The 144,179-nt window shown below is 31.9% G+C and overlaps 13 protein-coding genes, 1 long non-coding RNA gene and 1 other non-coding gene across 32 annotated transcripts; 9 read left to right on the forward strand and 6 right to left on the reverse strand.

The window, feature by feature from the left end:
* Positions 1–5,063: 5,063 nt before the first annotated feature.
* On the reverse strand, positions 5,064–9,334 carry LOC121207773 (disease resistance protein RUN1). 6 transcript variants are annotated; one of them, XM_041078146.1, is made up of 5 exons: positions 8,604–9,334; positions 7,414–8,521; positions 6,764–7,081; positions 5,363–6,565; positions 5,064–5,270 (listed from the first exon to the last, which is right to left on the reverse strand). In XM_041078146.1, exons 1-2 carry the CDS (start codon positions 9,242–9,244, stop codon positions 7,876–7,878), a joined length of 1,287 nt encoding a protein of 428 aa, XP_040934080.1. In that variant the 5' UTR covers positions 9,245–9,334; the 3' UTR covers positions 5,064–5,270; positions 5,363–6,565; positions 6,764–7,081; positions 7,414–7,875. The 6 variants fall into 6 exon arrangements, with proteins under 6 accessions (XP_040934080.1, XP_040934081.1, XP_040934082.1 ...); XM_041078147.1 differs by having other exon boundaries at positions 5,359–6,565; XM_041078148.1 differs by having other exon boundaries at positions 5,064–6,565; positions 6,764–6,986.
* Positions 9,335–19,113: 9,779 nt separating this feature from the next.
* LOC121207775 (probable LRR receptor-like serine/threonine-protein kinase At3g47570) lies at positions 19,114–22,953 on the forward strand. 3 transcript variants are annotated; one of them, XM_041078152.1, is made up of 3 exons: positions 19,114–22,008; positions 22,140–22,571; positions 22,685–22,953. In XM_041078152.1, exons 1-3 carry the CDS (start codon positions 19,257–19,259, stop codon positions 22,696–22,698), a joined length of 3,198 nt encoding a protein of 1,065 aa, XP_040934086.1. In that variant the 5' UTR covers positions 19,114–19,256; the 3' UTR covers positions 22,699–22,953. The 3 variants fall into 3 exon arrangements, with proteins under 3 accessions (XP_040934086.1, XP_040934087.1, XP_040934085.1); XM_041078153.1 differs by having other exon boundaries at positions 19,118–22,008; positions 22,691–22,953; XM_041078151.1 differs by having other exon boundaries at positions 19,118–22,008; positions 22,140–22,953.
* Positions 22,954–27,131: 4,178 nt separating this feature from the next.
* On the forward strand, positions 27,132–28,199 carry LOC107944175 (LRR receptor-like serine/threonine-protein kinase EFR). The gene is made up of 3 exons (XM_016878005.2): positions 27,132–27,230; positions 27,568–28,047; positions 28,143–28,199. The coding sequence occupies exons 1-3, from the start codon at positions 27,132–27,134 to the stop codon at positions 28,197–28,199; spliced, it is 636 nt and encodes a 211-aa protein (XP_016733494.2).
* Positions 27,380–32,044, reverse strand: LOC107944174 (apyrase 2). The gene is made up of 7 exons (XM_041078619.1): positions 32,021–32,044; positions 30,271–30,399; positions 30,144–30,199; positions 29,962–30,049; positions 29,030–29,235; positions 28,768–28,859; positions 27,380–28,254 (listed from the first exon to the last, which is right to left on the reverse strand). Exons 1-7 carry the CDS (start codon positions 32,042–32,044, stop codon positions 28,250–28,252), a joined length of 600 nt encoding a protein of 199 aa, XP_040934553.1. The 3' UTR covers positions 27,380–28,249.
* Positions 32,045–44,885: 12,841 nt separating this feature from the next.
* Positions 44,886–49,329, forward strand: LOC107944176 (uncharacterized). 9 transcript variants are annotated; one of them, XR_005902895.1, is made up of 7 exons: positions 44,953–45,470; positions 45,631–45,680; positions 45,931–46,813; positions 47,375–47,455; positions 48,228–48,351; positions 48,873–49,076; positions 49,152–49,329. It is a non-coding gene; the product is annotated as an uncharacterized lncRNA (long non-coding RNA). The 9 variants fall into 9 exon arrangements; XR_005902892.1 differs by having other exon boundaries at positions 44,922–45,470; positions 45,631–46,813; XR_005902893.1 differs by having other exon boundaries at positions 44,953–45,680.
* A 4,731-nt stretch (positions 49,330–54,060) lies between these two features.
* Positions 54,061–59,579, forward strand: LOC107939506 (probable LRR receptor-like serine/threonine-protein kinase At3g47570). 3 transcript variants are annotated; one of them, XM_041078155.1, is made up of 4 exons: positions 54,061–55,963; positions 57,393–58,580; positions 58,714–59,145; positions 59,258–59,579. In XM_041078155.1, exons 1-4 carry the CDS (start codon positions 54,382–54,384, stop codon positions 59,269–59,271), a joined length of 3,216 nt encoding a protein of 1,071 aa, XP_040934089.1. In that variant the 5' UTR covers positions 54,061–54,381; the 3' UTR covers positions 59,272–59,579. The 3 variants fall into 3 exon arrangements, with proteins under 3 accessions (XP_040934089.1, XP_040934088.1, XP_040934090.1); XM_041078156.1 differs by having other exon boundaries at positions 54,062–55,963; positions 59,264–59,579; XM_041078154.1 differs by lacking the exon at positions 59,258–59,579 and having other exon boundaries at positions 58,714–59,250.
* Positions 59,580–73,505: 13,926 nt separating this feature from the next.
* Positions 73,506–75,554, forward strand: LOC121208121 (probable LRR receptor-like serine/threonine-protein kinase At3g47570). Its single transcript, XM_041078620.1, has 2 exons — positions 73,506–75,033; positions 75,178–75,554. The coding sequence occupies exons 1-2, from the start codon at positions 73,506–73,508 to the stop codon at positions 75,552–75,554; spliced, it is 1,905 nt and encodes a 634-aa protein (XP_040934554.1).
* Positions 75,555–89,734: 14,180 nt separating this feature from the next.
* LOC107934377 (uncharacterized) lies at positions 89,735–91,385 on the reverse strand. The gene is made up of 2 exons (XM_041078157.1): positions 91,244–91,385; positions 89,735–90,719 (listed from the first exon to the last, which is right to left on the reverse strand). Exon 2 carries the CDS (start codon positions 90,673–90,675, stop codon positions 89,971–89,973), a length of 705 nt encoding a protein of 234 aa, XP_040934091.1. The 5' UTR covers positions 90,676–90,719; positions 91,244–91,385; the 3' UTR covers positions 89,735–89,970.
* Positions 91,386–93,124: 1,739 nt separating this feature from the next.
* Positions 93,125–94,669, reverse strand: LOC107915119 (uncharacterized). The gene is made up of 2 exons (XM_016844259.2): positions 94,532–94,669; positions 93,125–94,111 (listed from the first exon to the last, which is right to left on the reverse strand). The coding sequence occupies exon 2, from the start codon at positions 94,066–94,068 to the stop codon at positions 93,367–93,369; it is 702 nt and encodes a 233-aa protein (XP_016699748.2). The 5' UTR covers positions 94,069–94,111; positions 94,532–94,669; the 3' UTR covers positions 93,125–93,366.
* An 18,876-nt stretch (positions 94,670–113,545) lies between these two features.
* Positions 113,546–115,510, forward strand: LOC121207778 (KIN17-like protein). Its single transcript, XM_041078158.1, has 2 exons — positions 113,546–113,763; positions 114,095–115,510. Exon 2 carries the CDS (start codon positions 114,126–114,128, stop codon positions 115,308–115,310), a length of 1,185 nt encoding a protein of 394 aa, XP_040934092.1. The 5' UTR covers positions 113,546–113,763; positions 114,095–114,125; the 3' UTR covers positions 115,311–115,510.
* A 2,306-nt stretch (positions 115,511–117,816) lies between these two features.
* LOC121207779 (very-long-chain enoyl-CoA reductase) lies at positions 117,817–120,698 on the forward strand. The gene is made up of 4 exons (XM_041078159.1): positions 117,817–118,221; positions 118,343–118,382; positions 119,214–119,968; positions 120,419–120,698. The coding sequence occupies exons 1-4, from the start codon at positions 118,153–118,155 to the stop codon at positions 120,485–120,487; spliced, it is 933 nt and encodes a 310-aa protein (XP_040934093.1). The 5' UTR covers positions 117,817–118,152; the 3' UTR covers positions 120,488–120,698.
* A 2,060-nt stretch (positions 120,699–122,758) lies between these two features.
* Positions 122,759–125,107, forward strand: LOC121207780 (actin-like). The gene is made up of 5 exons (XM_041078160.1): positions 122,759–122,981; positions 123,382–123,451; positions 123,548–123,941; positions 124,153–124,766; positions 124,857–125,107. Exons 2-5 carry the CDS (start codon positions 123,392–123,394, stop codon positions 124,920–124,922), a joined length of 1,134 nt encoding a protein of 377 aa, XP_040934094.1. The 5' UTR covers positions 122,759–122,981; positions 123,382–123,391; the 3' UTR covers positions 124,923–125,107.
* Positions 125,108–127,562: 2,455 nt separating this feature from the next.
* LOC107943257 (dolichyl-phosphate beta-glucosyltransferase) lies at positions 127,563–130,965 on the reverse strand. Its single transcript, XM_016877005.2, has 10 exons — positions 130,805–130,965; positions 130,663–130,711; positions 130,124–130,230; positions 129,598–129,643; positions 129,372–129,506; positions 129,144–129,233; positions 128,940–129,068; positions 128,755–128,838; positions 128,554–128,618; positions 127,563–128,028 (listed from the first exon to the last, which is right to left on the reverse strand). Exons 1-10 carry the CDS (start codon positions 130,906–130,908, stop codon positions 127,842–127,844), a joined length of 996 nt encoding a protein of 331 aa, XP_016732494.1. The 5' UTR covers positions 130,909–130,965; the 3' UTR covers positions 127,563–127,841.
* An 82-nt stretch (positions 130,966–131,047) lies between these two features.
* TRNAK-CUU (transfer RNA lysine (anticodon CUU)) lies at positions 131,048–131,120 on the forward strand. Its single transcript has one exon. It is a non-coding gene; the product is annotated as a tRNA-Lys (tRNA).
* A 4,777-nt stretch (positions 131,121–135,897) lies between these two features.
* LOC107943256 (uncharacterized) lies at positions 135,898–136,803 on the reverse strand. The gene has a single exon (XM_016877004.2). The coding sequence runs from the start codon at positions 136,696–136,698 to the stop codon at positions 136,036–136,038; it is 663 nt and encodes a 220-aa protein (XP_016732493.1). The 5' UTR covers positions 136,699–136,803; the 3' UTR covers positions 135,898–136,035.
* Between the last annotated feature and the right edge of the window lie 7,376 nt (positions 136,804–144,179).

Below are 144,179 nucleotides of genomic sequence, written 5' to 3' on the forward strand. Positions count from 1 at the left end.
CCGATTTGATTAAGTCATTTTTAGAAAAAGTGATTAATTTTGGAAAATACTTCCATTGCGGAAGCTTTGCCTGTTGTCGTGTTATTTTGAAATCAATTGTTGTTTTTTTGAAAACACGTCCTAAAGCTATCCAGTTCAACAGTTAAAATAAGTAATACCTATTTTAGTAATACATATTAAAACCATCAAAAATAAATAAGCGGCCTTATTACATTTAAAAGCCCAAAACCTCAAACGTAATTAAAAGGATGTCCAGTTCACCAGAAGAAAATCAAACTTTCAGAACGGGTGGCCACTCGGAATTCCCTCACAGCTCCAAGCCCACTATGGTTGGGGATTTCCTGGGTGGATGAAAATAAAAGGGGTGAGTTTGGGGAAACTCAGTGTGTAAGGAAAACCCATTCAAAGCCCAAGTCAGCTCAAGCCCATTGGGCCTAAGCCCATTCAGGTAACAGTGATACTGGGCCAGAGCCCTTTTCAGATTACAATAAACTGGGCCTTAGCCCCTTATTCAGATAACAGTATGGCCCATAGGCCCATTTCAAAATACATGCAACATCAGTAAACATATGCAAGCCCATTTGGGGAGACTACTCAACCCACCAACCACTACACTCCACCCGTACCAGCCATACACTCCATGTGGGGAATAGCTCAACCCACCCAGCCCAACACTCCACAGTTGCAGCCTTGCTGCTCAGTTAACAGTAAATTGAGGCAAAGCCTCCAGTACGTGGACAAGCCACTTTCAGTACTTCCTCCGTCAATATCCCAGTCCCATGCATCAGATAATAACAACATGGCATGCAGTAAATAACAACAGTCAAACATGCATTTAGGTCAATTTAACCCTAGGGGTATTTCGGTAATTTATCTACTAGGGGTAAAACTGTAAATTTTCCACTTTTAAAGGTATTTCAGTAATTTATCTATTTTAGGGTTTTTCATGCATATTCCTACCTTTCATGTACTAACAGAATCACGTACCGAGGGTTCTTACCGAATTGGGCCCGTTGGCCCATCATTCCAATTTTGGCCCATTAAGCCCAAAAATATCGAGGGCACAGAAATCATGCACTTTGCAGTCCAAATTTTGCAGCTTACCAAAAACATTAATCGATTTACCTCACGAGCATTCGCACACTCGCAAATCTACAAAATACCAGTTTTCGGCATTTCGGCTTTTCGGCTTTTGCCGATCTAGCTAAGAAAGAGGGTGTTAGTTACACACCTGTTTGTGATGATATGCTGACGAGATCCACACACGAACTGCCTACAATTGGATTACTAACACATTAATCTAACTGTTCAAATACAAACTATGTATTAACCCCTTACAATATTCGGCCAACCATACCTACAGATCATAGTAAGCTTATAAGAAAACAATAAGCAACTCATTAACAAATTTTTGTCAATGTTTACCACATAATCATAATTTCACTGCAAGCTGTCTTCCTGAGCAAGAGTCACTAAATTATTTATAACTGGAGCTACGAAACTCCAAATCAAGTGCCGTTAATTTTCCCTGAAAATAGACTCATATATCTTCTATCCATAAAATTTTCAGAATTTTTGGTTTAGCCAATCAATACCAGAGTTTTCTCAAAGTTTCCCATGTTTTACTGTTTGACTAATCTGACCACTCTTCATTACGAATCAAATTTCTCATTGTACAGAATTCAAAATATGTTCTTGTTTATTTCATTAGAAACTAGGCTCAATAAGCTTTAATTACATAATTTATTCAGCTTCTAATTCATCTTCCACAATTTATGGTGATTTTCCAAAATCACGTTACTGCTGCTGTCCCAAGCAGATTTATTACCAAATCACTCTTTCATACACCTATCTTGCATGCATGTTATTTAAACATGTATATCACCAGTCAATCATCATATATCTATGATTTTTACTTAAGCATAATCTCCATTTCATCATTTTAAAGCACAACATGTTAGCCGATTTTTCCCTTTAGCATCTAAGGCACATGCATGATCATTTGTTTGGCTCAACTTCACCTATCTTCCATTTTTCATCAAAAGAACATGAAACAACAACCAAAAACTAAAATATGCTTCATGAGTTAGGGTAGAATCAAGAAGAACTCATGAACATCAAGATAGAAGCAAAGTACCAAGAACTTACCTTCAATTTTTCCCCCTCCTAGTGACCGAATATTCAAGGGTTTCCTCCCCTATTTGCTCTCTCTCTCAAATTCAGCTATGAAGAACAAAGAATGAACAACAACCTTCCTTTACTTCCTTTTGTTATTCTTATCACTCAACATTTTAGGACACATAAATGATATACTAATATTTGTGCCATACTCATGCCATAATTCCAATAAAAATATGCCCATAATGCTTATCATGCCCATCATCCATTAACTATTAAAATGTTAATGCCCATCATTCATTAACTATTAAAATCCTAAAATGCATACATTATCAACTATCCATCACCTTGGCTGGCCATTACATTAAAAGTGGGGAATTTGACATGCAAATCCTCCTATTTTACACTACTATTTATTTGGCCACTACAAATTAGCCTATAGCATTTTCAAACATTTTCACATAGGTTCTTTTTCATAATTTCACCCCCTTTTTGTTATGAAACAAAAATTAACTAAAATTGTCGAGTTCTATCTTAAGTTTGGGCTTTCTAGAGGCCCACTAACATAATTAAACCTATGCCAACATTCACAGGATTCCCGAAAATTGGGGCGTTACAATTATAACTTAACATATTATTATTACTTTTATTATTATTATTATTATTATTATTATTATTATTACTACTTTTATCTTTATTTTCTTTACTATTATTTTTATTATCATTATTTATTTATTTATTACTATTGTTATTATTATTGTCATATTATTATATATGTTTTATTACAAATTGTGCTTTACATATTATTTATTTTAATTTGGTTCATTACTTCCAATATTTTCAAACCTTTTCCCTTATATTTATTTATTCATTACTTTATTATTATTGTCCTCACTATTATTTATTTATTTCATCTTTACTTATTCATATTCACATTTATTATTATTGTAATTTGTTTGTTAATATTACTATGACTATTATAGTACATTAGTATTATCATATCATTTATTTATCATATATTCTTGACTTGTATAATTGTTTTATATTATTGCATTATTATTCCCCATGAACTATGTTTAAATATAATCGGTTATCTTTGAATCACATTTCAAATAAGCCCATGTCGTTTTAGTTTACGTTTGATAATTATTTAAAAAGAAAATTTTAAAAATAAAGGCAATATTCTGTTTTTGGGGGATTCAAGAGATCGTGCCCTAACGTACTAGATTTCAATTTTTCTCGTTTGATCAAAATGACCCAATAACATTTTAAAATTAAAACACGTGATTTTTGAAAATCAAGAGACCAACTTATTCTCGAGGGTCTGAAATGTTGAGTCCTAACGTACTGGATGTGGCATTTTATTACTTCGGGACAAGGTCTTTAGAATCCATTTCGATTTACTCAAGCAAATTCTTCGTATAGATTAACATAAAAAAGGGATCATATTCTAAATTATTTTTGAGTTTTTAAATTTCGACATTAAAACGTTAATTAATTAATTAGGTACCAATTTTGGGCGTTATGAGGGTGCTAATCCTTCCTTGTACCTAACCGACTCCCGAACCCGTTTTCTCAAATTTCGTAGATCAAAATCGTTGTTATAGTAAATCAAATTGTTTTATTAAAATGACCAAATTTCTAAGTGCCCCGATCATACATAAACAAAAAAAGGATTAGTGGCGACTTCCAATTTTCGTTTTCTTTTCAAAAATCAAGTCGACCCCGTTTTTTAAAAAAATAGTTTCGGCAGATTCCTTAAATGATTTTTATCTAACTAATTCGATTCATCAATCTGGTCTTATAAAAACAATCATCGATTAAGGGCTAGTTTGGCAATGCTTTTCAAAAGTGCTTTTGAAAAGTGGTGTGGAAAAGTGCTTTTGAGAAGTGCTTTTGAAAAATTTGGTTTAAAATTTGAGTGTTTAGCATTGCTGTCAAAAAGTGCTTTTGAGAAATAAAATATCTATTTTAGACATGTTATTATCAAGTAACAAATATACATTTAAATAATATTTAAATTAGTTAGTATTATTATATTTTAGTAAGAATATAAAAAAATATATTATAATTTCTTGTTAATATTTTAATATATAAAATATAAATTTTAAATATTTTTAAGCAATAAATATTAATTATTTATAAAATTTAATTAGAATATATAAACTATATTTTAAATATTTAAATATAACTATTAAATATTTGTAATTAGTATTTTAAAAAATATTTTTTTATTTTTAATTAATGATTTTAACACATTTGTAATTAAGTACCAAGAAAAAAAAGGAGAAGTACTCTGTTATTGGAGGGGTGAAAAAGTAATTGAGCACTAAAAGTGCTTTTGGGAGCTAAAAATTTTAACTTCTCCTTTTCAGAAGTGTTTTTCAAAAGCACTTCTGAAAAGTTAAAAATTTCAGCCAAAAGCAGCTTGTTCTGCACAACTTTTCTTCCAAAAGTGCTTTTGGAGCCAGAAGTGCTTTTGAAAAGCAATGCAGAACTGACCCTAAGAGTGGAGTTGGGTAATCGAGATGTCATATCTACAAACCTGCCAAGGTATTGGGCGTGAAATAGAAAGGAAGATAGAAGCATAGAGTAAGTAATTATTTATGCTTAACCTCATCTATTTAAATATCGTGTATATATATATATATAAAGTAAGGTGAATGAAAGTTTGTGAGCAATCAAATGTAAAAAAGTCTTGGTAAAAAAATTTTAGAAAATCAATTAATTCTTTAATAAAAAATGGTGAATGATAGTTTGTGAGCAATCAAATATAAAAAAGTCTTAGTAAAATAATTTTAGAAAATCAATTAATTTTTAATAAAAATTGCATTCAATTAAAATTTTATTTAAATTCTTAAAATATAGCTAGTTAAAATTTCTAACTGGGTAATATGACAGCTGACATGGAAAATTAATTGGTAGGATACATTGCAAGCTTAATAGACACTTAAATTTGAATTTTAGATATAAAATGATTACGTGGAACAATCACAAATCTTATATATAAACTACAAAACCAACATTCAAAAAATAAACAATTTGGGTGAGCCACAACAAACAGCAGTCACTCTAAAGCACTTTCTAAATGACAAACAATTTATAAAGCAGAGCAAGCAAGATGTCATCCTGGTTATAAAGCACTTCATTTTCTGTCATAAGCAATTCATAAGTTAAAATTTTAGTGTTAACATTTGGAAGAAAAAATATGGTAATATCACAAAGTGAAATGAAACTCACTTACTTATGCAACATAAGACGCATGAACACCACATTTCTCCACCTTGATAGGTTCTTCTTCGCCGCTTAAGTCCAACTTTTTAATGTGGAATTCAAATGATGCCTCCAGGTAACCCTTGTCATTTTTAACCATAGCACCACTGAACAAAATGAACACATGATCACCAATGTACTGCACTAACTCAAATTCTGGACTGCAATACCACTCACTTTTGAACTTCTCATAATGACCACCAGTGGCCGTCAATTGGCATTCACAATTTCATATAATATCTTCATATTTATGACCATGTGCGAAATCGGCAACAAGGCAGATGACAAAAACCAAGTATCTTCTCCCACTACACCCATTTGGGGATAGTCCCAAAATTAATGAAGAACTCATGCTCTGATACTCGAACGTATTTGCCGAAATTTCGTTTCCCGGGAAACAACAAACAAGAATTGGTGGATCACAATCAGATTCCTTTTCCCATTTCTTTAGTACGGATCCAATTTTGATCATCGCATTTGCCTCAATGTTATTAATTGAATCTTGATTCAAGTTGAAGCAATTAGAGAATAACATGAAAAATTCATGACTATCTTCTGAAGATTCGAGTTCATATAGATTTTGGTTTGTGAACGATACTTTTTCTAATGATGTGCAGTCATGTGCAACCAAGTACCTTAGATATGGTGGAAGGTCTGAGAGAAATTTAAGGTTGTTGCAATGATCTATATGCATAAATTCAAGGCTTTTAAACTCAAGGATTGAGTTTCCTGGGAATTCGGTTTGAGTCTCAGATAAGTATAATTCTGATGGGTGTTTTGGGAATTCGGTGATAGGGCAATGACTAAGATACAGAGAACGAAGGAATCCCAACTTTGAAATATTGCTCGATACCTTTTTCACCCCTGACTTTCTCAAGCACAACTGTTCAAGACTAGTGAGATGCTCAACTGAATCAGGCACTTCTTCGATTCCAGTTTCATCTAATTCTAAAATAGAAAAGTGATTTGGGACCTCGGGAAACTTCTTGAGATTATGACATCCCTCAAGTTCAAGCGTTTTAAGATATGCCAAATGATCGAGACAAGGGTGTTCGACCAAACTTTCGCACCCATTGCAGCAAAGGCTTTTAAGGTTGACGGCACTTAATAAATTAGGGATCTTCCTTAAATTCTTGCATTGAGTAAGGTCAATCTCCCTCAAGTTAACAAGATTCTGCGCAATCAAAATATAAAATAGCTACATTACTTCATAGCATTGTCAACTTATTTTGGATTGTATCAGAAGTGAAAGAAAAATTAAAAAATATTTTTTTAAAAGCTTTTAATAAGACTCCATCCTATTATTCACTGACATATCAATTATAAATATAAATATTTTTAAATATTAGATGAAGAAAGTAGGAAAGTATACCTGATAACCGTCTTCATTCCAAAGAAATTCCATATCGCTATGTGGTAATTTCAACACAACAAGATTGATTGGATTAAAACTTGATAAAGATTTGAAGGGATAATAATCCCAAAAAAGATACCTTAACTCGTCAGGAAGAGATACACTATCATTTTGGTCGGCAAGAAGCTTCTTTTCCGAACACTTCTTCCAAAATCTCCCAGCAAAGTAGAAAAGAATAACTCTAAGATTGTACATGTTGTCAAAAGCAGTAGGACATAACTTTAGATTATCAATTTGAGACATGTCTAACTTTAATCCTTGAATTAAATCAGTCCCCTAATAACAAAAACCAATTTATCAAGTATTAGTAAAAGAGAAATTTAAGATCATCCCAATATATCACTCATTAAAAAAAGTAACTATATTAAGGAAAGCTTAGACTAATTAGGCACACATCCTTTTTATTAGAGGAAATTTAGATATAAAATAGTTTTATTTTATTTCATTATACCTTAATACATGAGTAAAACAATGTTTTATGAACTAATTACAAATAATTAAACTTGTTAACATGTGACTACACATAATTATTTTTATTTTTACCCTTTTGATTAAAATCACACAAAAATATGAAAAATATAAAGAATGTAAATGCAATTAATGCTTACTTTATTATATCTGAGCACTTGATACACATCTTTAGGATTCCATAATCTACTGTGCTTCCAAAGTTCTTTAGCCTCTTGACGAACAATATCCTTCCCCATCTCTTCAAGCATGTCGTGCATTGAAACACATTCACAGTAGTCTATGCTAAAAAATGGAATATCAGTTATGATATCAATTAAGCACTTATCAAGTAAGTTGCTTATTCCAGACACTGCACCTCTATAACAGCGACTTAGAATTTCTTCTGCATCTTCCTTTGATTCGTTTTTAAAGAAGCATGCTATGTCAAGAAATACATTCTTCTCTAGTTCATCTAACCCATCAAAGCTTCTCTTCAAAATCTGTGAATTTTTTGGTTGGGCGTATTCCTTTAATTTATCCACCTCACTTTCCCAATCTCTTTTAGACTTTGTATACAATCTAGAACCCAAAACTTTAAGAGCAAGTGGACTCCCTTGGGCTTACCGTACAAACTTGTACGATAGATTTAGAAAATCAACAGCAGGATTCAACTGTCTAAATGCAAATATAGAAAAAAGTTGAAGAGAGTCGTTCTCGTTTAACTTCAGTACCTCATGTATTTTATTTGCTTCTCCATTCTTAAGTACTTGTTTATCTCTAGATGTTATAATGATTTTACTTCCTTCACCAAAATACTGAACTCCCAAATCATTCATTAGGTCTGAGTCATTAACATCATCAAGGACAACAATTACTTTTTTGTTGTTCAACCTCTCTTGGATAAAGTCTTGTCCAATTGAAGGGGTGCGTATATGAATTTCTTGCTTTAATAGTTCTGTAAGAAAATCATCTCGTAAAGATTCCATCCCTTGTTTCTCTATTTTCTGACTAACGTTATGAAGAAAGCAACTATCGTCGAACTTTTGAGAGACTTCTTTGTATACAACATCAGCAAGGGTAGTTTTGCCTATACCACCCATTCCCCAAAGTCCTATTATGCGAGTATCTTCTTGCTCAATTAGCCCCAAAATCATTTTTTTCTGATCATCTATTCCAACCAATTCTTCAGAAGCATTTCTAAAATAATTATTCATTAACTTTTTTATAACATATTCAACAATATCCTTGATGTACTCTGTTTCAGGTCTAGCAAGTAATAAAAATTATATATGAGAGCTAAAACAAATATAAGTGAAATAAAATTAGAAGATGAGAAAAATATAGTTACCTGTCGAATTTGCCTCCTATTATGTGCCAACCTTTTAATTTACCGACTTCAACAAAAGCAGATTTCCATCGCTTCACTTCATCAATTGGCCTCTTTAATTCATGGTCTTCAAAGGATGTCTTAAAGCTCCCACCAATATTTCGCACATTGGAAGGATCAACATGGTAAAAGATGGGAAGAACAATATGTCCTTGAGTGTCCTTGCGGTCCATGATGTCAGAAACTTCTGCCAAACATGATTTTGATGAAGCAGAATCTACGGACAAAACGATGATTGAGAGATTTGAAGCTGCAATTGCTTGAGAAAGTGCTGATGAAAGTTGCTCCCCCTTTTCTAGTTTTTCTTCATCGAAGAAGACATTCATTCCCGTGTCTTTCAAAGCTTTGAGTAGATGAGCCGTGAAGTTAAGACGTGTGTCTTCACCTCTAAAGCTCAAGAAAACTTGATGCTTCAGTTGACGAGAAGAGTAAGAAGAAACAATTGTTTGAGGAAGTGCTTGAGAAAGTTGCTCCTCGTCTTCCAGATCTTGTTCATGGAAGAAGATATTCATTATTCTGTGTTTCAGAGTTTCGAGTAAATAAGTGATGAAGTTAAGGCATGTGTCTCTTTGAGGAGAAGAAGAGGAAGAAGAAGCAGCCATGAAAGAGTTTGGATTGTGTGATCGATGCAGAGACAGCAAATTACAACAAGGCAACTTCAAAACATGGTATTCTTTTATCGAAATATGGATTTTGTTAGAATAAATCAAAGGCGACGACTTCAGTTTTGTCATTATCTCTGAGTCAAGATTGGTGTCGCTCGGTATCTCTCTTGTGAGGATACAGGGGATTCTACCCCCTTTTTTTTTTCTTTAAATCTTTTCATCAATCATTAATCAAACGTGCTTTAGAATTCATCATTAGTCTGCCATCTGACTTAATCCGAAGTTCCGCTAGAAATGTGGGAGGGTTTGAATAAAAATATGGACTCGAAAAATAAGTTTAAATAAAAAATAAAATCTGTTTTAAAAATGAATCGGGTATCAGGTAAGATATTTTTAGCCTGGGCCCGGCCCTATCGAATTAACTAAAGGATAAAAAAAATATGTATTTTTTTATACTTTTGAAAGTTATTTTCTTATTATTTTCTCCATATTTTATTACCATTTTACTATTATGTTGCTATTATTTTGTTGTTATTATTTGGATATTGTATAAAACTTATTTTATTGTTAATTTTGTTATTATTTTAAAGACATTTGTTAGTTTTGTTATTATTTTAGAGGTATTTGCTTGTTAAGTTACATTTATCTTAGTGTTATTTAAGTCTACATTTTTTAAAAAATTTATTTTTAATTTGTTAGGAAATATTTATTTTGATATTTTTATTATTTTTGATGTATTATATATATTTAAAAATTATATAAAATTAATAAGGGTGGGTCAGATCAGATTCGGATTTTAGTATTTTTATCCGGGCCAAGCATGTGCAAAATTTTAGGCCTATTTTTTGGGCTGACCCAACCATGAGCAACTTTAATGTGCTTGTGGACCTTAAAAACTCACAAGTGGGAGAAAATAAATATTTAGATTACAAAGATATCTTTTTCGTTGAAATTTTAAACATCTTCTATTAAAACTTGGTTTGAAAAAGTTTGTATTAAAAATATTATTACTGATATGAGCTCGATCATATCATATTTAAATTCAACTAAAAAGATTTACGAGTGAGTCAAACATGGTTGATTTCAAATTAATTGGGCTCTATGGAAAGTCCAAAGTTCAAATGAAATCCATCATTCAAGTTCCTTCCTTGATATTTATATATTAGTGTTGTTATGTGTCAATATTTAGTCTTGTTCACAGCTTTGTGTTTTCATTTATAATTATATCGTGTGTCATAGTGTTCACCTATGTTTTATTACTTTGTGCTTATGTGTTTCTAATGTGTTTGCATTTGTTTCCTTAGCATGCGAATTATTGTTCCTTTTTGCTCAAGTATTTCGTGTGTTACGCTATTTTCTTTGAACTTAACTGTTGTGTGAATTGTTTTGAAATTGTGCTTTTGGGATCTTTTTATATTGTTTTGCAAGTACCTTGTTGACCCTACATTTTCCATGAAAACATTTCATCTCCCGATCAGAATTCAAGAAAAGACTTAAGGATTCAAGTATTCAATGAACGAATTTATTGGAGGGGATTTTAAAAGATTCACATTTATGCATCTAAACTGACCTTTCGGTCAACCTATGGCCATTCAATTGCCACCGTCCATGATGAGAGCCAGTGGCGAAATTAGGGGCTGGAAAGTCCCCCAAAATGATTTTTTTTCATATGATGTTTAGAATCTTTTAAAATTTTAAATTAGTAAAAGGTTAAATTTTTACTTTGACTTTTTTTAAAAATATAAAAATTTAATTTAATCCTTTAAAAATTATAAAGATATAATTTATTAAAATAATAAAATATATTTTTTATTATAAAAATTACAATTTAATTTTGACTCAATTTTTTTTTCAATTTTCGCCCTGATGAAAGCTGAATGTAACATTTGAAGCTTTTCCTTGCACCTTAAGTATACATGAACGGTTGGGGATTAAGTGACTTTTCGAATTGCATGCAATTAATAAAATTCATGCACAATTAGGAAATTCTAAAATCCATATTTATTGGTAGGTCTGGCTATTCATATACCTAGAGTAGTCTATAAATAGCTGCTCACTTCGAAATTTGAAGAAGTTGAACTTATATATACAATGTGAGAAATTTCTCTTAAGAACATTTACACGAATTTATCAATGCTAATTTTCTTGAGTTCTTAACAACATCCGCATTACTTGTAATTTTAAATTGATTACGAGTTTACATCAATTACTAATAAAATATCTAAAATTATATTTATATTTTTAATTAAAATTATTTAATTTATGAAATTTTGATTCGTAATACGAGGCTGAGAAATATTTTATAAGTTCAAGTTCATTCTTAGGCAGGCTTGTCCCGTCCAAAAAACATGTTTTACTATTAAGAAATTAATAAAATATTATAATTATATTTTTAGTTGTTATTTTATACATTTTATAAGTAATATTTAATTTTAAAAATACTTTTTTATTATTTAAATATAGTAATAAAACAAAATCTATTTGTTAATATTTTTTGGAATAGAGATCAGTCCAATTCTTTAATGCTTCCTTCCTTTGTATAATTATGTGAAATAGAAATCAATTAATTAAGAAATCATGTATAATTTCAGCAAGGTTATTGAATTATATTTGTTGTAGATCAATTTTGGCCCGTTTACATCTAAACCCAAAACTAACAGCCCAAACATCAAACCCATTTTATAACCCACACACAATTTAAACCCATTAACCCATCCTCAAAACCCAACCAATTAAACTCATTTACAGCTAAAAACTCAATTACAAAATCAAACCCAGCCCAAATAAATAACCTAAACCCAATTACCTAAACCCAAAATTAAAAAAACCCTAGCCCGCAACCTAAACTTTTCTCAACTAAACCCTAGTCCCCCTAGTCGCCGCTCTTAGCCTTTGTCACCACCAACTCCACTGGCCACGCCTGCAGCACGCCACCGCCCTTGTCACTGTCCAACTTATACCTGCAAACACAGAGAAGTCATCAATGAAAAAACAAGTTGTATAAGGCTATATAAAACGAACAAAAACGATGTAAACGAGGCTTTTTTTTCCCTGAAAAATAAAAAAAATAGACTTCCAAACAAAAAGAAACAGAGTAGAAATACAATCAAAAGAACTAAAACCACAACAAAAAACACTCAATCGCAGCAAACAACACCAAAAAAGAGTTCAAAGATTTTTTATAAAAGATTTATTTATTTCCGTTCTTTGTGTTTTTATTTTTATTTTATTTCATTTTGAATCTATTTAATCCTTTATTTTCTTACTAAATACATATATATATATTAAAAAATTACCTTTTGGAGTTCGCAGTGGCCGGCGACGGAGGTGTGACGGACGGCGACCGGGTCCAAGGTCGGAGCTTGGGCTCGGCCAGAGAGAATTCTCTCCCTCTCTCTCTTCTTTTTTTTCTTTCAAATGCTACAAATGATTTTTTTTAAAAAAAATTGGCCTTTTATAGCCCCTTAAAACGACGTCGTTTTGGGGCTGGCCTTAAACCCCCAAAACGACGTCGTTTCATTCCCATCCGACCCGACCCGCTAGAGGATTTGCGTGTTTTGTTTAATGGGTTATTTATGCGCGTGGTCCTTCCGCTTTTTATTACTTTGCAATTAAGTTTCAATTTATTTTCAATTTAGCCCCATAAATTTTTGCGCTTTTCAACTTAGTCCCCGCTGATACGCTACGTTTTGATGGAAGGAATAATTTCTGTTTTGGTCCTTCCAGGTTACGCTCGCATTGTATTTTAGTCCTTTTCCTTTTATTTCTTTTTAAATTGGCCTCAAAACTCGTTTTTTAGTTCAATTTTGGTCCTTTTTGTTTACTTTCATTTCTCTATTATTAAATTAATTATTTTTGATATATTATTATTATTATTATATTTACTACTATTAATATTATTATTAACATTATTATTATCATCGTATATTTTCATTATATATGTATATATATATACACTCTTTATATATAGTATTATTTTTAATATTATTATATATTTATTTTTTAACATATATATGTATATATTTATGTAATATTATTAACAATTGTTTTTTAACATTATTATTTCTTAGATGTATATATCATGTTTTTAATACTATATTTTTAATACCATATTATGTATATATTTTTACATGTATTATGTACATAGTTTCAATAACTATATCATATGTATATATTTTATGTACATACTTTTAATATTATTATGTATTTATTTTTAATATATGTATATATTTATGTAGTATTATTAATAGTCGTTCTTTTCTTCTAATATGTATATATATTATGTAAATATTTTAATACTATATTATGTATATATATATTTATATATGTTATGTACATATTTTTTAAATATTATATTTTTTATATATTATGATGTATATATTTTAATATCATTAGTTATATATTTTTTATACTATCTTATGTAAATATTTCTAATACTATATATTGTATATTTCTAATACCATTATTATTTATATATATATACATATTTATGTATTGTATTATAGTTGTTTTTTTTGTACCATTATTGTTGCTAATATATATATATATATCATGTATATATGATTTTTTTATATATTATGTATATATCTTTAATACTATATTATTTATATTTTTTCTTACATATTATCTTATGTATATTTTAATAACTATATTATGTATGTATTTTTAACTCTATATTATGTACATATTTTTAATACTATGTATATACTTTTTACTCCTATTATTACGTATATGTTTTAATAAATATATATATATATATTTATATATCGTTATTATTAGTTATTTTTTTATATTGTTACTGTTTTCAATATATTTTTAATCTAGTATTATATGTTTTATATATATATGTTCCCTACTATTTCATATTTGCATTATTACTATTATTATCATGTTTAATACCATCTGCATTATTATTGTTTTATACTATTATTATCGAATATACATTGTTAATGTTTTATATATTATTTGCTTCGTATACTTAACTTTTTATTATTATTTGTCTGTTCCGAATTTAGCATATTAGTTCATATCATATTTCAACATCAATATTAGTTTTCTTTTACTTTTATTTTTTTATCTAGAAATATTTTCATTCATGTTTTTAAATTAATTTCAACAAGTAAGGTAACGTACCGATTTAACATTAAGTCGTCGATTTCATCACTATGTTGGGTGAATATCAATAAGCTCATGTTAAAAACGGAACGTCTTTCTCAAAAGAAACAAAAAAAACTTGAAATTTCACGTGTTTTAATTGGATCACGATTAAATGTTATATTGAACTCGCAATTTTGAAATTCAAGACAACGCATGTTTAATGAGATACCAATTTTGGGCATCGCGGGGGTGCTAATACCTTTCCCATGCGTAACCGACTCCCGAACCCTATTTTTTCTCTGGATTTTGATGTAGACCTAAGCTCGGTCTTCTTTTTGTTTAAAAAATAATTTTTTTTAAAAAAAAGAGGATTTATTAGGTGTCCGGTCACACCTAGGAAAAAGGATCGGTGGCGACTCCCTTTTTTAATAAAATCAAAAGTCGGTTTTCAAATTTTCAATAAATCGCCTCAATTAGCGACCGAAAGCAAAATTTTTTACGTTGCTACAATTTTTTTTTCCTGAGTCGGTAGTTAGTTAGTGAAACTATTAAATCTATTTAAGAAAAGACTTAATTCATAAATTGGTATCTAAACTATGCAGTTTTTCTCATTTTGATACTTAAATTTTTTTTTGTAAAAAGTGGTACCTAAACTATTCTTTTGTTACCTATTTTACACAAAAATGTTATTTTTGTTAAAAATTCAGCCAAATAATTTGCCACATTAGTAAAGCTTTTAAAAAATATTTTTTAAATTCTTTTATTTTCTTTTACATTATTTCTTTCTCTTTATTTTTTTCCTTTTCTTCTTCTTTTATAATGTATGACGATGCCAACAATGCTCGAAATTCACCCTCCTGAGGTCAAGCTGCTATCGATTAATTCTACTTTCGAACTTCATTGTCTGGTTGCTCAACCTGATGAGTTTGGAAAAGTTATATTATCAATTAGAACCAGATATTATCAATTAGAACCGGATCAGAATGGCTAGTTGGGATACCGGTCCAAAGATAGGGGTTGAACCGATTGACCCACAAACCAATACATACTAGTTGAACCGAGTTAAAAAATAATAATTGAATCAATTTTCTATTCTTCTAATTTTTTAATAATTTATTTGATTGAACCAAAAAAACTAAACAAATCAAGAATTAGTGGCTTGACGAGTTCAACCATTGGTCTGATTCTAAAGAAAAAACAAATAAAAATAAAAATAAAAACAACATATATAAAAGAGAAAATAATTTTTTTTATCTTTTTTCCACATGTCAATTTTAATTGGTAATCTTTTTTTTTTTAAATAGACTTAGCTATTTAACTAACAATTGAACTAACAAAGGTACCAACTTGGAAAAAAAATAGTTTAGGTATCACTTGTAATAAGAAATAAATGTTTAGGTACCAAAATGAAAAAATGCATAGTTTAGGTATCAATTTATGTGTTCAAATTCTTTTTTAAATAGATTTAAAGGTTTGACTAACGAATGTACCAACTTGGGAGAAGTAGTTTAAGTACCACTTCTGATAAAAAAAATTTAGATACCAAGATGTGAAAAGAGTATAGTTTATGTACCAATTTGTGAGTTAAGTCTATTAAAAAAATTGATTGCAAAAAACTTGGTAAGCCAATAAGCCCTTTCAAGTATGAGTAGTGGTAACACCTGACTAATCCTTTTGAGATTTGTGATTGTCCTCTCTTAACAATGTTTTCTTAATGGTTCGAATATAAATTATTTCTTTTGACTGCAATGTACTTTATCACTGCATCCAATAAATAAATTTTATTAATAAAATGATGCCTATTATAACAATGGTATTACAAAATAAACAACTGATAAGTGCATAAATTTTAATTATTTGTGATATTTTTCCCTTTGAATTTTTTCTTCAAGTGTTTGATTATTTTATTTTCACTTATTTTTTGATTTCGCATGTATTAGGTGAAACAATTTGAAACAGAAAAACTAAAAAAGATTATTTATGATAGGTTTTGTGATTTTGACTCATTTAAAAGATCTCTATGTGGTCCTCCTTCAGTATTTTAATCATATTTTTACCTACAAATTTTTTATTTAAGCCTATAATATATCATTTCGATGGGAACTAAAAGATGATCCCCTATTTCAACTCTCAATGCCTAAAAATGTCAGGAAGATGCCCAAAATAGCCTACAAGTTCTTCACAGACTTTTGGTAAAAACTTTAAAAAATTGCTTTAATTCATTAAGGACAATTTTGTCCTTTCTTCCTTATATTAATTTTACCCTAAATGTAAATAGTTTTAGGATTAGAGTTATACTTACCCACATTCAATATTATTGTATTTTTATGTTTTCTTATCAACATGAGTTGCTAAATCTTTTGCTAAGATTTCAAAGTTTTTATTCTTTAAGTTAGTGAGATCTGATTTGTTTTTATTCTTTCTTTAGTTTTTGGTATTTACAATATATTTTGTTTTAATTATAAATATCTAAGTTAGGTATCATATTCGATAGCTTAAAATATTTGACTTGTCAATTAGAATTTTTAAATCCGTTATTGATTAATTATTCTAACACTTGTGACGAATAGCATGATTGAGTATAAGCTACATATGCAGTTCTTGTTATGTGGGTATATGATCTAGTCTGAATGAGCCTCGCTTGTGCGTTTATGTTGGCTAGAATTGGATCTTTCTAATTTTTAATACTATTAATAAATTAAATACTAGACGCTTCGTTATAGTATTATTTATTAATAAGTTAAATAATTTCAACGAGATTTCTTTTGGTTATTAAGAAACTAAGGAAAGATTAGTTGTTAACTGCAATGTCAACAACTATAAATAGTTTGTTAAAGAATGTTAAATTTTCATTGCATTGATAATCAAACACGTTAATCAAAAGTAAGATATTGTCTTTTACTTTGTTATATTGTTTCCTCTTAAAGTTCTATTTATTATAGATAGAAATTATTAAAATATATTTTATTAATCAAAATTTATATTATTTTAATATAAATCTAATTTTAATATATTTTATACAACTTACACCTAATTTAATTTTTATTCTATCATTTAATATTAATATTAATTTAAGTTTAAGTGTATTTTATTGTTTAATATACTTATGAATAAATAATTTTTTTTATACTTTGTTATATAAACATATTTTAATAAAATATACTTAATGATCGTTTTATACTTTCACTTCATTGTCACCTTCGTGATTGAATTTAAATACATCCCATCATTAATTTTAGTCTCGCTGCTATACTAATTAATTTCATTGTTACTGCTATTTTTAATCTCATCAGGATCAATCTCTAAACTTGTCGAGGAGCCTTAAATGAATATTTCAATGCTTTTCAATACATTTTGTCTTAGTAAAATGAAAAAAAAAAGTGATTTAGATGGGATTTATTTAGGGGAAAACCAGGTATTTGTTTAAGCTAAGTCGAAGACCAAATATCTAACAAAAAAAAAATGGAGCTCCACTCATAAAGAAGACGAAGAAGGAGACAAAAATGATGGAAGATTGTAAAAATTTTAAGCTGAAAATCTTTAAACCAATTGGAATTACCACCTCCTGGTAACATTACTAGGAAGGGTGTTCTTAAGATTGCATATGTGTAATTTAACAATGTTTTTTTTTTAAAGAAGGATGGAGTAATTTAAGAAAACAAGTTTATTAATAATTTTTTTTATTATTTTGACCTTTAGAATATGAAGAGGAATAATAGTTTAAAGTTTCATGTTTTTACTAAATGAAAATCTGATACAGTGTCACATGGCAGCTAGTGACTGGATTACGTGTCAAGTGATATTTAAATTTAATACTATTAAAAAAAATACGAAATTAAAAGTTCAGATACTACATTAAACATTTTAAAAATAAATTTATCACAATAAAATTTATTAAATTTCAGATATAAAATCTACCATTATCTATAAAAAAAAAAAGTTTATAGAGGTACATCTTACCTAACATCAATAAAAATTCATAAAAGACGTGATATTAACGTCAAAGAAAACGAAATTTTTGAACACCTAAACATGAGAATAATTTGCTGTCAGGCCTTGATTGAGCAATAGAGGCAGTGAGTTATGCCATGAATTTGAACACCTAAACATCAGAAGAATTTGCTATGGGATCCTTCTGAATTTAGTTTAATATAGTGCACGAATTTGAATGCAGTTTCATTTACATTTCATTTGTTTTTCTACCTCATCTTTGCTTTCAATTTGGTTGGCAATTAATATATGGTTGCATGTCATGATACTCGATAATAATAGCCATAGGACAATTGATGTTGAACGTTGACAATAACTCTTTATTTTCTCTATTGGTCTGCCACAAAATATCTTTAGAGGTAGCTGAGAGATATTCTAGATCCACATTAGAGATCAATAATATTTTAAATATTAAAAATTATAAACATTAGCCTAGAAAAGAAGTGCTCAAAGTTCTTTTTTTCTATTTTTGCTTTGTTTTGATGCTTAAAGAACTTCTACGTCCCTAACATCCTCTTTGTTCTAGTTGTAGTTTGGACCAAGTCAACTAGTCTTCGTAATTTCTAGATGAGACCAAGTTAATTTGGAGCTGCGAGCTTCGAAACTTGTGGGATCAATATCGCCATTTATCTGAAATTGGAATCAGTCAAGTCTGGCGACTGTATATCTTTAGAGAGGTAGCTAAGAGACTTTAATGAAAGAGGTGAAATGTTGAAAGTGGTGACAATGTTTCCCCCTTTGCTTGACTTTGAGTGCGTCAATTAAACACGACTTTAAAATTCGCAATAAGTCAAGCAGGGGACCATGCAAATGGTAGCCACATGACTTCCAACGTTAGAAAACTTGAACCAATTGACAGGAGATAGAATACGATAATATCAGAGAGAAAAAAACTGCATATATTGCACTCTAGTTCTTGTCGATGAACAAAACACTCTCAAATACAACACAATCTCATCAATTAAGAAAGCAAATGGAAGCATCCAACGTTTTCTTCCTTGTTTACGTTCAAGTTATAGTTCTTCTCTCATGCTTCAACTTGCATTGTTTTAATTTGCTTGGCTTAGTAACAGCAAGCCCTGTAGTTAGAGGAAATGGCACTGATCAACATGCTTTACTCCAATTCAAAACCAAGGTAACTGGTGATCCACTCAAGATTATGGAGTCTTGGAATATTTCTGTTCACTTTTGTCAATGGCATGGTGTTACATGTGGTCGCAAGCATCAGAGAGTCACTAAATTGGACCTGCAATTCCTGAAACTCTCGGGATCTTTATCACCATACATTGGCAATTTGAGCTTTCTCAGGGGGTTAAATCTTGCAGACAATAGCTTCTACAGCCAGATTCCTCAAGAAATTGGTCGTTTAAGAAGGCTGGAAACATTACAACTGACCAATAACTCCATCAGAGGTGAAATTCCTTCTAATTTATCTGCTTGTTCTAAGCTGACACTGGTTGATATGAGAAGTAACCAGCTAGCAGGAGAAATACCGGCTTCGCTAAGTCTCTTATCAAACCTAAAATCCTTGAATTTTGCCAACAACAGTTTGAAAGGGAGTATTCCACCTTTGTTTGGGAACTTGTCATCTTTGGAGGAGCTTTCTTTGGCGATTAATGCATTAAGTGGGACTATACCAGAAGCTCTTGGACAACTGACAAATCTTTCATTTTTCTCGATATACGGAAATGCAATTTCTGGTAATTTTCCTATGTCAATATTCAATCTCTCCAAAATTAGAAGATTTGATATTGGTGCAAACAAGATTCAAGGCACTTTTCATTCTGACTTAGGAATCACTATGCCATCTATTGAGTTCTTTTCTGTAGTGGGGAACCAAATCTCAGGACAAATCCCGATTTCAATGTCCAATGCCTCAAATCTGAACGTACTTTTATTTAATGATAACAGACTAAGTGGAAATGTGCCTTCGTTAGAGAAGTTGGATAAGCTAGTTAATCTTGGACTAGGCAAAAACCATTTTGGGCATGGGAAAGAAGGTGACTTGAAGTTTCTTTGCAGTTTAGTCAATGCTACCAAATTAAAATTTCTATATATAGGCACCAGTAATTTTGGAGGGGAATTACCTGAATGCATTAGCAATTTTTCTACCACCCTTTTACATTTAGTAATTGAACAGAACAAAATAATGGGAAGAATCCCGAATGGGATTGGAAATCTCATTAATTTGGAGGTGCTATCGGTATTAGAAAATCAACTATCAGGTCCCATTCCCTTTGAAATTGGGAGGCTTCAGAATCTGAATATATTTTTTGCTTATACTAATTTTCTCTCTGGGACTATTCCTAATTCTATTGGAAATTTAACAATGTTAATCAAACTTGCTTTAGATGAAAACAATCTTCAAGGAAGCATTCCTATTAGTGTAGGTAATTGCCAAAATTTGCTTTTATTGGACCTTTCTGATAACAATCTTAGTGGATCAATACCCCATGAAGTACTTCGACTCCAATCTTTGTCCATTTGGCTTGACTTATCTTCAAATTATTTGACCGGTGAGCTTCCTGGTGAAGTAGAAAAACTGAAAAATCTAGGCCGATTCTATTGTTCCCAAAATAGGTTATCTGGTTTGCTCCCTAGCAACCTTGGTAGTTGTGTAAGTCTAGAGACGTTGTCCTTGGATGGCAATTTATTTGAAGGGCCCATTCCTTCATCTTGGAGTTCATTGAGAGCTCTTGTGCAATTAGATCTGTCAGATAATAATCTTTCAGGTGGGATTCCAGAATTTTTTGTGACCTTTGGGGCATTAAAATATTTAAATCTCTCTTTCAATGATTTTGATGGAGTGATACCAAGTGAAAGAGTCTTTAAAAATGCCAGTGCTATTTTTGTTGAGGGAAACAATAAGCTTTGTGGAGGCATCCCTGAGTTACACTTATCAAGATGCAACTCAAAAACATCATCAACCACTTCTGTGAAATTAAAAATTTCAATCATTGTTGTGATGTTAGGAGTGGCTTTGGTTTTCACTTGTCTCCTTGTCTTGTGGTTTAGAAAGAAGAAACAGCAGCATCCAAGAAAAATATGTGAAGAAAATTGGCTTTTACAATTATCATACCAAAGCATCCTAAGGGCTACTAACGGATTCTCCACACAAAATTTGGTTGGTGCGGGAAGTTTCGGTTCCGTATACAAAGGAATTCTTGAGGAGAGTGGAGAAGTAATCGCAGTAAAGGTGTTTCATCTTCTGCATAGTGGAGCTTCTAGGAGTTTTTTGGCTGAATGCGAGGCTTTGAAGAACATTCGACATCGGAATCTTGTCAAGGTTTTATCAGCCATTTCAGGTATTGATCATAAAGGCAATGATTTTAAAGCCTTGGCTTATGAGTTCATGGAAAATGGAAGCTTGGAGGACTGGTTGTATCCCTCTACCAGCATGAATGAACCGAAGACGATAAGAAACCTGAACTTTTTCCAAAGAGTTAATGTGGCCATAGATGTTGCTCATGCACTCGAATATTTGCACCATTATTGCGGAACATCAATAATTCATTGTGACCTCAAGCCAAGCAATATTCTACTGGATGAAGAAATGGTTGGCCATATCAGTGACTTCGGCTTAGCAAAAATCCTTTCTGGAGATGAGCTTAACTATTCTGCTAATGAATCGGGCTCCCTTGGATTAAGAGGAACTATCGGCTATGCTCCACCTGGTATGTTCACTTTTTTCATTTCTTTCATTATTTAAAAGAAAAAAAAATCCATCTAAAAGCAGTCTTGTTGTATATTTAGTGGTTTCCACTACAATTATTAATATATGTATTTTGTGACGAATTAATTATAGAATATGGCATGGGAAGCGAGTTGTCAACAAATGGCGATGTGTATAGCTATGGCATCCTCTTGTTAGAGATGTTAACAGGGAAAAGGCCAACGAATGAAAGGTTCAAAGAAGGTTTAAGTCTTCACAACTTTGTCAAAGCAGCTTTGCCCAGTCGAGTGGTTGAGATTATAGATCCCATTCTTCTTCAAGAAAGTGTCAGAGGAGGAACAGTAGCTGACATCACTCTTAATGAAAACAACCTGGGAAATGACGAATATCTTCAATGCTTGAATTCAATATTCAAAATAGGACTCACTTGTTCTGCTGAATCACCGAGTGACCGGATGGACATGAGTGATGTTGTTACCAAGCTTTGTTCTATTAGAGACAAGCTTCTCCGTCCAACTCGATTGCGTCGTGGGATTAAAACTGCATATGATGCTAAACCAACAGGTAATAATGTCTTCTTATCATAGCAAAATACTCGATCATTTCATCACTTAAGGCACATTTCGACTACTTCTCCGATGACATGATGTGCTTTAAGTAAATCCTTGCTTCTTAAGTTGCAGGTATCTAAGGTATTGTATGGATGACTTGAGATGCATAGGTCTGGTAAAGTGCTCGCTATTCTCTTTTGTTCACATTTCCACTTAAAGAAATTAAAGAGAATAGATATGGAGTTTTTCCAGTACTAGATCATCGTTAAATCAGACTTAAGTAACAATGTTGTAATTCTATTCTGGATCTTATTGTATCAATAATGTTATTGAATATGTCAATCAATGGCTATTCATGGGAAGTTTATGCTGTTGAAATTGGCAAGCTTGTTTTATGATCATGGTTACATCCTTGCTCTGTTTTTGCATAACACAAGGCGATCGAAATGGCTCTCGAGGTGTATGATAAGCTGTGTTAATTGTTGAATTTGACTCGGTTGTTGCCGTCTACAGTAATATAGGTGTTTACTAAGTTAACGGTGAGTGATTAAAATGAAATATTATTAAAATTGGATGGCTAAAAGATAAAACTATTTAATGACATTGTTAAATTTGAATTTCTTTTATTTCGATGAACAAAATAAAAATTTACTAAATTTGGTTCACCATGTGATTTACCCTTAATATAATTTGTTGAAATTACCCATCTGAATTTCTTTTTCCTTCTCTATTTGGTTGTATGTGAAATAATTAGAGATTTTGGGTAAAAGTAGAATCAAATACAAGTTTCCTACTCTTATTTAACTTCTTTAAGATAAAATTAAACATTTTCTTAAATAAAATAAGGATAAAATATAAAAGCTAATGCTAGCTAAGTTCCTAATAAAATATCTTTATAAATAATATTTAAATAAAAATAAATAATAAAATAAAATAATCTTAAAATTTAGAAAGTCTGGTATGTCAAAATATTACTTTCATGCCCAAATTTTGTATGTAACTCTTTATTTTCCCTTGTTATCAATATTTTGAATTTAATTTGTACTAACATAAAAATTGAACAATAAACACTAAAATTAAAAGCTTCATCTTCAAAAATTAATTAAAATTAATCATCAAAAATATGTCAGTTAAGCGTAGGGGTGAGCAAAATCTGATTCGATTCAAAAAACTCGATCAAATTTTTAAATTTTGAATTAAATAGTTCGAGTTATTTGAGTTAATCAAGTTATTTGGATCAACTCTAATAAAAAATTAAGTTTTTCAGTTTAACTCGAATATGAATTACACAAATTGAGTTATCCGAAAATTCGAATAAGAAAAGGCAAAACTACGTCATTTTGATAAATGTTTACCTTTTCTAAAGTTAAAAGTTAAAACTATTAAATTAAAAGGTAAAATTACTTTGTTTTGCAAAATGTTTACTCATTAAGTTAAAAGGTAAAACTATTATATTTTTTTTGTAGTTAAATAATTTATACTTCATTTACTAGTTAAATAATCGGTTCATTTAAATGCAACATTGAGTATAAATAATAGGATTCGTTAACTCGACTCGACTTGACTCGAAATTTTTTAACTCGATTCGATACGATTCGAAAAAAAATCAAATTGAGTTCGGTGCTAAAATAGGATTCATCAACTCAACTAATTCAAAATTTTTTAACTCGATTCAACTCGACTCGATCGAATACTCACCCTTAGTAAGCACATTATTAAATTAATTACACGTGTATTTGTTTTTATGTGATTTAAATCTGATTGAGCTTTCATGAATATATCTAAACAATCATTGTCAATATATTGATTAAATTTTGAATTGTGCTCTTTCAATCTATATGCCTTTCTTTTGTTCTTACCAATATGTCTTCCTATTTTTGGAATACCATTTTTTTATTCAAAATTTAAACAACATTTATCAATAGGTGTGTCACATCCCGAAAACTGAGTTAGTAAAAAATAAGTTAGTGAAATCAAGAATAATCATATTTACTTTTTGAATTATGGTTATAAAAATTATGTAAAGTAAAGTGATCTATTTTAGTGGTTAAGTGTGTTGTTTATGTGTGTAAAGTTTTAGGTTTAAATGTTTTCTTTTAAATTTTTGTTATTTTTGTCCCTTGAAAGTCTAGTTTAAATAAAATTTTCATGCAACTAATGATAAAATAAGTCTATTAATTTAGTAGTAAGGTATCAGCTTATTCTTTTGTTTTGAGTGTGAATCATCATTTATGCAAACGGAAATATTTTTGCTTGTTACGCGCTACGCCCATGTGGTAGAGTTTTATGTAATTGAATTTTTCCTATTAACTTTGAATTTTACTAAATTTTGTTACTAATCTTGATTTTTAATTCATTTTACCAATTAATATTTGTTTTGATGATCTGGAAATAAAATTTAACAAAAAAATATTATTTCAAATATTTTATTTTAATAGTTAATAATAAGTTGATTTATAAAATATAAAAAAATTAATTTAGAATTTTATTTAATATTTATCACATAAAATTCTAAATTATTTTTTATATTTTAATATTTTATAAATTAACTTATTATTAACTATTAAAGTACACTATTTGAAATAATAAAATTTTTAAAATATAATATTAAAAGAAAAACTTGAAAAATAAAAAATTAAAATGTTAAATTTACTTTTTATGAATAATTGTTTTTTATTAATTATTGATAATATATCAATTTATTATTTTAAGTATTAAATTATAATAGTAAATTTATCACAACTTAAAAGTACAATGACAAATATCAATCAAATAAAATATATTAATGGTTGGAATCATCTTTGTATATATATATAAAGCATAGTGACAAATTTGTACATTAATTCAAAAGTTTTAACTTATTAAATGCAAATAAAAATAGGACAAATTACAACAATAGTCACTCAATTATTCAAATCTTTATTTTGGTCACCTAACTATTAGTTTCTTAATTTTGTGAAATCAAATATTTTAGTTAAATAGTAACAGAAGTCTAACGTGGGCTTTTTTATTATCTTAATAATAAATTTAGTCTTGCAATATTTATATATTCTATCAATCTGTTCCTAAGTCTTAAAAAAAATCAAGAAATTTATCATTTTAGTTCTAATTCTAAAAATTATAAATATATATTTAAAAATATTTTTATATTTAGTTTTTAAAATTTTAATTTATATTTGCTTTATTATAATTTATATTTACTTTTTCTCATCAGCCAAACATACGAAAAACTTAGAAATTAAAGTTATTTTTTACTCAATCTCTTTTAATTTAGTCCGCTTTTTCTTCTGCTACATTAGTTCACCTCAAATGTCTAATTAAACCCCAAAAAGAAGCTTGAAATTAACAAATTTATAAACTCGGAAAAATGGTTGGGTTGACGACACCAACTTTGATGGCTTTACTCTTTGCTACAGAAAAAAATACCAATTTCAAACTTTAGTGTTATCGTATTTTTATTGTAGGTCAAAGCCATGGCATTTGATATTTCAAACTTCGTCAATTGAATGAAGGAAAGAACAAAAAGGTAGATATTATTGAAAGTCTTTTGGGGCACAAAAATCTTTAAAATATTTTTATACTTTTTTAATTTTTTTTGTCAGAGTTGTGTGATCTGAATCACATCACTTGTTAAAGAAATAAAATACAGTGACAAAATAAGGGGGTTTGTGGGGGTGAAAGGCCAAAGCCCACCACAGATCCCCATTAAGCATAATACTTGACTGGGGTTGTAACCCGACCCCGCGATACAAACCATGCCGCACAAGTAGAATACGTATAGAACTACACTTATTCTACTTAACATTGATTCAAATAAGGTTTTTCAACCTTTAAATAAATGTAGTCGAAACTCCTCTTGAATCATTAGTTTTTCCACGTTAGTGAATTTCTTATCCTCTGTCCATGATTTTTACCCGAAAGGGTTTCCACATAAAATTTGTGTGTTCTTTTTTTTCTTATTTTTCAATCATTCTATTACCATTATCAATGTTTAAAATAACATTTTTAATTTTTTTTATAAATTTATAGGATTAGGACTAAAATGATAAATCTTGGAAACATTGTGGGATAAATTTGTCAAATTTTTTATATTTAAACTCTAATTAGTAAAATGTATAAACATGGGAGGGCTAAATTTTTTATTAAGCTAATAAAACAGAGCTCACGTTAGACTTTTATTAGGCAACTAAGGGAAGAGTAACTAAAATATTTAATTTTAAAAAGTTGAAAGACTGAAACGAAAAAAAATTAATAGTTAGATGATAAAACAGAACAAATTGAATAGTTCGATGACTACTCTTGTAATTTGTTTTCTTTGTTAGCGAGTTGCCCATTTCAGAGTTTCAATCAAAGTTTATTCGGACTCCTTGGTGTAGTTTTTGCCAAATGCTTCAACCATTGACCAATTGAATGCCTTGGCTTAAATTTCCTGTCAACTCTTTTAATAGTGCAAGACTTGGGGAGTTGTTCTTCATAATCATTACTAACAACCCACTCAATGTCTTGTGCTATTCACATGGCACTAACCTTAGATATCTTTCGATCTCATATCTTCTACATCTATTTGCAGAAGATGCATAAATTTCAAAGTCTTCAACAGCTACCCAATCAGTTATCAAAGTCTTTGTTACGGTATACGAGTCAGCCTCCATCATCATCTAATGCCAGGGAGGTCTTTGATTGATTAGTTGATGGAAGAAAAGGGTTTATAATTGATGAACTGCACTGAACTGGACTGATTTTCTTAATCATATAATCAGTTTGTCGGATGATTTGAAACAATCAATCTCCACATTTAGGGAATCCCAAATTCTTTGCCACTGAAATTCCATAGTTGGAAAACTACTTATATATTGCACCCTGGTTCTTGTTGATGAGCCACACAATCAAATACAAATCAACCTTTTCATTTAGCAATTTGTTTCAAGTTGATGGAGCCATCAAAAAAACATTTTCAACCGTCCAGCTCTTTTTTCCTTGTGATTCTTCTCTCATTCTTCAACTTGCAGGGTTTTAGCTTGGTTAGTTTAACAACAACAAGCCCTGCAGTTAGAGGGAATGACTCTGATCAACAAGCTGTACTCCAGTTCAAAGCCAAGATAACTGGTGATCAACTCAACATTATGGAGTCTTGGAATAGCTCTATTCACTTCTGTCAGTGGATCGGTGTTACATGCGGTCGCAAGCATCGAAGAGTCACCAAGCTGAAACTTCGAATCCTCAAACTCTCTAGATCATTGTCACCCTATATTGGAAATTTGAGCTTCCTCAGGGAGTTGGATCTTGTGGGCAACAGCTTCTACAACCAAATTCCTCAAGAGATCGGTGGTTTAAGAAGACTAGAAGCATTAAACCTGGCGAATAACTCCATCAGTGGTGAAATTCCTTCCAATTTATCTGCTTGTTCTAAACTTATATTAGTTGATATGTCGGACAACCAGCTAACGGGAGAAATACCTGCTTTGCTGGGTCTCTTGTCAAACCTAAAAGTATTGGGTTTTTTCAACAATACAAATAGAACAAAATGAGGATGAATGAAAGACATTAATGATATATAAAATCATTGTTTCTAATGCATATGTAGAAATCAAGCCATGGTGTGCACCAAGGATCCCGCTCTCGTAATAGCACCAGGCCTTGATCAAAATAATAATACTGCGTTTGAAAAGATGATCTTTTCCAATTAGCTGGTCAACCTGAAAAACAAACAGCTCAAAAGAAGTCATGTGTCAATTAAACTTGCCACCCTTGATATTGCTATAGGAATTAATGCATGGAGAGTGATGGAGATGGGATTGGGGATTCCTCAAGGCTGCAGCAGTAAATTTAAGCAACAGTGTGGGAAAAGGTGAAATGAGAGATTTTAGACTAAATCCAAAGCATTAATTTCTATTAAATGAAAACAAACAAACAAATATAATTGTTAAAGAAACATTAATTTCTCTTAAATCCGGTAATATTCGAACTATTCCATTATTCAGTGCATTCAAAGTTTCAGAATAGAGAGATGAATACAGTTAGCAGTAGGAAGCAAATACAGACAATTACCATATTTTCAATCGTCGTAGCTATAAACTTAGTTACTGAATTCATAAATCGTGCCTGCCATTTGCAGCCCAAATACACACACACACATATATATATATATATATATTTAAAAAAAGCAGCACTTTATAGTGTTGGTTGCAACCAAAGAAATTCAAACATACCATCAAAACCCTCCAAGATGCAAGGGTTGCCAGAATCTTCAGTGGCCTTCAAAATTTCTGCTCGAGCTGCCAGTAAGCCATAGTGCAAATAACTGTACACAAGAAAGCCATAAGTATACAACTAAAATATAAAGATTATACAAATGACTGAATAGAGACCTGTCTGATAAGACTGCTTAAGGAATCACAAGCCATTAAGATTTCTCTTTATATTCAATTTCAAATCATTAACAGAATCCTATTTTGTTAAAATGGAGAGTACCTGTGTACATAGAGGTAATATTTTGATCCCTTGAGATACATTTCATTTACATAATTGTCCTGTCCAGCTGGTAAACTTGGAGCTCTTGAAGCAGCATTCTTGGAGATGGCATACGCCATTTGAACAGATCCACCACCAAGATCAACTATGCCAACTGTGTCTTGATATGTCCTTCCCAAATTCCCTAGTAGGTAATTTATTGTCACCTATAAAAGAAGATGGAGGTTAAGAAAGTCCAAATTAGGTCCATTGGCTCCATCAGTAGGAAAAATTACAACGGAACCTAGCCCTAACAGCACGTAAATACTTTATTCTAGTTTCCCTAAGTTACCCCAGAGAAACCCCTCAGATTTCTCCAATTGGCTCCGGCACCACCATGAAAGCATCTCAAGCAAGACTGATCATGTTGACCAGTTATAAGATTAAAATATCAAGCAGTCCTTGTACTTAGTCAAAAGTACAATTTAATCCACTATATTACAGAATTGAGTCCTTCAATCTTTTCCATGTTTGACATTGGAGAAATAAGTAAAATTGATAGCAATGTTAACGGGAAACCATCTAAAAGCTAGCATAGACCCCCGAAATCTGACAAAAATATTGATCTCTAGATGGAACTGAAGTAGCAACATTTTTTCAATTAAGAACATACATATTGTCGGATTTCAACTCATGTACAACTCATGTACCATGTAAGATTTGAGAAGAAAAGTCCACATCAGCATTTAAATAATTTTACATCAATATTGTTATCAATTTTACTTGTTTGCGCCTATATCAAATGTTTAAAGATTAAATTACTCGGTTCTATAATACAAGGATTAAATTGCATTTTAGCTATAATATAGGGACGCCAAGATACTCTAACCCCAGTTACAGTATGCAAAGTAAAAGCAAAGTATAAAAGTACAAGAAAATTCAGCATATCATACCCACTCATAAGAACCTTCTTGAGAGCCGTCCAGAATTTTGACCCCATTTGCCTCGGATTTAAGGGTGCTTCTACTTTTCAAAAGTTCCCTAACCTAAATACATATTTAAATTGCACTAGCTTGAGGAAATGGTAAAGTAAATGCTGTGGCCATAACAAACATGTATCCGAAAATAAAATTACCGATTGCAAATTTTATCAAATGCCTCGCCTCCTAATGCCCTCAGACCAGCAGTTGCCTACACAGATAGCCCCATTGTTCAGCAAATTAAAAGGCTTAGAATGCATAACGCATGAACGTAATACCTACCCCAACTCTCACAGCAGTCTTTGATCGTAAATCTAGCGGAACAACACTTTCTGCCTTGTCAAGAAGAGAAGTTAATGAATTTGCAGCAGCCTGTGGATCTTTTGCATAGTAGCTCAAACCTGGTTTAAGCTGCAGCAAAACAACCCACATAAAACTAACTAATACTTGGACAAAAACCTCCATAAAATTGAAGAAAATGGTCCACAGCACACAAGTAAAATGGTACCTTGAAAAGAGATCAAAGAATTGATGTTTTGAACTCTTTTTTTTTTTGTTCAATTCAAGTAAAATCCTTTTCTAGAGGATACAAGTTAAAATCCTACCTTACAATATTTGAGTCAAACTATGTCACAATTCACAAATATCAAATAAAGGTCACAATATTCTCAACCCCTTTCAACTTATGTTTAGAGGAAAGAAAAACAAAAACAATAATCATACAAATAAAGATTACTAGTTGTCAGTTACTTTTGTTAGAAGTAGCTTTCTAGTGTCTATTCGTCTGGAATGTTTTTTTATTGAATATTTTATGAATTATGTTAAAAATTACTATTTAAATACACTTTTTTACGAATTATTTATTTTTTCAACAAGTTTGACAATTAAGGTTCCATTTCCTTGATACTTTTGCTTCTTAAAATCTCACTATAAAGTAAACCTAAAAAAAGTTACGATTGATTAAAAATGAACAAAAAAAATTCAAAATGTAACACTAAAAGTAACATCATGCAATTTGTTATCTATCAATGTATATTTAATAATACTTCAAAAACATTGTTTCTCTTGTTAATCTAGCGTACAGCAGACCAACTAGTTACCATTAGCAAGTTTTAAAATTACGATCAAAGCAGGCGAGTATCAGACTAACATTTCAAAGGAAAATAATTTAGAAAAAGAAAGAAGGAAATTGTAAAGAAAAGAATGAGTTTATATAAGGAAAAATATGGTTATTAGAATCCTATGATTGTTGGAATTGTGACCATTCGATGATTTGTTACCGTTTACTTGAAAACGCGTCTTATAGGGCGCGTTTTTACTCTGACATGAATAGATAAATTTCAAAATTTTCGGCATATATCAACAAATTAGCCTAATTAAATGGGTAAAGAAATTCTGCAGCTAACAGAAAAAAAAAAAAGGTCGACAAATGTACGTACCTCTTACAAAACAAACACAAAATTTCACCTCTGTTAACTTCCTCCTCACTTCTTATTGTGTTTGCGTGAATCGATATGACAATTGAAAGCTCTCACTCTTTCTAATTTACACAACAATTCCTGTAATATTATAAAATCATTAAAAAAAGTTGATAAAGAAAACTGATAACAACGGAATAAAAATCCCAGAAAGTGTGAGGACGAAGAAGAGAAAATTTTGAAAAAAGAAAGGATATTTGGGAAGGAAGAAAACCGAGAAGCAAAATCCCGAGAAACAAACAGAAAACAGTGAGATTCAAATATTAATTTATATATAAAATAAACATAAAAAATAAAGAAAATACACTAACTCACCTATCAGCTCTCCAATGAAACAAAGATGAACAAACCAAAGAACGCCATCGAAAGTTAACATTATATAACCCCCCCAAAAAAAAGAGTTTAAAATCAATACAAATACAGAAACCTTTATTTATAGTAGCATTACATTGAACAACTTCAAACTTCTTTTTCTGTGATAAAAAAAACGTATATATAAAACAATAAATGGAAACACAATAAAAAGGAAAGCATTACTAAGATTTCCGACTTACCTTAAACGGAAATTCATTAGCCATTGTTGATCTTTATCCACTGCTACATTCGCCATCACTCGAAGAAAAAAAACACAAAGCCCCTAACTTTAGGCTTTTCTTCGTTTCCCGCTCTTTGAAACAAAGAGATGAAAAGAAGACAGGAAAAAACACTGACTCAGGTACGAATAGTGGCAAATTTGAAAACTCTTTCCATGTTTGATGCTCTCCCGCAGAGATATTTTAGGGTTTGGGTTTTTCATTTTTTTTAAATTGAAAAAACAATTATATTTTGTTTGCTATCCCCGGGTCTAGCCCATATTTCAAGAATATAAATACTCTTCTACAGTCCAATAGTGTCCAACCTATTTGGGCCTATATTCGGTTGCAATTTAAGTTTGATCCAATTATACATTAACATTGATTTAATGTGTAATTGTATACATGAATTTTAATTTGGTGCAATTTAAGTTTAATTCGTTGCCTTCTATTCAACCAATTATGGTAAGTTGTTGATACGGCAACGTAAAAAATTGACATTTGGCATGCATTTTTCATATCCTAAAACATAAAATGAAAATTACACAATACAACTATTATTAATTTCTTGATATTTTTTTCGTATTATTACCGATTTAACTAATTAATTTTGGAAAAAATAATTTTTAATGTGAATTAAAAATACATATTAATTCCTAACTTGAATAAATTTTAGCAAGAGTTTATTTTTAACTTGAATTAAAATTAGTCGGATTGAATTAATTTTCACAAGAACTAATATGGAAACACAACAAATATGTTCTTAAATTTAATTATGTTATTCATTTTATAGAAGGGAAAATATCAAATTTGGCAAGAATTAATTATTGAATAACCTATGTTATTAAATATTGCCAAATTTTTAATGTTAATTAATTTTTTATTTACATTAAGAATTAATTTTGACATGTTTTATACTGATAATTTGATTTTATTTTATTTTTTGTAAATTATAAGAAGGACAAAATCCTAACAACTAACAATTTGATTTAACTGGTGTTTTTAACCTTGCTTCACCAGGGACCATGTTTTTAGTAACAATGTCAACATTAAAAAATGCTAATACAATTACATATAAAATTTTAATAAATATAAATTAAAAATTTAAATACAATTACATATATAGGATATTAAATATTAAATTAAAAATAATATGAATATATATATTAAATTGGGTTTAGGTTAAGCCTTTTATTAATATGGGCATACTTAGATAAAATTTTAGGCTCATATATTGAATGAAGTGAGACTTGAATAAAAATAAAATATATTAATATCATGCTTAAAGCACAATCATGTTTAAGTTAAACAATCATATTTTTTTATTAATATATATTCAATGACTTTAAAAATTAGGGATTTTAGTGTCGGGCATGAGAAAAAGAAAACATTTCAAAAAGAAAACGACCCCGTTTAAGTTAAATTTCCAATTAAATTTATAAATAGTTAACGTAAATTTACTTAAACCTAATGATATTGTTTTAATTTTTTTATAAATATATTCATGTTATTTTCATTTGATATTTTTTAATTTTTTAAATATAAACAAGTTAAATATTTTTAATTATTATTATTTTTCTAAACTCTAAACCCTTAACCCTTAACCCCAAACCCTTACACCTTAAACTCCAACCCTAACCCCTAAACCCTAAATTATAATCCCTAAACCCATAATTCATCATAAACCTTCAAATACTAGTTAACTCCTAAACCTTAAACCCTAAACCATATATCTTGAACCATAGTTAACTCAAAAATCTTAAACCCTAAACTATATATCTTAAACCATAAACCATAAACTATAATGATAATTAATTCGATATTTTAAATTCAATACTATCTCTTTTACGATTATATAAGAAAATATTTAATATATTGTATAACCATAAATTTTAATAATTATTGTTTTAGGGGTTATAGATTAGTGTTTATGATTTTTTTGGGTTTAGGGGTTATATGACTTTTAGCGGCGTTTTGCCAAAAGCGCCGCTAATTCTCTGTTTTTCGCGGCGTTTTTTACTAAAACGCCGCTATTGCTCTGTTTTTAGTGGCGTTTTTGGTAAAACGCCGCTATTGCTATGTGTTTTACAATTTGTGCAGAAACGCCGCTAAAGCCCTATTTTCCTGTAGTGACAATTTCAGATCCATGAATGTGATGGGTTCACACTAACTCAATGCCCAACAACAATGTCAAAGGCTAAGCAAATCAAAGCAGGACTTGATCAAAGACAAGATTCGAGGACGGATCTTTTTGAAGAAAGGGAGAATGATACATGCATGAAGGGGGTGAAATTTATTAGATTAAAACTACTTCTTGTTTAGATAAAAATTAGAGTTCTAGTATACTTAGGAGTTTTATTTAGATTTATTTAGCTAGCCTATATATAGGCATTTGTATTGTACATAAAATAGACAATTCATTATTATTCTGTTTCTCTTTTTGAGTTAATAAATTCTCTCTGGATTTTTCTTTTTAAGAATTTCTCTTGAGTTCCTTTTAGAAGAGTTTTAACAATCTTTTTAGATTGTGGGGATCATCTTCAAACTTTTTCTTGCCAAGGTTTATATCTTGGAGGGGAAATTAGAGCCGCTTGAAGGGGTTGTGGATTCTTCGTGTTTCTAAGGCTTCTTAGAACTTCTACACGCCACGTTCTATCTTTCCATTTATCTTCTTTATTTGCTTCTTTAATCTTTGATTTATCATTTTATTTTAGTTATTTATTTTAATTGTTTTATCTAACTTGGATTCAATTTTGTTTCAAGTTGTATCAAAATCCAAGTTTCTTTTCGAAACTCTAGAGCCCTAAGTTAAATCCGCGACTTTGACAAACTTTACGATCCGCTTCCGTATTTATCCATCTCATCCTTTATCAACCACGCCCAATCGCCCATCCAAACTCACGCCCTATAGAAAAAGTAACATGGACCATAAAAGTAACACCAAGTGCATGCTTCTAACTAAAGCAGCCCCATCAGAGTAGTGGCTGCATGACTTTCAGACTTGAACCAATTCACATAGGAGAATATCATACTTCCTAAGCTACTTATATATTGCACTCTAATTCTTGTTGACGAACCGAGCACTCAAACACGAATCATTTTCATCAATTGGGAAACTGTTTCATGTTGATGGAGCTACCCAAAAAGTATTTTGAAATGAAAGACCAAAAGTGTAAAGCATATTTCATTGTGAATGGGTGTTCCTAATTGAAACAATAATTGTGAATGGGTGTTCCTACTGAAACTATCCAGAGTTTACTTTGAAGTCACCCATTATCATTTTATTATATACGAAATCAATGTTTAATAAAGTAAACAACATATATGAGATACGTTACGGAGCGGAGGGCCATGCAAATGGTACCCACATCACTTTTATAAGTCTGAACCAGTTGACGCATACTTTTAGGTAAAAATCATACTTTTTTTTATTCTACGAGTAGAAAATATATTGACCATAAAGACCAACCCCAAGTAGAGGCCCATGACAGTGATAGAATACGATAATATCATTATTCTAAAACTATATATTGCACTCTGCTTCTTCATGATGAGCCACCCACTCTCATTTACAAATCAATCTTCTTCACTGTTTCTAAATAGTTAAAACATGCTTTAAGGGTGTAATGCAAAGTTCATGAGTAAGAAGCTTTAGCTTCACTCACATCGAGTTGAATTAGAATTAATTTCTAAAATTCAAGCTCAATTCAGCATAAAAATTGAACCATAATAAATTAGACTTATTTCAAGTTCTTAAGCTACTAAGCTTTAAGACACAAAAAATCGATTCACTCAATTTGTTTGAGTTTAAGTTTGATTTAATAATAATTACGTAGAATCTGTATTTTTTTAATTAAAATTTGAATAGTTTGTAAGCACAAATATCTCATTTACACCCTAAACATACTCCTATTAAACATAAATTAGTTTCTAACAATCACCCAAAACACACATTCATGCAATCAAATATCATATGTTACTAACTTTTCTACAAAATTAGAGTATCATATGTTTTAAAGATGATGATTGGAATTGGATTTCGACAAAGCAACGAAGATGAAAGATCATAGTAAATTCAATGATGTGAGACCGAGCTTGGTAATTCACCAGCAGGCTTTTAGGGGGAAATTGTAAAGCTTTATAAGAAAACCTGAGGATTAATTTTATTAATTAATTAGTTGAAATCTGATCTCCTTGGTTTACCCTTCTTCCAATTTTCGCATTATTTTATAGATGAGAAATTAGAAAAAATAATAATTCTAAAAATAAGGTTTAAAAGGAGATGTATATCTTTTAGGGTGTGTTTGGATGAGAAATTTATAAGAAGAATTTCATTTGCATTAAGGTTTTCAAAATTTTAGCATTGAATTTACTTGTTTTGGTAAATATATCAAAATATTTAGATAATTTGAAGAGTGAATTTTAATAGCTTAAATTTGTTTTTCAAATTATTATTAATTGTATTTGATTTAATACTTATTGCTCAAAAAATTATTTTGAATATGTATACTATGCATATATTAAACGTATTCTATTACATTTAGTAAATATAATTCTAGAATTATATTTTCCATATCTCCGTGATTTTCATATCTTTTGCGTTTGCCCTTTTGCAGCTCTTGATTTCACTATTTCTAAAAAATTAAAACATGTTTAAAGGTGTAATGCAAAGTTCAAGACATAAGAAGCTGAAGCCTGGCTCAAAATCCGGCTCGAGCTAAATTGGAATTAATTTCTAAAATTCAAGCTTGATTTAACGTAATGATTGAACCATAATAAACTCGTTTTATTAGAATAGTTTTAAATTTTTAAACTACTAAAATATTAAGTCACAAAAAATCGAGTCACTCGATAACTCAAGTTGCTCAAGTTTAAGATGGACTTAACAATATTTGTGTCAAATGTGTTTTTTTTAACTCAAACCCGGATAGTTTACAAGCACAAATATCTCATTTACATCTAAACATACTCATTCCGAACATAAATTTTTATCTAACAATCACCCTAAACAAACATACAAAATATAATATTACCAACTTTTCTACAAAATTAGAGCACCATAGGTTTGATGCCCAGTCCAGAGGAACAGAATTTTATAAGCTTAATGCTTTACTCATTGCTCCAGAAATGGCATTTGTAAACACTCAATTTTGCCCGGCTCATTTCAGTATTTAAATAATAAACCCCCAAAAAATAAAAATAAAACAAAGTCCAAGTCCAGTACAAAATTACAAACATATAATTTGGCCCAATCGGAATGGTCCATTACTTGAAAAGATTTAAGGTTCATCTATAAGCTTGAATCATATGGAAATATAATCTTTAAGGATATGCAATCTTAGATATGGTATGCAATCTTGAAGATATGATCTTGTAATCTTGGAGATTTAATTTGTAGATATCTTTTAATCTTAACCGTTGATGTAATTGATCTGTACCGTTGGATTTGGAGAGGCTTAACTATAAATAGAGGCCTCTCCCTTCATTGTAAATCACTTGAGTTTTGGGAAGCAATAAGAATTCTTAAGAGCATTCACTCAAATTTCTCTCCCTCTTGCGTTCTTATTTTCTACGGTTTGTTCTTATTTATTCTTTGTTCATTTTCGTTTTCAACCTTTTTTGTTTTGATTTAATCCCTATTTCCTTGATTTTTAATTCTCTTTTATATTTTATTTTTTTAATAATTTTAGTATTATATCAAACTATTTTTTTATTAAATTCTATATTATTCATTGTTTTAAAAAATATATTTCATTTAATTGAAAAAGTTTTTCTTAAATAAGGCAATGTTTGGTGTTTAGAAATTCGGGAAATAGTGCCCTAACATGCTGGGTTGCGATTTTTCGTTTGACTAAATAACCAAATATCATTTTAATAAATTTTCAAAATCATGAGATAATTTTAGTTACAAGGATTTAAAACATCGTGTCCTAACATGCTGGATGTAATGTTTGTATACTTTCGGAACAAAAGAATCTCAAGTTTCAACTTTAAATTGTTCAAGTTTTAAAATCTTTTCAAATTTTGACATTAGGACAATAAATAATCAATTCGGTACCAATTTTGAGCGTTACGAGGGTGCTAATCCTTCCTTGTGCCACTACGTCAAAAATGCCCTAATACGACAGTTATGGGGCAACACTTTCCTAAGTGTTGGGATAGACTGGCCAAAATACGCTTTAGCCAACTCTTTCATAAGTGTTGGGATATGCAAGCCTAAAGCAACGCTTTAATAAGAGTTGGCAAAAGTATAGTCCTAAGATGACACTTTTGGGGCAAGTGTAGGGATAGACTGGGATTTAGCCAACTCTTTGTATAAGGGTTGGGAGATGTATGCCTAAAGCAATGCTTAAATAAGAGTTGCCTTTTATGTAGTCCTAAGACGACACTTTTGTGGTGACATTTTCCTAAGGGTTGGTATATGTATGCCTAAGGCAACGCTTGAATAAGAGTTGGCTTTTGTGTTGTCCTAAGACGACACTTTTGTGGCGACACTTTCCTAAGTGTTGGTATAAACTATGCTTTGGTCAACTCTTTGTATAAGGGTTGGGATATGTATGCCTAAAGCAACGCTTGAATAAGAATTGGCTTTTGTCTAGTCCTAAGACGACACTTTTGTGGCGACACTTTTCTAAGTGTTGGGATAGACTACGCTTTGGCCAACTCTTTGTATAAGGGTTGGGATATGTATGCCTAAGACAACGCTTGAATAAGAGTTAGCTTTTATCTAGTCCTAAGACGACAGTTTTGGGGCGACACTTTCCTAAGTGTTGGGATACACTTGTCAGCATATGCTGTGGCCAATTCTTTATATAAAGATGTAATGTCCCAAATTTCCTTAATTCCGAATTTTTTTGAATGTGTAGCACCAAAAATTTGGGTTTAAAATATGAATATTCTTAAAATTTTACATCATCAGTTTGTGAATAATTATATATATTTATATTAAAAATAACTAAATAGCTTCGAGTGTGAATAAGGTTTTTAATAAAAATGCCGCAAAAAATCAATTTAGTTTAGGGTTTAAGGTTTAGTGCTTAAAGATTATGGTTTAGGGATTATAGGTTATATAGTTTAAGGTTTTAGGGTTTTGTATTTATGAGTTTGGGGTTTATGATTTTAGGGTTTTATAATTATGGATTTGGGGTTTTGTGATTATGGGTTTGTGATTAATCTTAGATTTTTTTAATATGAACTGTATTGAGATATAAGTTTAACTTTAAGGTTTCAGTGTTAGCTTCTATAGTTATGATTACGGTTTAAGGTTTTATGGTTTGTGGTTTAGGAGTTTAAGGTCTATTATTTTAAGGTTTAAGATTTTATGGTCTTGAGGTTTAGGGTTTGTGGTTTAAGGCTTATGGTTTTAGGGTTTTGATAAAAATGTCATAGAAAATCATTTTATTTTAAATTAAACGGCGCCGTTTTGCTCCTGGTATTCTCACCCATCATCCAAGTGTCCATCATGTATTCTTTTCGACACGTAGACAAAATTTGAAAGTAAAAACGTAAAAAAATATATGTTAAAAATGAAAAAAACTAAAAATACTATTATTTAAAATAATTTTAAAGTTTTTTTGGTATATGACTGATTGTTTTTTAATTTATATATTAAATAATTTCTTATATAATTGTAAAAGAGATAATATTAATTTTAATATATTAAAATTATCATTAAAGTTTAAATTATTTAAGAGATAATAGATAAACTTTATATATATTAAAATTAAAAAAATTACTAACTCATGTATCTCTAGAGAAACAAAATTAATTAAGAATGTATGCATACTTTACCCGGATAAAGTATGTATTAGCAGATTCACTAATTATGCATACTTTACCCGGATAAAATATGTATTAGCAGATTCACTAATAATGCATACTTTACTCGGATAAAGTATGTATTAGCAGATTCACTAATAATGCATACTTTACTCGAATAAAGTATGTCTTAGCAGATTCACTAATAATGCATATTTTACCCGGATAAAGTATGTATTAGCAGATTCACTAATAATGCATACTTTACCCGGGTAAAGTATGCATTATTTATTTGATTTCCATCATGTATCTCCATCAAAATAATTAAACCTTTCAAATATGGAAACAATTAAGAAGAAAATTGGATTGACAAAAATCATTTTATTTTAATAAAAATGGCGCTATTTTAAAATTTTTCCCCTAAAAATTTCCCCCCAAACCTGAAATCCCTTCTTTTTTCCAAAGTCAATTCCCCTCACCCCCCGAAATCCCACCGCGGTTTTCTTCCCTTTTCCCATTCTCTATTTTACTTAACCTTGCTTTTATCTTGTTTCTTAAAAGGTTGGCGTCCCACTTCCCACTAACGCGCAGGAAATCAGCTTTTTGCTTTGAATTTTAAACCCTAAGCTAATCCTCACTTCCACTTTTGCATTCCAATTGTTGCTCTTCTTTTCTACGAGTCAAGTTGTCTGCTGTTCATTTCACTTAAGGTAAGTTATTTTTCTATTTCTGGTATTTGTAGATCTGTTGTTGTTTTCTGGGTCTTAAATCAAAGTGTTTATGTGATCTGACATATCTTGAGTTGTAGACATAATTAATAATTTGGTCGAAGAACAAAACAGACAATTCTACATTCATGTTTTTGTTTGGGATTTATTAACAGTTTGAACTTTGAACACCCAACCCTATGCCTTCTGTTTTTGTTGATTAATGCTTTTATGGCTCAGTTAAGCCTGCAACCGCAACAAGGCAAACGATCTTCTTTTGCTGCTTCTCTTTTATTATTACTATCCAAATTTTAATTATATGTTGTAGATATTGCTGATTCTAATTGTTAGTTCGTCTGAAACATTTTTATTTTTAAGTATGCGTAAACTTTAAGTAAATATTGCTTTCATCTTTCCGTTCAATTGAGCAATGTTGCTTTGAGTATGCATTTTCAGTGAACCGTATCCCTGACTACTGCTATAATTACTGTCTATTGACTACAGCAACGAATATGTGGTCCCATCGCCGCTCTTACATTCAATTTTATGGTTGCTGTTGGTATTATTTTCATGAACAAATGGGTTTGTTGCCAAAATTTCTTGATATATAAAGAAACTATTTGTTATAATCTTATATATTGTAATGTGAGATGGTATACTCTTTGTGTTTTTAGGTTCTTAAAAATGTAGGATTCCATTTTCCTGTGTTTCTGACTTTTATTCACTATGCTGTAAGCTGAGCATTGATGGCCATTTTGAATTCTTTTGCTCTTTTTCCTGCATCTCCACCCTCAAAATCAACCCCTTTGGCTTTGTTTACTCTTGGTGTTGTTATATCTTTATCTACTAGTCTTGCTAATGTTAGCTTGAAATACAACAGGTTAGATTGTTAAATCTGTTTAAATGATATCTGACCAATGTCTCCTAGATGACCTTTTGATTTGACTTTTTTTAATTTATTTTCTAGTGTGGGATTTTATCAGATGGCGAAGATTTTTGTCACGCCATCTATTGTCCTTGCAGAGTTATATGGTACAAGAAGAAAGTCACTTTCTCCAAGGTAATAGATTTGTTTCTCCTTCTGTTAACATAGAAACCGTTTATTGTTATATAGGCTATTATTGTTGTCCATCAGGTTGATAGGAATATGTTAGTCCCAAAATTGGAAGGTAAGTACTCATCATCTAGTGGATGTTTTGATTATTTCAAACCTTGATGGTACTTGCATCTTTGCCTTCTTGGTATGCTTCAGATTTGATGTGAGAAAGAAAGCAAAAGACTACGTATCCTATACTAGAAATAGATGTTTAAATAGTTAGTCTTAGTTTAGTTGAATGTATAGAATATTCAGATGTCATTATACCGCTTTGTGCTTTGATATCCATGGTGCCTTTTGGTTGTTTCGAGCCATTTGTGGGTTACCATCAGTTCTAACTCTATCAATTCTTATCATTATTTAACGAATAATGTCAGCTTACTTGCTTTATTTGTGCAGTTTGTTACAAAATTGCCGTTTAGTTCTCTTTTGTGTTTATATTCTCCATGATAATGTTTTGTAGTCATTTAACAATTCGTTAATCTAGCTGAGAAAACCTGCATACAGTAACATTTAAAAAAAGATTCTAATTGTTACTTAAATTTTATTTTTACAACAAGGCAAAACAGACCATTCGTTAATCTGGCTGAGAAAACCTACATATAGTAACATTTAAAAAAAAAAAAATTCTGTGACAAGCTACAAAATATAGATCTTGTCATGTTTGTTCTAATTATTACTCCTTGTAGGATTAGAAAAGTAACCATTACCACCTTGAACCTTACTATGTTGCTCTATTTACTTTATAATGGTTAGCCAAGTTCTGAATGACTTGCTGTTGCATTCTTATTTGTAGGTCTTGGTTAACATTACTGAATGTTTTTTTATATCTGCAAATGGTCTACAAATGATTTTGTCAAGGTTCGTTCATTTATCTTCATATAATTATGTCCATTTATCTTCGTACCAGGCTTTCTTGCAGGCTTACAATGTCGAACTTATTATTACTTTAATGCAGGCTGCAGGACAGGATTATGAGAAGGAAAACTTAACGAAAGGAATTGAAGTTTCTTGGTGCTACCTTTATAGAAATAAGAGATCAACAGCGTTTCTTGGAATTAAAGTTGCAGTTTCAAACTGTATTAGCTTTTATGTATTACAACATCAATATCAATGTCCATCATCTTAGGTACTTCTTTATTTGTTTACTTTTGTACATTGATGTTGGTGGTATATATACATTTCAGCTAAATGTTAGTGTATTTTGATTGTTGGATCGATTTTTGTATTGAATATTCAATCTTTATTTTAATTTTAATTTTAATTTTGTATTTTAAATTTTAAATTTTTTTAGTTGTATTTAAAGCACAATTACTATCATTATTCACTGTAAATATTTATAAAAATATATTAATATTGAAATAATAAAAAATAGAAAAAAAATTATATTATACGTGTCTATCCCAATCTTTTTTATAGGTTGTTTTAAATAATATCTATTCCAACTTTTTTAAGGTTGCTTTAAACAGGTCTATCCCAACATTTTTTAAAAGTTACCTTAGACATGGTCTATCCCAACCTTTTTAAGGTTGCCTTAGACGAGTCTATTCCGACCTTTTTTAAAGGTTGCCTTAGACATGGTTTATCCTAACCTGTTTAAGGTTGCCTTAGACAGGTCTATCCCAACACCACAGGAAAATAGGGCTTTAGCGGCGTTTTTAGCGGCGTTTTATCAAAAAACGCCGCAAAAATTATAAAACACAGAGCAATAGCGGCGTTTTTTGTTAAAACGCCGCTAAAACCAGAGCATTAGCGGCGCTTTTGGTAAAACGCCGCTAAAGACCAGAGCATTAGCGGCGCTTTTGGTAAAACGCCACTAAAAGTCATGTAACTCCTAAAAACCTAAACCCCAAAAAAAACATAAAACACTAATCTATAACCCCTAAAATAGTAAACCTCTAAGCCCTAACAAGCCCTAAACACTAAACTATAACCCCTAAAATCCTAAACGTCGCAATAGGTGCATTTTTAGTGGCGCTAGGTTATAAACGCTGCTAATGTTAAATTATTTTGTTAAAAAATTCGTCGTTTAGCTGTCTTATTTTTTACCCACACCTGATACACTTAACATTTTTCCCGTTTTTCCCCAGTTCTATTTCCCCCTTCTTCCTCATCCTAAATCCCTAAAGTATTATCACCCATTCCCAAATTCGACATCCTAAATCCCTAACGAATTTATGGTAAAGTAACAGATTAAATAAGGTCTTATTTTTATTTTGAATTTGATTTTATTTTGATCATATCTAAAACCGACTTTATAAACAATATAAATTAACTAGACCATTCACTTAGCTATGGGAAAGTTAATTTCATTTTAGTTACTTAATCATGAAAAGTTACACTTTGATAACTAAACTATTTAATTAGAAGTTTTCATTTAATTAAGTTACGAAGCTGTTAAAATCAACGTTATGGCTTTCTTTAAACCCTAACCCCTTAAATCAATAATCTTTTAACCCCCAAACCTTAAATCTCTAACCATAAATCCCTAAAACTATAAACACTGATCAATAACTCTTTAAACACCAGACCTTAAATCTCAAATCATAAACCCTTAAAACTCCAACCCCTAAACCCTAACCCTTAAACCCCAAGCCTTAAAACTAACCTCTAAACCCATAAACTATAGATCGTAAATTATAAACCCTAAACTATAAACCATAAATCATAAACTCTTAAACTGTAAACCCTAAAATCTAAAAAATGAATTTCATATGGATATTAAGTATATATATGTTCATGGCTAGGATTTAGGGTTTATGGTTTAAGATTTGGGGTTTAATTTTTAGTGTTTAGGGGTAAATATGGTGAACTACTTAACTTGTGTATATTAGATTTTTTTATAATATAAATCTAAATAAGATAAATATAAATTATTATTTTTAAAAAATATATATCAAAATGGGTTAAATCCGAAAAGCATACGTGAACAATGGTTTAGTGTGCAATTGTATACATGCATGAACTTTAATTTGATCCAGTTCTTGTAAATTATTAACACAATTATATTGCATATATAAATATTTATATTTATTCAATATAAAAATATATTGATGTATTTATACTTAAAAGAATAATACTTGTATTGCTTTGTCATTTTATATTTTTTTTAATTCACCGATTCCATTTTATTTCTATTAAAGTTTCCTTTTGTGTTTTATATGTTAATTTAAAAATTATAAAAATATTCAAAAAAATTAAAAATTAAAAATAAAAAAATAAAAAATTTAAAAATAAAAAACTTAAAAATTTAATATTTAATATTTAATCCATATTTCAGTTAAAAAATTTAATATTCAAAATTTAATTTTTTTATGAAAATGCCGCAAAAGACCATTAATTTTTTATTACCCGCCCATTATTCCGTCTTCTTCCCATTTCTGTCGCGTGCCCTAAATCCCCCAAGTAAAAGTTTGTACTTAATTCTTTTTCCTTTTACTCTGAAAATTTGCCCCGAAATTTCCCATTTCCAACAACACCAAATGTATGAGGACGACGAGAGGCAGCAATCTCCGCCGTCGAATCTTCTTCCCTAATAGAAAAACTATAAACTCTTTTTTGCGTGTGTATGAACTAAATTTTTTTGTCAATAAATGAAATTCTTTGAAGATAATACAATCTTTTATAAAAATTTATTTCCGAATTAGGGCTCTTGATTTCTTTCTCTGTCAGCAAATTGGTCGAATTTTATTTTTGTTTTTATTTGAAGTTGAAGGAAAAGCATAGCATTTGGCGTACAAGTGATAACTCACAATTTTCTTATGTATTTAGTTCCCTACTTTTTTAAGCCAACCATTTTGCTTCAGAATCTCTTTGCGTTGGGAACCTTTTCAAAGTTCTTACACTTTTTTGGCCTCTGATATTTGCCCAGGTACTTTCAGTTTATTTAATCTTTATTTTTTTCCTAGGTTGTTTGACTAAATTGATTTAATTTCGTTTGAGTTTCCTTCTTGAACTAATTGTTAGGAGCAATTTTTATTTTATTTTTTTTACTTACAGTTTTTGTATAATCTTTTGCCTTGGAAATATAGAGATTCATCGAAAGGAAAAAGAAGAAGAAATGGTTTGGAAATTTAGTCAGGTAGGAAAAAGATAGTTGAAAATTTTCGGTAGCTCTATTAGAAAGAAAATTAGAGTTAAAGACAACTTTTATTTAGGGGTTTTATTAATTTTTTAAAGTTTGATGATGTTTTTCGTCTGCGTTTAGTTTAAGCATTGTTTTTCTTACTTGAAATTTTATTGAAGTTTTTCTTCGTTTTTTTTTTCTTTTTTGAGATTTGATCTAAGAGAATGGTTTTAAATTTTGGTTTCTGAACTATGAAAATTCCCAGATCCATTTTGCAGCACTTGATTCTGTTTCAGATTGAGCCAAACTACTTTCTGCATTAGTAGTCATCAAAAGAACTCTGTTTTGAGCAAATTGGAAGTAATATTGACATGTCCTTTCTCGGTTCAGTGCTTTAGTTATTGAATTTCTTAAGCTTGAATAAAAGGTTAGAGGGAACTGAGATGGACATTGGAGCTCTTTTAACTTCTGCCGGAATCAATATAGCTATATGTGTTGTGCTGTTGTCTTTGTATTCCATACTGAGGAAACAACCGAGCAATGTTAGTGTGTACTTCATGCGGAAGCTTATTTCAGAACCAATAAAGCATAGTGATCCTTTTCACTTAGAGAGACTTGTTCCCTCTGCTAGTTGGATCGTGAGGGCCTGGCAAACGACCAATGAAGAAATATTGGCTTCTCTGCATCATCCTTTGTTACTGCTATTACAGATGCTCTGAATCGTACTTATAGAAATTCTCATAATTGTTTGAGAAACCTTGTGAGTGAATAAATTTAGTTACAGTTGATAACTTACTCTGCATAGGTTATGATGACTGCGTTATTGATTCTTATTAGTGCAATCTACAAATATATAAGTTCTGTTGAAATTAGCTTTGAGCTTTTTCAGTTATCTATCTCGAATTTGAAAACATTTTCCTTAATTAAAGACTGAAGTATAGACACAGAGAAGACTCAAGAATGAGTAATTCTCTTGTGCCAAAAAAAAAAAAAGAAAAAGAAAGAAAGGAAAACAGAAAGAAAATCTCATTTATTGTAGTTCATGTCTGTGTGCAGCCAAGTTAGTATATCAATACCCTTCTGGTGCCCAAAGATGGTGAAATTCCATAGACATCCAAAGTTTATCTTCACAAGGAATCTTTGACGTGGTATGTTTGCATATAACCATATCTCCATTCTTATTAAACTAAATTTCTCACAGCTGCTAAGGTTAACTGACTCATATGATCACTCAGAGTTGGTTCTATTAAGCCAGTTTATTTGGAGGAGAACCAATCCTAGAACTAGAAAGTTCCCTACAATTTCCTTGCGTTCCCTGTGGAAGCCAGTCCACTATCTACTACTTCCATCCAAACCCCAATCTCCTCATTTTAACCAGGAAGCTATTTGGCACCTTATTAATAGCCATGTTTTTGTCTCCAAAATGGGCTCTGTTGAAATACATGTATTGGGTTAGATCTTTCCTTTCCTATCTCATGCAAACAATCTTGATTAGTTTTACAATCCATAGACTTGAGTGTTCTTGTTAACGAGGAAAAAGTAGTCTACCAATGTGGTAGTCTCCTATGTATTTATATTCGAACATTAAGTAATACAAATGACTAAGGTACTCGATAACTAGACACTTTTCAGTTATATTTTGAAACTCCCTTTTAACCACTAATTCTATATGATTAGATAACAAGCTGCATAACTTTGGTTCTCTGCAGGTCATTGTTAACTCCATACATGACCCAAAAGTGGGCACAATTTTTGATCCAGTCTCATTGATAAATGCTCTTGGCAATGTGGTGAGTAGGTATATGAGGACAAAGGATTAATTAAAACTCGAACGTATAATTGGTTTCACGAAGAGTAGCATACTTTTGTGAGTCTAGAAATCATTCTATTGGATTCATCTGAAGTATGTAGAATTTGAAAATTATACTTCCAACAACCTATGTCAAATAACTTTCACATGCCTTTTAAAATCTATACAATGATCACAGCATTCTAAAATTCGAGAGAGATAGTAGGATGGGTGTTTTTCCTTTGCCAGCAGCATTCATGTAGAAGTGAAACTCATGCTTTTTATTTATTTATTTTTATTTTTGCTTCTCCCATTTTATGTTTTAGTTAATTAGCACTCGAATGAAACCAAAGCCGAAACCGATGTTGTGTATGATGATATTTATGGCTTGAAATTGCTTTAAGTCCTCTGATTTCTGAAGAGAAAAAGAAAAAAAAGACTGAATGTGATGTAATAGGGATTTACGCTGCTGATGTGCATTTTCTGATGTTCTTGTATCATTTTTTCCCCTTTTTTCTTATTTTTACCTTTTAGGGTTAGTTTTAGTTTTTACCACTCTTGTTTTTTGTTGAAGAGATATGTAGAATATTAACCATTTGATTTGAGAGATGCCACTGTTAAAGCCCTGAGAATTGTACAAAGGCAATAGGACTTTGTATTTATGTAGGGAAATACCATTTTTATTTAAAGCATTTTTGCCAATCTTTTGTACGTAATTAAAGAGTGAGGTGTTTGAGGTTTATCATTCACTTTCATGTCTTGATAAAATATAGTTTGGGGTGGAATTGAGCAAAGGCTTCAGAACTGTGATTTCGAGTTGAGTTATGCATTGGCTTTCTCAAACGTTCTCGCCAGCAAAAGGAAATTACAAGGGAACAAGCAGTTCAAGATCTAAAGGTAAGCTATGAGAGTTGTTCAAAGCTGGCCTTTTGGTCTAAATCTTGCCTTGATGATGTCTTATTTATGTATTCTTTTGTTTGATCAATTGGAGGTCCAGTCATACTTTGAATGCTTTTTTTTTTTTATATTAAAACCTCTCCTACCATATTATAATCAAGTGTTCTTAAGTTGACAAATGAACTGTAAGAGCCCATTCTTGTTTATAATTTCTGTTGAGTTACATATAAATGATTTTTTAAAAATTGTGTTTATAACTTTTTTAAAGTATTATATATATGTCAAATTCTGCTGTTTGTCATTGCACTATGTTTATGTTACTGATTTAGTATTTATACTCTAATTTGGCTATTTTTAATCGATTTTTTCCTTTTAAAAAAATGAAATTTAGTTCTGACATTAAATTCCTTAAACTAAATTATATAATTTCAAAAATCTTATATGATAAATAAATTATAGATAATGTTATGTCAATTTACTAGCTGATACGGTTTGTTGAGAAGGATTATTGTATTATACAGTTTGTTGAGAAGGATTATAAGTTAGCTGATACGGTTATTAGAGGGTTGTTGAAGTATTGGCCTTTGACTAATTGTCAGAAGGAAGTTCTCTTCCTCGGGGAACTTGAGGAAGTACTTGAAGCAACACAGTCTGTGGAGTTCCAACGATGTATGGTTCCGCTTTTCAGACAGATTGCACGTTGCCTCAATAGCTTACATTTCCAGGTATGCAATCTTTGATCACAGTATAAGCTTTAGCGCGTGCATTTTGGTTGAAATTCTGCATGTTTTTTTTGGCAGCGTATAACTATTCCTGAAATTCTACAAGATGAATGGTTCAAGGGTACAAGCCACCAAAATTTGAGCAAGATGAGGATGTAAATCTTGATGATAATATTTTATATTTTACATGGTTATGATTTAAGTCCTTATTTCATTGATATATTTATATTTAATCTAGTTTTTATTATTTATTTTAGTTTTGATTCTAAATTTTTATTTTTATTTTAATATTTTTAGTTAAAATTTTAATAGAAAATTTTTATATTTATATCATGGATATTATTCTTCTCAATATTTTGATAATGAATTTTAAATTTTTTTATATTTTTCATGACTTTTATAGTATTTTTTTTTTTAAATTTCATTACCTTTAGTGGCGCTTGTGAGAAAATGCCGCTAAAGGTCATGACCTTTAGCGGCGTTTTTTTAAATAAACGCCACAAACTTTAGTGGCGCAGTCTATAGAGGCGTTTTTTGCGGTGCTTGTAAAAACACCGCAAATAGTTTTAGCGGTATTTAAAAGCACCGCTAAAGACCCTAAAAAATGCCGCTAAAAGTCAATTTTGCTGCAGTGCAACCTTTTTTTATAGGTTGTTTTAGACAATGTCGATCCTAACCTTTTTAAGGTTGCTTTAGACGGCTCTATCCCAATTGTTTTTAAAAGTTGCCTTAAGCAAGAACTATATCGACCTTTTTAAGGTTGTCTTAGATAGGTTTATCACAACCTTTTTCAAAGGTTGGTCTTAACTAGGTCTATCCCAACCCTTTTTAAAGGTCGGCATTGATTAAGCCTTTCGCAACTCTTCAATAAGCGTCGGCTTATGTTGACTTATATCGACGCTTTTTCAAAAGTGTCGCGAAGCCTATACCAACTGCACTATATACAACCTTTTTGGAAGCGTCGGGAGAAGCGTCGCGAAGCTTATGCCAACCTTTTTTGCGTCGTCTTAGGTCAAAAAAAGTGCCGTATTAGGGCATTTTTTACGTAATGTGCGTAATCGACTCCCGAACCTATTTTCTTGGATTTCGTAGACCAAAATATTTTATAAAGGTGATCCAATCACACCTAAAAAGATTGGTGACGACTCCCATTTTTATTTTTCAAAAAGTCGGATCCCGTTTTTTAAACCCCTTTAAAAAAATAGTTTCTGACAGCATTTCTTCAAGGTATTGACCCAATAACTAGAAAGAAGCAACAAATCTGATTATCCATCAGCTATCAATAATGACTTTGGAAATAGAAAAATATCCATCAGCTATCAATAATGACTTTGGAAATAGAAAATTATATTTTCTATTTTTGTTCCAGAAAGAAATGAAAGGGAACTTATTTTTGTTTAGACGTTAGAAATTTAAAAAACAGTAGTGAGTGGTGGCTCCACAATTGGGAAGTATCCTTCATTTTTTTTCTACATGAAATTAATGTGAAGTGTAGAAAGTGGTGGCAAACTGCATCAAATAGTTGCTTAATAAACGTTCAGCATTGAATTACCATAATTTCCTAGAGGGAAAGTGGAAAAAGATAAATCCACTTCTAATGTTTCATGTATATCATCTAGCTTATTCATTGGGGTAATATAACTTTCTTCACGAGGGATTCATCTAAAAATCACATCGAAGAATTCTTCTAGTTTATTCATTGCGGCAATATAACTTTTTTCATGGGTGATTCATCCAAAAATCACACCAAAAAATCCTTTCTTACTGACGTCGATGTAAAAATTTTATTTCTTATATTTTTATATAATTTTAAATATCCAATTGTTAAGGGTAAATTCAAAAAAAATCAAAATAAAAAAATTAAATTATAAAATTTTAAGAAACCAAAGTACAATTTCATTATATGTTAATTTGTAATCTAAAAGTTGCATAGCAAGTAGCAACCGTTGAATTATCAGTCGTACTTAGTCTCTGGGGGCAATGCGACTCTGTTTACAACGCTTCCATTACGTTCTCAATCCTGATGTTGATTGATGTCAGTTGTCGAGCATTGAGAAAAAAAAATCATGTATGGTGGAATGACTTAGTTGTGAAAAAAAAAATATTGACCATAAAAACCAACCCCAAATAGACTCCTTTAACTAAAGCAGGCCTATGGAAATCCTGATGTTGATTGATGTCAGTTGTCGAGCATTGAGAAAAAAAATCCTAGTATGGTAGAGTGACTCAGTTGAGAAAAAAAAATATTGACCATAAAAACCAACCCCAAATAGACGCCTTTAACTAAAGCAGGCCTATGGAAATCCTGATGTTGATTGATGTCAGTTGTCGAGCATTGAGAAAAAAAAAATCATAGTATGGTTGAATAACTCAGTTGTGAAAAAAAAAATTATTGACCATAAAAACCAACCCCAAATAGACGCCTTTAACTAAAGCAGGCCTCTGGAAATCATAGCCACATGACTTTTAAAGTCAAAAAGTATCAAATACATATTGACAGTAGATAGAATACGATAATATCATGATTCTAAAACTACATGTTGCACTCTGGTTCTTGATGATGAGCCACGCACTCTCATTTACATATCAATCTTATCAATTAACATTTTTTCCGTTAAGAAATAAAATCAGAATTAGAAAATTTATTAACTTTTGTTAGATAACAAGAATCTAAAAAATTTTAAAACAAAAGTTTATATGATTTAATAAAAATACAATAAAAAAAATGTAATAGGTAAGTAACCCTAAAAGAGAGGTGGTGCACTCGACACGTTTAAATACTAAGTGTTTCTAAGAACCAATCCTAGACATGCATTCTCATATTGTCTTTTTAATTCATCGTTGATAAATTTCTTTTAATTTATTTTAAAGCCACAATTAAGCCCGCCATAAACAAAAAAAAATCTCTTTGATTTGTTAAACAACAAAATTATTCTCTTATTTTCTTTCCTCTTATTTTTCTTCCTTATCAATTACACTTTAAATATTTTTTTTTCACATTTTCACTCCATCCTCTCATCCCTCTACTTTTTCATTTAACCAATCGCACCGTTAAACAAATTTCTACTGTTCTAATGATATGATGTGCTTAAATAAATCCAGTTGCAGGTATCTAAGGTGTTGTGTGGATGAACTTCAAAGAGGCTTAAGTCCGACAAAGTGCTTGATGTTCTCCAAGAAAATAGAATATGGAGGTTTTTTTTCCTGTTTTCTGCCAATAATTTTCAGTGTAATTTGTATAATACTTGGTTTTTGTCTTTGCATCTTAACTCATAATCTAGTAGATTGTGATGAAGTCAGACTATAAATAACAAATTTTATTACTATCATGTATTTTTTATTTATTTTTTTAAAAGATGTACAACTATAATATAATCACAAATTACAAAATATATAATAAAAAATGACACATAGTCCAACAATAATAACAATAATAAAAAAATGCTCCACGTGGTATGTTCACTTTTTTTCATTTCTTTCATTATTTAAAAGAAAAAAAATTCAATCTAAAAGCAGTCTTGTTGTATTTTTAGAGGTTCTCCACTACGATTATTTATATATGTATTTTGTGATGGATTAATTATAGAATACGGCATTGGAAGCGAGTTATCAACAAATGGCGACGTATATAGCTATCATATCCTATTGTTAGAGATGTTAACAGGGAAAAGGCCAACGAATGAAAGGTTCAAAGAAGGTTTAAGTCTTCACAATTTTGTCAAAATAGTAATTTTGTTTGATATTGATTTTAATAAGGTGTTTCAATATATTTTACTACATTACTTCTATTTGATATATTGATTAGAATAATGTTTTTAAACCTATAAATAGACGCAATCTATACTTCTCTCGTGTCATTCGAATTCGATATAGTGAATTTTCTTCTTCTTAACCTATAATATTGACATTATCAACCTTCTATTTTAACAGTTTACAACTATTTATATATTTTAGTTAAAACTTTTTAAATTTTTACAAGACTCTATCATGTATTTTTATTTTTATTTTTTTAAAAGTGCACAACTATAATATAATCACAATTTTAAAAAATATAATAAAAAATAATACATAGTGGAATAATAATAACAAAAACCAAATGCTAAAAACAATTTTACAGAATTTTCTAGAAACAAGAAAACCAACTTTGGTTAACTTCATATAAATCAACTACCTCAGTCACATGTTGCTACATTGCCAAGAATTAGCAACAAACCATTATGAGAAATTACTTGACAAGTTGAACCATGAAAATTAATGTAATTTAATTATCACTTTCTAATTATGATATGAAAATATACAAATTTAATGCAGATATAGTATATCATATTTAATATTCTTGAAGTTGAGGTAAAAATATCATGTAGGTCTTTGTACTAAGAGTTACATTATATTTTACTCATTTTACTTAAAATATAGAGAAATTAATTTTTTATATATTAAATTAGAGAACAAATTAATTCTTCTATTCTTATAATTTTTTTTCTTTAATTTTTTTTCCTTTCTTACCGAGTCACCCATTTCCAAATGCTTCAACCATAGACCAATAGAATGGCTTGGCTTAAATTCCCACTCAACTCCCATAATGGAACAAATATACTAGTGGGGGCAAAAGTATTTAGTGAAAACAACTCTTATTATTAAATTAAATTTATTATTAAGCTAATAAAACAAAGTTTAGCTAATAAAACAGGGTTTAGGTTAAATTTTTATTAGGTAATTATAGGAAGAGTGATTAAAATATTTAATTTTAAAAAGTTAAAAAATTAAAATAAAAAATTTAATAGTCGAATGATAACATAGAATAAATGGAATAGTTAGGGTGAATATTCTTGTACTTTGTTTTCTTTGTTAGCGAGTTGTCCATTTCCCAGTTTCAATAGCTTTTGCCAAATGCTTCAACCATTGACCAATTGAATGCCTTGGCTTAAATTTCCAGTCAACTCTTTTTATAGTGCAAGACTCGGGGGGGTTCTTCTTCATAATCATAACTAACAACCCACTCAATGTGATGTGCCATTAACATAGCACTAATCTAAGATATCCTTCGATCCTACTATCTTCTACATCTATTGGTAGGAGATGCGTAAATTACAAAGTCTTCAACAGCTAGCCAATCAGTGGAGGTCTTTGATTGATTAGTTGATGGAAGAAGAGGGTTGATGATTGATGAACTGGACTGGACCGGTTTGCTTAATCATATAATCAGATGATTTGAAACAGTCAATCTGCACATTTAAGGAATCCCAAATTCTTTGCCACTGAAATTCCATAGTTGGAAAACTACTTATATATTGCACTCTGGTTCTTGATGATGAGCCACACACTCTCAATTACAAATCAATCTTATCAATTAACAAATTGTTTAAAGTTGATGGAGCCCTCAAAAAAACATTTTCAAGCGTCCAGCTCTTTCTTCCTTATGATTCTTCTCTCATTCTTCAACTTGCAGGGTCTTAACTTGCTTCGTTTAGCAACAGCAAGCCCTGTAGTTAGAGGAAATGACACTGATCGACAAGCTCTACTCCAGTTCAAAGCCAAGATAACTGGTGATCCACTCAAGATTATGGAGTCCTGGAATAGCTCCATTCACTTCTGTCAATGGATCGGTGTTACATGTGGTCGCAAGCATCGAAGAGTCACCAAGCTGAAACTTCGAATCCTCAAACTCTCTGGATCATTGTCACCCTATATTGGAAATTTGAGCTTCCTCAGGGAGTTGGATCTTGTGGGCAACAGCTTCTACAACCAAATTCCTCAAGAGATCGGTGGTTTAAGAAGACTAGAAGCATTACACCTGGTCAATAACTCCATCAGCGGTGAAATTCCTTCCAATTTATCTGCTTGTTCTAAGCTAACATCAGTCGATATGATGGGCAATCGACTAATAGGAGAAATACCTGCTTCGTTAGGTCTCTTGTCAAACCTGAAAGTATTGGGTTTTGTCCACAATAGTTTGAGAGGGAGTATCCCACCATCGTTGGGGAACTTGTCATCCTTGGAGGTACTTCTTTTAACGTATAATGCATTAAGTGGGATTATACCTGAATCTTTTGGACGACTGAGAAATCTTTCAGTTTTCGCCATATTCGGAAATGCAATTTCTGGTATTGTTCCTGTAGCATTGTTCAATCTCTCCAATATTAGAGCCTTTGATATTGGTACAAACAAGATTCAAGGTACTCTCCATTCTGATTTAGAAATCAATATGCCTCATGTTGAGTTCTTTTCTGTAGGGGAAAACCAAATCTCTGGACAAATTCCAATTTCAATATCCAATGCCTCGAATTTGAATATTCTTGTTTTTTATAATAACATGCTCGATGGAAATGTACCTTCATTAGAAAAGTTGGATAATTTGTTTAACCTTGAACTAGGAATAAACCATTTCGGGCATGGGAGAAAAGGTGACTTGAACTTTCTTTGCACATTAGTCAATAAAACCAAACTAGAATACCTATCTATAGTCAAAAATAATTTTGGAGGGGAATTTCCTGAATGCATTAGCAATTTTTCTAGCAACCTTCGGGGTTTAGACATGAGTGGGAACAATATTTTGGGAAAAATTCCGGATGAGATTGGAAATCTCATTAATTTGGAGGTGCTAGACGTAGGGCATAATCAACTATTAGGACCCATTCCCTTTGATACTGGAAGGCTTTGGAAGCTAAATATATTTTACGCTTCAAGTAATTTTCTCTTTGGGACTATTCCCCATTCTATTGGAAATCTAACAGAGTTAACCAAACTTGTTTTAGATTTTAACAATATTCAAGGCAACATTCCTTCGAATCTAGGTAAGTGCCAAAATTTGCTTTTATTGGATCTTTCTTATAACAATCTTAGTGGACCAATACCCCCCGAAATACTAGGACTATCTTCATTGTCCATTTGTTGGTGCAAGAGGCAGCAACAAAAGAGAGAACAAGAGCACAGAACATGAAGCAAGGTGCAAGAAGCATTTTTACTTGCTCACAAATGTGCAGCAAGGGAGCTAATGGCTGATAGCTCATTCAGCTCATTCATTCAACTAGAAAAAACATACATTTATAGTCAAATACATCACCAAATAGTCAACTAACCCCACTAATCAGCATTGGGACTATTAAAACATTGCTTGTACACATAAACAAGCCACCTAAACTAGTCATTCAACACCTAATGCATCAAGTTGTCATCAACTTGTCCATTTTAAACTAGATTAATTAGAATGAAACTAAAGAGAAACCTTGCTGTTACAGCAAGCATATGTGCTGCAGCATGTCATCAAGCTGCATGCACTTCAACCACAAAATGTAACAGCAGCATGGTTGGCCAATTTCCAATACTCCTCCTTGGACTCCATGCTGCAAATACCAGTCATTCATCAAGTTTTTTGAACTTGGCAGCTCTTAGATGCTTTGATTCAAGCTGACCAATTCATTTTCTTCTTGCACAAACAGTTCGTGAGTATAGTTGCTTGCCTTCATTCTGCCATTTTGGCTTGCAATTCGACAGGCTCACACTTTGCTTACTGTCTTCAAGAGGCTTGCAACTATACAACACGCATTGAGCTTCCACATGTTGCTGAGCTCACACCTTTGACAGACTCACATCTTTGCATATTGTCTTCAACAGGTGTCTTCATCAGGCTCGCACTTTGCTAAGCTTGCAGCTTTGACATCTTGCTAAGCTTGCATATTTGGAAAGCTCACACCTTTCCTTTAAACTCCTCCTTCAGCTTATTCAAGCTAGTTTGGGGATCTTATAAGTTTGAGCCGATATTATCTTCTCTACAAGCAGTCCTTAATGACTTGCTTGTGCTTTGACAGCTTCTTTCTTTTCAACAAGCAGGGGAAGCAAAATCAATGGTCCCGTAAGACATAGGCTCATGATACCAATTGTTGGTGCAAGAGGCAGCAACAAAAGAGAGAACAAGAGCACAGAACATGAAGCAAGGTGCAAGAAGCATTTTTACTTGCTCACAAATGTGCAGCAAGGGAGCTAATGGCTGATAGCTCATTCAGCTCATTCATTCAACTAGAAAAAACATACATTTATAGTCAAATACATCACCAAATAGTCAACTAACCCCACTAATCAGCATTGGGACTATTAAAACATTGCTTGTACACATAAACAAGCCACCTAAACTAGTCATTCAACACCTAATGCATCAAGTTGTCATCAACTTGTCCATTTTAAACTAGATTAATTAGAATGAAACTAAAGAGAAACCTTGCTATTACAGCAAGCATATGTGCTGCAGCATGTCATCAAGCTGCATGCACTTCAACCACAAAATGTAACAGCAGCATGGTTGGCCAATTTCCAATACCATAGTACTAAGCTTATCGTCAAACTCTTTGACTGGTGAACTTCCTGTTGAAGTAGAAAAACTGAAAAATCTAGGCCTACTGGATGTTTCTCACAACCGGTTATCTGGTTTGCTTCCAAACAACCTTGGTAGTTGTGTAAGTCTGGTGGAGCTGTATTTGGAGGGCAATTTATTTGAAGGGCCCATTCTTCCATCTTTGAGTTCATTGAAAGGTCTTGGGGCATTGGATGTATCCAACAATAATCTTTCAGGTGGGATTCCAGAATTTCTTGTAAGGTTTGGGGCATTGAAGTATTTAAATCTCTCTTTCAACAATTTTGAAGGAGTTATACCAAGTGAAGGAGTGTTCAAGAATACAAGTGCCATATTTGTTGAGGGAAATAATAAGCTTTGTGGAGGCATCCTTGAATTACACTTGTCAAGATGTAACTCCAAAACATCATCAAAAGCTTCTTTTAAATTGAAAATTGCAATTATTGTTGTGATTTTAGGAGTGACTTTGGTTTTCATTTGTCTCCTCGTTTTGTGGTTTAGAAAGAAGAAAGAACAGAAACCAACAACAACTTGTGCAGAACATTCACTTTTACAATTATCATACCAAAGCATCCTAAGGGCAACTAGCGGATTCTGCATGGAGAATTTGGTTGGTTCTGGAAGTTTTGGTTCTGTATATAAAGGAATTCTTGAAGAGAGTGGAGTAGCTATTGCAGTGAAGGTGCTTAATCTTCTAAATCATAGAGCTTCCAAGAGTTTCTTCACAGAATGCGAGGCCTTGAAGAACATTCGACATCGAAATCTTGTCAAGGTTTTAACAGCCATTTCAGGTGTCGATTATCAAGGCAATGATTTTAAAGCCTTGGTTTATGAGTTTATGGAAAATGGAAGCTTGGAGGACTGGTTGCATCCATATGTAAGCATGAATGAATCGGAGATGACAAGAAACCTGAACTTCTTCCAAAGAGTTAATATGGCCATAGATGTTGCTCATGCACTACAATATTTGCACAATCATTGTGAAACATCGATCATTCATTGTGACCTGAAGCCAAGCAATATTCTGCTTGATGGAGAAATGGTTGGACATATAGGTGACTTTGGCTTAGCAAAAATCCTTTCTGCAGACAGGCTTAACTATTCTTCCAGTCAATCAAGTTCCCTTGGATTAAGAGGAACTATTGGCTATGCTCCACCAGGTAATTCAATTGTATTCATTTCTTCCATTATTTAAAAGAAAAACATACATCTTATAGGCAGTTTTTTTTTAATATTTAGAGTGTTTCTCTCTGCAATTGATTCTATATGTTATTTTTGATGAATTAATTATAGAATATGGCGTGGGAAGTGAGATGTCGACGAAAGGCGATGTATATAGCTATGGAATCCTCTTGCTAGAGATGTTTACAGGGAAAAGGCCTACCCATGAAAGATTCAAAGAAGGTTTGAGTCTTCACAAACATGTTAAGGAAGCTCTGCCCAATCGAGTGATTGAGATTACAGATCCCATTCTTCTTCAAGAGAGTGACAGAGGAGGAACAATCATAGACATCACTCTCAATGAAACTCGCTTGGGAAATGACAGACATCTTCAGTGCTTGAATTCGATATTTGAAATAGGACTGACTTGTTCTGCTCAATCACCGAGTGAACGTATGGACATGAGTGATGTTGTTTCCAAGTTTTGTTCTATTAGAGATAAGCTTCTTCGTCCAACGCGAGTACCTCATCAGATTCAAACTTCACAAGCTGCTCATTTAGCAGGTAATAATGTCTTCTTGTCTTGGCAAAATAGTGAATCCTTTCAGCACTCAAGTCGCATTTCCACTACTTTTCAGTTGATATGATATGTTGAGGTAAATCGTTGTTTCTTAAGTTTCAGATATCTAAGGCGTCATATGGATGAACTGATCGGCTCTGGTCCAGGAAAGTGCTTGTTGTTCTCTTTTATTCACATTTTGCTTGAAGAGTTTGTCCGATTTTCCATCAATAATTGGTATTAATGTTTGGTTTCCGTCATTGCATTATAAGCAACTGGATTGTGATCAAATCAGATATTAAATAACAATGTTGGATTTTGACTCTACAACTTATTGTATTGGAATTGGAAGTGTCTGTCAAAATGTTTGACTTTAGAAATCAATAATGTAGAATATTGGACATGACACTTGATGAAATAAAGTAATACCCTTCAATTAGTAAGGCATAAGTTACAATGCTTCTTTCAGGTAACAGAACTTTGTCAATTTCATCAAGCATCAGCAAAACTCGATTTCCCATTGATAATTTCCATATTTTTGTTGGGTATGGGTCCCACTATGTGGGAAACCCATATTTTCTGGCACAAATGTTTTGTCTTCCTTTTCTTTTGTTTTTTGTCAAAAGCCAATTTTTTGGCTTATTAACAGGGAATGGGCAGAAATTTTTCGGCAGAGAGAGAGCTAAAGAAAAAATAGAGAGAAAGAGAATAAAAAAAAAATCAGATTTTCAAGCTTGGTGCAGCAGTGATCAACTCTTCGATCGAAGGTCCATCCGTGGTTCGATTGAGCTGATTTTTGGACAGCAGCTAGGTGATAAGGTGTTCTTGACTTTGTACGGTCGGATTTTTCATCCGAGTCTTGTAGCGTCGGAAATACCCATTTTTCAGCAGCTACGTTTTTGGTGATGTTCTCTCATTTTTCTCTCTTTTGCTAAAGATTACATGTTGTTAGCCTTGTCGGAGTTGAATGCTTGTTGTAGGCTTGATATTGTGATCTTGTAGTTGAACATTTGATGATAGTGGAGCTCTTTATCGGACTCTAAAGTCCCGTGGTTTTTACCCTTAATTTAGAGGGGTTTTCCACGTAAAAATATCGGTGTCTCTATTTATTTTTGTTGTGGTTGCATTAGTTGATTTGTGGTTGATTAAGGTTGCTAGAGAACATATCTTGTGCTATTGTGCTTGCCATAATTTTTACAGGAGTTATAAGGAGAGAAAGAACACCGGTTGTGCTTTCGCTTTGTTTCGGTTGTTCGGTTTCTTCCCAACAAACTGGTACCAGAGCTTGGTTATTGTGTCAGATAATTATGGAAATTAATACGAGCAAGATGATTATGTTGAATGGCACAAATTATCAACTTTGGCGGAATAAAATGAAGGACTTGTTGTTTGTGAAGGCTTTGCATCTTCCGGTCTTTACTACTCAAAAACCCGATTCGAAAAGTGATGAAGAATGGGAATTTGAGCATCAACAAGTGTGTGGCTTTATTCGGCAATTTGTTGAAGAAAATGTTTACAATCACATTGATCAGGAGACACATGCTCGAACATTGTGGGAGAAGCTTGAAAGCTTGTATGCTTCGAGGTCGGGCAATAACAAGTTATTTTTGCTGAAGAAAATGATGGCGCTGAAATATAAAGAAGGAATGTCTATAGCTGACCATGTTAGTGAATTTCAGAGTATGATGAATCAGTTGCTTGGTATGGGTGTCAAATTTGATGACGAGATTTTAGGACTTTGGTTGCTTGCTACTCTACCAGACTCTTGGGAGACCTTTCGAGTCTCACTCATTAATTCTGCCCCACAGGGTATTATTACTTTGGATTTGGCTAAGAGTGGTGTGTTGAATGAAGAGGTTAGAAGAAGATCTCAGGGTTCTACATCACAGTCCGAGGTGTTGGTTATCGAGAATAGGGGGAGAAACAGAGACAAAGATGGAAAGGGTAGAGATAAAAGCCGAAGCAAGTCAAGATCGAGATACAAGAATCTTGAGTGTCATCATTGTGGTAAGAAAGGTCATATCAAGAAATATTGCTTCAAGTGGAAGAAAGAGAACAAAGGTGGTGGCGATAAACACGATCGGAATGACGATGAAAAATTCGAGCGTGTTGCTACTGTTACTCGTGAAGATCTGTTAGTTATTTGTGATGAGAATTTGGTCAACCTAGCATGCGACGAGACTAGTTGGGTGATTGATACTGGTGCATCACTTCATGTCACGTCGAGGAAGGAATTCTTCACATCTTATACTCCTGGTGATTTTGGGGTATTGAAGATGGGTAATGATGGTTTGGTTTCGGTTATTGGTATGGGAGATGTTAGCTTGGTAAGTAACAATGGAACAAAGTTAACTCTCAAGGATGTCAGACATGCACCGGATGTCCGTTTGAATTTGATTTCTGCAGGAAAGCTTGATGATGAGGGATTCTGTAACACTTTCAGTGAAGGGCAGTGGAAGCTGACTAAAGGCTCCTTAGTTGTGGCTCGAGGAAAGAAGAGCTCAAATTTGTACTTGATGCAAGCTTTGACTTCTCGAGAGACGGTGAATGTGACACTGAATGACAACTCAACTGAGTTGTGGCATAAACGACTCAGTCACATGAGTGAGAAGGGGCTTAGCTGTTTAGCGAAGAAGAATCAACTTTCGGGTTTAAAGAATGCTACACTGAAGAATTGTGCTCATTGTCTAGCAGGAAAGCAGAAAAGAGTTTCATTTAGAAGCCATCCTCCTCATAGGAAATCAGAGTTGCTAGAGTTGGTCCATTCAGATGTTTGTGGTCCGATAAAAGTAAGATCACATGGGGGTGCACTTTACTTTGTGACTTTCATTGATGATTGTTCAAGAAAGCTATGGGTTTACACTTTGAAGTCTAAAAATCAAGTCTTTGAGGTGTTTAAACAGTTTCAAGCATCAGTTGAAAGGGAAACTGGGAAAAAGTTGAAGTGCATTCGTACTGATAATGGTGGCGAGTACACAGGGTCGTTTCATGAGTATTGTCTGCGACAGGGAATCAGACATCAGAGAACACCACCAAAGACTCCACAGTTAAATGGGTTAGCTGAAAGAATGAACCGAACATTGATTGAGAGAGTCAGATGTTTGTTGTCAGATGCAAAGTTACCAAGATCGTTTTGGGCTGAAGCTTTGAATACAGTGACACATGTGATAAATCTGTCTCCTAGTGTTCCTTTGAAAGGTGATGTGCCAGATAGAGTTTGGTTTGGTAAAGACGTGTCATATGATCACCTACGTGTGTTCGGTTGTAAAGCATTTGTTCATGTTCCAAAGGATGAAAGATCCAAGTTGGATGCCAAGGCTCGACAATGCATTTTTATTGGTTATGGTCTAGATGGTGAGTTTGGTTATAGACTCTATGATCCAGTTCAGAAGAAACTCGTGAGAAGCAGAGATGTTGTCTTCATTGAGGATCAGACCATTGATGACATTGATAAGACGGAGAAAGTGGATTTACAAGGTAGTGGTGACTTGATCGATGTGAATCCGGTTCCCCTAGACTCTTCACCAGATCTTATCCAGGATGATGTGCATGGTGATGTTAGTGGTGACCATCAGACTATAGGTGACTTTGATACTCCCATGGATGATGTTGTGAATGATCAACAACAAGCACCTATAGCTCCACCAGCAGTTCCACTTCGAAGGTCTTCTAGAGATCGACGATCTTCTGTCAGGTATTCTCCTGATGAATATGTTCTTTTGACTGACGGGGGAGAACCTGAATGTTATGAAGAGGCTATGGAGAGTGAATGCAAAGATCAGTGGGTTGAAGCGATGAAAGGCGAACTTCAATCATTGCATGAGAACCATACTTTTGAATTGGTGAAACTGCCTAAGGGCAAAAGAGCTTTGAAGAATCGGTGGGTTTACAGGTTGAAGCAAGAAGAGAAGTCTTCATCTCCACGATACAAAGCTAGATTGGTCGTCAAGGGTTATACTCAGAAAAAGGGGGTTGATTTTGAAGAAATATTTTCTCCGGTTGTGAAGATGTCCTCTATCAGAACTATACTGAGTTTGGCAGCTTGTTATGACCTAGAGGTTGAACAAATGGATGTGAAAACTGCTTTTCTTCATGGTGACTTGGAAGAAGAGCTTTACATGGAGCAGCCAGAGGGTTTTGTTGCACAAGGGAAAGAGGACTATGTGTGCAGATTGAAGAAGAGCTTGTATGGTTTGAAGCAAGCTCCAAGGCAATGGTACAAGAAGTTTGAGTCTGTTATGGGGAGCAAGGCTACAAGAAGACTACTTCTGATCATTGCGTGTTTGTTAAGAGATTCTCTGGTGATGATTTTATTATTCTTTTGCTCTATGTTGATGATATGCTTATTGTTGGTCAGAATGCTTCTAGAATTGAGAAGTTGAAACAAGAGTTGAGTAAATCCTTTGCAATGAAGGATTTGGGGCCAGCAAAGCAAATTCTTGGCATAAGACTGACACGTGATAGAAAGGCCAAGAAATTATGGTTATCACAACAGAGGTACATTGAGAAAGTACTTCAAAGGTTTAGTATGGACAAAGCTAAAGCGGTGAATACTCCCTTTGCTATGCACTTTAGATTGAGTGTTAAGCATAGTCCTTCCACAGAAAAGGAGAAGGAAGAGATGCAGAAAATTCCTTACTCTTCAGCCGTGGGTAGTTTGATGTACGCAATGGTTTGCACGAGACCAGACTTGGCTTATGCCGTTGGTACAGTTAGTCGGTTTCTTTCTAATCCAGGCAGAGAGCATTGGAATGCAGTGAAGTGGATTATGAGATATCTTCGTGGCACTTCCAACATGAAACTTTGTTTCGGCAATGAGAAACCTGTTCTTGTTGGGTATACAGATTCAGACATGGCCGGAGACATTGACTCGAGGAGATCTACTTCAGGTTACTTAATCACTTATGCAGGGGGAGCTGTGGCATGGCAATCGAGACTGCAAAAGTGTGTTGCATTGTCCACCACCGAATCAGAGTTCATTGCAGCAACCGAAGCGTGTAAGGAGATGCTTTGGATGAAGAAGTTTGTGCATGAGCTTGGTTTTACTCAGGAGAAGTATGTCCTGTACTGTGATAGCCAGAGTGCTATTCATCTTGGTAAGAACTCAACTTTTCATGCTAGATCTAAGCATATAGATGTGAGGTACCATTGGATACGAGATGTTCTTGAAGCTAAGCTGTTAGAGCTTGAGAAGATACACACTAATGATAATGGTGCTGATATGTTGACGAAGGCCTTACCAAGAGGAAAGTTTGAAGCATGTTGTTTGACCTCCGGCATGGAGGCATTCCCCACATAGTTGGAGGGGGAGATTTGTTGGGTATGGGTCCCACTATGTGGGAAACCCATATTTTCTGGCACAAATGTTTTGTCTTCCTTTTGTTTTGTTTTTTGTCAAAAGCCAATTTTTTGGCTTATTAACAGGGAATGGGCAGAAATTTTTCGGCAGAGAGAGAGCTAAAGAAAAAATAGAGAGAAAGAGAATAAAAAAAAAATCAGATTTTCAAGCTTGGTGCAGCAGTGATCAACTCTTCGATCGAAGGTCCATCCGTGGTTCGATTGAGCTGATTTTTGGACAGCAGCTAGGTGATAAGGTGTTCTTGACTTTGTACGGTCGGATTTTTCATCCGAGTCTTGTAGCGTCGGAAATACCCATTTTTCAGCAGCTACGTTTTTGGTGATGTTCTCTCATTTTTCTCTCTTTTGCTAAAGATTACATGTTGTTAGCCTTGTCGGAGTTGAATGCTTGTTGTAGGCTTGATATTGTGATCTTGTAGTTGAACATTTGATGATAGTGGAGCTCTTTATCGGACTCTAAAGTCCCGTGGTTTTTACCCTTAATTTAGAGGGGTTTTCCACGTAAAAATATCGGTGTCTCTATTTATTTTTGTTGTGGTTGCATTAGTTGATTTGTGGTTGATTAAGGTTGCTAGAGAACATATCTTGTGCTATTGTGCTTGCCATAATTTTTACAGGAGTTATAAGGAGAGAAAGAACACCGGTTGTGCTTTCGCTTTGTTTCGGTTGTTCGGTTTCTTCCCAACAATTTTATGTTAACGTCATTAAATTCCAGACAAGAGCCAACTAGTTGGCTTTTGACTTTCTGAATTCAGACATGAGACAATCTTATCCCAAGTTTCTTTATTATTAAGACAATCCATTTTAACAACAATCAATTGTTGAGCCAAAAAGATAACCACTCGTCATAACATATGACTTTTTTATTTTGGTTAAACAAAACGTATATAAATTAGTTATACAGAAAGATGGAACTTTGTACATCGTACCAACATAATTTGACTCCACACAAGTTATTATCACTTGGCCAATATCTTGATGCCATATCAAGCAAGTTAAGACTTCAGATGCAACAATATACAAGATTGAAATTGATTTGTGATTTTTGAAGATATGTGCTCAAGCAAAGACATTATTTAAAGGGTTTTAGTGAGATCCGATTATCATATTTGAATAGATGTTATTTTATAGAAGTTCAATCGATAGAGACAATCTCTTCTTATGATATGCCTTAAAAAAAGACTATTTGTCAACAATTGCGTATTTAAAAATGACTTATTAATGTGTTTATGTACAAATTAGAGAGAGCAGTTATTCTATTATTAGAGGAAATTTTTTTAGTGCAAAATACTTATAAGCCGATTCTTGTGTTCATCTTTATTATTTTGCTCTTTCAGTTGTTTATTTAATTGCAACTTAATTTACAATTACTAAGTAAATCAACTTAATTTGCTTATCGAGAAAATGGATTGTGGGTATGGATTTGAACTTTAAGAAGATTTCCGAGGAAGATGCAACGAAACTAGAGTTATATTTCACATTGAAGTGATTAAGGAAGCGGTATGGAGTTGTGACACTAACTGGTTAGTGTTAATTTCACATTAGTTTATACGAATGGTAATGACATGGCTACAGCGTTGGCTATTGCTGGGGTGAAAATATCACCGTTAGTTAAAGCTTAGTTAAAGCTTAGCGGTGATTTATTCTTAATTATTTATTAGTAGTTTGATCAGATGTCGGATGTTTTGTTTTCTTATTTAATTGGGTGTTTTGTAATTCTGAGGTTGATCTCTCCCAATGTCTTTCTATTACTAATATATGCACATCAACTGAGCAATAAATAAATAAATAAATAAATCAACACTAACAATTTATCTCTTTTTTTCTCAAAAATATTAAATTTGATTCAATAAATATAGATGCATAATCTTTTATTATCATGGTGTTTTTTATTTTCACAATCAAAGTTCAAAATTATTTCATATATATTTAAATAAAATAATTAAGTAATTATTATCGATTGGTATACTTTAAATTAATTATGATTATATTTATAGGAATAAAATATTCCAAGCATATTTTTGAAGAATAATTATCATAACTCAACTTTGCAACATTAATTAAATGTGGTAAACAATTATTCAGCTCTTTTTAAAATATAATTTTACTAATTCATTTTTTTTTTCAAATTTGATATCTTCTAATTTTTCAAAAAGAATCATATTTCATGATGATGCTTCAAAAAATTGAAGGAAAACTACAAATTAGAAAATATAATTATGATAGTAATTTCTTTTCCCCTAATCTTATCAGCTCTTTAGTAGGGTAGATGTTAGGCACTTAAAATAAAAGGTTTATGGCACTAAAGTTTGGATTTATTTTTCATTTTTCCAAAATATTTTTTTATATTTACTTTTTTTCATCAATCAAACATATGAAAAATTTAGAAATTAAAGTAATTTTTTTATTAAATATCTTTTTTTTGGTCACCTTTTTCTTTTGCTACTTTAGTTCGTCTCAAATGCCTAATTAAACTCCAAAAAGAAGCTCAAAATTAACAAATTTATAAATCTAGAAAAATAGTTGGGTTGACGACACCAACTCCAATGGTCTTAATCTTTGCTGTAGAGATAGTACCAATTTCAAGCTCTAGTGTTCTCTCGTTTTTATCATTTCTAGCTCAAGCATGAGAGAGAGATTGCAAGTCAAAGCCATGGCATTTGTATTTCTAACTTCGACAATTGAATGAAAGAAAGAACACAGTGGTAGATACTATTGAAAGTCATTATGGGTACAAAAATTTTAAATATATTTTTTAAAAATTTTAATTTTTTATAATTTATATTTATTTTTTAAATTTTTAAGACTTTTTTAATATTTTTATAATTTTATATAATTAGGATTAAAATGACAAATCTTGTAAGCATTGAGGGCTAAATTTGTTGATTTTTTTAGATTTAGGTTCTAATAACTGCTAAAAGTAACATGTTTTAACCTCATTCTTAATGCGATTTTGGTTAATTATTCGATGTTATTGTGAAATTTATGCTTCTAATCCTTTAAATTCATATTTATATACATAGTAGAGCATTTGAGAGCAAAAACCAGAAAATCAGAACAAGTTACAGGAGCCACACGTGTTGACCCCTTCCACACGACCATGTGTGTAATAACCCGAAATTCACGGGCACCGGAAAAGTGAGTTATAGGGCCTCCGTCTTAGTGAAATAAGTTTGAAAATAATTATTAAAAATATTTATGAGCCTAGTGGTGTGTCTAATTAGGATCTAATTAGGTGAATTTAGCTTAATTTAGAGTAAGTAATAAAAAGGATTAAATTGAATAAAAGGTAAAAGTTTAATTATAAAGCAATAGAAAATAAAAAGGATTAAAATGACAATTAAGCCATTGACTACAAATGAGGCGGCATATTGGTGAAATAAAATCAAAGATTTTTTTTAGGTTTTATATATTATAATGATTATTATTATGGTTTTATATTAAATTATTATAATTATTAATTAACATTATGGTTTTATATTAGATTATTATTATTAGCATTATTATTAAATAAATTAAATAGTAGATAATTGTATGGTAATAAAAATATACATGTGTAAAAATTATATTGGTACATTTGTAATTTAAATACTTAATTACTTATAATTTAAGTAAAAAGATATTTGTTAATTAAATAATTAAATTATTAAATTATGAGATTTTTGTTTGAGAAACAAATTAAATAATGACAAATGTAATAAAATTATTGGTACAAATGTAGAATTAAATATGTGTACAATTGTAAAATATGTAAATGATGTTAAAATAGATATTTAAAATAAATATATTATAATATATGCTAATTAAATAAGTAAAACAAATTAATATAAAAGAGAAATAAAGAAACAAAAGGGAATAGAAACAAAATTGAAAACGGGAAGCAGGGGAGAAAAGAGAAAGAAAAAGGGAAAGAAAAATAAAAGAGAAAACTAAGGATTTGAAGCTTGGAGTTAATTTGGTAAGTCAATTAAGTCCTTTTTAGTTAATTTTGATGTTTTAGAAGCTTTAAAACAAGATTTTGATGAAATTAAGTTGATAGTTTAAGAGTTCATATGTTTCCAAATATGGTTCATGTTGGATAAATTATGGAATTAGGGATTTAATTGAATGAATTCTAAGTTAGAATTTATTAAGGGATTAAATTGTAAACTAGGCTATAAGTTTTATGTTGAAAGGACTAAATTGAATAAATTTCGAAATTAGGGAAATATGCTGGAAATTTTATAGTTAAATATAAGTTTAGACAAAATTTGAATAGAAAAAGAGAGTGAATTGGATTAAGAAAATAATTAAGTTTAGTTAGGATTAAATTAGGAATAAGGTAGGAATTGTTTAGAAATTTAATTATTTATTATAATTAATTCTATAAATAATAATATAAATTACTATTATTTTAGTAGCCAACAAAGAACCTGAAACGTCAGCATCGAAAGGAAAGGAGAAAGTCATCGAGGACTAAAACGGGAGAATTACGGTGTGTATTAGTATAATTCAAATTTTAATTATTATTGATTGCTGAAATTTTAATTGTTATGTATAGTAAGTAAGACTTGAGGTAAGTATGTGATTATTTGAAAAGTGTAGTGATTGAAAAATAAATAAATGGTGACAATTGTATGGTTGATGGTATACACTTGTGTGAAAATTAATTTGTATATGAATCAAGATAATAGATATTTGAATTGAATGAGTATTGAAAATTTTTGTGTAAATGAAATTGAAATTAGAAAAAGTAAAATAATACCCTATTAACTTTTCGGACTAGATTTGATACAAATGGCATGCCATTGGATTTGTGATGTGATGAGGAGATTGTAGTTCAGCTGAGAAGATGTTTCTGTTATTATATACTTCGATTTATCCGAAGAGGCACTTAATGCCTTACTGGTGTGTTATAGAGGATTTAAAATATTCTGGGTGTGTTTGGGTTGGACATTCTGGTGTGTTTGGGTGGAAATCCGCGTATTTGTCATAGTCCGAACTTTGTTAATAGGGTAAAAATTGAAATGAAATTTTGAAAATGAGATTATTTGTTTTAGCACTATTGAAAAGTACGAGAAAGAATGTATGAACTAAATTATGAATTGAGTTAGTATGAGAAAAATGAATTATGAATTTAAGATTTATGAAGTAAAATAATTATATATAAAAGTAGTTTAAATAATTATAAAATTTATGGTTGATGTTTGTAATTTATTAATGTTAAATAGTCTTGATTCATAGTAATACCACTGAGTATATCCATACTCAGCGTACGGTTGTTTCCGTGAGTGTCCCAGCTCAGCATCCAGAACAATCCCGACTCCAACACAAACTTGGTGATGTATATTTTTCTTTTGGGTAAAGGTGGCATGTACATAGGTGTTGTTTAGTCACTTGAATATGTATATTACTTTGAGTAGTGAAGGATGAATTATAAGATTTAGATGGTTAAATGAAATGGTAAGGAAAGTACATGATATTTTGATACATGAACATTAAGTTGTTAAATGAATGAAGTTTATAATCAATTTTGAATGATGCTATGATAGTTATTAAATTAAAATTATGTTAATGATATAAATATTAGTTATATGAATGTGAAACATTGGTGTTGGTGATTTTGGTTTGAATTTGCAGGAGGTTTAGGTAAAAATAAGCAGAAATGCTGCCGAAATTTTTTATAAAAAAAAATTTGGAATACTCGAACAAGTCTCGTTCTACTTTTAATACGTGTTTGAACTTCGAGAGTCCAAGATAGGGACTTAATTATTATACTATACTATGAAAGTTATATTAATTGTAAATTATTCGTAAGTTGTCTGATATGTCCGATAATGCCTCATAACCTCATTCCGGAGACGGTTTGGGGTTAGGGGGTGTTACAATGTGAGCCACACGGATTGCCACACGACCATGTGGTAGGTTGTGTCGATTGCATGAATTTGCACTCCGAACAATGGAATAACATGATTTTTAGGTTTTTCAGGCATTTTAAGACCTATATTTGAAAAAATAAGAAGATAGGAGTGAGTCGTTATAGAATACTCAAGAAAACAACTCGGAAAATACCGTTGAAGCCGACTTTAAAGCAGATTTCCATCTAGATTGAACATTCACATTTGATTTCTTAGGAGATTATCATGAGTTCTTTGTTTCTTTCGGTTATGCTGTTTCTCGATTGTTTTCATTTTCAAGTATGAACTAATTTTCTAAATACCTAAAAAATGAACCCTATGATGAATTTTTCGTTTGATTTTTACTTTACGCAATAAACGCTTAGATCTTGTTCTCAATTATGTGTGCTTAACTATTGGTTTAATATTTCTAGATTATTAATTCATATTATGTGCTTAAATCAGAGGAGGAATAGAGATTGATTAATAGTATATTTAGCATAATTTAGTGGCGTTATATGCAATCCTAGAAATAGGACAACATAAATCTATTGGATTAGAGTCGAATCTAATAGGGGAGAACATATATCGAGTTAATGCGATAATTGGGGTTGTAATTAGAAAGAAATTTTAATTAATCAACCTATAGTCGGTTTCTCTTACACTCGAAAGAGATATTTGTATAATTTAGAGATTTCTACGGATCAAGATACTAAGTAAAGAAATTATATAATTTAGATTGATAGTGATAAATGAAATCTAGGTGAATTTTTTCCTAGGTATTGTTTCGCTTCTTGGTTGTTAATCGTTTATTTGTTGTTTGTCGTGTTCGTTAGTTAATTAATTTAGTTAAAATTAGTCTTTAATTAATCACTCAAATTTTTCGGTTAAATAATAGAAAGACAATAATTAATAGTACTTGTAGTCCTCGTGGGAACGATATATTTGCTCACCGTAACTATACTATTAATTGATAGGTGGACTTGCGTTAGTCAAATTTTAAATTGGTTGACGACTGCATTAGACTCAAATTGATAGAATGTGTAAACATTGGAGGGAAAAATTTATTATTAGGCCAATAAAACAAATCTTATGTTAGACTTCTATTAGGGCAACTAAGAGAAGAGTGACTAAAATATTTAATTTCGAAAAGTTGAGTGATTGAAACGAAAAATATTAATAGTTGGCTGACCAAAATAGAACAAACAAAATAATCGAGTGACTATTCTTGTAATATACCCATAAAAATATTAAAACCAAAAAATGAATTCTTTTATGAGTTGCATTGATTTTGGACCCCTTATTCATTAACTAATCCTTTGTAATTTATTTTCTTTGTTTTTTTTTCCTTTGTTAGCGAGTCAACCGTTTGACCAAATGCTTGGTGTAGTTGCTGCCAAATGCTTCAACCATTGACCAATTGAATGCCTTGGCTTAAATTTCCAGTCAACTCTTTTGTCGTGCAAGACTTGGGGGGTAATTCTTCATAATCATTACTAACAACCCACTCAATGTCTTGTGCCATTAACATAGCACTAACCGTAGATATCTTTTGATCCCACTATCTTCTACATCTATTGGCAGGAGATGCATAAATTTCAAAGTCTTCAACAGCTACCCAATCAGTTATCAAAGTCTTTTGTTACGGTATACGAGTCAGCCTCCATCACCATCTAATGTCAGGGAGGTCTTTGATTGATTAGATGATGGAAGAAGAGGGTTGATGATTGATGAACTGCACCGAACTGGACTAATTTTCTGAATCATATAATCAGTTTACCAGATGATTTGAAACAGTCAATCTCCACATTTAGGGAATCCCAAATTATTTGCCACTGAAATTCCATAGTTGGAAAACTACTTATATATTGCACTTGGTTCTTGATGATGAGCCACAAACTCTCAAATACAAATCAATCTTATCAATTAAAAATTTGTTTAAAGTTGATGGTGCCCTCAAAAAAACATTTTCAAGCGTCCAGATCTTTTTTCCTTATTTACATTGAAGTTATGATTCTTCTGAATCTTCTCTCATTCTTCAACTTGCAGGGTCTTAACTTGCTTAGTTTAGCAATAGCAATCCCTGTAGTTAGAGGAAATGACACTGATCGACATGCTTTACTCCAGTTCAAAGCCAAGATAACTGGTGATCAACTCAACATTATGGAGTCTTGGAATAGCTCCATTCACTTTTGTCAATGGATCGGTATTACATGCGGTCGCAAGCATCGAAGAGTCACTAAGTTGAAACTTCGAAACCTCAAACTCTCTGGATCATTGTCACCCTACATTGGAAATTTGAGCTTCCTCAGGGAGTTTGATCTTGTGGACAACAGCTTCTACAACCAAATTCCTCAAGAAATCGGTGGTTTAAGAAGACTGGAAGCATTACACCTGGGCAATAACTCTATCAGTGGTGAAATTCCTTCCAATTTATCTGCTTGTTCTAAGCTTATATTAGTTGATATGAGCGGCAACCAGCTAACGGGAGAAATACCTTCTTTGCTGGGTCTCTTGTCAAACCTGAAAGTATTGGGTTTTGTCCACAATAGTTTGAGAGGGAATATCCCACCATCGTTGGGGAACTTGTCATCCTTGGAGGAACTTGGTTTGGAGACTAATGCATTAAGTGGGATTATACGTGAAGCTTTTGGACGACTGAGAAATCTTTCATTTTTCTCCATATTCGAAAATGCGATTTCTTGTCTTGTTCCTGTCCCAATGTTCAATCTCTCCAGTATTAGAATTTTTGATATTGGTGAAAACAAGATTCAAGGTACTCTTCATTCTAATTTAGAAATCAATATGCCTCATTTTGAGTTCTTTTCTGCAGGGGGAAACCAAATCTCTGGACAAATTCCAATTTCAATATCCAATGCCACAAATCTTAATGTACTTGAATTTAATGGAAACAGGTTCAATGGAAATGTGCCTTCATTAGAAAATCTATACTGTATAACCTTGAACTAGGAGAAAACCACTTGGGACATGGGAGAGAAGGTGACTTGAACTTTCTTTGCACTTTAGTCAACAATACCAAACTAGGATTTCTATCTATATTCGAAAATAATTTTGGAGGGGAATTTCCGAATTGCATTAGCAATTTTTCTAGCACCGTTCAGGGTTTAGCGATGGATGAGAACAACATTTTGGGAAAAATCCCTGATGGGATTGGAAATCTCATCAATTTGGAGGTGCTTGTGGTCGCAGAAAATCAACTATCAGGGCCCATTCCCTTTAATATTGGGAAGCTTCAAAAGCTAAAAATATTTGACGCTAATATTAATTTTCTCTCTAGGACCATTCCCCACTCCATTGGAAATTTAACAGAGTTAACCGAGCTTGATATACATTTTAACAATCTTCAGGGCAGCATTCCTTCAGGTCTAGGTAATTGCAAAAATTTGCTTCTAATGGATCTTTCTAGTAACAATCTCAGTGGACCAATACCCCCTGAAGTACTTGGACTTCCATCCTTGACCATTGTACTAAATTTATCGTCAAACGACTTGACTGGTGAACTTTCTGTTGAAGTAGAAAAACTAAAAAATCTAGGTACATTGGATGTTTCTCAAAATAGATTATCTGGTTTGCTTCCAAAAAACCTAGGTAGTTGTGTAAGTCTAGAGAAGTTGTTCTTGGAAGGAAATTTGTTTGAAGGACCCATTCCATCATCTTTGAGTTCATTGAGAGGTCTTGAGGCATTGGACTTATCTGACAATAATATTTCCGGTCGGATTCCAGAATTTCTTGTGCGATTTGGGGCATTAAAGTATCTAAATCTCTCTTTTAATGATTTGGAGGGACTAATACCAAGTGAAGGAGTATTTAAGAATGCACGTGCTACATTTGTCGAGGGAAATAGTAAGCTTTGTGGAGGCGTCCCTGAGTTACACTTGTCAAGATGTAACTCTAAAACATCAGCAAGCACATCCCTTAAATTGAAGATCACAATAATTGTTGTGAGTTCAGGAGTGACTTTAGTATTCTCTATTTTCCTAATCATCTGGTTTAGAAAGAAAAAAGAGCAAAAGCCAACGACAACTCATGTAGAAAATTCCCTTTTACAGTTATCATACCAAAGCATCCTAAAGGCTACTAAGGGATTCTCCCCTCAGAATTTGGTTGGTTTGGGAAGTTTCGGATATGTATACAAAGGAATTCTTGAAGCGAATGGAGCAGCTATTGCAGTAAAGGTGCTTAATCTTCTGAATCATAGAGCTTCCAGGAGTTTCTTGGTTGAATGCGATGCTTTGAAGAACATTCGACATCGTAATATTGTCAAGGTATTAACAGCCATTTCAGGTATCGATTATAAAGGCAATGATTTTAAAGCCTTGGTTTATGAGTTCATGGAAAATGGAAGCTTGAAGGATTGGCTACATCCATCTGTTGGCATGAATAAACCAGAGACGATGAGAAACCTAAATTTCTTTCAAAGACTTAATGTGGCCATAGATGTTGCTCATGCACTCGAATATCTGCACCATCGTTGTGAGACACCGATCATTAATTGTGACCTCAAGCCAAGCAATGTTTTACTCGATTGGGAAATGGTTGGTCATATAAGGGACTTCGGCTTACCAAAAATCCATTCTAGAGATAAGCTTAACGATTCTACTAATGAATCAAGCTCCCTTGGATTAAGAGGAACTATCGGCTATGCTCCACTAGTATGTTCATTTTTTTCATTTCTTTCATTATTTAAAAGAAAAAAATCAATCTAAAAGTAGTCTTGTTGTATATTTAGAGGTTTTCCACTGTAATTATTTATATATGTATTTTATGACAAATTAATTATAGAATATGGCACGGGAAGCGAGTTGTCCACAAATGGCGATGTGTATAGCTATGGTATCCTCTTGTTAGAGATGTTAACAGGGCAAAGGCCAACGAATGAAAAATTCAAAGAAGGTTTAAGTCTTCACAACTTTGTGAAAGCAGCTTTGCCCGATCGAGTGGTTGAGATTATAGATCCCATTCTTTTTCAAGAAAGTGTCAGAGGAGGAACAACGGCGCCTGACATACATCTTCAGCGCTTGAATTCAATATTCGAAATAGGACTAACTTGTTCTACCGAATCACCAAGTGAGAGAATGGACATGAGCAATGTTATTACCAAGCTTTGTTCGATTAGAGACAAGCTTCTTCGTCCAGCTCGGTTACATCGTGGTATTTGAACTTTGTATGCTACTCAATCAATCGTGTCGAAACAATTTTTTTGGAAAAACGGGGTCGACTTTGGTTTTGGAAATGAAAACAAAAAAATAGGAGTCGCCACCAATCCTTTTTGATGAGGTGTGATCGGGTCACCTTAAATTAATCATTTCAATAAAAGTTAAGATTTACTAAAACGATAATTTTTGGTCTACGAAAATCAGAAAATGAGTTCGGGAGTCGGTTACGCACGAGGAAGGATTAGCACCCTCGATACGCCCAAAAATTGGTACCCAGTTGATTAATTAGTGTCTTAGTGTCGAAAATTGAAAACTTGAAAGACTTTAAAATATGATCCCTCTTTTTGTAAAAACACTTGAATGTTAAAGACCTTCTCGTCTCAAAGTGATGAAATGTCACATCCAGTAAATTAGGACACGACATCTCGAACTTTTGAAAATGGGCTTGCCTTTTATTTGAAATTCGTGTATTTTAACCTTTTTTAAAAGGGTATTCGATTATTTAGAATAAACAAGAAACATCGAAACTCAGTAAGTTAAGGCACGATATCTCGAACTTCCAAATATCGGATATTGCCTTTATTTGCCAAAATCTTATCTTGAGGTGACAAGATGTCATATCAGTAAGTTAGGACACAACGCCTCGTATCTCCGAGAATAAGTATTGTATTCAAAATTCGTGTTGCGATTTTAAAAGAATATTCTGTAATTTAGGTTAAGTGAGAAAAATCGAAACGCAGTAAGTTAGAGCACGATTTTCTCGAAATCCCAAATACGGAGTATCGCTTTTTATGAGAAAGTCATTTTCGTTGGGTAAAGGATGATATAACGCAAATTTGTAAAAATGAAAAGAAATAAATCATGATGTTAACAAGCATAATAATAAATGAGTTGTATGAATGACAAAAATGAAAGAAATAAACAAGCTATGTAACTTAAGAGGAGAATAATAGGTCAAAATAATAAAAAAGATAAAAATAAAAATAAATAAGAATAATGAGAATAAGTAAAAAAGGAAACTTAATAGTAAACCGATAAATAAATAAGTAATATATAAAATAGGAAAAGAAAAATAATAATAACGTTGACAAAAGGTAAAAATGTGTTAATAAGGATAATAATAATAATAAATAATATGCTAATGATATAATAGTAATGATAATAATAATAGTAGTAAAAATAAAAATAATATAGTAATAGTAATAAAAAAAAGAAAATATGATAATAATAATAATAATAATAATAGTAATAAACAATAGTAATAATAATAAAAGGTATAATAATATATTAGATAGTAAAAAATAAAATAATAATAATAATAAAAATAATAATAATAGTGATATCAGTAGTAATAGTAATAAAGTAATAGTAATAAAAATAGTACTAATGTCAATAGTAATAAAATAAGGAAAATAAAAATTGTAATAATAACAATAATGTAAATAATAATATATACATAAAATATATATAATATAATGATAACGATATGAAATTTATGGGTTTAATGCTAAGATAATAATAATGGTAAAAATAAAAATGGTGGTGGTAATAATAATAATAATAATAATAATAATAATAGGATGAAAATAATTTCCTCAATCTCAAAAAAAATTTCCTCAAGACTTGCACATGCTCCTCTTCTGTCCGAGATTTGGCGATCATGTCATCAACATAGACTTTAATTTCTTTGTGCATCATATCATGGAACAAGGTTACCATGGCTCTCTGATATGTTGCTCCCGCATTTTTTAGTCCAAATGGCATCACCTTATAGCAAAACGTTCCCCAAATGGTTACAAATGTGGTCTTATTCATGTCCTTAGGATGTATCTTTATCTGATTGTACCCTGAGAAACCCTCCATGAAGGAGAACAGTGAATAGCCTGCCGTGTTGTCTACTAAGGTGTCGATATGAGGCAACGGGAAATTATCCTTCGGGCTGGCTTTGATCAAATCCCTATAGTCTACGCACATCCGTACTTTTCCATCTTTCTTAGGGACGAGGACAATATTGGCTACCCATTCCGAGTACTTAACTACTTGTAAGAAACCAACATCGAATTGTTTCTTGACCTCCTCTTTTATTTTCAATAAGACATGGGGCCTCATCCTTCGAAGCTTTTATTGAACTGGCTTGCATTCTTCCTTGATGGGGAGCCTGTGTACCACAATGTCAGTACTTAGCCCAAGCATATCTTGTTATGACCATGCAAAGACATCATTGAACTCTTGGAGTAACTCAATAAGCTCTGATCTTTACTTCTTTCTTTTCTAGTTCATCTCCCAAGTTCACGACTTCTACTGTCTCTTTGTGGGGTAAAATCTGTTTCTCCTCTTGTTCTACCATCCTTAACATATCCGGGGATAAGTTACAGTCTCTGTCATCCTCAAAGTCCTAAGATCCCCCTAGACACATATCCCGCTCAAAAGGAGACTCTGAGTTAGTAGTAACGTCGCTCATGCCGTTGATATCTGGAGAGCTATTGTAGGTGCGAAGGAAGATATAAAGAACAAGAGAATCTAAGAACAATGATATGTATGGTATGATCATGAATGAAAGAATAAAAGAATATTTGCACGGAATAAGACAAAAGGATGCATTTCATTGAAATAACGATTTTGAACATAAGCCTATTTCACAAAAGGGACTCTTATTACTCCTACGCCTAGAGTAATAAGTGTGTTTTGAGCATTACTCTGTGTTAGTTCTAAAGACTATAGGAATCTCTTCCGCAGTCCAATTATTCTGAACACTTCCCGACTCATAAGGGCGAATGCCCGACAAATTCTCTACTCTAGTTCCTTCTTCGTATGTGGCATTGATGTCCAAATTTTCCATCATTCCTTCCATGATTTCTTTTTCCGACGTCCCCCGCTCAGGGTGAATGACTCCTCTAGACACAAAAATCTTCGATATATGGGGAAAGATCATTGATTCCCATTTGATTTCTTCCCCGCTCAATCGCACTCTCCTTCTCTCTTGCTTCTTCACCAGTTCCTTCTTTCTTTGTTCCCTGTCTGGCTTGAATCCTAACCCAAAACAGTTTTGTTTGTCCTTCATCATTGGTGCATTAAGCCTTCCCTGGAGGTATCTCCCGAGTCCTCTTCCGGGTAGGGCCCCTTTCCCAATAGTTAGTCATAGTCCTATTCTTGTAGTCTCAGATAACCTGGGCATTGGAATCCTATTTCCTTCGATAATTAATGTCACATTCACAAACTCTAAAGACTGAAAAGAGCATTCGATTGCTTCATCATTTACCTCTAGATATGGGGCGTCACTGGTTATTGTTGCGATGATGTCCTCTTCAGCATTGATCGTTACTAACCGACCTCGGTCACCAATTTTAACTTTTGGTGTAGCGATGAAGGGACTGCCCCTACTGAGTGTATCCATGGCCTCCCCAATAGGCAATTATACAAAGGCTTAATTTTCATGACCAGGAAGTCTACCTCGTACGTGCTTGGCCCGATTAAGAGGGGTATTTCAATCCTCTTCATTACCTTCTTTTCCCTGTCATCAAATGCTCTCACTACATTTTGGCATGTCTTTATATAGGAACTATCTACTGGCAACCTATTCAGCGTAGATAGGGGTAGGACATTTAGTGTAGACCCATTGTCAATCAATACCCCCGGTAATATATACCCTTTACAGCGAGTCGTGATGTGCAAAGCTTTAGTCGATCCTCTGCCTCTTGGCGGTACTTCATCATCATTAAAGAATATGAAGTTGTCGACACTTATATTGGTAACTAATCGGTCCAGTTTGTTTACAGAAATACCGTTAGCAACATAAGTTTCATTCAGCACCTTCATCAATTCGCTGCGATGGGTTTCTGAGCTTAAGAGTAAGGCCAGTACCGATATAGGAGCTGGTTGTTTGTGTAACTATTCCACGACACTATATTCGCTGTTCTTTAGAAATTTTAAGAATTCCTTTGCTTCTTTTTCTGTCACTGATTCATTAACAGCCGGTTCAAGTCCTACCGGCTTCTCTTTCTTTTGCTCAATTGCCAATGATTTTCCTTTAAAATGGTCGAATTTTTTATTTGGGGTATCATAACGCCTTCCGCTGCGCATATAAAAACCCTCGTCTTGACCTTCCTCTGATGCATTAATCGGGATTTCCTCTCCCGAGATTGTTACATTGCAGCTATAGTTCCACAATACCTTTTTGCTATCTTTATAAGGGAAAGCAACGGACTTCTGGATTACGACTTTTGGCACTAACTGTGCCTCGGATTCATTAATTCTTGGACGTGATATGATAACTATCGGGTGGTTGACTTTGTAAATATCCATCGTCGACCCTTTTTCTGAGGCACACACTTCTATTCCTTCTAGGCTCCCGACATACTCGAAGAATTCTACCTCATTATTATCCATCAATCCTTGTACTAAAGCCCTGAATTTGCTGCATTTCTAGATCTCATGATCCTCTTTATTATGAAACTCGCAATAATTCTTTGCTTCTCGGGGTCTGACTCTTGAATTCTGTGTTATCTTATCAACCCTCTTTCCACTATTTTCTTTCATACTTCTTTCAGCAGGGTATTCACTTCTGCAATATTCATCTTAGTTTCTTTCCCTGAACTCTCGGTTGTCGCATTTATCCCCTTATCCCTATGGTTAGTTAATGGATTCTCTGCACTAGATGCATCATTAAATTTCACGATGCCCATGTTGATGAGTCTTTCAACCAATTTCTTGAAAGTGGTGCAGTTTTCTATCGAGTGTCCTGTGGCTCCCGCATGATATTCGCTTTGGGCATTTGCGTCATACCATTTGGGGTATGGAGGTTGCATTGGCTTTAGATAGAAGGGAGACACGACATGTGCATCAAATAAACTTTGGTATAACTCCTTGTACGTCATTGGAATGGGCATAAATTGGAGTTTCTACCTATTTTGTTTTATGTTGGGTTCTTTTCTGGGTGGGCCCTGCTGACCAGTGGTTGTCGACCTTGGTTGGCTTACGGTGATCGATTTTGAATATGTGCTCACATTATTTACCTCGTGCTCTTTCTTTCTCGGTGCTGACCTTTTGGCATTTTCTCTCGCCTCTATTTTCCCACATCTTATCATATTTTCTATCATCTCTCCAGACATTACTATGTCTAAAAAACTCTTGGTTGTGCTACCCAGCATGTGGTTAATGAAATGTGCCTTCAGGGTATTGATCAAGAGCATAGTGGTTTCCTTTTCCAACAGAGGGGGTAGAACTTGTGTGGCCACCTCTCTCCATCGTTGGGCATATTGCCTAAAGCTTTAATTATGCTTTTTCTCCATATTCTGTAAAGTGATTCTATCAGGGGCTATGTCTGCCACATGACCGTACTGTTTCATGAAAGCTTGTGCTAGATCTTTCTATGAACTGATCTGGGTGCGACTCAGTTGGTTGTACCATCTAGAAGTGGCCCCAACCAGACTTTCTTAGAAACAGTGAATCAAGAGTTGATTATTATTGACATGGCCTACTATTGGTCTGCAGAACATAGTGATGTGAGCTTTGGGATAGCTAGTCCCATTGTATTTCTCAAATTCCAGAGTTTTGAACTTGGGAGGGAGTACCAGGTCCAGAACCAAACTTAATTCCTTAGCATCGATTCCACCACGATAGTCGGTGCTTTCCATTTCTTTAAATTTTTCTTCTAACCATCTACACCTTTCTTCAAATTCTTTCGGGAGTTCTACCCTTGTCTTTTCTGTTTCTGTTACTTCATCGAGATTGAGGACAACAGGGTTAGTCGGGTTATCCCCCAAATTGGAGCCTAAGCCAGCCTGATAGTTTACTGGCACCAAAACACCGGCCTAAAATGGTTGGGGCCTAATTGTCACCGATGGCCTTCTCGGGTACATATCAAGTTGTGTCTGAACGTCTGCTGGGGCAAAACCCTGAGGGTAGATAGGATCTTTATTATCACCTCCCGCATTGATCATGGGGCTTTTCCCTTTTTCTAATCCGCTGGCCAATAGACGCGTTAATTGATCCATCATACTTTTTTGGGACTCTAGCATCTGGTCCCTTACATCTTGCTGGTTTTGGACAGATGTTCTTGCATACGCGTTTGTAGTTGATCCTGCATTTTTTTTTGCATTTGTTCTAATCTCTCTAACCTTTGGTCCATTGCTTTTGTTTTTCCTCTTGTATCGTAACGATGTTACAAGATAACTGCCATGATTTTTAGGGGTTTTTTGTGAGTTTTAGTGCGTATGATGCAATGCTGATGCATTAATGCAATGAATGCAAAAAAGCGTTGATTCTAATTTGATTTCATTAGAGTAACTTTTCTAGAAAACAAGTTTCTTTACATAAAACAGATTACATATAAGGCTTGGTCCTGATACTTAAGGCCTTGACCTACCTAAGAAGCCAAGCTAGCTCTCGGCCTCGGCCTGGTTCTGACTAGTATTTTAAACTCAACATATCGGCCTGTACTGCTAATGTTTGTAAGTGATCAGCCACTTCTCGCACCTGAGTCAAAGCTTCGCCCATGACGTAGTCCCTGTTTCTGACTTGATCTTGAGATTGATGAAGTTGCTCCTTCCATCGCTCGTTATTTACCTCCAGGAGTTTAATCTGGAGTTCACGATTTTGTAGCGCTACTTTAAGTTCTTCTATCTTCTCTTTTAATTCTTCGATTCTGCTCTGACTAGCTTTCAACTCGATTACAGAGTTACGTGAACGATACTGATACAAGGACCTCTCTAACTCTGACACCCGAATCTTTAACCCCTCCTTCTCGTTCTGGCTTTTTACCAAACTTCTTTTCAGAACACCTTCTCGAGTTTGAGCATCCCGGAATTTTTCTTCCCATTGGTTGGCTTTGCCTTTCTCTTCTTTAACTTCCTGTCGCCATTGTTCAGATGTTTTTCCTAACCCAGCGATTCTCATTGACCTTCGCAGCTTCTTGTTGTCCGTTTTCAAACTATCCAAATCCTCTTCAGCCTTATTTTTTCCTTTTCTGAGTCTTTCAGCTTCTAGTTTCTAGACATCGACATCTAACCCCGGTTGCATTTTTCTTCCTCCAATTGCTCGATCCTTTTTCTAGTTCCCGACTCTTTCTCTCGAATTCTTGCCTGATAATTTCTAGCTCAGATGGGATTATTTTCAAGTGTTCTTCCATTGACTGAGGATTTCCTTGATCTAACGTAGGGATGTTGTCATTAATCCTCTGATCCCACCACCGGTCATACTCAGGGGTAGTCATGGGATTGGCAGCAAACTTTTTCATTCTACGAGTCTGGTTCCAGGCATTTGATATCTCGCGAACTTTTTTTTTTGTAATTATTCCCTGTGAATACGAACTCGCACTGAGCTAACCCGTATATCGGTGGTGTAAACTGTCTGGATCTGTACTGTCTTAATGCAAGCAAATGAGCATACCCGACGGCTTCCCATACTCCTAATAATGGAACCAAATCAAAATCTCCGCATCGATATAATATTTCATTAGGAACCATCCACGGGGATCTTCATTCAACATCTTCCTCTTGCAAATTTTGAAGAACCGTCATCCAATTTTCTTCTGTAATATCATCTCACCTCTGTGTAGCTACTAACTCTTTCAGTGGAGAGTAATTTTCAGAGAAGATACGATACGAGACCTTTTCTACTTTTCAAAAATGGTTGTGGAACCAAGATAGCAAGAGTTGTGCACATCCAATAAATCTTCCTTCACCCGCTCTTCGACAAGCATTTAATGATCTGAAAGTTTCAGCCAAGATTACGGGTACAGGTGTGGTCCCTTTACCAAGCCTGTCAAAAAGATCGGAAACCGCCTCGTCTACATGCCCTAAAACTTTAGGGAAGATAACCAGTCCATAAATGCTTAGAGCGAAGACATCTACCCTTTTTTTCATATCGGGGTACGCTAAGATTAGATCCTTCAGGTTCTTCCAAGGAATGCACTTACAATCTCCTTTTTGTTTGATCCAGGTTGTAACCCACTGTTCGCTCATCCTTGTGATGTTCATCGGCTTTTTTAAAAATGCTGGGACTTTGGCAGCTCTGGAATAAATTCTGTCAACCTGAATCATCGGGCAATGGAGCAAGGTCGTGTACTCTTCTATAGTAGGTACCAAATCTACCTTCCCGAAAGTGAAGCAACTGTAAGCAGAATTCCAATATTGGGCGAGGGCTCGAAACAAGTGTTCGTCTACCTTGACATCGAGCAGATAAGGTAAATCACCAAAATGACAATAGAATAACTGTTTGACCTCGTCATCTCACAGACCCCAAATTTCTTTCATTTCTTGGAGATTATTCTGAGTTATGCTGATCCGAGTAAAATCCAACAACTCCGACACGTACCCCTCGGTAAGACTATCACCTTTCTCTTGCTGTGTTGTCTCAGTCCATATCCGGACAGACGCATTGTCCTCTACTTTATCAAAAAAAACCTTTTTCCATGATAAGCTATCTACTTAGCAACCGAATGTGAATCAACACCTTTTGTGATGAAAATGCCATGCAAATACAATCAAAGTAAAACAAAGCAAGTCAGTATTTCATATGCAGTTTAAAGCAATTAAGGAATAACAAATATAGCACTTGCTCAGGCAACCACTAGGGTTTCAGAGTGGCTCTGCCTAGGGTGGGCTTTTAAGGCTCACTACATGGGGTTCGGTTCTAGAGTAAAGGTACCTGAACTAGCAGAGTCCTCGATCTTCACCCATTATAGGCTCATACAGACCAAGTTCAGTTCAGTGGAATACATTTCCCTATGGCTGCACGGAGATGAAAATCTCACGAAAACATAGGTATGGATGTATCCCGAAAGTGATCCACTATCCTGCACGGAGGTGAAAACCTCACGAAGGAGTAGTTTCTCACTCCCACTTAAAAGGGTGTGACCACAGCGGTCATGCAATGTAATATGCAAAACTATTTAAAGACTCGAACCAACGCAGCAGGTATTATATCATAAACCACAAAGATAACAGATGAAATGCAACGAAAGGATCGTATTTCAAAACCAAATTTTCAATTTTCGAAAAAAGACAAAAGTTAATCAACTTGTGGCTTGACTCTCTTATTTGGGTCCCTAGTGGAGTCGCCAAGCTGTCGAAACCATTTTTTTGGAAAAACGGGGTCGACTTTGGTTTTGGAAATGAAAATAAAAAAATGGGAGTCGCCACCAATCCTTTTTGATGAGGTGTGATCGGGTCACCTTAAATTAATCATTTTAATAAAAGTTAAGATTTACTAAAACGATAATTTTTGGTCTACGAAAATCAGAAAATGAGTTCGGGAGTCGGTTACGCACGAGGAAGGATTAGCGCCCTCAATACGCCCAAAAATTGGTACCCAGTTGATTAATTAGTGTCTTAGTGTCGAAAATTAAAAACTTGAAAGACTTTAAAATACGATCCCTCTTTTAGTAGAAACACTTGAATGTTAAAGACCTTATCGTCTCTAAGTGATGAAATGTCACATCCAGTAAGTTAGGACACGACATCTCGAACTTTTGAGAATGAGCTTGCCTTTTATTTGAAATTCGTGTATTTTAACCTTTTTTAAAAGGGTATTCGATTATTTAGAGTAAACAAGAAAAATCGAAATCCAGTAAGTTAGGGCACGATATCTCGAACTTCCAAATACTGGATATTGCCTTTATTTGCAAAAACCTTATCTTGCGGTGACAAGATGTCATATCCAGTAAGTTAGGACACAACGCCTCGTATCTCCGAGAATAAGTATTTTATTCAAAATTCGTGTTGCGATTTTAAAAGAATATTCCGTAATTTAGGTTAAGTGAGAAAAATCGAAACGCAGTAAGTTAGAGCACGATTTTCTCGAAATCCCAAATACAGAGTATCGCTTTTTATGAGAAAGTCATTTTCGTCGGGTAAAGGATGATATAACGCAAATTTGTAAAAACGAAAAGAAATAAATCGTGATGTTAACAAGCATAATAATAAATGAGTAGTATGAATGACAAAAATGAAAGAAATAAACAAGCTATGTAACTTAAGAGGAGAATAATAAGTAAAAATAATAAAAATGATAAAAATAAAAATAAATAAGAATAATGAGAATAAGTAAAAAAGGAAACTTAATAGTAAACCGATAAATAAATAAGTAATATATAAAATAGTAAAAGAAAAATAATAATAATGTTGACAAAAGGTAAAAATGTGTTAATAAGGATAATAATAATAATAATAAATAATATGCTAATAATATAATAGTAATGATAATAATAATAGTAGTAAAAATAAAAATAATATAGTAATAGTAATAAAAAAAATAAAATATGATAATAATAGTAGTAATAAACAATAGTAATAATAATAAAAGGTATAATAATATATTAGATAGTAAAAAATAAAATAATAATAATAGTAATAAAAATAATAATAATAGTGATATTAGTAGTAATAGTAATAAAGTAATAGTAATAAAAATAGTACTAATGTCAATAGTAATAAAATAAGGAAAATAAAAATTGTAATAATAATAATAATGTAAATAATAACATATACATAATATATATATAATATAATGATAACGATATGAAATTTATGGGTTTAATGCTAAGATAATAATAATGGTAAAAATAAAAATGGTGGTAATAATAATAATAATAATAATAATAATAATAATAGGATGAAAATAAAAATAACAATACTAATATATTAAGTTACAATAGTGAAATAATAATAATGATAATATATTAGATAAAAATAGTAAAATAATAACTAATAATAATAAGGTATAAATAATAATAATAATAATGATAATAATAATAATAATAATAATGGTGGCAATAATAGTAAAAATATATGGGTGATACATAATAGAAAGAATAATAATATAGTAATAATAATAATAATAACATAAACAATAACGTATATATGTATGAAAAATAATGGTAGTAAAAATAATAATAATAATAAAAGTGGTAATAATAATGTCATTAGAAATAAATAAATATAAGTACAAGTATAATAATAATAATAATAATAATAATAATAATATAAATAATATAATAACACAACCAAAAGTAATGAAAAGGACGTAATTGAATCTTAAAACAAAGTTTTGGGGCAAATCCGAAATAAATAAAAGATAAGGGGATGAAATTGCACGTGAAAACAAAGAAGAGGGACTAGATCAGGCAATAAACCCTCCCACCAAAACGTGCAGCATCGCAAGGGACTCGAGAAATCCAAGCATAATTCGGGGCAAAATTAAAAATCCATGAAAACTTAATTGTGAAGTAGCAGAAAAGCGGAAGGGCTAAAAGCGAATTAATCCTTCCAATGAAAAACGCGCGGATCCTGAGTGGAGCGGGTCGGATCGGGTCGGGTCGTCTCAAAACGACGTCGTTTTGGCATTAAGAAGGCCGACCAAAACGACGTCATTTTGATTGGCTATTTAAGGCAAACTTTTTTAAAAAAAATTCATTTCCTCATTCTTCCAAAAAAAACTGAAACCTCTCCCCCCCCCCCAAAACCTCTCAAGCCTTTCCCCTCCGACGGAGCCCCAGTCACCGGACCACCGTCGTTCGCTGTCGCCGCCGCCGCCATCACCTGCCACCGTGCGCGACGGCTGAAATTTCGAAAAAGGTGCCTTTTTCCTTTTTTATTTTATTATATTCTAATGATTTTTTGAGAAAAAATGGGGAAAATATTGATATATGTCTGCAAATAGATTCGAAAAAAAAGAAAATAAAATAAAAAATGAAGTAACCTTTGCCCTTGTATACCTTGCTCTTTCTCCGAATCTATTTTTGGGATTTTTGTTTTTGTATTTGGATCTCTGATTTCTTTATGTTCAATGTTTACTGTAATTTTTTTTTGTATTTCAAAAAAAATCCGACCTTTACAATGGATTTTTGGCTCGGCTTTTATAGCCATTTTACATGCATTTTTATCACTTTATGTCTCTTCTCCATTTGATAGTGCGGGTGCAAGTGGGAGATAAGGCGGTGAAACAGGTGGCCGACTGGCATGGGCGATGGGACAGAAGCGGCGACTAGGGGTCTAGGGTTTTTGATTTCTACCAAAATCTGTTTAGGTAATGGGCCATAGAGTTTGGGTTTTAGGGTTTTTTTTATTTTGGGTTTAAATTTGGGCTTATGTAATTTTAGTTGGGGTTTGGGTATTTTAATTTAGTGGGCAGGGCAAAAGTGGGCTGGTACAAGCCGGTAATAATGTCTTCTTTTTTTAGCAAAATACTCATTTGTTTCATCACTTAAGCTTTTCTTGATAAAGTGTAAAGATGGAAAATCTAATTTTTTCAGTACATAAGTGTGTTTGGTGTAAAATATTTAAAAAATGTATAATTTTGAACTAATAAATATATTTTTATTATTATTTTCTTTCCTTTCATTTTTCTTCCTTACCAATTATACTTAAAATTTATTTTCTTTCCACTCAAGAAAGCTCACCTCATTTCTACTACGTGCTTAAATAAATCCTTGTTTCTTTAGTTGCAGGTATCTAAAGTGTTCTGTGGATGAACTTGAAAGAGGCTCGAGTCCAAAAAATTGCTTGATGCTCTCCAAGAAAATAGAAGAAATGTGGAGTTCTTTTTTCCTGTTTTCTACCAATAAGTTTCAGTGTAATTTGTATAAGACGTCGTTTTTGACTTTGCATCATAAGCTACTAGATGGATTTTGACTTTGCATCTTATTGTATCAGTCATGGTATTGAATATGTTAGTCAATGGCTGTTCATGGGAACTTTTTGTTTTTGAAATTGATAATTTGTTTTATATTAAAAATGTTAGACTTGACTAAATTTAAGAAATTCTTAATTTACATTTTGTCTATTTTACTAAAAAAAATTGAGTAAAATAGTCTCAATACATTATAACAAACTAGTTTTTTTGTTAAAACTTTTATTCATTTTTATTATTAAAAATTAGTTCTTGTACGTTGCAATAAAGTATATGTGACACGCCATGTGAAATTATTCGATTTTTTCATTACCTTTAGATTTAATGTACAGAAATTAATTTATTCAATTTTCTAAAACATAATTTACAGTGCTGTCTTTCCAATAACAGGAATTTGTCACATTCTTTCAGCATCAACAAACCTAGATTTCCCAGTAATAATTTCCATCTTTTAATGTATTTTGGAGTTCAAGTCATCCACAAAATTTATGCGATCAATGAAAATAAAATTAAAAAAAAGTTGTTAATTGGCACATGGTCTGAACAAAGCTCAAAGATGGACGTTTCCATTAACTGAGTTAAATAATAACAGCGGTTGCAGTGTCTATAGGGTCACAAATTTTACAGCTATTTATATACTTTAGTTAAACTTTTTGAAACCTGTACAACTATAATATAATCAAATTAAAAAAAAGATAATAAAAATAATATATAGTCGAATAATAATAACAAAAATCAAATGCTAAAAAAATCTATGAAGTTACTAAAATCCACACCTAAAACGTGTTAAAATTTTATAGAAACAAGAAAACCAACTTTGGTTAAAGTTCATAAAACCATCATAAGACAAGTTCAACCATGAAAATTAATGTAATTTAATTATGACATGAAAAATATACAAATCTAATACGGATGTAAAAATATTCTTTAATAGTTTAGAATTGTTTGGTTGCTTTTGATTCCTTGTTCAAATTAGTATGGGTTGGGTGATCTTAATGCCTTTTCTTATAATCAATTGACTGGGAAAAAAAATAATGGGGTCTTTGTATTAAGAGTCGGATTATATTTTGTTCTTTCTCCTCAAAAAATAAGGAAATTAGTTTTTATACATTAGAACAAAGAGTAAATTAGTTCTATTATTAAAAGTTTCATCCATTTCTACAGTTCAAAATTGGTTCCTATATGTCAAAATGAGATACACATGGCATGACATGTGTAACTGTGGTTATTTTATCAGCCATACTAGTTTTTTAATGGTAAAAATGAATGATTTCTTTAAGACATAAGTTACAACGCTTTCTTTCCAACAACAAGACTTTGTCACATTCTTTCAGCATCAACAAAACTAGATTTCCTAGTAATAGTTACCATCTTTTATGTTAGGATATGTTTACATCAATAAATTTTCAGACAAGAACAAACTAATTAGCTCTCTGAATTAATACATGATTAAGCCTCATTCCAAGTGTCTTGTTATGTCAGTTTTCTCTTGAAATATATTATTGTCTACAATAATCTAAACACAAGAAAGCTATGATGGAGAACTAATAATTAGATATTACATTTAAGTTCTTACTATTTCACTTTAACTATAAAATTATCGACCAAAATTGATACTTACATTACAACGGGAGAAGAGAGAAAGAGCTTACAATCACAATGATCGAATTCTACACCTCATGCTAATCAACCGAGTCAGTGATATGATTGGCAATTATTTAACAATATTAATGAGTGAAAAATATAAAAGTCAAACATTGACCAGCATTCAATTATTTGCAGTAGAGAGAGTCTAAATACCAAGCAAAGAAGCAACAGCACCCCCTAAAACAGCTTGGACAATGAGATCCAAAGCATACTCCATCAGTGATCCTTCATTTTCCTTTCTCCCATTTGAACTTTCCCCATTTTCTTCTTTGATAAACACTAAACCATTTGCCACACCACCACTTTGTGATTGATTGAAATAACCCATTTTCCAATTCTCAAAGTTCATATTATTCACACACCCAACATGGTAACAATGTTTCCCACAACTCGAAATATAAGCCCATCCTTTCAATTTCCCTTTATAAATTTCCTTGTTTTGACATATCAAACACTTGGTTGAGGCCTTCACCTCAAGGTTAAGTCTCAATGACCCTCCGTTGAAATTGCCATTCAAGGTGCTTGGGAGCTTCAAACAACAAGGATGCAAATATGTTTCCTTGGATTTGTACATGAAACCTTGAACATCTTTGCCACATGCATTACATGTTTTGCCTCGTTTCCCTTTCTTTTTGAACTTGAAGTTGCTGTTTTTGAAGAACGAATGGGTGGCGATAGGCTTGGCCACCCCGCAATTTTCATGAAGATGAAAGTTACACTTCTTGTTATTGCATTGATAAGATGAACCGAAGCCTAGTTCTTTGCATCCGTCACACTGATATGGCGTTTCGGAATAGCTTAGCTCGAGCTTGTGGCGATGGCTGAAATGGTCTATCTCCGTGATTTTCATATCTTTTGCGTTTGCCCTTTTGCAGCTCTTGTTTTCCACTGTTTCTAAAAAGTTAAAACATGCTTTTAAGGGTGTAATGCAAAGTCCAAGACGTAAGTGAATTAGAATTAATTTCTAAAATTCAATCTCGATTCAATATAAAGATTGAACCATAACAAACTTGCTTGATTAGAATTGTTTTAAGTTCTTCAACTGCTCAAGCATTAAGACACAAAAATTTGAGTCACTCGATAATTCAAATTGCTCGAGTTTGAGCTTAACTCAATAATAATTATGTTAAATCCATATTCTTTTAATCCAAACTCGAATAGTTTATAAATACAAATATCTCATTTACATCCTAAACATACTCATACCAAACATAAATTTGTATCTAACAATCACCTTAAACACACATACATGCAATCAAATATCATATATTATTAACTTTTCTACAAAATTAGAGCATCATATGTTTTAAAGATGATTATTGGAATTGGATTTCGACAAAGCTAATCAAGGTAAATTAAAAAAAAAAAAGCAAGTAAAATCATGGAGATAAGTAATAGGGAGGGCTATGAAGACTTACCAGCAACAAAGATGAAAGATTATATATAGTAAATTCATTGGTGTGAGACCGAGCTTGGCAATTCACCAGCAAGCTTTTAGGGGGGAAACTTAAAGCTTTATAAGAAAACCTGAGGATTAATTTCATTAATTAGTTGAAGTCTGATCTCCTTCATTTCCAAGAAAGTTCAAATTTATATTATGTTATGAGAATTTTTTTCTATTTCCAATTTTCCCAAGATTTGACTAATCAACTATTGGTTTAGCCTTCTTCCAATTTTCACATTAATATTTTATATATGAAAAATTAGAAAAAAAAATTCTAAAGTTAAGGTTTAAAGAGAGATGTATATATTTTAGGGTGTGTTTCGATGAGAAATTTATATGAAGAATTTCATTTGCATCAAAATTTTTAAAATTTTAAAATCGAATTTACTTATTTGAGTAAATATATCAAAATATTTGGATAATTTAATAAAAAAATTTAATAGTTCAAATTCATTTTTCAAATTCCATCTAAATACGTGTTTTTTTTAGTTATTATTAAAAATTAAACTTCAAAAATTATTTTTAATATGTATATTATGCATATATCATGCTAATTCTATAATGATATATTTTCAAAATAAACAAATATCTATTGGTCTAACTTTCTTTTTCAATTTGGAGGTTGCTCAGTTGAATTGTGTAATATAGATTATAAATAACTCCCAATTTTCCAAAAAAAGGAAAAATAAAAATAAAAAATTGAAAAACAATTTTTTTTCTAGAACTTTTACTTTTTGGAACTTAAAATAATTATAAAAAATACAAAATATTAAAAATTTATAAAAATAAAAAAATAATTTATTATAATCATATTTCTAAATTTTAATTTTTCTTAATATTTAGTCAATTTGAGTGATGTATTATCGGTTATTAAAATATATAAAGTTGAATTCAACTACTTAATTAACTCCCATTTATTATTTTTAATTTATTTTAAATATATTTATAATATAATATATAATATAATTTTAATTTCTTTAACCCAAAGTTCAATTACCCAACCCAACCAATAATCCATTAATACTAGCCCAAAGTGAATTAGCTTATGAATTTAATTCAAGATGAATTACACGTAAGGTCATTAAATTATTAATAAATTTATATTTTGGTTATTAAATTTTAAAAAGTTAAAAGATGATCATTAATAGTGGTAGAGCATAATGGTTCCCCTAAAATAGTAAATTTTTAGTTTAGGCACTTTATAATTTATGAAATTTTAAATTAATAATGGTAAAATTACACTTTGACCACTCCAAAAATGATAAAAATGTGATTTAACCCTTTAAAAATTATAAAGGTACATGCTTATTAAAATGATGAAATTGCATTTTTACTATCATAAAAATATACAATTAAGTTCCGCCCCCTCCCCAAAAAAAAATTTAGGATCCGCCATTGGTTACTAAACTATTCAAAAGTTTTCATTTAAGTCATTGGGCTATTAGAATATTCTTGTATGGCATTCTCTATTCGCACCACCTATACCAATCAAAAGGTCTCCTTCCATTTCTCTTGAACATCGTGAATCTGCAAACTAAAATCTAGATAGTTGTCTTCTTCGATCTCTGAAACCGTCAGATCAACTTGAATCTAAAGTATGTTCCTCTCCTAGTCAATGAATTTTGATCTACCATATTAACGGTAGAATAATTTACATGTTTTTTGTTAGAATATGTTGGACATCTAACAGATTTTCAAACAAGAACAAACTAGTTAACTTTTGGCTTTATGAATTTATACATGATTAAGCCTCATTTCATGTGTTTCGTTATTTCTATTTTCTCTTGAAATATACTATTGATCTACAGCTAGAAAATTGTCATGCTTATGAACAAAATTGATCAACTCGCATTGCTTGTTCCGACATTAAAATATTTTTTTATACAAGTCAATAATTATATTACAATGAGGGAAAGAGGAGAGCGTTTACAAATACAGGAATCGAACTCTAAATTTCATACTAATCAACTTGAAACATACAAAAGTTTGCCGGTGTAGGAATGATGTGATTAGCAATTAATTAACAACATTAATGGGTACAAAAAATAAAAATCAAACATTGGCCAGCATTCAATTATCTGCAATAAAGAGAATAGTCTAACTAATCCAGGAAGAAACAACAGCCCCTAAAACAGCTTGGACTATGAGATTCAAAGCATATCCCATCAATGGCCTTTCATTTTCCTTTCTCCCACTTGAACTTCCCCCATTTTCTTCTTTGATAAACACTAACCCATTTGTCACACCACCGCTTTGTGATTGATTGAAATAACCCATTTTCCAATTCTCAAAGTTCATATTATTCACACACCCAACATGGTAACAGTGCTTCCCACAACTCGAAATATAAGCCCACCCTTTCAATTTCCCTTTAGAAATTTCCTTGTTTTGACATATCAAACACTTGGTTGAGGCCTTCACCTCAAGGTTGAGTCTCAACGACCTTCCGTTGAAATTGCCATTCAAGGTGCTTGGGAGCGTCAAACAACAAGGATGCAAATATGTTTCCTTGGATTTATACATGAAACCTTGAACATCTTTGCCACATGCTTTACAAGTTTTGCCTTGTTTCCCTTTCTTTTCATACTTGAAGTTGATGTTTTTGAAGAATGAATGGGTGGCGATAGGCTTGGCCACCCCACAATTTTCGTGAAGATGAAAGTCGCACTTCTCGTTATTGCATTGATAACATGAACCGAAGCCTAGTTCTTTGCATCCGTCGCACTGATATGGCGTTCCGGAATAGCTTAGCTCAAGCTTGTGTTGATGACTGAAATGGTTTATCTCCGTGATTTTCATATCTTTCGCGTTTGCCCTTTTGCAGCTCTTGCTTTCACTGTTTCTAAAAAATTAAAACATGCTTCAATCAAACTCGCTTGATTGGACTTGTTTAAAGTTCTGAAACTACTCAACACAAAAAAATCGATCAAATTGCTTGAGTTTGAGCTTAACTCGATATTAATTGTGTCGAATCTGGATTCTTTTAACCCAAACTCAAATTGTTTATAAACACAAATATCTTATTTACACCCTAATCATACTCATTCTAAACATAAATTTGCATCTAACAATCACCTTAAACACACATACATGCAATCAAATATCATATGCTACAAACTTTTCTACAAAATTAGAGCATCATATGCTTTAAAGAAGATGATTATTGGAATTGGATTTCCACAAAGCTAATCAAGGTAATTCAAAAAAAAAAAACCAAGTAAAATCATAGAGATAAGTAATAGGGAGGGCTATGAAGACTTACCAGCAACCAAGACGATAGATTATAGTAAATTCATTGGTGTGAGACCGAGCTTAGTAATTCAGCAGCAGGCTTTTAAGGGGTAAATTTAAAGCTCTATAATAAAACCTGAGGATTAATTTTATTTATTGATTAGTTGAAGCCTGATCTCCTTCATTTTCAAGAAAATTCAACATTATATTATGTTAATGAGAGTTCTGTCTGTTTCCAATTTTCTCAAGAATTGACTAATTAACTATTGGCTTACACTTGTTCCAATTTTCCAAAAGGCTTCACAAGTAAACCTGAGGATTAATTTTATTAATTGATTAGTCGAAGTTTGACCCTCCTTCATTTCCAAGAAAGTTCAAATTTATATTATGTTAAGAATTTTTTATGTTTTTAATTTGTACTGTTATAATTAATGTCAATAATAGCTATAGAACCATCGCAAAGCAATAAAAAGAGATAGATTTTTTGTGAAATCCTTTCGAGAAAAAAATCACAGGCAGTAGAGGAAAAATTTATTAATGTTATAAGGTTGAAAAACCCTATTCTAATCAAAGTTAAATAGAAAAAGAATAGTTATATAAAGACTTAACTTGTGCTATATGGTCTGTACTGAGGGGGCAGATTGCAATCCCAGTCCAATTTTGTGCTTAACGGGATCTGTAGTAGACTACGGCCCTCGGCCTTTCGCTCCCACAAATGCTTTTATTTTAACATTGTATTTATTTCTTCAACAAATGACGAAATTCGAATCACACAATCTCTAACATCTACTAATTAACTATTGGTTTACCCTTGTTCCAATTTTCCAAAAGGCTTTACAAGTAAACCTGAGGATTAATTGTATTTATTGATTTGTTGGAGTTTGACCTCCTTCATTTCCAAGAAAGTTCAAAATTATATTATGTTATGAGAATTTTCTTTGTTTCCAATTTTCTCAAGAATTGACTAGCCAACTATTGGCTTACCCTTCTTCCAATTTTTCGCATTATTTTATATATGAAAATTAGAAAAAAAATTCTAAAAATAAGGTTTAAAAGGAGATGTATATATTTTAGAGGGTGTTTAGATGAAGAACTTGTAATAGGAATTTTATTTGTGCGAAGGTTTTCATAATTTTAAAACTAATTTAGGTAAATATATCGTAGAATGTAAATATTTTTAAGTAATTTTAAGATGAAATTTTAATAGCTCAAATTCCACCTAAATAAATCGTTTTTCAAAATTACTACTAATTTTATTTTATTTAATACACATGGTACTATTATAAGATAAAAACTTAAACTTCGAAAATTATTTTTATTTAATTACAATATATTTTTTATTTTATTTTATTAAAACTATTTATAAATTTTTACAAATATTAAAATAATCATATTTAATGTTTTATATTTTTATATTATTTAAAATTCTTCATCAAAATACACTTTTTAAGGTTTTAGTAGAAAAAATAAAACATACGGTTTTTTTTCAATAAAAATAATATATATAAAAATTATTATATATATATAAACTATTATTTAATTGTGTGATTGAGCTTGTATTACAAATCAACTCTACATCAATTTAATCAAAGAATTACTAAAAATGCCCTTACATATTTTAAATAAGTTGTATTATTATAAGAATACTTTTGCCTTTTCCTTATTTATAAAAAGGATAAAAATTACAAATATTAAAATTTGAACCCAAGTCATCAACATCAATAAAATCATTTTTTACCTCTTCAACCAAAGTTTTATTTTAATAGTTATATGCATTTCAATTTTATTACACAAATTGGTTCACGTACATTGTTTGTATATATTGATACTGTCATTGATTGAGTTCATATTACAAGTCAATTCGATACCAATTCAAGAAAAATGGCAATACCATAATGAACAATTGGAGTGCATTTAATTTTCTTAATATGGTATATTTATCTATTTAAATTTATTTTTACTCACAATTTAAACTAAATTATATTTCAATTTCGTACATATTGCATATGTCTTGTTATTATTTATTACATCTGTATCACCACAAAAAAAAAATTGGCATTTACCAATGGTCCAACATATGGAGCTAAATACCTAAAAATTGTTTGTATAGCATCTTAAACTCTAGAAAAAGTATTACCCTGACTGTTAAGAACAGACTGTGAAGAGCATAAAATGATTGATATTCATATATCTAGCTGAATAACAAGCTATGGTATATATACAATCTAGCAAACAACTGATTAACTAATAACTAACTGTTGACTAACTACATCAACTACTAACTACTAACTGTTAACTACATAACTGTTAACTACTAATTGTTACAACCGTTTTATTCCTTAACATGCCTCCATCTTCCTAATTTCTGCTATTTGTTCATGTTTAACAATGACTCTGAGATACGATCTAAACTTTGTGAACAAAGAGGCTGACAAAGGTTTAGTGAAAACATCCGTTACTTGTTCTTGTGCTGGAACATGCCCTACAGTTAACTTTCTAGCAGCAACATCCAACTCGACATGTTTGAACTTTGAATGCAACATTGGATTAGCTGAAACAGTAACAGCTCCAGAATTATCACACCAAATTGCAGCTTTTTTGGAAGAAAAGACATGCAACTCGGACAAGAGAGATTCAAGCCAAACTACCTTAGTAACAGTATGAGCAAAGCCTCAATATTCAGCTTCTGCAGTTGACCTGGAAACAACTTGTTGCTTCTTGGACCCTCATGCCACATGATTCCCACCAAGGAACACACAAAATCCTGTAGTAGACCTCCTATCATCCATATCAGTTCCCCAATTTGCATTCGAGTATCCTACTAAATCCAAGTTAGTGGCTGAAGACCACAATCCAAGGTGCTTTGAAGATACCTGAGAATACGATTCACATACTTAAAATACTGGTCTAGAGGCTTGTATATAAATTAACAAACTCTATTGATAGCAAACGTAATATCAGTCCTGGTGATGACCACATATTGCAGAGCTCCCACAATGCTCCTGTACTCAGATGCATTTTCAATTACACTTCCAACATGTTGTGACAAATTTGTTGAAGTAACCATAGGTGTAAGAAAGCTTTTTACTTGATCCATTCGAGCTTTTTTTAAAATATCAATAACATATTTGCGATGACTCAAAAACAACCCCTCAATAGTAGGAAGGAATTCAATTCCAAGAAAGTAACCGAGAGGCCCTAAATCCTTCAATAAAAACTTTGTATCCAAAGTTGTGACAAAATCATCAATGCTACATTGATGATTACTAATGACAATGATGTCATCCACATACACGAGAACATACAAAAGCACACCCTCAACTCTTCTAACAAAAAGAGAACCATCTGACTTGGCTAGAATGAATTGAGAAGTAAGCAAGAAATCTCTCAGTTTGGAGAACCAAGCCTTGGGAGCCTGTTTAAGACCATACAGTACCTTCTTTAGTCGGTATACCTAAGTCACCGTGTTTTTGTTCAAAACCAGCAGGCTGTACCATGTAAATTTCCTTAGAAAAGTCACCATTAATAAATGCATTATTAATATCAATCTATATTAGCTGCCATCCAGACTTCACAGTCAATGTTAAAATAACTCGAATAGTTGTTGGTTTGACAACTGGACTGAAGGTCTCGTAAAAATCAACTTCTACTTCCTGAAGATACCCTTTGACCACCCAACGACCCTTGTATCAAGTGATAGTGCCATCTGAATGGCGTTTAAGCTTGAACACCCACTTGTACACTATAGCTCTCATGTTTGCAAGTAAGGGAACCAAGTCTCATGTCTGGTTTCTTAGAAAAGCATCATATTCTTGCTGAGCTGCCAGTTCCCATTCCTTGCTCGACAAAACCTCCTCAATTGTGATAGGCATAATGACACCTAACTTAGTTGAAAACACTATGGGTTTAAAAATACCACTTTTGGACCTGGTCTGCATGGGATGAAAGTTGACAGGGGTCATCTAATGCCGCAACAACCTGATTGCTGCTAGACACCACTTGTGAGTCCATTTGAGAAGCTTCAGCATGATGAGAGGAGGGTGGAGGATAAAAAGAGGGAGTAGACCTACGATTGCTAGCTGTATTGCCTGGTACGATGTTAGCAGCTGACCTCAACTGCAAGCCAGTAGATCCTAAAGGAACAAGTATAGGAGGAACACCAAGACCAGACTGAGGCAAAGAAGAGACCACAATTGGTATCTGATACTGCTGATGCTAGAACTGAGGCTGAAAACCAAGAGAGACAGAGCCATTACTTGAACTAGTAGAAACAGCAAAAGGAAAACAAGCTCCATCAAACACCACATGCCAAGAGATAAACAACTTACCAGTGTCATCAAGACATTTATACCCTTTTGTGAACAAGACTATAGCCAAGAAACACACAAGGCCTAGACTGATTCTACAGCTTATGAGTGTTAAACAGCCTGAGGTATGGATAGCACCTACAGCCAAAAACTTTCAAGTGCATGTAGTTAGGTAGAGTCTTATGCAGCATTTCATAAGGAGACTTTCCATTGAGAACAGGTGTGGGAAGCCTGTTAATGAGATAGAAAGCATTGATGAATGTATGAGCCCAAATATGCATAGGGACACTAGCTTGAGCTAACAAAGTCATCCCAGTATCAACTATATGCCTGTGATTTCTCTCCACCAAGCCATTTTACTCAGAGGTATGAGGACAAGAGAGTCGATATTGTATTCCCAACTGAGAAAGGACTGTTGGAAAGGAATGAAATTCTCTACTCCAATCATTCTGAAGGACCTTTATGTGGCAGCCAAATTGAACTTCAACAAACCTTTGTAGATGAAGAAATTTCTTAAAAGCCTCAAACTTGCGTTTAATGAGATACAACCAAGTGTATCTTGAGTGTGCAGCGACATAAGAGACATAATAAGAGTGACCCTCAGACGCCACAGAAGCTGGCTGCCAAAAATTAGAAACAATGAGCTCAAAAGGAGCTGAATACACAGTAGTAGAAAGAAAAAAAGAAACTTATGAAACTTGCCAAGTTGGCATACTGAACAGATTAAGCTTAACTTTCAAGTGTTGGAAACTATATTACTCTTTTGAAGAACTGCAGTAACAGTTTTATTACAAGGGTGACCAAAGCATTTGTGCCACAAATAAAAAACATGAGTACTAGAAATAGGTGACCCAATATGAGCAGCATGAGCGGTGGCTAGAGAAGAAGAAGTAGTCTTAAACTTTCGAGAGTCTGATAGATTAAGTTGGTACAGACCATTATGTGGCCCACCAACAAGATGCTCCTTATCTTGATATCCTTCACAAAGCAATAGAAAGGATGAAACTCAAAATAAACTTGATTATCTTTTACAAATTGAGCAACAGACATTAAGTTTTTGCAAATGCAAGGAACATGCAAGCCATTTTTCAAGTGAAAAACTCTACTGTCAGTTGTAAAAAAGCTTGAGCCAATATGAGCCACAGGTACTAACACACCATTCCCCATAAAAAGCTTGTTGTTACCTATGTACTGTGCTACTTCCAGTAAATTGTCCAGATCATCGGTAACATGATTAGATGCACCTGAGTCAGGGTACTAAACCTTTACATTCAAGGGATTCATGGGAAACTGTCCTTGTTTGGAGACTGCATTAGCTTGCAAACTAGAACACTGTACATTACCACTATAAGAATAACAACGGGGTCCATTATATAGCAAATTGAAAGAACATTGAAACTAATGATAATGCACCTGTATAGACTGATTAGAAACACCTTCAAAAGATTTATCAAATCCATAATAGCTTTTCTGTACTGTATAACCAATCCGTCCACACAACTGGCATTGAGGCTTATTATGAACAAAATTTCTTCCACGACCTCTGCCTCGAGAGGACCTACCACTACCCCTATAGGGTGGCCTAGAAGCTCTATCAAACTGACTTATACTGCTATCAATAGTACCACGTTGCTAAGCAATATTAGCCTAGAGAGACATACTTGAAACCAAATCTTGTTGTCGAGTCTCATAATCAATGAGCATTTCAGCAAGAAGATCAAGAGGAACATTCATCGCAGAGGCCACAATTCGAATGGACTCGTACCCCACTAGCAGACCAGCAAGAATGATGCTAATCTGTTCTTGCTCAGAAATAACATTGCCTGCAGCCATGCGAATGTCACACATGCTTTTAACCTTGGCCAAGTATTCTTTAACAGTTAACTGCCCTTTTTTTCTGAGAATTTAAGGAATGTCTCAGAGTAGAGACTGCCAAAATAGACTTAGAAGCAAACGACGCAAAACAGTGCTCTACACCTCAAAGCTTAATTGGGCACCAGTGAGATGTACCAAAATATCATCACAAATAATGGATAATAGCCAGGAAGCTAACAGTTTGTCTTGCTTCTTGTGAAACAAGAACTCAGGGTTGGCAACAAGATTACCATTACTATCAACAATCGACTGCAGAGGAACACAAATAATTCTAAGAACAAAGTCATGTAGGCCATACCCTTCAAGAATTAACATAACCTGTTGTTTCCATAAAAGAAAATTATGCTCACTGAGTTTCACGATGTCATGCTTAAGAAATTGCTGAATCTTTCTTAAAAAACCACTACCAGGACCGGGAGAAGAGCCATCTACTAGAGCAGCCGTATTGAACGACTAACGGTTCTCATTATTATTGCCAGAAATAGCTTCTATTGCCATGAAGAAGATGAAAGAAAGAAAGAAAAAACAATTATGGCTCAGATACCATGTTAAGAATAGACTGTGATGAGTATAAAATGATTGATATTCATATATATAGCTGAATAACAAGCTATATTATATATACAATCTAGCAAACAACTGATTAACTAATAACTAACTATTGACTAACTACATAAACTACTAACTACTAAATTTAACTACTTAACTGTTAACTACTAACTATTACAATCATTTTATTCCTTAACACTGACGAAAGGTGACTGTTAGAAAAAGGTTCATCTGTATAACCTTATACTGATAGATCATCGTCGGTATAGTCATTTATCTTATACTTATGGAAAACTCCGTTGCTAAAAGTTGCGTCAATCCCCACTCATCAGCACCCTATTATTGTAGCCATTAGAACATCACCTCCAGCTTTAAAACCTCCATCAATTCTAAGAATTACCTTTTCTCTTAAATCCATTTCAATGAGTGTTTGCAAAAATATCAACAGTCCAAAATTTATTTTCTGAAAGTCAATTTTTGTGAAGCAACTTGACCATGTATCAAGGTCAATAAGACATGATCATTCAAGCTTAAATATTTTCTTTTATTTTTATTTCAAATCTGAACAAACTCAAGCTTCAATCTTTGACCTTAAACATGTAGACAACTAGTTGCTTTACAAACAATTGCAGAAGATTAATAAAGGCAAGGCCCTAATTTTCATAGAATGTTTATAACAAATTAAAAAGACTTTTAAAGCATGGTATTTATGGATATCTAAATCTGGGATCATTACAATGACTAGAAAGCTTAAGCTATGCCCAACAAAAAACAATTATTCCTCCAAAAAAGAAAAGTGATTTGAATGCTTACCTTAACCAAATAACGTTAATTGAAGGAGCAGAAACTTGTGTATTAGAGCTAGGTTGAGTTGAATACCTAAAACATTATACTTGAACCATGAATACTTACCAGTTATTCCCCCTAGTTGAGTAGATGCCAAAGGTGGGAAACCTAAAGACATTAACCAATGGTGAAATACTAGCATTCTTAGTGACAGGCGCAAAGCAAAGGACTGAAATTAAATTGTATATTTTTACGATAGTAAAAATGTAATTTTACCTTTTTAATAGATTATATCTTTATAAATTTTAAATGATTAACTCAAATTTTTATCACTTTTGGGAGCTAGAATTAAATTGTATATTTTTTTTATAGAAAAAATGCAATTTCACTATTTTAATAAACTATATCTTTATAATTTTTAATGATTAAATAAAATTTTTGTCGTTTTTTAGGAATTAAAGTGTAATTTTATCATTATTAATTTAAAATTTATAAATTATAAAGGGATCTAAATAAATAAATAACATTTATTTATGGGGATTGGGCTCCTGCCAACCCCACTGGCTTCGCCACTATTTAGTGGATGGGTTTTAGCTTATTCAACAACAAAATATCTTAAGATTTAGGAACAACATATATAATGTGTTTTTATATCTCTCTAAAGAGCAAAGATTGAATAATGTGGTTCTAATACAACAACTTCTCAAAAAAGAACATATATTATGTGTTCAGATTATTATTCGATTGTATAAATTATTACAATTACAAATTGTCGATGTATCAAGGTTTTAGCGACGAATTTCATCCATAAGTACATATGTCTCTCGGTAATGCATACGTGTTTGATAAAAATTCTAATAACTTATTAAATGTATGAAAATTGTATATGTCTAGTATGCATATAGTAAATAAAATGGTGTTGCTAATTCTTTGGAGAGAGCCTACTTTTCAACGTTTTAGAATTGCATAGTTTTCCAAAGCCCATTGCATTCTATAGCCCTTCTTAACAGTGCTGTAGCCCACCAAAATACCAGGTCGAGCCCTTTCAGACAATTTGTCCCTTTTGACAGCAGGTACATGAGCATAACAGATGCATCCAAAGACCTTCAGATGAGCCAGTGATGGCTTGAATCCAAACCAGGCTTCGAATGGAGTCTTCTGATCCAAGGCCTTGGTTGGAAGCCTATTTTGAATGTAGTTTGCAGTGTTAACTGCCTCTGCCCATAGTGCTTTAGGCAGATTCTTCTGAATCATCAAGCACCTGGCCATATCCATCAAACTCCTATTCTTCCTTTCACTTACACCATTTTGCTGAGGTGTATATGTGTTGGTAAGTTGATGTTTGATGCCTGCCTTATCACAGAAGGCTTGGAACTGAGCTGAGGTGTACTCAGTCCCATTATCAGACCTTATAGACTTCAGCTTGCAACCTGTTTCAGTCTCAGCAGCAGTCTTGAACTTCCAAAACACTGAGGCCGCCTCTGATTTCTGTTTTAGGAAGTAAAGCCAGCAATATCTTGAAAAATCATCAATGAACAGTATGAAGTACATGTTTCCACTTAATGACTCAGTCCTCATAGGGCCACACACATCAGTGTGCACCAGTTGGAGTTTTTCAGAGGCTCTCCAGGCTTGATTCGAGGGAAATGGGAGTCTGGCCTGCTTTCCTAGCTGACACACTTCACACACATCATCATGATCCACTGAGTTGATGAAGTTTTCAGCCAAGTCCTCTCTGACCATTCGAGCCATCGATCTGAAGTTGGCATGTCCCAGTCTTTGATGCCAAAGCTTGGATTCATCTGATGTGACTGTGTAGGCAATGTCTGACTCCCTGGTCCAGTCAACTACAAAGCTCTTATTAGCCATAGGAACTGCCATCAGCTTGGATCCACTTGGATCATTGATTTGGCATTGGTTGTCTTTGAACACAACAGAATAACCTTTCTCCAGCAACTGAGCTATGCTGAGCAGGTTTCTGTCAATTTCAGGCACCAAAAGCACATTTGAAATCACTTTGGCACCTGTGGGGGTGCATATCAGCACATCACCCTTGCCTTCAGCTTGAATAAAATGTCCATTTCCTATCTTGACTTTAGTTCTGCAGCTTCTGTCTAAAGACTTGAAGATTGCAGCATCAAGTGTCATGTGGTTGGTGCATCCACTGTCTAGAAGCCAACCAGATGAGAACCTTTCTTGAGCAGCTGAGCATAACACAGCAAAGACTTGCTCCTCTTGGTCACTGTCCTCCTTAGCTACTCGAGCCTCAGCTTTCTTCTGTTGAAACTGACTCTGCCTTGATTTGGTCTTGCTCTTGCAGACTCTCTCAACATGACCCTTCTTTTTACAATGCTGACATACAGCATCTGGATTGAACCAGCATTTTTCTTTTGGATGACCAGCCTTTCTGCAGTGCTTGCAAGTCTGACCCTCTTTTCTTGCAACATCAGTCCTTGGCTTGTCTCTCCAGGCCTTCTTGCCTTTGTAGGCAGTGTTTGTTCTTGCCTGAAAGGCACCTTCTTGATGCTCCTCCAGTCTGCTTGCTCTTCTTTGCTCTTGAGCATATAAAGCATTGATCAACTCTGTCAGGGAGATGGTGTACAGGTCCCTTGAGTCCTCGAGAGATGAGATTTTTGCCTCATACCTCTCGGGCAGAGTTGTAATAACCTTCTCCACTATCCTAGCTTCCTTGAGCTGCTCTCCAAGGAGCCTTATGCTGTTAACCACAGCCATAATCCTGTCAGAGTACTGCTTGATAGTTTCTTCTTCCTTCATCTTCAAATTCTCGAAATCTCTCCTTAAGTTCAGCAACTGTTGCTGCCTTGTCCTCTCTGTCCCTTGAAACTCCTCTTGCAACTTGTCCCAGGCTTGTTTTGGTGATTCACAGGCCATAATCCTTGTGAAAATCACATCTGACACTGAGTTCTGGATGCGAGACATGGCTTTGTGCCTCTTGGTCCTCTCATCAGCATGCTACCTGATTTGAGCCACTGTTGGATTGCCTCTAAGTGGCTCTGGTTCAACATCTGAGTTGACTACCTCCCACAGATCGAAAGCTTGTAGGTAGGTCTTCATTTTAACCACCCATATGTGGTAGCCTTCTCCATTGAAGACTTGAGGTGCAGCTGGTGAAAAGCTTGATGAAGCCATGAATTTGTATAACAGATCCCTTAAGAAATAGGCTCTTGATACCAATTGTTGGAGCTAAGTGCAACAAATAGCAAGGTTCAACAAAAAGCTTGCCGAGCAAGAATCGAGACTTGCGGCAGAAACAAAGAAGAAAAATGAAATAAATTTTAAGCAAAGCTAAAATAGAGAGTATATGGATGAAATCTTGATTGAATTCATTCATTTTTTTAAAATGGCATAAAGCCTATTTATACAAGCTTACAACTTGACAACTTAGTTGGAATACAACTAAGTTTCATCATTACATCCACTTAAAATAAATCACCACCTACTACCACTAACAAACTTAGTTGGAATACAACTAAGTTTTATCATTACATCCACTTAAAATAAATCACCACCTACTACCACTAACAAACTTAGTTGGAATACAACTAAGTTTTATCATTACATCCACTTAAAATAAATCACCACCTACTACCACTAACAAACTTAGTTGGAATACAACTAAGTTACATCATTACATCCAAATAATAATAATAGTAATAATAATAAAACATGTGATTGCTACATGCTAACCATTGCTTCAATAAAAAGCAGTCTTGTTGTATATTTAGAGGTTATCCACTACAATTATTTATATATGTATTCTGTGACGAATTAATTATAGAATATGGCATGGGAAGCGAGTTGTCAACCAATGGCGATGTGTATAGCTATGGCATCCTCTTGTTAGAGATGTTAACAGGGAAAAGGCCAACGAATGAAAGGTTCAAAGAAGGTTTAAGTCTTCATAACTTTGTCAAAGCAGCTTTGCCCGATCGAGTGGTTGAAATTATAGATCCCATTCTTCTTCAAGAAAGTGTCAGAGGAGGAACAGCGGCGGACATCACTCTCAATGAAAACAACTTGGGAAATGACATACACCTTCAGTGCTTGAATTCAATATTCGAAATAGGACTGACTTGTTCTACCGAATCACCGAGTGAGAGGATGGATATGAGTAATGTTATTACCAAGCTTTGTTCGATTAGAGACAAGCTTTTCATCCAACTCGGTTACGTTGTGGTGTTTGAACTTTGTATGCTACTCAATCAGCAGGTAATAATTGTTGGAACAATGGCAGCAGCAAAAAGAAACAGAACAAGATAGAGAACAAAGGAGGAAGAAACAAAAACAATTTACTTGCTCACAAACGTGCAGCAAGGGAGCTAATGGCTGATAGCTCATTCAGCTCATTCAGTCAACTAGAAAAACAACATATATATAGTCAAATACATCACCAAATACTACCTACTACCACTAGTTTTACTTTGAAACAAGTAAAACTTAACTTGCACACAAGCTGATTATGTCAATCAGCACCTAAAAACATCAAAACAATACCAACTTAGTTCATTTTCAACTAAGTAGCTTAACAAAGAAACTAAAGAGAAAACCTTGCTGTTACAGCAAGTATACGTGCTGCAGCATGTCATCAAGCTGCATGCACTTCAAACAGCAGCATGGTTGGCCAATTTCAACAATAATGTCTTCTTATCTTAATAAAATACTCATTTGTTTTATTAATTAAGTTTTTTTGATAAAGTGGAAAGATGGAAAGTATATATATATATTTTATAGGTGTGTTTCGTGTAAAACATTTAAAAAATGAATAAAGTTGAACTAACAAATATACCTCTGTCAGTTTTTTTTCCTTTCACTTTTCTTTCCTATCAATTACACTTAAATTTTTTTTTTCTCTTTCCACTCAAAGCCCACCACATTCCTACTGTGCTTAAATAAATCCTTGTTTCTTAAGTTGCAGGTATCTAAGGTGTTGTGTGGATCAACATCAAAGAGGCTCAAGTCCGACAACTTGCTTGATGTTGTCCAAGAAAATAGAAGAAGTATGGAGTTCTTTTTCCTGTTTTCTGCCAATAATTTTCAGTGTAATTTGTATAAAACTTCGTTTTTGTCTTTGCATTGTATCAGTCATGGTATTGAATATGTTAGTCAATCGCTTTTCATGGGAACTTTATATTTCTGAAATTGATAATCTTTTCTTTATTAAAAATGTTAGAATTCAGTACACTTAAGAAATTTTTAATTTGTATTTTGTCCATTCTACTTAAAAAATGAGTAAATTAATTTCTATATATTATAATAAATTAACATTTTTGTTAAAAAATTTATTCATTTTTATTGTTAAAAATTGATTCTTGTGCGTTGCCTTGAGGTACACGTGACACGTTATGTGAAGTTATTCGATTATTCTATCGTCTTTTGATTTAATATATAGAGATTAATTTGCTCAATGACATTACAATGCTTTCTTTCCAACAACATGAATTTGTCGCATTCTTTCAGCATCAACAAAACTAGATTTTTTAAGTTGGGGTAGAGGTGTGCATGGGCCGAGCGGCCCGGCCCAGCCCGAAGGCCTGTCCAAAAAATAAGAGGGCTTGAGTAAAAATATAGGCTCAAAAAATGGCCTTGGACAAAAAACGATGCCTATTTAGAAAACGGGCCAGGCCCAGGGTAAGATTTTTTGGCCCGAGCCTGGCCCAATTTTAATATTAAATTATTTTTAAAATTTTTATTTTTAATTTTAAGTAACTTTAGTACTTTTACTTTACTGTTTTTGTTGTTTTTAATGTTATTTTGATATTGTAAAACTTTTGTTATTAATATAATTTGATTCTTAATTTAGTTCTAATTTGTTTTAATTTTTCAATTTAATATAATTACTTTTTATTATATTTTTAATTTATATATTATTTTAAGAATTATTTTAATCTCATTTTTTATTTATTTTTGTTTTTATGTTTTTAGATGTATTTGATTTATTATATTTTAAAATTTTTTATTTAATAAAAAAGCCAAAAAAAATTGATATGGTCGGGCTGGGCCGGGCCAGGCTCGGGCCTACCATTTTTTTTCCGAGCTGGACTTGGACAAATTTTTAGGCCCATATTTCAGGCCAGGCTAGGCCCTGGCCTTGAAAATGGGTCAAAATTTTTTATGGGCCCAGCCCGGCCCATGCACACCTCTAGGTTGAGGTACGTTGACATCAATAGATTTTTTAGCTTCTGATTTTCAGAATTTATATATGATTAACCCTCGTTCCAAATGTCTTGTTATGTCAGTTTTCTCTTGAAATATACTATTGTCTACGATAATCTAAAAACAAGAAAGCTACCATGGTTTCACTTGAAAAAAGCTATCATGGTTTCACTTGAACCGAAAATCTATGATGGTTTAGCTCAGCTGGTAGAGCGCTTATAGATTTTAACATGCGGACGTGGGTTCGGATCCCACGGTCAGCGTGTACTTTTCCTAATCAATTTTAACTTTTCCTCAAGTATAAAATTATAGGTGGGTATGGGTTGGGTCATACAAAATTTTAGACCCATTTTCTAGGTCCAGGCCCGGTTCGTTTAAAAAAATGAATTTAAAATTTTGTTCAAGTCCTACCTGAAATAAATTGTTAAGCCCAAGCCCAACTCAGCCTAGCCCATATTAAATTTTTTTAGCTTATTTCATTAAATAAAAAATTTTAAAATATAATAAATCAAATACATTTAAAAACATAAAACAAATATTAAAATAAGAAACAAATAAAAAATGAGACTAAAACAATTCTTAAAACAATACACAAATTAAAAATATAATTAAAAGTGGTTATACTAAAATTAAAAATAGAATGTAAATATGATTAAAAATAAAATATATATATTTAGTATATAATTCGAGTCGGGCTAGGTCGGGCCCAAGGTAAAAAAGTTTTACCCGAGACTCAGCCCTTTTTTAAACAAGCTTCTTTTTTTTCCCAAACTCATATTTCGGGCCTATGTTTTTACCCGAACCATCTCATTCCGGGCCGGGTAGCCCGACCCATGCACACCTCTATATAAAATCCAACTAAAACTCTATCATATTTCGACAATTTTAATTAAAATAAAATATAAACCCAATTAAAAGCTTAGGATGTTAGGATAATTTTATTTAAAATAATCAAAATATTTTCATTATAATCAAATTACTATATCATTTATTGCTTTCAAGAGTTTTAATTGTTTCAATTTAATCTCAACTTTAATCTATTTGAGTTATTTTTCAAGTGTATTATTGATCTATAAATAGTTAATTGATTCATTAATTTTTTATCATATCAATTTATTCAAGTTTTGTTTGTGTTTTTTCAATGATGAATTTTAAAAATATAACTTTTTTTGTCGTCCTTTTGTGTTTTGTCATGCCTTTTGGTCTCAAAAGGCTGAAAAAGTTGAAGTTGTGGTTGAAGGAGCAATTTCCATTGCTCAAACCAATGAAGATTTTATTTGTTTTACCCTTAATTGGTGGCTTACAAACAAGTGTGATTACGATCAATGTCCGTGGGTCAAGCTGGACTTTTTAATTTGGTAGTTTTATTTTATATTTGAGTATATATTGATTAAAGACGGTTTATTTATTTAGATGTTTATTAATTTATATTATATATTCCATATGTAGGATTTGAAAAACAAGATTCTTGAAAAGGCTGTAAAATGTGAGTATTGGAGTTGTTTTAATGAATATTTTTTCTACTGATATGAGCAGCTTCTAATATGCTAATTAACTTTGGTGAATAATTATGATTTCAGCATTTAATCCTTTGAGAATTAGAGTTGGATGTTCATCAAGATCAAGTGGTGTACAACGTCCGAAATAATGTTGAAAATTGCCAACCATTTTAAAAACAAGACAAGGATTTCTTATTTGGTTTCTCCATTGGATGTCTTGACATGAAGAGATGAGATGAACTTAATGAGTTTTTCAATCAAACTCGGTACATATTTATGACATCTATGTTACTTTAAAATAATAGTTACGATATGAGCTTCTTTTTTTTATGTTGTAGAGCCAAAGTTACATTTGGTTTAAATGCTCTTATTGGAAGAAAAGAGTCTGAAACTGAAAAGACTCTTTGAGTTGGTGATTGGTATTCACATAATGCTCGAGATCTTATGAGTTATACAGTCTCCAAAGGATATAAAATTGACTCTTATGAATTAGGTATTTAATTAATATTAATATTTTTATGTTTTCAAATTATTTTATATATTATTGACTTTCATCTAATGCAATTTCTTTTTTTAGGAAATGAACTGTGTGGATCCGGAGTTAGTACTAGGATTGAAGCTAAACAATATGCAAAAGATATGGCAACACTTAAAAATCTTGTAAAAGAGATGTATCCAAATCCTAAAACTCAACCTAAGATTTTAGGCCCGGAAGGTTTCTATGACAAGAAATGGTTCAATACTTTTTTGGATGCTTCAGGACATGATGTTATTGATGGAGTTACACATCATATTTATAATCTTGGACCCGGTATCTATCTATATGTCAATTAAAATATTTTTTTGTTTAATTTATTATTTTGCCCTAATTTGTTTAATTTTATTGATGATTAATGCAGGCAATAACCCAGATGTGGTTCATTGTGTCCAAGATCCATTTTTATTGACTCAAATTGCTCAAACATTTATAGATGTTCCAAATGCTATTGATAAATTTGCACCATGGTCTGGTGCATGGGTTAGTGAATCGGGTGGAGCTTATAACAGTGGTGGCCAATTTGTGTCGTATACATTTGCATTTGGCTTTTGGTAACTGTTTTTTAAATCTTTTATTAGTTTATAACCACAAAGTTTATAACCACAAAGTTTATTGTAGACAAGTTTTAACGGGGGCAATTATGCTCTTCTTAATACTACCACATTCGTTCCTAATCCAGATTATTACGGGTAACTTTAATATTTTTCCACCGTATTTGTTGTTAATTTTATTTGTTAAAATATCTCTTCTGCAGTGCGCTTTTGTGGCATAAAATTATGGGAAGTAAAGTTCTTTCCGTCACGCATAAGGGTTCTTCATATTTGCGTGTATACTCTCATTGTGCAAAAAAGGAGGTAATTTTTATTATTTTTGTTGACTCAATTCATTTTAATTTATTTTTTATTTATTAAATTTTTTGTTTTGTTGCAGCCTGGGATTTCTTTCGTTTTTATCAACTTATCAAAAAATACCTCATTTGAAATCGATTTTTTCCATGATTTAAATTTTAATGGTGGGAGTCCAAAATTTGAATTTAAAGGACATAAAGAGCGAGAAAAGAATCATTTGACTCCAAAAGATGAAAATATCTTAAGTAGTATTGTATTGTTGAACGGAACAACATTAGAACTTTCAGACTCGTTGGAGATACCAGAGTTGAAGCCAAAGCTTATGGATGGTTTGAAACCCATTAGCATCATTGCTCATTCAATCGCGTTTGTAACCATAAGAGATTTCAATGCACCTGCATGTTCTTAGGATTTTATTTCTTTTAGACCAAAATTTATTAATTTTATTCATTAGGTAAATTTAGGATTTCTTATTTGTGAGGAACAAGATTTATTAATTTCATTGTTAGGTCAATTTAGGTTACCATATTTTTTTTTAATTTTTAATTTGTTCCTTCTGAAGAAAATAAAATTTTCTTTTTATTATTATTTTACTGTTCGTTTTCTTTTCCTTTTTTTAAAATTTCTTTGTCTTTTTTTACAAATTTTTAAAAAAAATTAAATTAATAAATAAACAGTAAATGAAAACAAACTTTCTTAGATAAATAAAATCATGTCTCTTTGTCTTTATCTTCAGTTAATAATTTTTGTGTTCATGAATTTAGATCCACCTATGTTATTGGTGTTCATAATCGAGTTGAGTCGATTTTGGATTAAACTTATATATGGATATGGTATGGTGTTATTCATTGTTACTTAAACTCAATCTGGTTTAATATATGAGCTTTCAATTTTATGTAAATTCGATTATTTTTTGTAAATAGTTAACTCAAACCCGTTTAAATATTTGATAACATATTTATATGTAAAGAGTTTTAAATTCTGGTATATTATTTTTTATTTTTTAAAAAATATTTTATTTGTTTATATACTTTTTGTTAAAAATTTTAAACTTAGATAACATATTTTTTAATGCTTACATTATAATATTATATATATTATAATTGATATAATTTTATGTGATAAAATTTACGTAATATAAAATATAATACAACATTTAACATGGACCAACTTTTAATATTGAAGGTGAAGGCAAATATACATTTTAAACTCGATTAAGTATTTTTTTCGAAAGACAATTCTTGAACATAATATTTTTAATTGCGGTTTGAAATTTGAAAAAAGTGCTAACATTGGTTTTTTTTATTGGCTCGATAATAAATTTAACATTTTAATATTTATAAATTTTATCAATTTAATCCTAAATATAAAAATTAATTCTCAATATTTACAATATTTATTATTTTAATTCAAATTCTAACAAAAATTACTCATGTGATTGCGTTTCATTCAACAAATAGTCAACTGAATGGTGGAAGTAAAAGATGGCGACTTGCAAGAATATGTAGGCGACTGCAGTGTATGCTTTTCTTCAGCTAACTCTTCCCATCTTTTTAATCCATCTTTATTAACTCAAATAATCAGTTCATAAAAATATAATATTGAATTAAATAATAAGATTAATTAGTTCGACTTAACTTGATTCAAAATTTTTTTACTCGATTCATTTCAGTTTGAAAAATTTTTAAATTAAATTTGGTTGCTAAAATAAGATTCATCAGCTCAACTAACTCAAAATTTACTAACTCGATTCGACTCAATTGAATACTGATAGTTAATAACATATGTCCTTAATTCTTTGTACCTCTGTCAAGGATTAAGATTTCACTAATTTTCTTAGCAATTTTCAAGTTTCATGGTCACTCACTCACTCTCCATGTTTAAGATTTTTCCATTTTTTTTAAAAATATTGCTTCTTTTAGGTTAATTATTTTTATATTTAAATTAATTATCGTGTTGGAATATTATTTCTTCTGAATCTATTATTTATATGTCTAAGTTGATTGTCATGTTGGAATACTACTTCTTTGTGACCGATTATTATGGTGGAATATTGTTGGAATACGCTACTTTTTATATATTTAAATCAATTATTATGTAGCACGTTTAATTTTAGTTTGGCTCCCATAAGATTAACATCCTGGCTCTGCTACAGTTGATAAATTTGATTTCAATAACATCAGCGTAATATATAAAATCTTTATTTGTACTTTATATTAAGTGACTAATTGAGTTAATTTCACATATCTTTAACTCAATTAAAAAATTATCAAATTCCCAATTCAATTGAGAAATTATAAAATATTAAATTATTTTAAAAAACAAAAAATATATTATAATGATTATTTTAGTTTTTTTATATGTTGAAATAAAATTTTAAAAAATATAGATAAATTTTTAATATCTTTTAACTTTATAATTTCAATCAAGCTTTTATATAAATATTTTATAAAGATACTGTAATTAGATATTTTATTATTTATTTACGCCATAATCTTATTTTATATTAAAAATTCTCAACTTTCGAGAAAAGCTTTTCTAAAATTTCGTTTAAAATTTGCCGACTCCAGCTCTCCTCCCACATCCTAGCCGCCGACCAAGCTTCTCCTCCTCTTCCTTCGCCTCCAGGCCCTGACCCAAAGCTTCTCTTGCCTTGAAGTTTCCGAAAGTGCAGGAAATTAAATAAGGTAATTTTAAAAGCCCTAAGCTTGAAGGTTGATTTCTACTTGAGACATTAGATTTTCAGTTATCTGATCTCTGCTATATTTGATTTTTGTGTGTTTCCATTCAACTGTTTGTTTCTCGGTCTCATCTCATAATCTCTCTCTGTTAGCTTTGTTGAGAAGGCGAATTTTTTTAAAGCTATCGAGTTAGGAGGAAATTCAATATTTTTCCCTCATTGATTTTCTGGTTTAATTGTAGTTTATGATTGATTTAATTTTTGTTCAATTGTAATGCCTGCTTAATCGTCATTGTTTTGTTCGTCAATTGTAATTTCTGCTTAATTTATTTTTCCAGACCCTAGCTAGGGTTTTCGATTTGTTCGCGAATGGGAAAAAATGATTTCTTAACCCCCAAAGCAATCGCAAATAGAATCAAAGCCAAAGGTCTCCAGAAGTTGAGATGGTACTGTCAAATGTGCCAAAAGCAATGCCGAGACGAAAACGGATTCAAATGCCATTGCATGAGCGAATCTCACCAACGTCAAATGCAGATCTTTGGGCAAAACCCTGACCGGGTCGTATCTGGGTACTCTGAAGAGTTTGAACGGAACTTCCTCGACCTTATGAAACGGAGCCACCGGTTCAGTCGGGTCGCTGCCACTGTTGTTTACAATGAGTTTATTAATGACCGACATCATGTTCATATGAATTCGACCCAATGGGCTACGTTAACTGAGTTCGTTAAGTATTTGGGAAGGACAGGGAAATGTAAGGTTGATGAGACACCCAAAGGTTGGTTTATTACTTATATTGATAGAGATTCAGAGACGCTTTTTAAGGAGAAAATGAAGAATAAAAGGATTAAATTGGATATGGTAGAGGAAGAGAAACACGAAAGGGAAATTCAGAAGCAAATTGAGAAAGCTGAGCAGTTAAAAAACCCTTCAGAAGCTGAGGAGAACGAGAAAAAAGCTGTAATCAAAGAGGTGAATTTAGAGAATGGAATGAAAATAGGGTTTTCTTTAGGAGGAGGAAGTGTTGTGAAAGGTGAGAAAGGGGAGAGTTCGAGTACTGCTCGGTTGGTTTTTGAAGATGAAGAGAACGAGAAGATGAAGGCAAAGGCCAGGATTGAGAGGAAAGAAAATAGTGGGAGAAAAAATGCTTTGGAAGAGTTGATGAGGGAAGAAGAGAAAGCAAAGGAGAGGAGTAATAGGAAAGACTATTGGCTTTGTGAGGGGATCATTGTGAAGGTGATGAGTAAGGCATTGGCGCAAAAGGGGTACTATAAGCAGAAAGGAGTTGTGAGGAAAGTTATCGATAGGTATGTAGGTGAGATTGAAATGCTTGAGAGTAATCACGTGTTACGAGTTGACCAAGAAGAGCTCGAAACTGTGATTCCACAAATTGGGGGTATGGTAAGGATAGTAAACGGAGCGTATCGTGGGTCAAGTGCAAGATTGTTAGGTGTGGATACAGAGAAGTTTTGTGCAAAGGTGCAGATAGAGAAGGGAGTATATGATGGCAGAGTGCTTAAGGCTATCGAGTATGAGGATATTTGCAAAGTTGCTTAATGAGTTATGCCTGGAATTCTGGCTTACAGTGATGGAATTTAATGTTTATGCTCTTTGTCAGCTGTTCGTCGAAAAAAAACTCCATAGTTTTGCAATGCATGGTTCTTGTTTGGTAATGTATCCTTTGCTTGATAAATGCTAATAGTCCTTGTTGAAACTTTATATCAGTTATCTGGAAAACTTTCAGCATTCTACCTCTACATCTGTTGCACCTTGTGATGCCTTATTGTTTGGTAGCTTGTGAATTTGATAATATTTGCCTCCAAGTTAATGTCAAATCTGTGGAATGATTGTTGTGTGGTAAGGTGGTAGCCAACCTTATGAAATGTGATCTAGGTTCCCATTGATAGCAAAGCCCCATTTCCAACTGAAATAGCTAGACTTCTGCCTATAGCAAAACTTGTTTCTGCTAGAAATTTTGTTTCATGCAGTTTTATTAGTGTTACAATGCTTAGTGGCCTTAAGCATCTGGTATACATGCGCTCTTGATTGGATTTTGCATAGACTTGTTCACCGCCTGGATCAGATTTTGATCCGATCTGTTTTATATCATCTTATTCAAGCTCGGGTCCGAGTTCGATGATTCGTTTTAGAACTAATAGTCTCCAAAACTTGTATATGCAAGATGGCTTTTTCACTATAATGCTTTGAACAGCCACTGTGGATATTAGTCAGGTGGCTAAACAAAGGCTTTCTTATGATCAACTGTTTTTGATGTTTTATCCATACGGGTGAACTTGGGTAATATTTTAAGTTCATATTTCTGGTTGAGTCAAGTTTTAAAAAGTATAAAATGGATTAATATTAAGGGTGTGCATCCAATTGGTTCAGTTCGGTTCGTTTTTTTATTTTTAGCTTTTTTTTTAGTTGGAATTTTTTTCTACTACAGGTATTTGTAATTTTATTTCCTTCAATTTTTTTTTACATAAATCAAATATAAAAATTGATTACCAAAAAATTGAATAAATCAAAAAAATTAAGTTTTTTTTTAATTCAGTTCACTTCAATTAATTTTTTTTATATATTTTTAATTAATATTATATTTAAGTTTGATCTAACCCGAATTTAACATCTGGCAAATAAACACTCCTGGTTTAAATTATTTCGGCACCCTAATGACATGATGGGGCAGCCGCCTCTACTTGGGAAAGGGTGGAGGGTTGAACCCCTACCCCTTACCAGTCCACACTTAAGTTGTCAAAAATAAAAACAGAAGGGTGAGTGGTGAATCGGCCATAGGCCTTGAATGAATTGATGGGTGAATAACTTGTTAATTAGTTGGCACCTCTTTATTTTAGTAGTGGATCAACCGCCAACTACTCTCATCAATAAATGGATTTAAATTTAAATCCCATCTAATATATATTATTAATCAAATCTTTCCTCAAGAATGCATACCATCATATTATTGTATGCCGTAGTTCTTGGGTTGGAATTTCACCGGCAACTCACTCCTTTCACCTCAATTTGACTCCTAAATTAATATTATTGTTGAAAAATTCATGACTGTTTTTTGGAAGAAGTTTGTGAAAGGTGATTGTTGTGAATTGATGAATCTCTAAATAAATTTAGCATTGTTTATCGTTTTCAAAAACTCGAATATTATATCTCGTTGAATCATCAAAGAAAATGAAGAGTTCACCGTTAATAGGGTTTAAACTTGTACCTTAAATGAGGCATAAGTGTAAGTTTAGTACTACTTAGGCTAGCTCATCAACAAATGCCTTATACTTATATTATAGGGCATGGGTTTAATCCAGACTATGCGCTATGCGAATGGTTCACATATTAAGATATCTGATGAGGCACTTAAATTTTGTTTTTAAACACTCAAGTAATTAGGAAAATTAAAAGACAGGACTCTCGAAACTGAACTTGTTGAGGAGTCTATCAACCTTGAGTGAACTAAACTTCATAATCCTCTCAAAGTAAAATAAAATAAAATAAATAAAATATTAATATTTTTATACTTCATTTAAATAATTAATTATTAATTTAATTAAATCAATTCAAATTATAAAAATTGCTTTCAGAACTCCTACTATAAAATAAGCTTTTTTTCTTTTTTGGATATAATCATAAGTCTCTTTGTCGTGTTATAGACTATTTTTGGTATATTCATAAGTGTTTTTATCCATTCTACAATTTAAACTTAACCCTATTTAAATTAGGTAATATTCAAGTAAAACTCTTTCAAATTGACTTCAAAATTTGAACTTAATTTAAATATTTGAAGAAAAAGAACCAATTTCTGACTCATCCATCTATTTATTGGCAATGATATTTAAACTGAACTGGTTGGATTAATAATCAATATATCATAAGAAAAGCATTAGACAAATTCAACTAGCTGAATCAAAATTTTTTATAATTTTTTTAATAAATTATTTATTCAGTTAAATAGATTAAATTAATTAATAATCTAATCAATTCCAACACCATTATGATTCTAAAAACCTAAAACAAAATTGAAAAATAAAGCACACATCATCACCGTTAAAACCGTGAACCACTACCAAAATGGTCCCCTTGAATCAATCAAGTCAGCCATTAAAGTTAGCGGTGTGGATCATCGGCCTAGATAAGTTAGCTCTCCTACCCCAACCATACGCCTTCAATATTATATATAAAATCATATATACAATACACTCTATCTCATTTCCATCACATGCCCCATTCCATAAACTGTCACCACCTTCGCTTACTTTCCTTTCAAAGTTCTAATCTTTGAGATCTCCGAAGATCCAAAGATCTAACTCTCCCAAACCTTAAAAAGCTTCAAAGGGTTTCTCCCTTTAGCCATAACAAAAACTGGGTCTCATTTGTTTTGATCTCAAAAAGGATGAAGGTCACTCTAGTTTCTCGGAGTGGGAGAGAGTTCATCAAAGGTGGCCTTGAGCTTAATGACTCGGTACTGTACTTTTTTTCCATCTTTCTTACGATTTATTTTTTTTTATTAGTTTACTTTGAAAGAAAAAATGAAAAGAAAGGAAAATTTATTGTTATTTTCTTTTCTAAAAATTGTTTTGCAGGCTACTGTGGCTGATCTGCAGGAAGCAATTCACAAGAGAAGTAAGTGATTTTCTTTTAGTAGTAAAAAAAATTAGCTTAATTACTTGCTATGTTTGTTAATTAAGTTCTTCTTAATAAACTAGGAGGAAATATTCAATATAGTCTCTTCTCTTTAACTCTGTATTGGTGGGGAATAATTGCTAGTTTGTGGGAACTTCCTGTACTTTTGGCTTGTGTTTTTGTTTCGGGTTTTCTCTTTGCTTCAAATATTTGCAAATAGAGTCAATGATATGCTCGTTTTACCCCTTTTTGTTCCATGATTGTGCTAGAGATTCATTGCTCCTTATGTGTTTTATTTTCATATTATATTGCATGGATAATGAATTTATGATGTTCTTATTTTGTGACTCTTAAGTGATGCAAGTAACTAAAAACATTGAATAAGGCGATTTTCGAACTAGAAATTTTATATTGGGGCCTAGGTATAATTTAAAAAAATTGGGGAAGCTAAAAGATTTGGTGTTAAAATGGACTAATTTGAAGTATTATATTTTAAGAGGGGATAGAAATACAATTAGACCATTTAACCAAGGGGGCCAAGGCCCCTGCCTTCCCCTCTAGTGATGTTTCCTTTGGTATACTTGACTGATATCACCGAGGTAAACATTTTTTTGGTTCCTTAAAATGTATTCTTCTAGAGGGTCACTACATAAACTATTGAGTAAAGGGGTTCTATGGGAATTTTTAGATTTGTCATCGGAGCTTTTGATTGCTGATGTTTTGACTTAATTCCTCAAGAGATGTGTGTTTTTTATTGCATCGATGTAGGTTTCAATAGACAATAGTTATTTAGAGTCTTCCTAACTGAGTTCTTGTGTGTTGTACTAACAGCTAAAAAGTTCTATCCTTCAAGACAAAGACTAACACTTCCCGTGCCATCGGGATCAAGGGAGAGGCCTGTCGTCCTTAACTACAAGAAGAGTCTCAAAGACTACTGCGATGGAAATGAGAACAGCTTAACCATAGTGTTCAAGGACTTGGGTCCACAAGTGTCGTATCGAACACTTTTCTTCTTCGAATACTTGGGTCCTTTGATCCTCTACCCTGTCTTCTACTACTTCCCTGTATACAAGTACTTTGGATACGAAGAAAAGCGTGTCATCCACCCTGTTCAAACATATGCTTTATATTACTGGTGTTTCCACTACTTCAAACGAATCATGGAAACATTCTTCATCCACCGTTTCAGCCATGCAACGTCCCCACTATCAAACGTTTTCAGAAACTGTGCTTATTACTGGACCTTCGGTTCATACATTGCTTACTACGTCAACCACCCACTTTACACACCTGTTAGTGATCTTCAGATGAAGATTGGGTTCGGGTTTGGTATAGTTTGTCAACTTGCAAACTTCTATTGTCATATTATACTGAAGAATCTACGCAGTCCTGATGGTAGTGGAGGGTATCAAATTCCTCGTGGGTTTCTGTTCAACATTGTGACTTGCGCGAACTACACAACAGAGATTTACCAATGGTTGGGTTTCAATATCGCTACACAGACTGTTGCTGGCTACGTATTCCTTGTGGTTGCTACCTCTATCATGACAAATTGGGCCCTTGCAAAGCACCGTCGGTTGAAGAAGGTATTTTTCTTTTACCTTTCAAACTACTAAATCAAATAGTTTTCGTGCATACCATCTAAGTTGCCTTCATTTTAAGCTGAAAGTTGATTGCATTGAACATATATTGGCTTTTATTTAGTTTGCCTAGCATACTGGATTCGGATTTCTTTAAGTAGTATCATTATGCTAATCAAATGCATATGCAAAGCTTTCTGTGTATAAACTTCTGTAAGTTCATATACGATACATCTGTGCTCACTTGCATACACCTCTTGTATCGAGCTCAGATCGAACATAGGCAAAGCAATTCATATCGTAGCAAATTAACTGTTTGGCAATCTGCATATCATCTTGGATAAGTTCTTTAAGACCTATGCTCGGGGCTTATACTTTAGTTTTCATTGCGTTCCATTATTCCGTCCATGGTCTATTTTTAAGTTTCCCTTACCTTTTACTTCTTGTTGTTCACAGCTATTCGACGGTAAAGATGGAAGGCCGAAGTACCCCCGAAGATGGGTTATTCTTCCTCCATTCCTGTAGAAAGGATCGATGAGCATCGTACTTTTCGAGATATTAAATTTACGACGTTGAAACATGGTTTCCGAGTTCATTGAAAGATCAATTCTTGTTAGATTATGGAATTTTAGTATGTGGGCATGCATTAGGATGCTTTTTTGCTTATGTAAAATCATTGCCGGTTTAAACTATTGCTGTTGGTTATTATTTCAATTGATGGATTTTCATTTTCTTATTTTAAATCTTGCTGTTCCGGTTCGGTTCAATTTGATTCATCGAGCAAATTAAGTCATTACACGAGTTGAGTACGCTCGGTTCAAATAAATCGTGCTACTTGTATTGAAAATTCTAAATTTGAATTCGAGTTCTTTATTTTAAAATGTTAATTAAAATATTAAATTTTAATAGTATTAGTGTGAAATTTTGTGTGACGGTTTAAATGAATTTTATACTATTTATTGTATATATCTCGTTAATAAATATTTTAAAATTAATAATTTTTTTTTAAAATATCAAAATTATAGAAGGATTTTAAAAGTTCAAAAAATAGCATGTAGTATATATAAATTATTACGGTCCATATCATTGTTACATAATTTTTGGTAAATTTTTTTACCTTGAACCTAAAATCTTAAACCTCAAACCCTAAACTTAAACTAAAACCCAGAACCTTGAACTTGAACCTTAAACCTAAAACATTGGACCCTAAATCCTAAATCCTAAACTCGAACTCTAACACAAACATGGACCTCAAAATCCTAAACTCTAAACCTTAAACTTAAGATTTATGGTTTATAATTTAAGGTTCGGGGTTCAAGGTTTAGGTTTAGGATTGAGTTTGGGCTTCAGGATAAAAAAAATTAACAAAATCATATATCGTAAAATAATTTTGGAGAGACCATGAAAAATGTGGCGGAGAAGGTTCATAAAATAATTTTTTCTTTTTAAAAGATTGAGAGTTAAATATAATTAAAAAATTTAAATTAACAAAAAAATATAAACTAGGAATATCTTTTTACATATAATAAATTTGAAAATCGAAAGTTGTAAGTTTCAAAAATCATATTCAATGATGGGATTCCAACAACAACCTATCTCTCAACTACTCCAAATTGTGGGACTTACTATGCTAACACTTTGATGACTTATTATTACATTTTATTTTACAAGTCATCTATTAAGCATCATATATACAACAACAAAATTAATTTAACTTGATATAAAAAAATGTTTATAATATTATTTATTTATAAAAAATATTTAAATATAAACAATATATATTATCAAATCTAAATCTCAACCGTTGAAAAACAAAATCTAAATTTATGAAAATTAATTTAGTAGGTAACCTACTTTTGATCTTTATTAATTTGAGGATTGAATTCAACATCTTTCAGGGTAATTTACAATAAAGGTCACCTAATTTTGGTTTTCTTTTTGCCACTCAATTACGAAAAGTTACAAAATAGTTACTCAACTATTAGTAAATTTCTTTTTTGGTCATCCAACTATGAAAAATACAAAACGATTACCCAACTATTCAATTATCTTTTTTAGTCACCCAATTATCTTGGATTTTTTGATGTTTTTGTTTTTACGTTGAATAGTTGGGTGGTCAAAAAAGAAATTTACTAATAATTAGATGACCATTTTGTAACTTTTTATAGTTGAGTGACCGAAAAAGAAAACAAACTATAGTTGGATGTCCTCTATTGTAATTTATCCCTTTAAAAAAAAGCAATTAAAAAAGCACCTTTAAATTGTAAAAATGGGTTGGTGACAGTTATAGTTGGTTGGAAGGAAAGAAATACCGTTAACCAATTAAGTTATTAAGGTATAATTATGATTTTAACCTCTACTATGCTGAAATTTGGAAATTAATCCTTCTACCTTAGTTTAACTTAATTTAATTTAAATTTTTTTAATCTTTTTAATGTCATTAATTTTTTGTTGTTATAATTAAAGTGACTGTGTGAAATATATTTAGTGCAAATTTATTATTAGTTGAACATGATGGATTAGATTTTTACTGAAAATAAAATCTGTAATTTTTGTAAAATTCAAAAATGCAAATTTGCTTCAAAATTTGGATGTGTTTATTCTCATATAAAATTCGATTATTACTTTCTAAATCTAAATTAATTAAATTATCCTCCAAATATTTGAATTATGTCAAACTAGAAAAGGATTAAATTCGAATTTGAGTACAGTAGAGTGGCTAAAACAAAAGTTAGACCATTTATAGAAACAAGGTATCATTATGAATCACTAAATTTTAGTGATATTTCCTTTTTATCTGAAACAAAAATGGCTGGAAAAGCGTGAGAATGAGTCAATGAGAGCCTAAAGAATCGTTCTCTCCATAAAAATTTGGAAGGCCAGTATTGATTCCCATTCCCTTTAAATATTTGATTTTTGGCGTTTCTTTCACATCATCCCCTTGTCTTTCGAAATATTTCCTCGCTCTCTCTTTTATCCTCACTTTCTCAGCCATCAAAGACACCCTTTTTTTCTTAAGGTTCTTTCTCAATCTCCTTTTCTGGGTGGTTTTTTCATTTTGGCATTGGTTTTTTCTGTGGTTTTGATTTGTTTTGATCAAAATGCAGAAAATGAATCCCACTTTTTCCCATTGGGTTCGTTTCATTTTCGTGTTTCAATGGTGTTTTCTAAAGGATGCTTGAATCTTGATTTTATAAATCTTTTTTTTTAAAAGCTAGAAAATTGGATATTTAATGGAAAATGTAAGCATTTTTTGGCATTGAGTTCGTTTCATTTTCGTGTTTTAATAATGTTTTCTAAATGATACTTGAATCTTGATTTTATAGTTTCTTTTTCTTTCTTGAAAAAAGGGTAGAAAATTGGATATTTAATGGAGAACTTAACCATTTTTTTTATAATGGATTTGTTATGAATTGCAGGTTGTAAAAGATGGCAGATGGTGAGGATATTCAGCCACTTGTTTGCGACAATGGAACTGGAATGGTGAAGGTAAAAAAAATAAAAAATTGAAACCCTGAAAATTTATGTTTTTCTAATCAAAATTCGTGTTAATTCTTGATGTTAATGTTCATGTTCGTGTTTTAGGCCGGATTTGCCGGTGACGATGCTCCGAGAGCCGTGTTCCCTAGCATTGTTGGCCGGCCTCGTCACACCGGTGTGATGGTTGGTATGGGCCAAAAAGATGCATATGTTGGTGATGAGGCTCAATCTAAAAGAGGTATTTTGACATTGAAATACCCTATTGAGCACGGTATTGTGAACAATTGGGATGATATGGAAAAGATTTGGCATCATACATTTTACAACGAGCTTCGTGTTGCCCCGGAAGAGCACCCGGTTTTACTTACCGAAGCTCCCCTTAACCCGAAAGCTAACCGTGAGAAGATGACTCAAATCATGTTCGAGACCTTTAATGCACCTGCTATGTATGTTGCCATCCAGGCTGTGCTCTCTCTGTATGCTAGTGGTCGTACAACCGGTAAGCATCATACGATCCATTGATGCTATGTAGTTCGAGTTTATTTGAATCGTGCTTATGTGAAACTAATATGTAAAGTTCCCAATACCATAAGATGCCTCTGTTTTTGATTGTCTTGATATTGGTATAATTGCATCTGTTTGGTTCTGCTTGGAGGATTGTTACGACTAATGACCTGAATTCGGTTGAATGTATTGGCCTTTTTATGTAGGTATTGTGTTGGATTCGGGAGATGGTGTTAGCCACACAGTCCCTATTTACGAGGGTTATGCCCTCCCGCATGCTATTCTTCGTCTTGATTTGGCTGGTCGTGATCTTACCGATAACTTGATGAAGATTCTGACCGAACGTGGGTATTCATTCACCACCACAGCTGAGCGGGAAATTGTAAGGGACGTGAAGGAAAAGCTGTCATACATTGCTCTCGACTACGAACAAGAGCTAGAGACCTCCAAAACAGACTCATCGATAGAGAAAACCTACGAATTACCCGACGGTCAGATGATTACCATTGGTGCCGAACGTTTTAGATGCCCTGAAGTGCTTTTCCAACCATCTTTGATCGGTATGGAAGCTGCAGGCATTCACGAGACAACATACAACTCCATAATGAAGTGCGACGTGGATATTAGGAAAGACTTGTACGGTAACATCGTCCTCAGTGGTGGTACAACCATGTTTCCCGGTATCTCCGATAGGATGACCAAGGAGATCTCCTCATTAGCACCCAGCAGCATGAAGATCAAGGTTGTTGCACCACCTGAGAGGAAGTACAGTGTCTGGATCGGTGGCTCGATCTTGGCTTCCCTAAGCACCTTCCAACAAGTAAGCTAACCGTACTTGCAATCATAACCATCTAGTTACTTGGTCGATAATCTTGAAAATAACCCGATTTGCTTGCTGTTTTGTTTGCAGATGTGGATTGCCAAGGCGGAGTACGACGAATCCGGTCCGTCAATCGTTCACCGCAAATGTTTCTAAACAGTTCAATGGGAGAAAATGATCAAAAAGAGAAAGCAATGACTGCTATTAGTGCAGCTCTGCTTTGTTCTACGGTTCTTTTTCGTCTATTTGTTTTTATCTTCATGAACATTGAGAGAAAGCGAGGGGTTTCATTGTCTTCTAATTCTTTTATTTGTTATAAATGAATTTGATGTTCACAAGCATTTCATTGTTTATTTCTGGTTTATGCACTTTTATCTTCAATAAGTCGATAATCCATAAGTGAGTAAGATTAGACTAATCTAAAAAATGTTTGATTGATATTGGTCGACAGAAAAAAAAGAAGAAGAAATATTGAAATTGATCCAACCGAAAAGTAGATATTATTAATCAATTAATTGAAATTGAGTTTATTTTTAAAAAAAAAACATCGAAAATAGTGATCTATTTGTTGTCATTTATATGACTATTAATGTTCGGGGATTAGAAAAATTGATGTCAAATAATTTATTGACAAAAAAAGTACTCTACATTTGATGGTTACGTATTTACTTATACTACACTCTTGAACTAAAAAAAAAAAAAGAAAAAGGAGAAATTATTTTTCAAGATTACATAACTATAATGTTTTAGTTTTTCTTTTTCAAACTTGTATTATAAATTACTTCAAGAAAAAAGGTGTAGCATAAATGAATCATTGTTATAAATTATGGTAAAACCACAATTTGGCATAAAAAATTATTTATAAAAAGTTTCCCAAATCATGATACATTTATTTATTGCCTTTAGTAAAAGAATTATTAACTTTAAAAAATTATTATGCGAAATCAAATTAATTTTTAAATATTTATAAAAAATATTTATCATATTTTATTTAGGTTTGACTTATAAATTAGTATATAAATTATACTTTTTTTTTTATCGTGATATTAAATTTAAACTATTTTTTTATCTATAAAGCTACCCTCTTTAACTTCTATTCTGATGAACTAAATATTCTTCATAGGAATTAATAAAGAGGCCTATGATTCTATAGAAAGACATCATGATTCCGTGAAAAAGAAAATTATTTGCTAAGATGAAAATAAAGATATCAAATTCTTACTAAGATAACTAGAAATTCCAACTAATAAAAACCCTAATGAACCAAAAAAAAAAAGGATAAAGGCCTAGTAGAAATTGTTTGTTTTTCGAGATCCCACTATAAATTCTATCCATATAGATTCTGATCGCCAACTCATGCATACTAGATCTAGTTGCATTTTATTCGAATTGAGAGAATAACAAAAAAATTGTTAAATATATTTTAGGAGGCTCAATCCACAAATTGGTATCTAAATTATGTCTTTTTTATTTTATTTTGGTACCTAAATTATTTTTGTTCTAAGTGGTATTCTGTTAGTTCAATTGTTAATTAAACCGTTACATTTATTTTAAAATAAAGATAACTAATAAAAAATTAACATGTGGTAAAAAAAGATAAACAAAATTATTTTCTCTTATATATATATTATTTCTTTAGAACTAGATTGATGGTCGAACCTATCAGACCACAAATTTTCAGTTTGATCAATTTGTCTAGTTTGATCAAATGAATTATTAAAAAATTCATTTAAATAAAAATATTTAAAAAAAGCAAAGAAAATTAGTTCAACTAGTTTTTTTTAGTTTTGTTGAATCAGTCTGTATTGGTTCACTGGTCAATTGGTTCAACCTCTTATTTCTAAACTAGTAGCCCCAATGATTCTCGATCCAATTCTAAAAATATTAGTTTTAATCAATGAAATAACTTTTTGATTCGGTTTGGTAGAAAAGCAGGTGTTGAAGTTTAAACATAGAATTAATTATTAGCATCTTGACCTCGAGAAGGCAAAATTCAAGCATTTTTTGTATTGCCAAACATTATAAAAGAAGAAAGAAAAAGAGAGAGAAAGAATTAATGTAAAGAAAAAGAGTTAAAACATATAATCTAAGTTTTTATGATGTGGTAAGTTTATTATTGGTTGAATTTTTTAAAAAGATATAACATTTTAATATAAATCAAGTAACAAAAGAATAATTTAAACTTGTAATAAAAAAATAAAAATACCAATTTAAGAAAAAAAAAAGTTAAACAATTAGACTAATGGATGTACCAATTTGAAGAAAAAAACTAATTTAGGTACCGCTTGACTAAAAAAAGTTTAAGTAATAAGATGAAGAAAAGTATAATTTAAATATCAATATGTGGATTAAACCTTTTATTTATTAAATATTAAAATTACTTGATATTTTAAAATTTTTAATACAAATAAGTAAAGAATGAAATCAATCCAAAAATCGAAGTCTCGCCGGTTTAGCTTTCCGATATGGTTTTTAAAACATTAGATTTACCATTAACTTCAATCCAAACTCAATCCTTTCCGATTTAATTGTAAAAAACCAACAACTAAACTTTAAAATATTCAAACTAGAAATGAACCAAATCCACAATAAAATAATGATTCGAGAAAATAATTCAAAATAACCTGATGCAAAAATTAGATTAACAAATCTAGATAATTCAAAGTTGAAAAAAGGATGATTCGAACTCAAAACATACCAAAATGCATAATAAATTGAGCCTAAAATAATCTAAAAATTTCAAAATCCGAATTGATGCAATTCAAAATCATGCCTGTCCTAGTTTGAAAGGATATATGAAAACAGAAACAAAAAGCTAGTATCGTTTTGGAATTCAAGAAGTTGGAACAGTAAAAATGTAAGAAAACATTAAAGTGTTACCTCAATATTCCAACTGAAAAAAACTGCATGTTCTGGCTGTGATATTGTATAATGAAAAAAGCTAGGATAAGCTGCAATCAGCTAACTGCAATTTCCTTTTTCCCTAAAAGAATGCTTTCAACCTAATGTTATCGAATAGGCTACATTGCTTCTCTTCATTCATTGTTGCTTGAAGGATTCGGGGAAATCGCAACCTCAGGAGTTAATTTTCCACATTTGAGTTCTGTATCCGACAGACATGAGGGCAAGTTCCCAAAGCATGTTTGGTATGCTCAATAGGTTTACCTTGGATCCAGGAATTTCGGACCAGTTTACAGATACCTCCAGCACTGGAATACGAAACCATTTGCAGAGGAAAACTAATTCAACATCGAAACACCATCTGCACATGTAATAATTCAAATGATAGGTCAATCATGGTAAATTTCAAAGACAAAAGTTGCAAATTTGTTCGAATTGAGAGATATCAAGGAGAAGAGATGCAGAACGTAGAGAAATTCTTGAATTCTTTGGGTTTTGATAGAAGGAAGTCGAAAGTAGTGTTCTCAAAACAAGCGAGGTATGGAAGGATGAAACTAACACAAACTGAAAGTAGAATTAAGTTCAATGAGAAAATCAGCATGTGTCTGATGGCATTACACTAATCTAAGCACGTAAGAGATTTGCTTCGAATCTTTTCATGACAAGACAAGCACCTACTGATGCTTGCAGATAAGGTGATCAGCGATAGAAACATGCCGTACATAGAGTACTCGATTTGAAACTGGGCATGTGTTTGATAGTATACACCAAATCTAATCATGCAGTACAGAACTATAGATCAGCTTTGAATTTTTATGATGCGATAAGCATGCAGTAATGCTAAAGGATAAGGTGATTGATAGTGTCTCCAAGGTCTCTGAATCACCTTTTCAAACGGATGTTCGTGAAAAGCTTCCTTGCTGCAGACCTAGTAAACATCTTAAAACCGCACTGCATTGTATGAAGATAACAAAATCAGGGAAATATTTATAGAGAATTAAGTGTATAATTCAATTATGCTAGTAATACCAAACATATGTACTTTAGGCCAAAACAAAACGGAAATCTATACAATGAAGGAACATACCTGCGTATCACGAATTCCAGGACCAGCAGTCAAGAGAACCACAAGATGAAAACCCTTCATCAAAAAGTTGCGGTACCACTTCCTCTGAAACATAGATCGAACACATTCAAATAGAAGAATGTGGAACTTAGACGAGAAAAATCAAAATATGACTAAAAGCAAGCATCATTTCTGATAAACTTAACTGTAGCAATAGCCTTCTCTTCAAGATGCGCACGAGAACCAAATGCCACTATTGGGATATCAGATATTTTAAAGGTCGTGTCACAAGCAGCTGAATCCCCACGATGTTCTTTTCTGGCAACTGCATGGATCTGAATTGGAAAACATCAGATAACCTATACCATGCAGAATATCACCGGCTCGAGTAGCCAACCATTTTTATGTACCTGATTTTCAAGCTTTTCTAGGTCAGTAACCTTGGTGGCTCCATCAGCATCCAGCATTAGAAGTAATTCACCACGTGAATGTAGCATTCCCTGTTTTACAATGCTTTCATAGAGGTAAAGTGCTTTGATCAATTGTTGTCATGCAGGAGCAGGAAAGCATAAAAAACTTTCAATAGCATCAAAAATATGTTTGCCAATATCCAAATGAATGGCTTAGGTCAGGCTCACTTTTCTTATTGCCTCTCCTTTTCCATGGTTTTTACCAAGAAGGATAGCCCTTACTTTGTCTACACCATACTTCTTTACAAAGTCGAAAGCTACTCTCTTCGTTCCATCCCTACTTCCATCATCAACAATCAATACCTGCATCTCATTCACGTAAAAAAGAATGCTGAAATAGACTTCACAAAGACAATTTAGCAATTCCGGTTAATTAGAAGAAGCAAAACAGTACCTCATAAGAAAATGATTTATCCTTTGCTTCCCGTTTTTTAAGGTAACTGCAAAGTAACAACATCACACCATTACTAATTAACATCAGAATATTTTTCAGTGATAACCAAGTACACAGTTTTAAATCATTTCAGTGAAATATGTCTAAAGAAACCAAATTTTCAATCCTAAAAATTAATAAATCACTCATCATGAAGTAAGAGCTCCATCTGTTACTTAAAAAACCATGCTCTACCATTCTACCAATTTCAGATCAAATATTAGCACCATAAAGCATAAGCCAGGACATAATGAACGGTAATGGCAGCCCACTGTCCGTACCAAAATCATTTTCGGAAAGCAAATTTCATCGAGTTTTATTGTCCGGATTGACATGTTTATATTTCAAGATATCACTGACTATTAGAAATATACATCCTGCACTATGATATGTAAAACCTAGTTTCGTTCTCACATACCAACACCATCCTACAGAAGCACATAAGTCCAAACATTAAGGGGTGTTTAAAAGAGAATCATTAACGTACTTCATGGTTTCACTGAGGGCACCAGGAAGTCTATGCTCTTCATTGAAAGCGGGAATTATCAATGACAAGTATTTCTTTGCTGGATCGAATATATCAGGACATGGAACCTGGAAAAAATGATGCATCCGGCCTTAGCATTTGTACTCAAATCATATATAAACAGAGCGAACTCGAAATCGGTGATAGAAAATTCTAATAAGTAGCATCATTTCTCAGACATGTTTATAAGAAAGTAAGTTAAAAAAAGAAAAGAAAAAGAAAACTATCAATTCTAACTGTTTTAATCATTTCTAGTCACTTATTTGCTTAAAATGAAATGAATTATAAAAACAAGTTTAATTCTAATGAACTTTATTAGTACTAATAACTATTTAGCTTCCACAGAGTTGACTTTTACGTTAATTTCCTAACCAAAATCACAAGGAAAAACAAAAACAGAAGAGGCAAAACTTGACAATTTTCTCGGCAACCAAACAAGCGATTAAGCAGAACGACCCAAATAATAATAAACCAGAAAAGAAGAAGAAGAAGGGTTTTACCTGTTTCAGTGATTTTGGATCCTCAAAGATGGCGGGCGCGTCAACATGACTAAATTTTAAAAAAAAAATGAAAAGAAAGAGAAATTAAACTAAAATCAAAATGAAAACCGAAAACGAGAAAATTAGGTTAGAGAATAATTACGCATTATTAAAACTTCTTCTATAAGCTTCAAAAACGATTACAGAAACTAAACCCAAAACAACGATTAAAATCAAAGCAGCCAAAATCGTGAATAAGAACTCCATAATTTTTTTTCTCGCAAGCTTTTTGCTGTTGCAGGCAGCTGCGAAAGATTTAGTTAGTGTTTTTCAGCTTTCCTTGAAGGAGGACAGAAATTCATACATCTTCTATAAGTAAAAAAATTTAATGAAGATGGCCTACCAAGCCCGTCTAGCTCAGTCGGTAGAGCGCAACGCTCTTAACCTTGTGGTCGTGGGTTCGAGCCCCACGGTGGGCGTTTATCCTTTTTGTTTTTCCACTGAAAACAGAGAACCCAAATATTGTAACGGGCCTATTTGTTTGCTCTTAATAGACCGGGCTTTCGAGATTTTGGGTTCGCCCGGGTTAACCCAAATATTATTATTAATAATTAATCTCTCATTTCTCAAATGCATAATCTTTTCTAGGAACTATGAGTTATGAGCCTGAAGCTTTAAAATTTAGATTATCCAAATTGTTCTGAACATATTTTATCTAAATTTCATCCTCCATTTACTTTTCAAATTTTAAAATTTTAGTCCTCGCCAAATGATTATTATTAAATTCATTAAGTTAAATTTTGTTATTTTCAAAATCTTATGCGTCAAGCATATTATCATGTGTAATGTCATGTTAGCTTGTTATTTTTACATATTACTCACTAAAATTCAGCTAATGGATTAATGACTGCCATTTGCATCAATGACTGAAATTTCATAATTTGTTGCTTAGAATGACCCAATCGAAAAATATGTACTAAATCTACAACTGTACCTATTGTAGAAGATTAGTAATTGAATTTAAACAAATAAATTTAATAGCTATTGTTTCGAAAAATACAAGTGTGACACCCTACTCCCGATCCAATCGTCGGTTCTGAATGTACGATGACACATTATGTTTTCGGAGCAACTTAGACTATCTCAATTAAGTTACGAAATAATTATAACATATAAACATGCCATAAATCAAAACCTTTTCAATTACAAATAAAATCATGCATTATAGATGTCTAACAACCTTATTAACACGTCTCGAGCTACTCAGGTTCAGATGGAGTCAGGACTCAAATCCAAACTCAACCTATCAAAACCTAGTTGTGTGTCTCGAGACATGAACACTATGTCTCAAGACATGCTTTTCCTATTTTAGATCCCTAATTTCAATATTTTCTATCTCGACATGAAAGGGCAAAAATGTGAAAAATGCATCTTTATTTCTTACACAATGACACAAAATGTACCTACATAAAATCATTTTAACATCCAATCACCAAACATCAATTGGCATAAAAAACACATTCAATCATTTAAAGTTATATACTAATGCACCAATTAAATATATATATCTAACTATGATCATTACTCACACACACTTAGTTTAGTACAAATTTACTAATGTGATCTATTCAAATTATCATAAAGGACTCCAATAATAACTCTAGGTAGGTACCAACACAGGACGTAAGACAATAAAGACAATACAAACAATGTTGAGTTTCTTTGCTCAATGTGTAGAATTATCCATTTCCATATACAATGATTAGGTTCAACAAAGTTTTAGTTGATTAAAAACTTAATCAAGGTCACATCGAAATAGTTTTGTCCTATTCCAAGTCTCAAAATAAGAATATTTTGTCTCGGGGTAATCAAACATCGAAACTAAATTAAGAAAACAAGAGAGGTTGGTTTCTAAACTAGTCTCGGGACTTGAAGAGCTTTGTCTCGAGACATAGACTCTAAAGTCTCGAGGCATATTATCGTCAAAGCAAAAAACAAAAAAAAATTAAATAAATAAAATAAGACTTGACTTGAGACATGAAGATCCCTGTCTCGAGACACAATGCTAGAATTTGATAAAAAAGAGTTTGGATATGAATTCTAACTATATCCATAACTTTGTATAACCCTTAAATGTTTAGAATATATTTAATGTATATTCATTCAATTTATTTATATGATTGTTTGAGAATGTATAAAAACTATAATTGCTTGAATGTCACGTTACATGTTATTTATGGTGATTTAGTCTAAGTTGCTCCCAGCAACATAATGCGATGTCACACATTTGGATCCAATGACCAGATCGAGTGTAAGATGTCACAACAGGGACTAAAATTGACCAATTCAAAAAGTATAGGGACTAAAATTGACCAATTCAAAAAGTATAGGGACTAAAATTGACCAATTCAAAAAGTACAAGTACTAAAAATGATCAAATTAAAGTATAAGGACTAAACCCATAACTTTTGCAAAGTACAAGGAGTAATGGCAAAATTTAACCATGAAAGAACTATGGATTGGAAAGATTTTGTCAATACTTCAGCTGGTTCAATCCTCCGACGAGTCCTCGTTCAAGGGTAATTATAATCGGTTTGTCAAGGAAAATGAAGAAATTGGAGGGGGAAAGGATTTGTTGCACCCTAATTTGTTGATAGAGACTGACTTCAAGCTGGATCTTGAAGTGAAGATGGAGCCTGATTGGGATTTGTTGCTTGAGTTCTACCTCCACTACCATGTTTTCTTCCTTTAGTTCGGGATTGAGCTGTATTGGATCTTTTGCTGCCTCCAACTTTTCCTTTAGAAGTTCTCACATTGTGGCCTAATTAACCACACTTCTTGCACTTCATATGCATGCCCTTCCTCCACCATCCTTCATCTATAGTTGCGGTTTTATCTACTGCCTGGTGGCCTCCTTAGCTCTGGTGGCAGTACTGGTTCCATATTCTGAACCGTTCTCCATTGTGTTGCTCATCTGGCTGGATTGATGTGGTGTGAGTAGATACTTATTTGAGTATTCTTGCTGTAATAGTGGTGCACATAACTCTTTGGCCTATCTTGTATCATCATCATCACTAAAACGACATGGATGCATGGAATACTTGTGGAAAGAAGCAGTAGAGGTGTTAGTAACATAAATGGGATTCAGGGATAACAACTCAGAAATGGTATTACCAGTTAGATCCCACTTTCTACATGAACAATTGTGGTCATCCAAGTTAGCCACATGTTGGTTTGATGGACCACATGCAACTTGGTACGTTGGCCTATCAACATGCCTTGGCCAGCGCCTGTAAGCAGCCAATTAACACAAAGCAGACAAATAAGTTATGAAGGAAGCAGGCAACTAAGCAACCAACATTATCATGAACTAAGCAGCCAAATAAAGTTAGCATAAGTAGCCAAATAAATGCATGAATAAGCATCTACATATACTCTGAGACTTTCTCCTTGACCTTTGGGTTGAACCTTCATCCCTAGAACTCTCTGATAACTCTCATGACTGAATTTAACACGTTTGAGTCTCCTTTTTTTGTTGATATTTTGATTCTCTTTTCTTTGATTTGTTTTGTCCCTTTGCTTATGCAAGTCTTGATGGGGGCTCGTTGAAACAAGTAACTTTATCCTTTTTTTTTTTTTTTTTGCTTTTTGGAATTTTTGTTTGCTTTTATTATGGTTGTCGCGATATATTTGATTGTTGGTTCAATGTAAAGGTGTGAATAGTTTGATTATAAATTTTCTTTTGTTGTGGTTTTGATCGGAGGGAAAATGGTGAGTATGTTAAAAATGAATGATCGCTCAGTTAGTTGGATTATAAGTAAGACATGGGGTTGATTGCAGATTTATCACTTTTAATTTAATTTTCTCCTTTTTTTGTGATAATTTTATTTAAAAAAATTAAAAGAAAATAAATTTATCAACTAAATTTGATTGAAAATATACAAAAATAAAACACTTAAAATTCAAGATAATATTTTTTATATTTTTTTATTCTTTTAAAATTAACCCTTAATATCATAAAAAACACAAAACTAAAAAAAAAATAAAACCAACCTACACGGAATGTAAATGTTAATTGTTAAATTTTTAAAATCAAGATTAAATTGACACAATTTATAAATTTTGAGTGTCAAAGTTACTATTATACTAATTTTAAAAGGTGTTAAATTATTTTTCGCTAATTATTTAACTGTAGGTGATTAAAAATGAAAAAAATTTAAATAATTAAATGATCAAAGGAGAAATTTTGTTAATAATTGGGTAAAAACCTATGTAAATTATCCTTTTCTTTTCCTTTTTACTTTTATGGACATAAAAGGATTGGGTAGAATGGAAAGGTTGGTCCTCCACTCTTTTCTTCTTTATTATATATTTTATTTTCTCAAGAAACAAATATTTTAATCATCATCATCATCATTATCATCAAACTGTAAATTCATGCACCTTCCATCACATTCTGCAAATGAAATTGCAGGCCCTGACGGTGTTGGGGGGGCCAAGGAGGCACTGCAGCCAGGCAGCTCAGCCGCTTGGTTTCACGGGCTTTGTTTTAAAGAGCACATTTTACAAGAAATTCACCATCGTTTTTGAGGCAAAGTTTTGGACGTATTTAAGCTATGAAATTGAGATATTATTAATAAATTAACATTTGGAACTTGGAAATGTATTGATAAATAAAAACAATAGTAAAGGGTACATTTAGGGTTTTCTCTTCTTCTTTTTTTATTTGCTGAAAACATGTATAGTCAGCTCATGCAATAATTTAATCTAATAATTTATTTGTTAAATTGAATTTAGAATTTAATCTGATGATTAAAATAATATTTTTTTAAAAAAATCAATTTTTATCATCAAGTGAGTATAATGATAAGATATAGAGTTAAATTACTTTTTGGGGAATTCTGCAAGAGGCTTAAATTTTAATTTTTAAATTAGTCTTGATATTCTTTTTGAAAATTTAAAATTTAAGTTTTAATATGAAAATAATTGCTAAATACAGTTACTAATTTAGATAAAAAATAAATTTAACAATGTTAAAAATTGAATTTAAATTTTAAAATCTAAAAAATAAAGAGACTAATTTCTTAAAGAAATAGAAGTATAAGAGCTAGCTAGATTCTAAATTTATGAAAAATATAGGGACTTATTATATATTTTAACCATTTGATAAAGTTTGCATAAATCATGCCTAAAGTTTGAATGCTAGAGTAAAATAAAAGAAAAAAAAAAGCAATATAATTGTTGAAAATTTTCCCAGAAAAAAAGTATACACTACTGCAAATTTATTCATATTACCAATTTTTTTGTCTCAAAGATTTAAGGAAAACTAATAACATGAACAAAGATGATCCAACAAATAAACCAATCCCCCCATTAAGAAAAAAAGAAGAAAAATTAGTGAGCCATTGCAACTGGATCACTGTAATTAAGGCTTCTCTGATTAGGCATAGCAAGCATAGCAGTATGATCCAAGAAATCATTGAGTTCAACAACAGATTGCAAAACAATCCTCAAATCATCAGCACAACGAAAACCCACATTTCCATTACCTCTAACTGCATAAACATAGAATGTTAAGCACCCTTTCCTGAACTTAAACCTCGCCATTTCGCACCCTTTCAATCCCCTTATCAGCTTCTTATTCACTTCACCAAGCGGGATCTCATTTGGCCAAATCTTATCCACCGCGATTTTCATGGTTTCCGATTCGAAAACGAACAAAAGCACCTTCGATTTCTTGGTGCCTAGACCCAAAGTGAGTGTGTGCCAAGCTTGGTGAGCTAAGATGGTGAAATTGGTAGGCAAAAAAGCTGTGGTTGAAGGGAAAGGGATTTTGTTGTTGGGGGGTTTGTGTGATGGTGGGGTGAAATCGAGGAGCTTGAGTAGTTCGAGTGGCTTTGCTCGTCGGATTGTGAAGGATTTAACTATGAACTGACCGCCGAATCTTAGACCTTTCACTTCGGAACTTGGTTTGAATGAGAATTCTGAGGTTGGTTTTGTGGTTTGATCATTGGGGTGTTCATGTTTTTGCTTCTTCTTCTTCTTCTTTTCTTCCATTTGAGGTTTGCTTTCAATGGGTTTTGTTTTTTGGGGTAGTGGAATTAAGTTTGGTGGAAGAAAGGCTTTATTGTTTTGAGTGTGATTTACAAAAACCAATCTAAAGCTTTTAGGTGGGGTGAACTTGTTTGTTGGCTTTTTTGTCATTTGCCTTTTCATTTTTTAAATAAAATAAACGCATCAGATTAAAAAAAAAATTTAATTTCCCAACCCCAAACTATGATACAAATTTTAAATTTATCGATAAATTTTAAATATTCGAATTAAATTTTTAAATGACCATGCCGCATCACTAATAAAAATTGAATGTAGTGATAAAATGTATTACATTTCTAAAGAGAATTCCTATTTGAATTTTTGAGAGAATAATATTAAGAGGCATAGTCTTTATCGATAATAAAATGGACATGAAAGATCATCAATTAGATATTAAATTATCAATTTAAATTTAATACATAGTATATTTAAAAAACGCGAATCAAATTGTAAATCTGTATATATCTATTATAGGAATAGCTTGAATGATGTTAAAAAATAGAAAATATCAATAAAATTTAAGAAATGTATTTTATTTTTTTATAACATTTCATATTTAAGTTATCCACGTAATTTGATCCGCGTATTTTAAATATATTCGACACTAAATTTTAACTAAAAAATTAATTAAATAATTTGATATGATATTAAAAAATTGTGATATTTATTTTAGAAAAATCAAAGAATTTGCAAAAGTTAAAATTAAAACTTCAAAATTATTAAATATTACATCTTAAATTGATAAGATGGATTAGTTAAACAAAATCTCAAATCATCTAAAAAGTCAAAAAGAAGGCTATGGCTATACCACTTTAAATAAATTTGAACATCTTTTGTATTATATTTTATATGTTACCATTTTGAATGTTGGTTATGTATGGCAATACCATTCTTTTATATTATTTAAATTAGTTGGTTAACAACTTTGTTCTCTCTCTATATATAAAAAGACCCTTTGCATTGTATATTAATTTTTTAAAAAAAAATTAATTTATTTGTAAAATTATTGAAAAAATTTTAAGTTGATATAATGTTTAAAACTATTCATAATTCATTCTAATAAATGCACTTAAACACGCTCGAACTTACGTCCTCATACACTAACAACAATACTAATGCCAAATGAGCTAAGACTCAATTGACTAATAGGGTATTAATTTTTGTTTGACATATTTTATTATAAATTAATTAATGTTAAATTATTTTTTAAAGTGTGTGTGTGTTTTTTTTTTTACTTTTTCCCTTTTTGGAAATGAAGTAGGTTGGAGATATTGAGTACCCCAACATATTTCTCATTTTTGATGTGCCACATATTTTTTCTTCCTTTTTCATCTTTACATGTAATCACCTTTATGAATTATGCCCTTACCCCAATTCACATGACATTATCTTTGCATACATATAACATATAAAATTAAAAGTATTCTGGTGGTATTGTATTTAAAAATAAATAAATTAGTTTATCTGTGTTAGATTAAAGAGTAAATTAATTTCTTTAGTTAAAAATTTTATCTATTTGTGTCGTTAAAAGCTAGCGTGGTTGACTGAATAACCAAACAGTGGCATGTGGCATGCCATGTATATCTCATGTGGACGTACAAAGACTGTTTTTTAACAGTAGAAATAGATAAAAATTTTAATAAAAAACTATTTTATTCTTTAATTTAACGTATATAGATTAATATGTCTAATTGTTGAATAAAAAAATTAAAATGCAATCTAAATCTTAATATAATAACCTCTATTATAGTTTATTTAATACTAAGTGTGTATAGTAGATGTGATTACTTATCAATATATGAGTCTATCAATAGATTTTGAGATTATAACGTCGGATTTTATTGCGAAAATTCTAAAAATTTAAAAAAAGAAAACACACAATAAATAAGGATAGTAACATAAACGTTGATTTTTGTAAATTATAATAATAAAATTAAATATGCTTTTAATGGTTTTTTAATTGGTTTCACTGATTTTTTTTTGCTAGTTTATCCCTTCTTTTTTTTCGATTATATGGTATCAGTCAAACTGCTAATCCTATTTGTTTTTTATTCAATCGATCGGTCTAATCTGGGTCTAGCAATTACGAATTGGATTAAATGTTTAGTTTAATATTTTATTGATTGATCCTGATTACAATTGTTGATATAATAGTAAGTCGTAACCTTAAAAAAATAGTTACGAATATTTTAAAAAAAAGTTAAATTAAATTTTTCCACCGCAAATTAAAATTGATTTTCCAATAAAATAAAACAACATAAAATCAACATTTGTGACTTGCATGACTAGAATATTTTATGAACTATTTAAAATTCGATATTTTTTTTAAAAAAATCAATCAAGTTAAAATCATAATACACAATAATAATGAAATTAAAATAAAATTACAACAAAATTCAGTATTAAAAAGTCATAGTTTAATGATAAAATTTAGATTAATATAAATCTCATTTTCCTTGTAGGCTGGAGTTGTAAAGCAAAGCAATAAAGTCATATTCCTATTAAAGTTTTTTCCTTCAAAAGGCAGTCACCATTGCCTTTAATCATTCATAGGAAACAGCTTTCATAGGTCCATTAAGAGGACCAACTAAAAGCAAAAAAGTCTTGCATACAAGGACCACCAATGGAGCCTAATAATAATTTTTTTAAAAGGAAATCCTACTAGAATTTCTTGTCTCCTCATTTTTTTTATTTAATACTATTTTTAAAAATTATAATTATAGGCTATGATTCTATCTACTCATTTTGAAAGACATGTCTAGAACTATCTATAGCCCTTCATCTAACCCATAAATAAGAGGATAATGTGCTTCAGTATACATGAATCCATGTCCTCCTGCATTAGCAACAATGTCCATGCCAATTAAGTTAAGACTTAATTGATAAGATGAGATTAGACCAACTCATAGGATGGACCACCCGGCCCCATTCGAAAAGTGGGAGGGTTTTGGTAAAAATATAGGCTCGAAAAATAGGTTTTGGCAAAACAATAAGGCCCGTTTAAAAAATAGGCTGGGCCTCGAGTAAGACATATATTTTTGGTATGGGCTTGACCAGGCCCAAATTCATAAAAGGAAAAAAATGCTATTTTGTTGTTGCTTTCTCCCTATTTTGCTACCATTTCACTATTATGTTATTATTATTATGTTGTTATTGTTTGGATATTGTATAATACTTGTTTTATTGTTAATTTTGTTATTATTTTGGAGCTATTTGCTTGTTAAGTTGCATCTATATTAGTGTTATTTAAGTATATATATTTTTTAAAATCTATTTTCAACTTGCTAAGAAATATTTATTTTAATATTTTTAGTATTTTTATTTATATATATATTTAAAAATTATATAAAAAATTAATACGAGGTGGGCCGAGTCCGAATTTTAGTATTTTTATTCGGGGCAAACTCGAACCTAACAAATAGATCTAAATTTTTAGTTGGGCCTGGCTTGAACCCAACCCGACCATGACCTCCTCTAGATGAGATTCTTAAGAAGAAAGCATTTCCCCTTTCATTGTAATTTCAAGCACCAAAATTTGATGGTTAATTAGGTAGCAAAGAGCCAAAGAGGTTGATCATCATAAAGTTAGCTTATAAGAATGTTGATTGCAATGCTATTTTTTATTTTATAAAAAAATATATAAAACATAATTTTAATTATATAATGCATATGCTTAATTAACAAGTCTACTAAATAATTACCAAGGATTCATCATGATTTTAGACTAATAATGTTTTCCTTTTGCAATAAACCACCGACACTACCCCCTTAGGGAGACATTATAATCGACATTATACTTTAAGATCTTTGAAAATTATTTATTTAACTTTTGAGAAAAATAATTTGGTAGATTTGATACTTCTATTTCTCCTTTTAATTTTAAAAATTTTATGATAGGTAACCAAACTCCCCATCTCATTCTTTAATCTCAAAATTTTCATTCCAAGATTTTTATTTGAGGGGGGAGAATTTAGAAAATTTTTAGGGTGGAATTGAATATTAAATTCTTGATAGATCAAAATATAATAATTTATATTATTTTTGAAGGGATTAAACATGATTTTTTTATTTTTAGGGGTCAAAATGTAATTTTATTATAAATTAATTTTAAATATAATCATTTAATAAGGATTTATATAACAATTTTTGAAAATTTCTATTTTAGAGGGTCATGATCCCTACCTGCCCCTCAGATTTGCCTTTGCTCTTAGATATGATTTGAAAACGTTAATTTAAACATAATCTACGCTAATTTGAGAATTTTGTGTTAAAAGTTGGAGATAAAATCAGGGGCAGAACTAGGGGGTCGAGCCCTAAAATAAAAAAAAATTCATTTAAGCTCTTTAAATTTTTTAAAATTTTAAATTAATAAAGGTAAAATTATACTTTGACCCTCTAAAATATAAAAAATTAATTTAATCCTTTAAAAATTATAAAGATATAGACTATTAAAATGATAAAATTACATTTTTACTATTGTAAAATTCAAAATTTAATTTCAACCCCTAAAAGAGTTTCTAGTTTCATCCTTGAATAAAATTATAATCAAAGTTTAAAACTTTTATATTAAAAAGGCTTCAGTTGAGTTATTAATTTTTTGTAAGGGATCAAAAATACAATATTTTTATTTAAGCAAGAGATTAAAAAATTAAATTAAATCGTTAATATTTAGGATGTCCCAACAATGAAATTAAAAAATTAAATTAAATCGTTAATATTTAGGATGTCCCAACAATGAAATTGTTTCATTTAACCAAGGTGGGCATAGCTCTACAAGGCTTCATATATGTATTAATGTATATTTATATTTAAATCACTAACAAAAAATTAACATCTCCCAAAAATTATTAGCTTTTGCGCCTTTATCATGGATTACCCAAGGGTTCGGTTTTGAAAAAAAAATGTATAATGATTTGTTTGATTCTTTAATTTTATAAAATAAAATGTCATTTTAGTTATTTATTTTATTTATTTTTATTTTTTATCGTTAAACTTACGTTGTTTATAATATCACATTAAAATAGATAGAAAAGTTAACATTTATTAACTTTGTTAATATGAGATACGCGTGGATTGTCACGTCAGTAATTAATCAATTTTTAAAATTAAAATTTCAAAAAAATATAAAAAAGTATTTTAAAAAATTAAAATTATGAAATAAATATTAAAATATATTATTTTTAAAATTTTGAAAAATTTAAAGTTAATTAATTGCTACCGTGGCATACACGTGGCAATCTACGTGTATGTCACATCAGTAAAGTTAACAAATGTTATATTTTCCATCTATTTTGAGTTTTTTGACAAATAATACAAGTTTAAGGGCTAAAAGAAACGAAAAATAAAATGAAGGGCCAAATAAATTATTATTCAAAAATTTGTAACTTATAAACCTAAAATCAAATTTAACGTAATATATTCATTTATTATCCAAATTAAAATCGAACCAAATTCAATAAAATTCCAATCAAAATCCATAAATTAATTTTTAATTTTATTCAGGTTAAAATATGCTATAAGTCCCTGTATTTTTTGAAAATTAGGAATTTAGTTCCTATACTTTTATTTCATGGAATTTAATCACTCTACTTTTTAGATTTCAAAATTTAGGTTCAACTGTTAACACAATTAAATTTTTTTATTAAATTTGTTGCTATGATATTTTTGAAAAAAAAAACTCACTTGTTAACCATGTAATTAAAAATTGAATTTGTAACTAATTTGAATTTAACAAAAAAATTAACAGTGTTAACAATTAAACTTGAATTTTAAAATCTGAAAAGTAGAAAGACTAAACTCCATTAAATATAAGTACAAGGACTAAATTCTTATTTTTTGAAATGTACAAAAACTTGTGTCACATTTTAACATTTTATTAATTTTATCTTGGTCCCTTCTTTTGTCAAACATTTCTTCCACTTCAATCCATTTCTATTTTACAAAAAAAGGAATAACACTAAATTTAGTCATTAATGTTTATCCTTTTTTTTAATCAATTTGATCTTTATTTTTTTGAGCTAAATTTGGTCATTATTTCTATTTTGAGTTAAATTTGACCATTGACATTGAAAGACAGTCGAATTTTTTTAACGAAAATATTGACTAAAACATTAAATTTACAATAATATTGATATGAGACTTTATTTTATATGTCACATCAATAAATAATTTAAAAATTATAAAAATAAATAATTTAAAATTAGAATAATAATAAATTAACATGAAGTATACACAAATTGTAAATTACGGTATTTAAAAATTTAATATTTTAAAAAAAATTAGTAGTTAAATTTACTGCTTAATTTAACTAAAAAAATAAAACCCAACTGATAAAAGCAAAATTTATCCTTAAAGAAAAAAAAACCTTTACTACTGTTTTGAGGTATTCATGGCATGCAGCGGCTTTGAGGTTGACTCATCCAACGAACGGCGGGCCATTTCTAAATAATGCAGTCAGTTGTCCTACACTATTATTGAGATGATCGTTCATGATTTAACCCATGATAGCCTCAATTTTCAGATTTAGCTCATTTAGGAGTGGAAAATAGATGTTAAATTGATGTTAAATTCAATTCTACAGTGCAGAGTAATTGTGAAAAAAATAAAGAATTTTTGAAATAGTTTAGTTTCTCTATGTCCATGAGGTATTATCATGAAAGATGATCTATTATCTTTCAATTTTGTACAAAGTGATTTAAGTTTTATCACACACTAAGATAATATTTTTACTTTTAGATTCGTTCTTGACATTTTATGGAGCCTTAAGCGAAGTAATAAATCGGGTTACTTTTAACAAAAATTATAAAATGTAATACAATAAAAGTTGAAAAATTTTTGGGGTCCTAGGAGATGAAACGTTTATGATGAAAAATTGAAAGTCATAGGCATTTAATTTATTTATTTTAGTCTGAACTTTTTTCCCATATTAAAAGCTGAATTTTTTTTTCCACATTGAAAGCCCTAATTGTATATGCCTAATTGGTCCCTCTGCTAGTTCAACAAAAGCTTGATCGAATTGCATTTGAATCAGAAGGAAATTCTATGACTTTAGAAATAATTTAATTGAGTTGATTTATTCGATGCAAAATTAAATTGGGCGACGGTGAGAATTGTTAAATTAGAGAATTTGATTAAAGAATTTTCTTGAAAAATATATTTTGAAAAATATAAGGATTTTTGGGAAAATTAATCTTGATCAAACAAAAATAAATTAATCAAATTAATTAAAATAAATATGATATTTTTAAAAATTAATTTTCAAGTAAGATAATTGGCCAATGGGTAATTGAACTTGAAGATTGGACTTGAGATCGAAAATTGGAACTAAGAACTAAAAACCGAGATTGAGACCCAAAAACTGGTCGAACCGAGTCTGATATGTGAAATCGAGCTGACAGTCCAATCGATGGTTGGACTAGACTGATCAAACTGTCACTATCCAAACA

The sequence above is a fragment of the Gossypium hirsutum genome, chromosome A10 (assembly GCF_007990345.1).
Source record: "Gossypium hirsutum isolate 1008001.06 chromosome A10, Gossypium_hirsutum_v2.1, whole genome shotgun sequence".
Lineage (NCBI taxonomy): Eukaryota > Viridiplantae > Streptophyta > Magnoliopsida > Malvales > Malvaceae > Gossypium > Gossypium hirsutum.

Coding starts and splice junctions, on each gene's coding strand:
- LOC121207773 (XM_041078150.1), bottom strand. CDS start 7,533: ATGCACGACATGCTTGAAGAGATGGGGAAGGATATTGTTCGTCAAGAG. Junction 7,082..7,413: donor AAGTGCTCAGATATAATAAA/GTAAGCATTAAT, acceptor TTTTGTTATTAG/GGGACTGATTTAATTCAAGG. Junction 6,566..6,763: donor GGAATGAAGACGGTTATCAG/GTATACTTTCCT, acceptor TTGATTGCGCAG/AATCTTGTTAACTTGAGGGA.
- LOC121207775 (XM_041078151.1), top strand. CDS start 19,257: ATGAACAAAACACTCTCAAATACAACACAATCTCATCAATTAAGAAAG. Junction 22,009..22,139: donor TATCGGCTATGCTCCACCTG/GTATGTTCACTT, acceptor AATTAATTATAG/AATATGGCATGGGAAGCGAG.
- LOC107944175 (XM_016878005.2), top strand. CDS start 27,132: ATGCATAAATTTCAAAGTCTTCAACAGCTACCCAATCAGTTATCAAAG. Junction 27,231..27,567: donor CATCATCTAATGCCAGGGAG/GTCTTTGATTGA, acceptor TTCAACTTGCAG/GGTTTTAGCTTGGTTAGTTT. Junction 28,048..28,142: donor GTCTCTTGTCAAACCTAAAA/GTATTGGGTTTT, acceptor ATGCATATGTAG/AAATCAAGCCATGGTGTGCA.
- LOC107944174 (XM_041078619.1), bottom strand. CDS start 32,044: ATGGCTAATGAATTTCCGTTTAAG. Junction 30,400..32,020: donor CTAATGAATTTCCGTTTAAG/GTAAGTCGGAAA, acceptor GTTTTGCTGCAG/CTTAAACCAGGTTTGAGCTA. Junction 30,050..30,143: donor TTTGATAAAATTTGCAATCG/GTAATTTTATTT, acceptor TATTTAGGTTAG/GGAACTTTTGAAAAGTAGAA.
- LOC107939506 (XM_041078154.1), top strand. CDS start 54,382: ATGATGAGCCACACACTCTCAATTACAAATCAATCTTATCAATTAACA. Junction 55,964..57,392: donor ACTATCTTCATTGTCCATTT/GTTGGTGCAAGA, acceptor CCAATACCATAG/TACTAAGCTTATCGTCAAAC. Junction 58,581..58,713: donor TATTGGCTATGCTCCACCAG/GTAATTCAATTG, acceptor AATTAATTATAG/AATATGGCGTGGGAAGTGAG.
- LOC121208121 (XM_041078620.1), top strand. CDS start 73,506: ATGGATGAGAACAACATTTTGGGAAAAATCCCTGATGGGATTGGAAAT. Junction 75,034..75,177: donor TGGATTAAGAGGAACTATCG/GCTATGCTCCAC, acceptor AATTAATTATAG/AATATGGCACGGGAAGCGAG.
- LOC107934377 (XM_041078157.1), bottom strand. CDS start 90,675: ATGAAAATCACGGAGATAGACCATTTCAGCCATCGCCACAAGCTCGAG.
- LOC107915119 (XM_016844259.2), bottom strand. CDS start 94,068: ATGAAAATCACGGAGATAAACCATTTCAGTCATCAACACAAGCTTGAG.
- LOC121207778 (XM_041078158.1), top strand. CDS start 114,126: ATGGGAAAAAATGATTTCTTAACCCCCAAAGCAATCGCAAATAGAATC.
- LOC121207779 (XM_041078159.1), top strand. CDS start 118,153: ATGAAGGTCACTCTAGTTTCTCGGAGTGGGAGAGAGTTCATCAAAGGT. Junction 118,383..119,213: donor GGAAGCAATTCACAAGAGAA/GTAAGTGATTTT, acceptor TTGTACTAACAG/CTAAAAAGTTCTATCCTTCA. Junction 119,969..120,418: donor AGCACCGTCGGTTGAAGAAG/GTATTTTTCTTT, acceptor TGTTGTTCACAG/CTATTCGACGGTAAAGATGG.
- LOC121207780 (XM_041078160.1), top strand. CDS start 123,392: ATGGCAGATGGTGAGGATATTCAGCCACTTGTTTGCGACAATGGAACT. Junction 123,942..124,152: donor TGCTAGTGGTCGTACAACCG/GTAAGCATCATA, acceptor CTTTTTATGTAG/GTATTGTGTTGGATTCGGGA. Junction 124,767..124,856: donor CCCTAAGCACCTTCCAACAA/GTAAGCTAACCG, acceptor TTTTGTTTGCAG/ATGTGGATTGCCAAGGCGGA.
- LOC107943257 (XM_016877005.2), bottom strand. CDS start 130,908: ATGGAGTTCTTATTCACGATTTTGGCTGCTTTGATTTTAATCGTTGTT. Junction 130,231..130,662: donor ATCCAAAATCACTGAAACAG/GTAAAACCCTTC, acceptor CATTTTTTCCAG/GTTCCATGTCCTGATATATT. Junction 128,029..128,553: donor ACGAACATCCGTTTGAAAAG/GTGATTCAGAGA, acceptor TTACATGTGCAG/ATGGTGTTTCGATGTTGAAT.
- LOC107943256 (XM_016877004.2), bottom strand. CDS start 136,698: ATGGAAGAAAAGAAGAAGAAGAAGAAGCAAAAACATGAACACCCCAAT.